Source organism: Pogona vitticeps, chromosome 8, assembly GCF_051106095.1.
Source record: "Pogona vitticeps strain Pit_001003342236 chromosome 8, PviZW2.1, whole genome shotgun sequence".
Taxonomy (NCBI): Eukaryota; Metazoa; Chordata; class Lepidosauria; order Squamata; family Agamidae; genus Pogona; species Pogona vitticeps.
In genome coordinates, this window is record NC_135790.1 from 7196231 (window position 1) to 7340409 (window position 144179).

Genomic DNA, 144179 nt, shown 5'->3' on the forward strand with positions numbered 1-144179 from the left:
ATGCCTCTCCATTTTTAATTTTTTCTTCCTGTGTTGCAAGATCTGGGGGAGTGTGAATTTTGAACAATGGCAGAATTTCAGTTTGTGTATTGGCTGGGAATTGCAAAGCTGGTCAAATGCAATAATTTTTCTTTCACCGCTCCCTACACTCGCTCCATTTGCAACCTTACCTTATCCATCTGCTTATTGGTACCAAGGGTGTAACGATTCATCCTGCATCTTCCAGGGTTCTAGATCATAGAAAAAGAGCTATCATGTGTATATTCAACAAGAGTGGGATTTTTTGGGGGGGGGGCAGCTTTCTGGACTATAAATATTGCATTCACAATTTTCCATTCTGGGACTTCTAAATTCCTTACAGGCACCAAACAAATACCTGAACTTGGGAGACAAGCCAAATTAGAAGACTTTTAAGCTCAGCTCGGCCTAACGGCATCCAAGCATCAGCCTCAGAGGGAAAGCTCCTAGCTAACACTGGGGGTTGAACAGGAAGCTTGGGTGGAGCTAGGCCTAGTTATGCCTCAAAGTCTTCAGAAAATCCCCAGATCCCATCCCTATTCACCTAACTCTGGGTTTTTCAACATATTTCTCTACTTATTTTAGTTTTGTTCTTCATCCTTTTCTGCAGCGGCGTGTATGGAACAGAATTGGTACAAACAACGCTACAATATTTTGGATTAAGTGGCTTAAAAACGTCTCCCAGACCTTTAAAGCCTTTGGTAGTAGGTTTCGTTCCGAAGCCCCTTTGGCAAGCGTGTAATGTAAGGAAAATGCCTCTCCATGGCCAGAACCCCAAATCAAACTGACCTTGACTTTCACACCTCATGGAATGAAGCAGGCAGGGGAGCGTCCGGGGTCTATTTTTAGCCTGTCCAAATGTACTGACATCGTCCTGATAACATTTCACTTCAAGAACAGAGTATTTAGTTTAGGATTAACATCAGATGTCATGCACTGTAGGACTGAGCTTCATCACAGCTCCATTAGAAATCATACTAGATATATTCCAACATGGAACCGTTGTAATAGGTAAAACCCAAAAAGGAATGGATATGAAAAACGACAACATATTTCCCCTTGTAAGTTGAGCACACCTCTTCCCTTACCCTTTTTCCTTTCTGTAGTCCCCTGTTTTATGGGGGGAAAAAGGCAAAACACACAAATGATCGATTTATCCATTGGCCATTAAATCAGATATCTATCACAGCAAGCTGTAGATATTTCAAATACTCTTGTTGTAATGAACTCAAAAGTAAAATATGTTTTATAAATATGTATTTTGGATTGAGATCAGTTCATTTATAGCTCAACCTTGGGGAACCTCTTTTCTGCTGAGGACATATCTTAGTGGGAATTACTCAGACATTATAAGGATGGACATCAAGAGTGAGCGGGACTAAAACTGAAGCCAAAGTGCCCACTTTATTGTCTTTCTCTTTTGGCTTCCTTTCTTACATGCTCTCTCTCTCTCTCTCTCTCTAGCCCATTCCACCTTTTCTGTTCAGCAGGCATCTGGAGGAATCCCACAAGCAGAGGGCTTTGAAAGTGAGATGCAGCAAGATGAGAATTATACATCAAACTGTACAATCCAGTTCGCATGCTTTTAGAGGAGGTGCTGCCTCAAGGACTGAAAAATGTCTGTTTGTCACGGCATGTGATTTTCCTCAGCTGCATAATGTGCCTTTAGTGTGCGCTGTTATTTGGCTACCCATTAGAAAGCAAGACCTGCTGGATAGTTCAGTGGATCAGGTCTCTTCATGCTGACCCAGAGGTTGGGAGTTCAATTCCCCACTGTACCTCCTTGACAGGGCTGGTCTCAGTGATCCAAAGGGTCCCTTCCAGCTATGGAGTTCTAAGATGACGATGGGCTTGATTTGCAAGTCCGATTGCTGAATGAGGTATTACTGGGGAAATCTGTTTGCCAGAGAGAAAACATGTGAATCATAGGAAATCTGCTTTCCTTTAAAATCTCGTATGATCCTCAAATGAGAATTTTCCAGTCTTGCCTAGAGATGCCAAGGATTACAAGGGGTTGACTTCCAGTGACCTGTAGACCTTTTAAATAAACAGTTCTTCATCAAGCAAAGGAGAATCTAATTTTTCCCCTATGTTCCCACAAGTACCATCTCAGAAATGCCATCCCCTATAAACACTCAGCCTTTATTTGCAGTCAGAATAGTGGTGTTTCAAGTAAAGAAACATCAGCACTTATTACATGTGACCACAACACAATCTGCAGAATCACCTGACATTTTGGATCGCCAGCACTGTCCCCAATTTTGCATGTACAGAACAGGCAATGGGCTGCATGGGGAGTCTAACTATTGCTTTGCCATCTTGCAAACTGTAGGAATAATCTCCACATTGTTTGGCAGCAGGCCAGATATTAAGGAGCTGCTCAAACAATCAAGAGGTCCTCTTCCCAAAAAAGAAGAACTACTCAACATGAAAACAGGAAAAAATCAGGTACTCTAGGGCACTGGTTCTTAACCTTGGGTTACTCAGGAGTTTTGGATTACAACTCCCAGAAGCCTTCACCACCAGCTATCCTGACTGGGGTTTCTGGGAGTTGCAGTTCAAAAGCATCTGAGTAACAAAGGTTAAGAACCACTGCTCTAGTGTAAGGGGCAATGAACTGACGTGCGAAAAGTGAAATGGTGTACACACAGAGAGGTAGCTTTTAAACTGTACTGCTAGTGCTTATGTCTGCTTTGCAGAATATTGTCAAAGGCCATAGCAGAAAAATATAGAATAATTGTAATGTGGAACATAGCATTCTATGGACAATTGTCCCATCCTAAATGTTCCATTCAAGAAACTCTAGTACGATCATAGTAAATTTCTACAATTTACTAAATTGTAAATTTCTACAATTTTGAGGACCACTTGACATTGAACTCTACTTAACTGTGCATGGATTTCCAAAATCGGCGGAACTTGTGAAATTGATATCACTGCCACTAGACTCATTAAAGAAAGGAAATATTACTGGGGGAAGTGGAAAGCGGTAGGAAAAGAGGAAGACCAAATGACAGAAGAATTGATTCAGTAAACGAAGCTACAGCCTTAAGTTTGCAAGACCTATTATCTATCAACAGGATTTTTTCAAGGTCACCTATTCATAGGGTCACCATAGGCTTGAATCAACTTGACCGCACATAACAAGAAGTCCTCTTGAAGTCAATATGGCTCTTTCTGACATACCTAAGTCAATTTATGACTAGCTGAATGGATAAACAGATCAATCACATTGGCATAGATTTTTATTCTTTTCTTGGGGTATTCTTACTGCCATGCTCATCTTTATTTTCCATTTTAATTTTTTCTTTATTTCTAGGGCGCTGTCGTCATGATTTCTGTGGTTATAGCACTATGCACTGAGGGAAGAACTATAGTTCCAAAATATATATTTTATCTCTGCCTTGTTGAAAGGAAAAACAATCTCCAGACAGGTGGAAGTGGTGCAAAATAGCCAAATCAAATCATTTTGAAGCTGTTTTAAAGGTCAATGTCTATCTTCTAAGTCTCGCATTTGCTTTGAACTCATTTTAGTCCTTCGGTGTATAAAACCTGTTCAGTATAATCCCTCAGAGGCTACAGCAACGGAGAAGGAAATGACAGGTCTCGCTGAAGCCAAGGCTCTTGACAATATTAATGGAAACAGGGGATTCACTCTTGTTAAGTCCTCTGATTCTGTGGAGTCTTTGGTTGACAGTGACATCATATGAATTAAGGTAAATCTGAACATCTTTCAATGATTGCTTCTCAAAAAACACAAAACTTTGGTGAACTCCAGATCCATAGATATTTTAGCTCGATATGAAAGCCACATCCCAAAGATCTTTGATGATTTCAGACAGAGAACAATGCAGGTACACTGCTTGATTTCAGTACACTTGCTAATTAGGAACTGAATGTGTGAATTGCCTTCAGTGAACTATATGGTCAGAACCAAGTTTTTTGTCCATTCAGTGGATTAAGCATCACTGATTTTGATGGAAGGAAAACCAAACCAAACCCAAGACTAAAATTCTACTCAAGTCCTATTAGTTTCATCAGGACCCACTAATGTTTTCCCTAGTTAGTCAGGATCCAATCCATCAGATTTTTAATTGAGATGGATGGCCTTATCCATGGCATTTGATCAATGATGATGTCCTCTGTGTCTGATTGGACATTATCTGGTGTTCTCATTGTCAAATGATAATTATACATATATGAGAATAGCAGAGGATTCACCCTATTAGGGAATATTCCACATACTTCTATTTGTATGAAGAGTGTTTTCCACTGACAAACCATATAAAAGGATTCCCTCTTGTCTTCACTGAACTAGCTTTTGAAATCATTCAGGGTTCTGCATTACAGTGGCCCCTTCCTTTATTTTATTTCTGATCATCTTGAAGTCGGTAATCTGGTTTAATGAGAGAGCACTTTATTGGTTTTAAGAATGTAGGCATTAATGGAAAACACTCTTATTGACGTCAACAGCAGAAAGACTAGTTGTTTCATTCATGTTGCAGAGGATTGATTTATGTTTTGGTAATCCCAAGTAAAGCAATTTAATTTATCCCAAATCAGTTGATATAAATCTCTGCAGACAGAGCAAGATTGCACATTTAACACTGGTTTGGCAGCCTCTCCTAGGGTACACTGTGAAGTCCAGAGCGCAGAATATTGCAACCAGCAGTGCTTACAGCACGTTTTGTAGGGAAACATAAATTAGTTTGCTGTTATCCTAATAGACACCCATAGTGTAGATGCAACCTGTGGGGAAATATGATCCATTTCCTAACACTTAATCCGAATGATCAACTTCTTATTGGACTGATAATGTACTATTTGGAAGCCTCCTCTTTTAGACAATGTCTGGGCATTCCTAAATCAAAGTCTTGTACCTTTTCTTATCTGTTCATTGAAGGTGGATCCAAATAATCGTATTTTGGGCTGTCAGAAATGATGAAATCCAGTTCTTTGCTGACTTTAGACCTGCCCAAGTATTCTAGCTGAGGGTTGAACCAACTTAAGAGCAGGTAAGTGTGCTAACCGCTTCCTCTCCATCATTGTTCTGCTCTCATGAAAAGTAATGGTCTAAAGGGGAAAGGCTCCTCTACACATGAAGGTTCTCCACACAAGGAACAGTGCTACCAGGGTTTCTGTGTGGACAGCCTTCATGGGATAGCTCTTGACAGTAAGAATAGCTTGATAGTGAAATGGACTGCCTTAGAGGATGGTGGACTCTCTTTCATCAGAAATTTTAAACAGAGTTTGGATGGCCACATGTCAGGCAGCTTTAGCGGTGAAATTCCTGCTTTGGCAGGGTGTCGAACTCAATGACTCTTGGAGTCCCTTCCAACTCTGTAAGTCTGAAATCCTGTTGCTTGGTGTTGTAGGTCACACTATAGTAGGTCCATTGAATCGGTGGGCATTGGGTGAGTCAACTCTTCCGAATGCTCCATTGACTCAAATAAGCGCATTCTGTTGTAGTAAGTCACAACTAGAGTGGGTCCATTTAAACCAATGGAACTTATGGAGGAGCTGAATCACCAAATCCCCATTGAACGGGCCTACCCTTGTGCAATTTGCTACACTGCACAACAGGATTTCAGCCTGTAATTCTGTATGTCTCTCCACTTCAGACTTGTGGCTTTTTATAGGAGCAGAGTGATGATGGAGAGGGTAACAGCTGGATACTTCAGTGGTTTAGATCTCTGAGGTTGGGAGTTCAATCCCCCAATGTACCCCCTTGACAGGGGCTGGATTTGATAATCCATAGGGTCTCTGCTAGGACATGGTGGCGCTGCGATTTAAACCTCAGAAGCCTCTGTGCTGCGAGGTCAGAAGACCAGCCATTGTAAGATCAGATCCATGCGACGGAGTGAACTCCTGTCACTTATCCCAGCAACTGCCAACCTCGCAGTTCAAAAGCATGTAAAATGTGAATAGATAAATAGGTACCACTTCAGTGGGAAGGTAACGGCATTCCATGTCTAGTCGCGCTGGCCACATGACCATGGAAACTGTCTTCAGACAAAAACACTGGCTCTATGGCTTGGAAACGGGGATGAGCACCATGCCGTAGAGTCAGACACGACTGGACTAATTGTCAAGGGGAACCTTTACCTTTACCTATGGTCTCTTGCCAGCTTTCCAGACCTAAGATGACAATGATGATGATGGTTGTTGTTACCAGCAGTAGTAGGCAAATACATCTCTCTTCTGGTATGTTGATTTAGGCCTTGTATTGAACCCTGAAATGGTGAGTTTCTTAAGGGCTGACATGTACAATAGCTCAATAATGATTATCTTTATCTTGTGTATCCCTAGTAGAAATGCAGAGATTTGTGTAGGTTTTGTTTGTTTGTTTTTGGATAATCCCTCAGACAGAACTGCCACATGGAATTCTGGGAGCTGTGGTCAAAACCACAAAGAGTTAGCCCGCCGCTAAGTCCGCGGACTTTAGTGGGCGGGCGTGGTTTGCCGCCCACCCCGGAAGGAGAAGAGACATCACGGGCCGGGAACCGGAAGGGATAGGAGCAGGCTTTATAAAGCACTGCTCCACCCCTTCATCGGCCTCTTTCGTCTGGGCAGCAGCAGGAGAGGAGCTTCGCTGTGACGAGCTGGCAAGCTGCGTCACAGCGACCGACGGAGGAGCGTGGACGGAGTTTCGGGGACAGCGGCGGCTGCCCCGCAACGGCTCTAGTACGGTGGGGGAAGCTGGGCAGCCGGCAGGAGGCTGGGCTCGGCGTTGCGAGGCTGCGGCTGGTCGCGACGGACCCGGCAGGGTTCGGCAGGCAGGGGGGCTAGGAGGAGGCCTCCCCGCACCCCCCCTCTCCCCACACGCCGCCCCCCAGGGTTTACTCGTGGAGCGGCGGGGGTGGCGTGGCGGCAGAGTGATTGGGGGCCCGGCGCAAGCCGTTGGGGGAGTGAGTTAGTCGCACCCGCCCGGCTTCCCTATGACGCGGTCGGGGAAGGAGAGCGAGTGGCAAAAAAAAAAGATTAATTAAATAAATAAAGGAGGGGAAGAGAAAAGAGGGGAGAAGGGGCAGAGGCTGCAGAGAACCAGGGGATCGTAGGGTGCAGTCGCCACTGTGGGGCCCCTTTCCCCCCACCCCCCCCGTGTTCATGTTGGGAGTTGGTATCGGTTTCGCTTTTGGGGGAGGTTGGGCGGAGCTGGGGGGCCATGAGGAGATCTGGCCGGGCGCCATTTTAGGTGCCGGGCGCCATTTTAGGAGCCCAGGGGATGGCACGTGCGCTGGCTGGGCTCCCCGCGTGGCTCTCTGGGCTTTGCCTGCCTACCTTCTAGAGGGTGTAGGTGTGCACGTGCCTGTGCACACACGCATACAGATATGGCTTGTGGAGAGGCATAAGCCTAGGCAGGCGGGGTTAGTGTGTGCAAAGAAAAAATAAATAAATAAATAAAATAAAATAAAATAAAATAAAATAATAATAAAAAAAAGTAAGTAAGGAGGAACGATACACGTAAGGGGTGTATTTATATATGGATATATTAGTAAGTATGAGGTCAAAGAGGAGAATGGTAGTTTTATTGTGAGGATAATGATAATAATGGCAATACTAATTTATGCATGTATAAGTATGTGTGTATGTGTGTATGTGTAGATATATATATATATGTGTGTATGTATGTATGTGTATATATTTATATATATATGTATTTAAAAATAATAATACATAATAATAAATAATAAATAATATATATATACATATATATATATATATATAAATAATAAATAAATAAATAAAACAAACAAACCAAAAAAAGGGAGCAAGAGTAAAAACAAATAAATAAACACACAAACAAACAAACAAACAAACAAACAAAAATTTAGGGAAGGCACTGAGGTGACAGGGAGTGAATATCGTAGTCCGAAGAGCATGGCTGTTTGGGGCAGCGTGTAATGGGTTTTGAACAGTGATATGGTTGGTAATGGTGGCTGGGAGAAAGTAGCGTTTCCAGTCTGGGTATGGGTATTCAAACATAATAATAATCCTTACAATTGTCTTGTTTCTAGGACATCTGGAGATAATAGTGGCACGGATGCATCTGGTGCAAGGTTGTATTTTCCAATTTGGGTTTTCTTGAATGGGTAGACCCTTGCCAGGGTGACAGGGCCATTTGTGGCCTGCAGGGATAACTGTTGGGTTGATTGGTGGTAAAAAAAAAAAAGGGGGGGTGATAGCTCAGGTTGTTCCATCGGTGCATGCTGCAGGGTGGCGGTAGTTGAGTACTAAGTAAGTTTAACTTACAGAGGAATAGTCAAGTCTACAGGGCAGCACCAGTGGGGTTTTTGATAATGGCGTCACGTAAAGGACGTGGCACATCCAAAGGCAAGCAACCAGCTAAGAGGAAATCGGCACCACAGTTATCGCCGCCGCAATCGTCTTCGGATGAAGACTCATGGCCAATTTGGCAGGCGTTGCAAGAAAAAATGTCAGCCATGGAAGCGCAGAGGTTAGCCGCTCAACGGAATCAGCCGGGGGGTGACCTGCTGCGCAGGTCAGCTAGGGAGTCAAAGGGGCTCAAGAAATCTAGGCTAAAGTCAATAGCCCAGGATCTGATGGCTCGCTTTACGGCTTTTGAGTCCACACAGGTGCACGACGCTGGCCGGTCGACAGAGGAGCCCAAGTCACCGGTGCGTGCCAAGTCGGTGGGCAGTGACAAGGAGAAGACAGCGCCTTCAAAGAACGTCGTCACGTCGGCAGTGGTACAAGACGCCCGGGATGAGATAGAAGAGGGTGAGATCGTGGCGGACCCCCTATTGGAGCCTTGTGTGGCTTCTACGTCGGATGGTGAGTGTATTATTGCACCACAATTGCAGTCACCGGGGCCTGCCTGGCCATGGGCAGGCGGGGCTATGGGCACACCAACCGGGCACACATCGCAGGTTTCACAGGGGTACCCTAGCGCACCTTGGCCCTATATGGGACCACAGTGGGGCACATGGGGTATGCCATGGGGAGGTACGCTTACGCCGCCTCCGCCGGTTAGTCCGGAGGCTATAGGGGGGTGGCATCCGTCGGTACCTAACACGGGCTACAATACGGTACCAGCGGGATCGCTGCCGTATGCAGATTATGCGACGCCCGTGGGAGATCACCTGACGGCGGCCACGAAAGAAAAAATTTGGCGAGGCGAATATGTGGACTTTTTTGAATTACTTAATAGGGACTGTGAGAAAAAAGATTGGGATAAGGAGGATGAAAGGGAGAAGGAAAAACGGAGGAGAAAAAAGCCAGACAGAAATTGGACAAATTGGCTACCGGGATTCGTGATTTACGCTGGGGTTCTGATAAAGATGCAGCCCTGGAGAGCGTCAGAGCTGATCCAATATTTGGACACGATGATTAGGGCTTCTACAGATTTTGACGGGCTAGCATGGTTACGATATGATGAGGCCTCATCCCCGTTTATGGCTGCAGCACATGACACCAGCTAAATCAAACATGGGGGATAGATTTGACAGTGGTCATCTGAACAAGAGGACACGGCAGACCCAGTTTGCCCGCCCATGGGCGGGTCAGGCGGTTCAACCCCGCTTGTTATGCTTCCAATATAACGCCAGAGGTTCTTGTGCAAGAAAGCCTTGCAGGTTTAGGCACGAGTGCCTTACATGTGGAGGTCAGCACCCAAATGCCAGTTGTTTCAAAGCAAGGCAGGACAGAGGAACAGGAGGTCCCAAAAAACAAGGAGGTGGAGGTGCTCCTGGAAAAGGGGCCCAGCCCAATTAGAGTGGAGATTTTGGAATTATGGTTGCGGCAGTATCCGAGGCGTGAGGAGGCCGCATACCTTCTGGAAGGATTTAAAAAGGGTTTTAGGATACCGGCAGTGGGCAAGCGTAGAGGATATTTCGCGCAAAACCTGCGATCGATTCAAGGAATGGAGAGTATCGTTTTGCAGAAGATAGGCAAGGAGGTGAAAGAGGGGCGGGTGCTAGGCCCGTTTCGGAACCCACCCATCAAGAACCTGAGGGTTTCCCCATTAGGCATCGTACCCAAGAAAGCCCAGGGTGAGTTTCGTCTAATTCACCACCTGTCTTTTCCTGACGGGGAGTCGGTTAACGATGCTATCCCATCAGAGTTGTGCACAGTTAGGTACACGTCATTTGACGAGGCTGTGGATATGGTAAAAAAATGCGGGATTGGGGCGGAGCTGGCAAAATGTGATGTGAAATCGGCCTTTCGGATTTTGCCAGTTCACCCTAGGGATTTTAATTTGTTGGGGTTTCAATTTGAAGGCCTGTATTACGTAGATAGAGCGTTGCCTATGGGTTGTTCAGTATCTTGCGCGGCTTTTGAAAAGTTTAGTACGTTTTTGGAATGGAAAGTTAGGCAGTTAGCGCGCTGTACGTCTACCGCGCATTATCTTGATGATTTTCTTTTTTGTGGTGAAAGGAATTCGGGTAGGTGCCAGTTTATTTTGAATACTTTTAAGGAATTAGCTAGGGAACTGGCTCTGCCATTAGCGGAGGAAAAAACTGAGGGGCCATCTACGGTATTGACGTTTTTAGGCATAGAGATGGATACCGAGCGGCAGACGTCAAGGCTACCGGCGGAGAAGTTGGAGGTTTTGAAAGCCAAAATAGGAGCCTTGTTGGGGAAGTCAAAGGCGACCCTTAGGGAACTGCAGGAGATAGTGGGACACCTTAATTTTGCGTGCAGAGTAGTGGCTCCAGGTAGGGCCTTTATCAGGCGCATTATCGCGGCCATGGCGGGTCTTAAACGCCCGCTGCATCGGGCCAGGGTGACGCAGGGCATGAAAGAAGACCTTAAGGTGTGGATGCAGTTCCTGACAGGATTTAACGGAATTTCCTTTTGGAGGTCGGAGAGGAGTGTACAGGTTGAGTTTCAGGTTCACTCAGATGCAGCCGGTGCCCATGGTTTTGGCATTTATCATAGAGGAAAATGGTGTGCAGGTTCGTGGCCGGAGGCATGGCAGGAGAAAGGCATTACTAGGGACCTGACATTTTTGGAATTTTTCCCCATCGTGGGGGCCCTTTGGTTGTGGGCAGAAGAATGGGCTGACTCGGTAGTGCGCTTCTGGTGTGATAACGAGGCGGTCGTGTGTATTATCAATAGCCTTACGTCGCAGTCAGAGCGCGTGATGCGGTTAGTCAGGGCTTTTACATTGAAGGCGCTTCAGTATAACATATTAGTACACGCCAGGCATATTCCCGGTTTGGATAATAGCATTGCCGATGCTTTATCACGTCGGCAGATGGACCGTTTCAGGCATCTGGCGCCGGAGGCCAGGGAGTTTCCGGAGGCGCTGCCACAGGAGGTCTGGCAAATTGGCGGCATGACGCATCCGAAGCAATAGGTTTGGCTTTGGCGGTAAGGACTCAGAAGGGATACTCGGCTGTGAGTAAAGATTTTATAGACTTTCGTCGTATGGTAAAGTTAGAGCAGGTTTGGCCGTTGCCAGTAGAACACCTGCAGCAGTTTATGGTTTATTTGTACAGGAAGGGGCTCACGCCAGGGACTATACAAGGAAAATTGTCGGCGTTGGCATTTTATTCCAAGGTTCAAGGTTATAGGGATTACTCGAAGGATTATAGGATTAGAAAAATGCTCGAAGGGTGGACAAGGAAGAGAGGGAAGGTGCAGGATTCCAGGTCGCCCATTTCTCCAGCGTTATTGCAACAGTTGTGTGAGCAATGGGGGAGTTTGTGCAAGGATGAATATGAAAGTGCATTGTTTAAAGTTGCAACGTTAATTGCATTTTTTGGCGCATTTCGGGTTAGTGAGTTGGTAGCAACAGGTAAGGAAGACAAATCAGGTCTGGCCCTACAACAAAGGGACGTTTTGTTAGGGGATAACGGGTTAGAATTGTTTATCAGGCGTTCCAAAACTGACCAAGCGGGAAAAGGAAAGCGCCTGGTGTTGGGGCAATGTAGTATAGTGAGTATATGTCCTGTGCGGGCAGCAAGGGCGTATATGGAAAAGAGAGGGCAGGAGGAAGGGTACTTCCTTAGGCATGTGGATAAGTCTCCCCTAACAAAGTACCAATTTTGGAGACTGACAGACGTGGCATTGCAAAAGGTGGGAGTGCAAGGCCTACGTTTTGGTACACATTCCTTTCGGATCGGGGCGGCTTCCACGGCAGCTGCTCTGGGCTACAGCCCGGAGGAAATCAGGCACATTGGTCGCTGGTCATCAGCTAGTTACAAAAGGTATATTAGGACTCTATCTAACGAATAGGTAGGGTGTGGTTGTGTTTTTCAGGTTCAAGGGTTCGCGGACGGCGGAAGGAAGTTTGGATCGTCGGTCATAGTTACATTTATTGGGCAGAACGGTATGCTGCCACCTCTCCTTGGGGGAGTGATTTAGGTCTGGGCGCTTTGGCACATGTTACGTGGAAGGGAACCCGCGGAATGCAGTGGATACAGTTCAACAGGACGACGGCCTTCGGCCCTTCGCCGCCGGACATACTGGTGGTGCATCTGGGTGGTAATGACCTACCTAGATTTGCCGGCAAGGCACTGATAATAGACATTCTGCGGGATTTGAATTGGCTGAAATGCAAGTATCCGTCACTGCGGATTCTGTGGTCTAATATCACTCCTCGGTTGGCCTGGCGAGGCTCAGGGAGGACTGATGCGGTGAATAAGGCCCGGCGGGGCGTGAATAAGGAGGTTCGCAGAGGCGTCTGCGGCGGCGGCCTCGGATCAGTGATATACCATCCGCGAATCCATGTTTCAAAGTCCGAATTATTCCGCAGTGACGGCGTACACCTGTCGCTGGCGGGTTTGGAAATTTTCTTAGAGGATATAAAAGGGGGCCTGCTTTGTGAGCTCCGGGGGCTCTGTGGCGGGCATGCGACATAGCTGGGCTAGTGCGCATGCTGTGGCGGGTAGTGCGGAAATAACCGGTATTTCGGTGTGTCCCAAGGGGTAAATCAATAAGCTAACAGCGCATCTGACCTTCCGGCATTGCGGATCGTGCGATCACGGTGCCTGTGGGGGGAGGATGCGCTGGGCCACTCCTGGGCCAACAGGCATCAGTCAAAGATGTCTTGAGGTCTGGGGGTGTTTATTAGCGGCTATACAAGATCCGACGGTTGTTTGACCGAAGGAGCTTGGCGGCCGGGGACTCGCCCTTTGTTGGTCAAGGGGTATGATAATACCCCATGTTACATACAGCACTGATGTTACCTGTCTGTCATGGGTTTGGAGGGAAAGTTCCATCCTATGGGGAGTGGAAGGCGGGACATCAGGAGGAGGGGCTGTACTGTATATATAGGTGAAGCCTGTGTGGAGAAGCAGCAGACGCTGGGAGAAGAAGCAGCAGCTGGGAAGAAGAAGCTGGTGTGGGAGTCTGTGTGTCAGACAGGGTACTACTGTGTGTCAGTACCAACCTGATAGGTTCAGGTGTCTGAATGGTTAGCCAGAACTGATAGGTTCAGGGTCTGTGCTTCAAGTTAAAGGTTCTGTGTGAACCAAACTGTGTGTATGTATGAGTGAAACTAAGCCACGTTACTAAATCTTATTCACCTGATCATTTTATTTTCCCTGTGTGTGATTTAAATAAACCTTGTTCTTTTATTTGTTTAAAAATCCATCCCTGGTCTGTGTGACTTCTTATAGGGAATGGTTGGTGGCAGCTTAGTTAACTGTGGCAGATCCCAGTAGGTCTGGGTTTGTCACATTGATTGGTGTCCAGCGTGTGGGATACGACTGGTCCAGTTGTCCAGTGGTACAGCAAAGCCTTGGCAAGTGTGCCCAGAGCAAGGGGGGTCTAGTCAGGGACAATCTGAGAGCACGTAGGTAATCTTCTAGGTGTACCTCACGGGGGGGTGCACTAGTAGAAGAACGTGTAACCTCAGATTGGGGGCTAGATTAGGGAGCTCTGAGGCAGCCTGTTTTGGCGGGAAAAAGCTGAGGCAAAACTGTGAAATAGCAGTGAGCTAGCTTGTCTGCTGAGAGGCCCAGCAGAGGGGGGTAGACTCTAGCTCGCAACTGTTGCAAGTTAGTGCTGAAAGGACAGCAGCAATCTATAGGGAAAGCTGGTTCTGAGGCAAAAAGAAAAAAAAAAGTGGTCGCTTTATTTTGAGGCTTGACTTTTGAAAGCAGCCTGTTCTGGGGGGGAGTATGCCCTTGACTCGAAGCCAAATGGCAGAAATGGGTGAAGTGAAAGACCCCCAGGTAGACCAAGGTTCTGAGGATGAATTTGGCTCAGTGCAGGGTGACAGCACAGGAGAACAGAACCCAGAACTCAGGAAAATGCTCATAGCCCAACAGCATGAACTGAGGATGAGGCAATTTGAAATAGAGGCCAGAGAAACAGCTGAAATCTGTCAGGCAGAGGCAGATGCCAAGAAAAGGGGAATGGCCATGAGGATAAAAGAGATGGAACTGAAACACCAAATTAGAATGGTACAATTGGAATTGGATTTCCTAAATAAGTTTATTAACAATTTATCAGTTGAAGAAATGTCAAAGAAGGAAAAGTATGAGGCTCAGGTCAGACAAAGTGAGCAAGATCTTGAAAAATATACTCAGCAAAAAGACATTAAATTAAAAGAAATCAGAGATAAGACTGAAGAAAAAGTAAAAGAGATAAAAGCTAGGGCTGAGGAAGAAATTTTACAGATCAGGGCTGAGTTTGAGGCTAAGCGAAAGGAGCAGGATTTGAGAATAAAAGGGAAAAGCCAGCAAGGGGGAGGGGCCCATGGTGAAGGGAAGCCCTCAGACATGAAACCAAGACCTCAGATTTTGGAGGGAAAACCAAAAGAAGATGAGAAAGACTCAAAATACACCAGAAAATGTTATTTCTGTCAGGGAAAGGGCCATCTAATCTCAGAGTGTGAGAAATTAAAGCAGCTAAAAGGAATTGTGCCTCAGGATTCGAGTGGAACCAAGCCAAAAGCTGTGTTCTGTGTCCAGAAAGAGCAAGGCTCATTGTCACTGAGGGAGCCTGTTGCCATGGCTACTCAATCTGGAACAGCTACATCTGCTGATCAGGCTGAGGAAAATGGTCCTCTTGTAGAGGTCAGGTGCTGCCTGCTGGTGAGAACAGATTCTCAGTTGTTTGAGACAGCAGGGGTGGACGTAGGAATACTTGACTGTCAGTATCGGGGGCTGCGGGACACTTGTTCTCAGGTGACCCTGTGCCATCCGGATATTATTCCTAGCGAATATCTAATCCCAAATGAGAGCATGAAGGTGGCAGGGATTGAGGGGCAGGTGATCTCACTGCCAGTCGCGGAGGTACCTGTCAACTTTCAAGGCTGGAGGGGAGTTTGGCGGCTAGCGATTTCATCGACTCTGCCAGCAGCCGTGCTCGTGGGAAATGACCTGGCTGAACATGTGAAACGGGTGCTAGTGATTACACGCTCACAAGCCACCACGGGGACAGTTCAGGGGGGTAATGATGAGCCAGAGACGGAAGCAGGTGGGGGGAGTTCAGAAGCTGTGGTGGAAACCTTAACCACAGACAGCAGATTTGGACAAGAGCAAAAGGCAGACGCCACTCGCCAAAAGTGTTTTGAACAGGTGACTGACGCCCAGCTAACACCTGAAACCCCAGTGAGATTTCTGGAGAAAAAGGGGATTTTGTATAGAGAGACCCTGAGGAATATCTCAAAAGGGGGAGATGGGATCAGAAGTCAGCTAGTGGTACCTGAAAAGTATCGCCCCATGATCTTACAAAGGGGGCACTCTGACATGTTTGCTGCACACTTAGGGGTGAACAAAACACAGCAGAGAATCACACAGAATTTTTACTGGCCTGACATAGGGAAGCAGATCAGGGAGTTCTGTAAACAATGTGATGTGTGTCAAAGGCAGGGGAATAGCCGCGACAGGACCAAAGCAAAGTTGTGCCCTTTGCCTGTGATTGACACTCCGTTCAAATGCATAGGGGTGGATATTGTGGGACCTTTGCCCAAGGCCACAAAGAGGGGGAACAGGTTCATTCTCATCATTGTGGACCATGCCACGAGGTACCCTGAAGCCATACCCTTGACTAACATTGAAACTAACACAGTGGCAGATGCCTTGGTGGGGTATATGTCCAGGATGGGATTTGCCTCAGAAATAATCACAGATTTGGGAGCATCGTTCACATCGAAGCTCATGAAACGCTTATGGCAAATCTGTGGAATTAAGCACAAGGAAACCACTGCCTATCATCCTGAAAGTAATGGGTTAACAGAGAAGTTCAATGGGACTCTAATGCGCATGATTAGGGCTTACTTGGCAGAGAATCCAAACAATTGGGACCAGAAGCTGCAATCCCTTTTGTTTGCTTATCGATCAGTGCCACAAGCCAGTACCGGGTTCAGTCCATTTGAACTTTTATTTGGGAGAAGGGTGAAAGGGCCCCTTGATTTGATCAAACAAAATTGGGAGCAGATCACCCAGGATGACCCACAAGACGTTGTAACATATATAGACTCTTTAAGGCATGACCTAAAGAGAAACCTAGAGCTAGCAGCAGAGACCCTGCAAGCTCAAAAGGTCAGAAAGAAAGCTTGGGATTACCAGAAAGCCAGGGAGAGGCACTTTAACCCAGGGGAGGGAGTGCTTTGGCCTAGGCTCTGCAAAGAGAACAAACTGCAGCTGGGTAGCCCAGAAATAAAATACTTGGGTCACATAGTAGGGGGAGGAGTGATAAAACCCCTAGAGGCCAAAATAGAAGCCGTTCATGATTGGCCTAGACCCAACACCAAGAAAAAAGTCAAATCATTTCTTGGGTTGGTGGGCTACTACAGAAAGTTCATCCCGAGGTTTAGCGAGATTGCGGCTCCGCTGACCGATCTGACGAGGAAGAAGGCTGATGACCGCATCCCGTGGACCAGCGACTGTGAGGAGGCGTTCCAGAGGTTGAAGGAGGCGCTCGTCCAGTATCCAGTGCTGCGTGCTCCTGACTTCGACCGGGAGTTCATCATCTACACCGATGCGTCTAACAGCGGGGTAGGAGCAGTTCTTTGCCAGGAGGATGAGAATGGTGACCAGCATCCAGTGTCCTGCCTGAGTAGGAAACTCCAGAAAGGTGAGAGACATTTGGCAACCGTGGAGAAGGAGTGTCTGGCAATAGTCTACGCGATCCAGAAGGCCAAGCCTTACATCTGGGGAAGACATTTTGTTCTGTGTACTGACCATTCACCATTGCAATGGTTAAAGACAATGAAAACCCACAATAGCAAACTTATGAGGTGGGCTTTAAACCTGCAAGACTAGGACTTTGAAGTGAAGGTGGTCAGAGGGTCAGTGAACTGTGTTGCTGACGCCTTATCAAGAAGACCTGAAGATTGAAGACGGCGAAAGAAACATGGACTATGTATATATATTGATGACAACAAGTTAAATGTACCTGGTTTTCTTGAATTTGGTTTGTATGAATAAAGGTAACTTGATGTAATGTATATGGTAAATGGTTAAATGCCTAATTGCTATGGTTAACTTAGAATGTAAGTATAAGTAAGTATGATATGGTATGTATAACTGTTGTTGTGTGTTTTATCCAGGTTGTTTTTTGGGAAAAAGCACCTTAGCTTTCCCCCTACAAAACAACTTATAAAGAGGGGAGGTGTTACATACAGCACTGATGTTACCTGTCTGTCATGGGTTTGGAGGGAAAGTTCCATCCTATGGGGAGTGGAAGGCGGGACATCAGGAGGAGGGGCTGTACTGTATATATAGGTGAAGCCTGTGTGGAGAAGCAGCAGACGCTGGGAGAAGAAGCAGCAGCTGGGAAGAAGAAGCTGGTGTGGGAGTCTGTGTGTCAGACAGGGTACTACTGTGTGTCAGTACCAACCTGATAGGTTCAGGTGTCTGAATGGTTAGCCAGAACTGATAGGTTCAGGGTCTGTGCTTCAAGTTAAAGGTTCTGTGTGAACCAAACTGTGTGTATGTATGAGTGAAACTAAGCCACGTTACTAAATCTTATTCACCTGATCATTTTATTTTCCCTGTGTGTGATTTAAATAAACCTTGTTCTTTTATTTGTTTAAAAATCCATCCCTGGTCTGTGTGACTTCTTATAGGGAATGGTTGGTGGCAGCTTAGTTAACTGTGGCAGATCCCAGTAGGTCTGGGTTTGTCACACCCCAGTTTAACGGTTTTCCGCACTACAGCAGGCCCCCATATATCCTGTTTGGCCGAAAGGCAAGTTACCAGAATTTATTAAGTTAATAAAAGCGTGGCCCGCATTAACCCAAGCTAATGTCTCGTGTCTTTATTCCGGGGTTGGGGTGGCAATCTACACAACTCTAACTCATACTTCATAAACTGGAACTATTTTACAGCATGCTGGGTGTCTATTTCCCAAGGGTCTAAATAAATGTTGTTGATACATGCAAACAATGATCTTCCAAAGCTAACACCTTTGAATTGTTCCAAAATAGTGCTTGACAGATTATCCTAATAAATGTACTTTAAGGATGGGAAAAAAGTCTTTCTTCAATTCAGCATTCTTAATCATAATAGCATGTTACACACCTGCTGAAATTTGTTGTGGGAAGAAACATACCTTACCATAAAGATTCACAGAGATTATAGACCATTCTGGAAAAAAATAGTATATACATAAAACAACGCAGACATTTTAAAATGTGAACCATTGGAAGAAATGCATTAGTCAATGAGGGCCAGGTGTGTTGTTAGGTAAAATGTGCAAACAGATATGCACACTAGTAAAAATCACAAAAATGTATATGAATTTCAAAGCAAGAAAAGAAGAGGTCTTGCAGCCGGATAAGAAACAATGTCAGGATAATAATGCAAATGTGATTTGGGGGGAAAAAGCCATGCAATTAAGACTGAGAATTTTTCACATTCCTATTATTTGTCTCCAAAAGAATGGTAATACATTCCAGATCAAGAGATTGCAATATATATATATATTGGAGACCCATGAGGGCAGTCTTGTTGATGGGTTTGGCCTAATGGAATATCATACATTCTGCAACATGTATGGATCAATGAACTATGAAACATTCCAAAGACTCGGAAGGCAGTTTTATGACACAATTATTATTTAGTGATTTTGCTGTTGAATATGTTCCATCATATACATTGCACTTGAAGAATGAATTTACTGCACAACATGTGACACAAAGGAACACAGAGCAGGTGAAGCCTCAAACCCCACCACTGGGATTTTTCAAACTCCTGTTTGATTAAGGAAATGGTCCCGAAAAAAAAAAATACAGAGAGAGGGGCATATGTACAGTAAGACATGTGGGATCAATTTCTTCTTGATGCCATGGGTATGTGTATAAATATCTAACCACATGCATACAAGTGATCATGTAGACCACTGGTCCCCAACCCTAGGCCTCCAGATGTTCTTGGACTTCAACTCCCAGAAATCCTGGCCAGCAGAGGTGGTGGTGAAGGCTTCTGGGAGTTGTAGTCCAAGAACATCTGGAGGCCCAAGGTTGGGGACCACTGATGTAGACCAGTGCTTCCCAGCCTTGAGTCCCCAGAGGTCCTTAGACAACAACTCCCAGAAATCCTGGCTAGCACAGGTAGTGTTGAAGGCTTCTGGGAGTTTTAGTCCACGAATATCTGAGAAGTCAATGTAGGGAACTACTGATGTAAATCATTTCCACCTGATGGGCATCCAGCAACTGTGAAAGAGCCATGCGATCAATTCCATGTGGCCAGTGTTCACAGACCCTGTCCTGGCCACATGGGATAATATGTCATCATGAAGAAACAGATTATCAACTATAGCTCCCAAAGTCAAAAAAGAGATTAAGTTCTCAGAATTAGTCTTATGTTCCCAATTGTATCATGAGAGTTTTGATGGTACTCACCATATCACAGGACTCAAATGTTACTGTCAACACCTTTCTCCTTCACCTCACATGACATACCCTGTTCAAATGCATGATTACTTTGCAACAAAGTTTTGTGTCACAAAATTTAAAGTAGCTGTGATGGAAACCAAAATATATAAATTAATACTTCTCTGTTTTAGGATATATTATAATACTGTTTCTTTCTCCCTCTCTGTTGATCATTAAGAATAAAAGCTAAGACGATTTGAAACAAAATAAAATGAATCACAGAACTTTTAAAACAGAAAGGAAATACTATCAGAATAACTGAAGGAGTCCAGCCCCAAGATGGGCCTGTTTCAAAAGCCCACAAATTCCAGTGGAATTTAAATCACATTGGATGAATTTTGTCCCCAAATTTCCATCTATACAGGATTCATCCAAAGCTTGTGTTCTTCATACTGTTTCCGAGTTTTCTCCTTATTGGTATCACCTTTTTGTATTACCTTATGGGGGGGAAAAGTCCCCTCTTCCTCAGGTTACCAAAATGGAAGTGTAGCATGTAAAACCCTTCTCTGTCCCACCAGCAAGATGGATGCCTTCAGACATCCTCCCCATTATCACTGACGGAGACAGTATGTATTTTAATGGTGGGCACTTTCTGGTCCTTCGGGGTGTTGTTTCCTGAAGTGCCAGCACAACAGCACACCCTTAGAAAACCTTTGCTCTTGACTTTGGCTGTAGCACAGCTGGACCTGTCTTTATCAGAAGCAGTCCTCTTGGTTGACATGTTCTGCACGGCCGAAAAAAGCTTCCACTCGCACATGCCATCCGATTTCGAGATCTTGTAGAAATTCTCTCCTGAACTGACAGGAATACGGACAATGTCTTTCGGAGCTTCTGCGACGTGGCTGCTCGGGTGGTTGAGGTTGAAGCTGAGGGAGTATTTGTTGGCTGAGTACTTCCGTGGGAGACACTGACCCTTTAAGACATTTTGGAACGCCTTTTTAAATTCCTGACTTGAGCAAGGGTAGATGATAGGGTTGATGCAGCTGTTGAGATAGCCCAGCCAAAAAGCAATTTTAAAGATGGTGTCCGAGGGCTTGCTTTCAGGAAAGAAAGAACCTGAAATGGAAAACGTAGCAAATGTTACTGGATCAAAAAAATAAAATAAAATAAAAGCAAGCAAGCACAGTTCCAGGTGATTAAGCAATAAGAACAAAGTGGGAAGGAAAAGGTATATATCGGGACCACAAAACGCAGCATTCACACCAGAATCAAAGAACATGACACTGCAGATTAAAGCAACTGGAAAAATCAGCAGTAGCTGAACATGCCCTTAAACAAGCTGGACATGAAGTACAAGCTGAAGTACTGGACAACACCAGCAATCTGTATGTTAGACTGCACAAGGAAGCCATTGAAATCCATAAACATAAACAAAACTTCAACAGGAAAGAAGAAGGCCTGAAACTAAACATGGCCTGGTGCCCCATTCTGAAAAATACAACCTGCAAAAGATCAATGAACTCTTACCCAGCCACAAGGGCCAGGGATCATTGCACAAAAAAGACCAGCTAACGACACCCATCAATCACAGTGACAGATAATCTCTCCCTCTCCCCCCTCATCACAACAAAAACATGCTGATCACCCTACCTTCTGAAAAAAGAAAAAAGCTGTTCCCACAGCTATAAATACTATCCAACAAACACCAACAGAGCATGGACAGAGTTCCTACTCCAGTCCTCTGAAGATGCCGACCACAGAGACTGGCGAAACATCAGGAAGAACAACCTTCAGAACACGGCCAAAGAGCCCGAAAAACCCACAACCATTAGATCCCGGCTGTGAAAGCCTTCGTGAATACATGGGAAGGAAAATATTCCAATTTTGTTTCTTCCAATGAGCCAGCACCTCACAACTCAACTACTCCCTGCAGGAATATGATTATTTCAGAATGCATCTATAAAACCCAGCCTAAGCCCTTCACTTTTAAGTTCATTTTTTCCCCCACTGGAAAGATAAACATGCTGAAACTAGTAGGATTTCAAAGTACTTATCTATAGCTGAATTGTAATGAGGGTGTTCTCAGATATTACTCATAATAAGCCTACTGCAAAGTACACAAGTACCCCAATCCAAACACCAGAGCATGTAATGGCAACACAGTACGAGACCCTACTTCCAAGTGCAGTTTACTTATTTCCGAGACATCATGGCTATATGTATTTATTGTAAGAACGGCATTTCAATGCAGCTGAATTTGGATTCAGGAAGGAAAGTCTTGTTCTAAGTATTCTTTTTTAAACATAAACTGTATGTCACTAGAATAGTGACCATCCCATAGGATAAAGGGGATGTTAGCAAGTCTTTAGGCCTAAATCCAGGTCCATATTAAAAAACAAGGTTTTTTCCCCCAGAAAAAAATGGTGGAGTAGTTGGACTCCAAGTCATGGGTTGAGTCTGAACATTGCAAGAATAAGCCCAGGGTCTGAATTGAGTCGGTGCAACTTAAGTCTGACTTGACAGCGAGTTCCGGGACTTGAGTCCCCCATCCCTGCGGAATAACAGACGGACCTTTCTTTCATGAGGAATTTGAAAAGTTTGGTAGCCTAGTTTCAAAAATGAATCAATGAAAATGTTAGCCATGTGCATTGGCCAAATTCAAGAGGCAGTGCTGCTCCTAGCATCCAGAGGATAGCCACGTTTGTGATATGAATGAAGACATGTTTCCCCGAAAATAAGGCAGGGTCTTATATTAATGTTTGCTCCAAAAGGGCTTATTTTCAGGATATATTTTATTTTATTTTTATGTACAAAAATCTACATTTATTCAAATACAGTCATATCATCTTCTGCTTGCTGCACAATGGTGGAGGACCAGGTTTCACTTAATTGGGGCTTGGTAGAAGGGACGCGGTGGCACTGTGGGCTAAACCGCAGAAGCCTCTGTGCTGCAAGGTCAGAAGACCAGCAGTCGTAAGATCGAATCCACGCAACGGAGTGAGCTCCCGTCGCTTTGTCCCAGCTCCTCGCCAACCTAGAAGTTCGAAAGCATGCAAATGCAAGTAGATAAATAGGTACCACCTCAGTGGGAAGGTAAAACAGTATTCCCTAGTCACGCTGGCCATGTGACCACAGAAACTGTCTTCCGACAAGCGCTGGCTCTACAGCTTGAAAACAGGATGAGCACCGCCCCCTAAAGTTGGACACGACTAGACTGAAAATGCAAAGGGGAACCTTTACCTTTTGGGGGCATGGCTTATATTACAAGCCTCCTGAAAAATCATACTAGGGCTTATTTTCAGGTTAAATCTTATTTTCGGGGAAAAAGAGTATTATAATTTTTTTCTGGGTAGTATCTTTACATTAGGCAGTTACATAGCAGATAAGTACATACTTAAAGCCAGACTTGATGTTCTCTGCCTAGATAAGTAACTATGTCAGTTTCCTTTGCTCAGACAGCCATTTTTTTTTAAAAAAAATCTGAACATGCATGCAAACTTGCAAATTTTGTACAGTTCTTTTAATCCCCAAGAAATAGTATGAGATTATCACTTCTAGTTATACCGCTAAAACACTGTTCTGGGTAAAGCTAGAGATAAAATAAACAGAAAGCTAAACCAGAAGGCATTGCAACTAATAAACACTATACAAGTGTAGCAGTAATTTCCACACATAAATTTTGTTCAGTTCTAAGCTGTATTAATATTCCTAATACTCTGGTGCTTGACAAATACTTCAATCAATAACAGCAGTGTTCTAAAATCCTATCTCTTATTGGAAAACAGCATGATGAAAAATCAGATGAAGAAGTGAGAAGGGAAAAAAGAACGGACAGTCTGCAGAGAAATAAGATTACTTAGAGTGGCTTGTAGTCGAGGTTCAGGGTATGATATATTTGGAAAGGTTTGAGATGAGAAGCTTAAGATGTTAGGTGTTTCACATCTGTGGCTGGATTGTACCACAGGAAAACGAATTCTTATAGGAGGCCAATAATGATAGCCAGGTTAGCCAACCAGCTTTTTAAAGGGGAATGTTCATGTTACGCTTTTAAAAAGGGTTGGTTCCCAGAATCCTAGGCTCTCTCAAAATTATTCCCACCCTCACTCCATGCCTGCAACATCTGGAATAATCTTGTGGTTGTAATCCAAACATGACTCTGGAGAACTGCCAAAATATTACCGTAAAATAATTATATTTTTACACTACTTTATCTCTCTTTTTGGACCAGTGGAGGATCGTCATGTTTTGATAAAAAAAAAAAAAAAATCCTGAAAACCCAGGATGATAGGAAACTGACTTAGACTGCAATTGTATTTACCTAATATTGCCCACATTGACTGAGTGCTTTTGAATCTGTTACATTTCACCATGACATGCTCCTTATCTCTGCCCAGTGAATTCTTACTTTGCCTCTGATATTATTACATGATGGATTTCTCCTATTGGTGCTAGTGAGAGACAGTGAATGAGGTCACAAACATGGGTTCAAATCTTTGCTCAGCTATTGCAACAGACGAGGAGGGCTGGCCTTGGTAAGCTATTCTGCGAGCATTTCTCATATCTTGAAAACCCTGTTGGGATTTCCATAATTCTCAGATATACCTTCCACTACCTGGTTCCCCTCCCTTTCCAGCATGCCATAACGTTGTTATGGTCTCTGCCTGACTCAGCGGTTTAGCACTACAAGGGAGCCTAGAATTTCAGCTGTGATTGAAGTCCACGGCTTTCTCTCCTGCCGAAGTAATTAAAATGTGGAGAGCTGAAGTGGCCTAAAGCCAAAACAGACTTCCGATTTCCCCTTCTCCACCCAGGCACAAAAGAAAGATCATTTTAGAGATAAAAGAACTTCAGTGAAAAACACTCTTTCAGAGGGCTCGCAGCTAGAGAGGGGGATAAATAAAAAAATGGCAATTCATTTTGATGTGTTATTCATCAAGGTTAACGGATCAACGAATACAAATATTCTTTGATGAATTGACAGACTGATCTGTCAATTTGTCTGCACTTTAGATGGCTATGACACTGCTCCCAATGACCTAGGGACACCATATTTGCAGGGAAGTGTCCTCAGACAATTTCCTACAAATCCTGAAACTTTGGTGAACATTGGATCACAGACCCCTGAGTTATATACTCACAAAAAGGACGCCCCCAGGAAAGCTCCCCCCAGGTACTTAGAGACTCCAGAATCACAACAGAGCTTCCTATGTTTTCCCCCAACATGCCTGCCAACTTTGGTGAAGATTTGATATCGGACATCCAACTTATTCACCCACAAATTGGGTGCCCCCAGGAGAGTTTACCACACCTCTGTCTAGCACATTGTACAATTCTCAGCTTCCCTCCATCACATGTAAGAGAGGAAATATTTGGTTAAATGAGTTTTCCTGAAATATCCCCCCCCCAAAAAAAAGCCAAGAGAATGAAACATGGAAGCTTTCCATTGCCTATCCTCTTCCTTGTTGCAGAAGAGTTCCATGAAGTTCAACTGAGGCTTTTCCTACCATGCTATTGTCTATATTTTTTTTTATTAACCCCAGGGGAACATACTAAACCTTTCCCCACAAAATATGCAGCCTGAGGTGACACAACACTGTGAAAGAATTACCACCCAAATCTGTGAAGTGTATAATTTTGGCCCTCACATCCTGATCAGAGATGAGCATGAAACAAAGCATGAAGCAAACAAGAACAAGAACAACAAAACAGGAATCAGGCTGTTTTGTGGTCCATTTGGGGGCAGTTTGGGGAAATGCAACTGCCCAAAATGAAATGAAATGCCAAACAATTATCTGTGCTGGAAATTCGCACGCTTCGTGATTTGTGCAATTTGCAATTCCTTGGAGTGATAGAATGGCCCCCATGTAAGTTAGAGATGCCAAGCATACAGCAAGTCTTCGGCTGACTCTCTTCTCCACCCTCACCATGTTTGGCAAAGACTGGATTTGGACATCCAAGTTATAGCCCCCAAAGCAGACCCCCCCAAAATTGCTTTTTAGTCAGCTGCTAAATCCAACCCTTGCCAAACTTGGAAGGTGTGGGGAGGAAGCAGAGGTGGGATTGACCCGGTTCGCACCGGTTCCATAGAGGTGGTTGTTATTTTTTATTTTAGTTCGGAGATCCGGTTACTGGCCTGAGATGAATGAAGCCGGAGGAGCCAGGTGACCAGCGACGAGCGGGGGAGGGAGGGGGGCTATGTGTTTTTTTTCAAGTTAAAGACAACTAAGGCTGTTGCTCTGACAATTTGAGGAGACAAATGGCAGGCTTACTCAAAAACAGGAAGACAGCTATCAGTTTTTTAACACTAGTAAGATTTACCATCAGGCTAGGGTTGAAGAAAGCAGATCAACATATCAAAGGGGAATCGAAACTATCCACACATTCAGGCTGGGGGCTGGAGGGACTGCGAGGAGGAGGAGGAGGAGGAGGAGGAGGAGGAGGAGGGACTAAAGCATACTAATCAAGGATTTGTGACCAGCATCTTCAAGAGGACTGTGTTGAGATAGGTTTAAGTTTCAAGCTTTCATTTTTGAGATTATTCAAGTAAGTAAGTATAATACATAAAAGGCAAACTATGTTTGAGCATAAAGCTGGCTTTTTATTAAATATTTCCCTGCCTTAGCTGTTTGCCATGCAGTCTTGACTCTGGCAGGCAAAGACTTTTGTGGTAGGCTTTTTTAACATGTAAACTGCTGTGGAGAAATGGAGGGAGGGAAATGAAATGGGATTGCTTTTTAAAATTTTTATCATGTAAAATATATTTTCAAAATTATTTCAACAGGATTCCCTTTAGAACCTTTTAGCATTTATGTATTATTGCATCTTTATGCTGCCTTATAGTGGGATGTAAAAAAAATATATTTATCATTGTGTCAGGGTTTGTGAACCACTGGAGACACTCTGCAGGGAGAAAGATGGGTTAAAAATAAAAACAAACAAACAAACAACCCAAGGCTCCAGGGTTTAAAAAAAACTGATACTTCTATTTTTTGAAAGAAATAAATACCTGAACTTTGGAGAAAAAAGGTCAGAAGCCTGTTGGTGATTAATTAGTTACTTAGATTTTCAGGGAGGGAACATGCCACTTTTTCCATTGGTATGCGGAAATCTAGTATTTAGGATCTATGGAAAAACTAATGGGGAACCAGGCTCTATCAGGTATTATATTTTATTATGATTGTAAAAAATTTAAAAGTGGCTAAGGGCATCTATTTGCAAAGGCTTTCACGGCTGGGATCTGATGGTTGTTGTGGGTTTTTCAGGAAGAACAATTTTCAGAACACAGCCAAAGAGCCCGAAAAAAACCCACAACAAACAATTAAGGGAATAACCTTTCAACTTTCTGGAACTGGCAGTTAGATGCATAAAAAACCTGTTGTTGCTGTTATTGTTATGTGTCGTCAAATTCCCCCCTACTTAGGGTGCCCCTAGGAATGAGCAATCTCCAACATGGCTTGGCCTCAACAGCCCTGCCCATCTATTGCAAACTCAAGCTTGTGGTTTCATTAGGAAGTAGGTCCATCTTGCATTTAGCCTTCCTCTTTTCCTGCTGCCTTCCACATTACCAAGTATTATGGTCTTTTTCAGTCTATGCCTGCCTTCTCATGATGTGCCCAAAGTAGTACAGCCTCAGGTTTTTTTTATTTTTTATTTTTTTTGCCTCTGGAGATAATTTAGGCTTAATTGGATCTAGAACCCAATTACTCGTATTTTTTGGCAGTCCAGGGTATCTGCCATACTATCCGATCAGGCCAAGGGTGTCTGCAAAGATGACTGAATTTTTGTTAATTGGGATAGTCCTCTTTGAAGAGCCACATGTCAGCATGCTGTTTTAAGCTTCTGTTTTTGCAACGTTGCCCCTTTGCGCTGTCCTCAACAGCCCTGCACAGCTGGTGCAAACTCAACCTTGTGGGTTCTTTGATGGTGTCAATCCATCTCACATTTGGTTTTCCTCTTTTCCTGTTGCCTCCAACTTTTCTACAGAACCTGGAATGGGGAGGGATTAAATGTTGGTGAATTGGGGAGTGGGCGGGAGATGCTTGCGTGGCAGCCTAGTATTGAGTCAACATGTTTTTACAATTATTTTGTAAGAAAAAGTGACTCATTTGAAAACAAGACGAAAAGAGCAGAACCCACAAGCTGCAAAAAAAGCATACATTTCACAAATAAATAACTGGCCAATGGGTTTCTCTGGCCACTGTTTTGAGGGAGATCGTAACCCTGTCTTTGTGGTTGGTGCAGGATTCTGGGAGTTGTAGTCCCCCCATTAAGGGCATTTATTTGCAAAGCTTTCACGGCTGGGGTCTGATGGTTGTTGTGGGTTTTTTGGGCTCGTTGGCCGTGTTCTGAAGGTTGTTCTTCCTAACGTCTCACCACAGAGACTGGAAGAAATGTTAGGAAGAACAACCTTCAGAACACGGCCAAAGAGCCTGAAAAACCCACAACAACCAATTAAGGGAATAACCTTTCAACTTTTTGGAACTGGCAGTTAAATACATACAAAACCTGAGGTTGCTGTTATTGTTATGTATCGTCAAATTCCCCCCTACTTAGGGTGCCCCTAGGAATGAGCAATCTCCAACATGGCCTGGCCTCAACAGCCCTGCCCATCTATTGCAAACTCAAGCTTGTGGTTTCCTTAGGGAGTAGGTCTATCTTGCATTTGGCCTTCCTCTTTCCCTGCTGCCTTCTACCTTTCCCAGTATTATGGTCTTTTTCAATCTATGCCTGCCTTCTCATGATGTGCCCAAAGTAGGACTTTTCCACAGAACCTGGAATGGGGAGGGATTAAATGATTGTGGCATTGTTCAGAGACCAGTTCACATCCCAGGGTGGCAGCCCTCTCTTGCTTGTGCTACAGAAAAAGCTTCATTATTACTATTACTGTTGCTCTGTGGTAAGAACTTTTTTTTCAGAAGGGGTCAGAGAATTTGAGAGTTATTCTCAAGTTCATCTTCGCTTTACATGTGTGTTACGTGCCATTCAAGATGACCCTAATGGGCCTTTCAAGGCAAGTGAGGTTCTCCTTCTTCTTCCTTCCCTTCTTCCCACACAACTACCTTCCTTGTTTCCCCAGAGCAGGGAATAGAGATTAAACCTGCACTGCATGGGGTTACACAGCACTCTCCTTGAAAACTAAGGCTTGTATTTTAGGACTCTTCCCTGAGGACTTGTGTGGGGCTGAAGGAGAAAAGGGGCAGCAGGGGAGGACAGAGGAGATGAAAATGGAAGGTGGAAATTTGGGGAAGACAGTGGAGGGGGGGAGTCTTATGTTTTTGGTGAAACTGTGGCATGAAGGAAAAGTGGAAAATGAGAAGAGGAAGCAGCTGCCAGGGCTCTGAGGGAAGCCATCATCACTACCAGCGCCGCCAGCAACACCAACACCCCCAAAGCGACTGACGAGGAGAAGCGGTGGGTGCGGGGTGGAGGGGAAAGATGGAGAAGGAGGAGACCTCAGAGGAGTCAGTAACTGAAGGACCGATTGAGGTGGTGGGGGTGAGGTGGAGTGGCAACAGACTGAAAAGGGAACATACCTTCCAAGCCAGAAGGAAGCGGGGGGGGGGAGAAGAACTCCACAACAGGTGCGCAAAGGCTGCCTCCAGGTAACAACAAACAGGGCTATCAGTCATTTCAGGAGCAGGAAAGGGGAGGGAAGCAAGTTTTACTGGTGAGCTATAGGGCAAAATAGGAGGTAAAGGGAAGGAGAGATGTGTCAGTTCTCTGTCAAACTTGGTCATAAGCACCCACTGTGAGGTGTGTGTTTGTGTGTGTGTTTTTGGCACATGCCCATGGTGAGGGTAACAGCAGCAGTATGCCCAAACAGATGCACTTATCCAGATGTCTTAATTATGTGAGAAGTAGTTGTGATAATAGGCAGTAGGGAGACCACTGTGGAAGAAATCCTCATCAGATCCCACTGTCCTGGGCATTTACTTACTTATTTACATATTTATTTACATATTTACATATTTAAATATTGACTTATTTATTTATTTGCTTATTTATTTATTTATTTATTTATTTATTTATTTATTTATTTATTTATTTATTTATCATTAGGACATAGAACCTGTTGTTAATTTATTTGAATCCCACCACTGGGAGGAAGTCAACTGAAGGTTCACTGCAAGTTTGACATGTCTATTACTCCTGGAAGTTGCAAGTCACACAAACTGCAAAACAGTTCATTTTGTTGGAAAGTTTGTCAAAAATTCATGGTTCGTGAATAGTGATGAACCATCACAAATTGTCATTTTCCCTGCTTTATGTCCATCTCTAATCCTGATACTTTGTGAAATGGAAGACAATATGATGTTCTGTTATCCGGAACTGAGAAATTTCTGAGAAATGAAGGGGAAGATCTCTGCGACATAATTGTGAATAATTTGTGGTTGTGCCAAGCCTGGTTTTGTTAATTTTAAGCCTAAATAAAAATTCTAGGACTTGAGCAAGAATAACCTGCAGCTGTGTCCTCATGCAATTTCTTTCAAATCAGTAGAGTCCAGCATGATGGGACTTGAAATTCAAAAATGCTTTTTTGTTCTCTAGCAGCAGATCTCCACTTGACCCTGGCCATCCTTCTGTATACCTCATTTGATGTTTGACCTCAGAGAAAGTGGGCTCCAGATTATTCTTGTTACTTTTTACAGCAGGCCAGTACATGGGCAAGAAGATGCCATCCAGAAGATGCAGCTCTTTAGAGACCTGGATTTAGCATTGCAGATCAACAGCTGATCCCAAGTGAGGGATGATTCAATAGCTTGAAAAACAATTCCTTTCTGACGCATAAGAAAGAGTCACAGAGCTGGGCCAAGACATTTTGCTCCCTGAGGCAAAAGACAAGGCAGCAACATCCATATACATAGCCCAGTGAGCGGTCATACCAGATGCAGAATGAAATGCATGTTTCTTCAGCAGTATATAAAACATGTTGCATACCCTTCAAAGACCAATCATACACACACAAAAAGCAAATGGAATGCAAGACGTAGAAGTGAAGACAGCATATGCTATGCCAAACAGATGTCTTTCACCATTTGAGGGAGGACTGTGTCTAAATATATGCTAAATGTATTGCCTCATTTAACCCTGGATTGGCAGCTGAATCATCAATAGAGCAGTGATATCAGGTCCCCTGGCATACATGAAGCTAGCTCAAGGGGTTCATGACAGGTTTTGTTCTACATATAGCTCTCTCTCTCTCTCTCTCTCTCTCTCTCTCTCTCTCTCTCTCTCTCTCTCTCTCTCTCTCTCTCTCTCTCTCTCTCTCTCTGTGTGTGTGTGTGTGTGTGAGAGAGAGAGAGAGAGAGAATGGATAGAAATGCAATAAAAAAGGAAAGTTTTCCATATTTTTCATCAAATGGTCACTATAGTAGACCTCAGACATCATGCACATGTTTTAGTAATTTCTGAAAAAAAAATCCTTTACTATCACCCCTAATATATATTCTTAGTGCTGGCATAAATATGAAATCTTATGAAATGGGATAGACTGGCTAATTTATTTATTTGCTGGCTGAAATTTGACAGTAAACAGTCACTTCTTGATTACATTTCGTGTGCTGTTATGTAAAGAGAGAGAGAGAGAGAGATGGAGCTGAACAGGTTCCAAAGATTTTAAATATCTGGGGGGGCAGCTGTTTCATCTATAAAAAGCTCATCTGAACCCCACTCTGCCCTCTTGTTGAGAAGGTATTGGTTCAAGACAGCAATCAAGTTGATTGACTCAATTTCCATATTAAATAGATGTGCTGTTTCATTACTGGGGGTGGGGGTGGGTCCACCTGCTAGCATGCAAAATATGAATGCTAGGTTTCTTTTCCCAGGGAAGATTCGGATATGTTACCCCAGTATTGGTGTCCCAGGAATTGGACCATTGCATAGCTCACATAGGCAACACGAAGCTACCGAAGCAGGATGGAAAATTGCAGCAAGGTGAAAGTCATATCAATTGTGATAGGAAATAGGTGATTGATTGCACAACCAAATCGTGCGATCTGTTTAACTGGATGTAATACTCAACATGCTTCCATATATACGGTTCTATCAGAAAGCCTTCAGATCTGGCCACTAGAGTTGTGTCAGTAACAGACAGAGAGAGTTACTCCTACGGCAGTTTAGCACACCAAACCATACTGTCTGTATGCCAGTTTTCATTTTTCCAGCTAAACTACTTCATCAGTATTCGGTACATACTTTAGCCGTATTTAGGCAAAAATCAAGTAAATCAACAGATCAGGAAAGGAGTGCTCAAGGCCCACCATTGTCTGTTGTTGCTTTGTTTTCTTAAAAAAGCAAAAGTTCTGAAAGTGAGACCCTCTCTTACACAATCAAAGATTTGGACACACACCATAGCCCTGGAAAAGATGAGTTCTGATTCATGCATAAAAGGAGGTAACCATGTTAGGTGGCTTGAGCAAGAACAATAAAAAGTATTGCTGCACCTTGATTAATCAGATTTATCTGGCATAAGTTGTTGTGACATAGAATCATTGAGTAATGGAGTTAGAAGGGGCTTAGAAGGCCATTGAGCCCAACCGTCTGCTCTATGCAGGAATCTAAATCAAAGTAGATCTAACAGATGGTTGTCCAATTTTCTCTTGAATGCCTCCAGCACTGATGCTCACCACCTTCTCCTGAGATAACTCATTCCATTGTCATACTACTCTAACAGTTAAGAAGTTTTTCTTGATATTCAACTGAAATTAGGCTTCCTGTAACTTGAGCCCATTCTTATTTGTCTTGGGATGGTTGAGAATAGATCCTGTCCCATCTCTGTGTTAAAAATAAATAAATTTTGAGTATTTGGAAAATGCTCTCATATCTGTTTCATCTTTTTAAGTTCAGTCCAACCCCCAGAAACTCAATATTTCTGCTGGTGTATTCCTGCAGTGGGAACAGGCCCTCAGATGAAATTCTCCCCCATCTGCAGCACCCAACTTCAAAAGATACAGTTACTCTGAAGAGGGGGAAGATCTGTCCTCACTTGTGTTTGTACAAGCTGTGCATATGGAAGCTGGGTGCAGAAGTTCAAATTAATGAGTGCCGTTTGGTGGAGATAGCTCTGTTCTTTCCATCTACACTAATTATCTGTGGAATCTCCTATAGTCATTGTTTTTAATCTAGAAACCATTTCTTCACATTGGGAAGCTAAAAGTATAAGGCTCCCTCTCTTTATCCCTCTGGCTACAGTTTCGATGTTTCCTTGCCATAATTGTCTCCTGCAATAACCATTCAATGCAGTTATTATGGGAATTTCATTAAGGAGTAGCCTGTAAGAATTCAAACTTGGAAGAGAAATCAAATGAATAAATAAACTATAGATGGATTCTGGATTTAGGCACAGAACACATAACTGCAATCAGTACTAATGGGAACAGTAATAACGATGATGTGATGATCAATGAATGGAAGCAAGATAAAGTCATCCTCCTTCCCAAATAGATTTCAGCATCGTCCAAAATCTTTGAGTACCAATTTAAAACAATCGCCTTTTGCTAATGATCATGAAATTTTTAAATCAGTGATTTTTCCAAATATGTAATCTCACCCTCAGATTCTTAGAACTAATCTCCTAATTTTTAAGGTTGATCCTGTGGGCCACGTCTGTGTACTCACAAATGTATGCATAACATTGAGAAATAAGAAGTGCAACGTAGTAGTAGTAAATCAACAGGAACAGAAGCACAATAATATAATTCCAGTTTATGTGATATCAGAAATCAACACTGTAACCATACTTGTAAGGAGTAAATTGTGGCACTGTAGCCATAATAGTAGCAGGAGTAGTAACTATTATTATCATCTATGGCTAAATCTGTAATCAGACTAATAATAACTGGAATAATGATTAAAGGTCACATAATTACATTTATTTGGGATCAGGTTTTGGATGCTCAACAGTAGGGACATGGGACTTTAATGACACATGCAAGCTTCATAGAAAGAGTTGCAGCATGTATATTTTGCTGACTAGCAGTTGAAAGGAAGCATCGGAAAATTGTGTGCTTTTAGCCATTATTTGGCTGGAAATGGGATTTGGAGACTATACAGTACTTGCATTAATGCAGCCCAAAATATCATTTGTCTTTTTTTGCAGTCACATCACACCGTTGGCTCATACTCAGCTTTTGATATATAACCATTCCAAGATCCTTCTCACTCAGAGTATTACTGAGCCAAATATCCCATATCTTGTAAATGGGTGTGTGTTTGTTTTTTCCCTTAAGTGTAGAACTTTACTCTTACCCCTGTTAAATTTAATTCTGTTGTTTTCAGCCCAGCGCTCAAGCCTATCAAGTTCTTTTCAAAAAATATTTTGTCTTCCAGGATATTAGCTATTCCATTCAGTTTTGTGTTATCTGCAGATCTCAGACACATTTCCTGCACCCGTCCATCCAATTCGTTAATAAAAACATTAAAGACCACTGGGCCCAGGACTGAGCCTTTTGGTTCCCCACTTGTGACCTACTCCCAGTTGGAGAAGGAACCTTTGAGAAGTACATACTGAGTACAATTCTCTAAATAATTGTGCATCTGCCTGATAGTTATTCTGTCCAGCCCACATCTCGTTTGCTTCTTAATAGAAGACCATGAGGTATTTTGCCAATGGCTTTGCTGAAGCCAAGATATACTATGTCTATAGCATTCCCCCTGTCCATCAGGGAGCATCCCTGATCAAAAAATGAGATAAGATTAGTCTGGCAGGATTTGTTCTTAACAAATTCATGTTGGCTTCGAGATAGTACTGCACTGTTTTCAAGGTGCTTGCAGAGTGAGAGCTTTATAATCTGCTCCAGAATTTTCCCTGGGTCTGATGTCAGGTTGACTTGTCTGTAGTTCCCTGATCCCTCCTTTTTGTCTTTTTTAAAAGTAGGGACAACATTAGTCCTCCCCCATCAAGCAGCACTTACCCATCATCCATTATTTCATGAAAGTAAGAGACAGTGCTTCTGAGAGTTCTTCTGTCAGTTCCTGCAATACTCTTGGATGTAGTCCATAAGGCCCTGGATATTTCAGCTTGTTTAAAGTAATAATATATTATTTGACTATTTATTTATCAATCTCAACCTGCAATCAAGTCCCCTACATTTGTTCTTCACATTTCCCTGGAGGATCATGGACTGTCTTTTGCAAGGAGAAGAAGGTAATGTAGGAACTGAGCACTTCTGCCTCTTCTGTCATGTGTTATCATTTTCCCATCCCAATTGAATAGCTGAGCCACTATTTCTTTTCTCTGTCTTTTTCTATGCACATACTGGAACAATTTTTGTTTTGTTTTAGTATCGCTTGCTAACTCAGCTCATTAACTGGTACAGTGGTGCCCCACATAGTTACGTTAATCCGTTGCAGGATTAACATCGCTATCCGGATTCGTCGCTATGCGGCGGGGGGGAACCCATAGGAACGCATTAAACTCCATTTAATGTGTTTCTGTTGGGGAAAAACTCACCGGTAAGCGAAGATTCCCCCATCCGGCCGCCATTTTCACTGCCCGGTAAGCTGCGGGTGGCCATTTTCTAGACCCGGCGGCCAGTTTGGAACCACCGATCAGCTGTTTTCTAAACATCGCAATGCGAAGATTGGTAAGTGCTTACCAATCATCACAATGCAATGTTTAGCCTATCTAAACATCGCAATGCTTCGCTATGCAGATTCGTCATTAAACAGTGTGCTCGTTAAGTGAGGCACCACTGTTTTCATGAGTGCTCATTCTCCTAGCTTGTTTAATTTCAGAAGGATGTCACCTCAAGAATTGTTGCTGCAAGGTAAATTTGATAGCCCATCTCTCTTTAGCCTTTTCCTGCTTTCCTTCTTCAACCCTGTTATGCTAATGGCAATTAAAAAGCAAATCCGGAAACAATCTATTAAGCTACACATAGTTGGGGGTAGGGAAAAAAATTGCCCCAGTCATTCAACTTTGCTGTGACTTCTGGTAAACTTTACATGGAATCCTGATGTGCTGCCAATGTTAGTTAAAAATAGTAATGGCAAATTTCCCACTTGTGGGGCACAGGGGAGAGAAGAAGATTCAAGTGCTAACAGACTGGTGTAAACTCTTGGGTTTTTCAGCCCGTGTTGACATTTCCTGTTTTGAAGGAGCATGATCCCAACAAAAGTAAAGGAGAAATATTATTTTAAAGAATACAGAAATAGTGCTATCACTCACTTTACTTAACATAGCCATTGCTTTCAACTTTCTTGTATAGTATTTAATTACTTCAGTTGCAAGATGAAACAAATATAGAAAGCAAACCTGCCGAACCAGACCAAATAAGGAGTATTGTTCAGTTTTGACTGTTGCGCTGCTCAAAGAGTTCACGTTCAACCCTGAAGTAAAGCAACACCTCATTGTTGGGCATTTGTTTGGGAAAAAATGATGTGTCACAAGATCACCCACACTGTTGTACTCATCACGTATGGACGTAAAAGATGGACAGTGAAGAAAACTGACAGGAAAAGAATGAATTAGTTTGAAATAGGGTTCTGGAGAAGAGTTTTGCCAATACCAAGACACACCAGAAAAATGAAAAAGTGGGTCCTAGATCAAATCAAGCCTGAACTTTCTGCAAAAGCATAAAGATAGCGGGAAGTCCAAATATGAGATGGATAGATTCCATCAAGGAAACCACAATCTTGAGTTTATAAGAGCTGTCTGACAGTAACTTTGGGAAGCGCGATCGTGGAATTCTATCGTAAATTTGTCGTGTAGTGCCAGCACAGTTCCAGCTTTCTACTCTTCCTTTTTCCTCTTCAAGCCCTTTCCTTCCGTCTGTTTTTTTTAATGAATCCTGTCTCGCAAAAGCTAATAGAATATTCTCTAAAATGTAAGAGGGGGAAAAAACAGAAGAAAAGCCACAAAACACCTTTGAATCATTTCCTTTTTAACTGAATAACAGTTTTTGAAAATGTGAAAGTTTTTGAAAATGTGAATGCCTGTCATCCACGGACATGAGCATCTCTTTGGTAGAAAGGCTGGGTCAAAACAAAAGGTCATACCTGGTTCAATATTTAGTCTATAAAACCAGGAAGGTGAATAAATTCATTGGTATTCCTGAGTAATACTCAAATGTGCATTTTTTTTTCTCTGTGGAGGGAGAGAAAAGAGCCGTGTCTCAATTCCTAAATGGCCTTCTGAAAAGCAAATGTTGGACCATGGACTCATCCTTGTCTGTTTATTCCCACACACAGCAGCTTTGACAAAAGGTCCCTCAATAAAGTCTTATTTTGCATCTTAGCAGCTGAATTTTGTTGAACAGAATTAACATAAAATTGCCTGCTATTCAAAAATAAAATTGTCCCAGGATGTATGTTTGTGAGTATTTGTGTTATTATTGGAGGAACAGTCTTTGCTTTTGTGTGTGGGTTGATCTTGCCTCTCCGAACTGATGGTTGCAATGTTCTCCCATCTGTCTTCTGTTGACGAAGTGCCAATCTGCTGGCAGAGAAAGCCCCGATTCTGCTGTAGATCCACAATACAGAAGCTGTGGTTATGGCTTATTCAACAATCATGCAGTAAAGGAAAAATAGCAGTATATGCACTGACATGAGAAGGATCTAACATGGTGAAATGGTCAGTAGCCCATCTAATGGAGATGTAAGTAGCCATTTGGTCAGCCAGGGCTTCACTGCCCTGTTGGTTAAGAAGGCCTGGATCTGAGTTCATGGTGGTCATCTTGTTTCCATGAGATGCCTGCTTGTTCTCTGTTTCCTTCTGCCCAGGAAAGAGTGGCTGGAGGTGATACATACCCTGTGGTCTCAGCTGGAGTGGTTGAGGTGGTCTTCAGAGATGATCTCGGGCTTTATTGGAGAAGGTGTCTAGCTGTTACTTGCCTCCTCCTTTAGTACCAACAGCTAGTTCCTTTTGGTTGCTTTGCTTTCATCTCCTCTGTTCAAATCAGTGGATGTCTTCAGTTAAAACTTTTCTAACCCTGAATATTAAGTGGAGCGCAACAAATCTTTATGGGTATTGCTCCACCCTGGGAATGTTGTTAGGTTCCATGAAGTCACATCCAAATTATGGCAATTCTGATAGAGTTTTCAATGTAAACGTGAAATTTAAGGAGTGGTTTTATCAGTCCCACCCAGGCCCAACCCCCCCACATTCTATGGCCAAATGGGTATTTTAACCCAGTGCTCCTGAATCCTAGTTTATCACCCCATTCCAAATTTCCACAACCTGTCCACTACACTCGACTGATTGTACTGGCTTCACCCTGTAGTCACCATGGAATCAAACAAAGTTCCCTGTTGTTGTTTGCACCTTCGTTGTTAAGTCGTGTCTGACTCTTCGTGACCCCATGGACCAGAGCATGCCAGGCCCTCCTGGCTTCCACTGCCTCCCGGAGTTGGGTCAAATTCATGTTGGTAGTTTCGGTGACACTGTCCAACCATCTTGTCCTCTGTCGTCCCTTCTCCTCTTGCCTTCACTCTTTCCCAAAAGTCTTTTCCAGGGAGTCTTCTCTTCTTATGAGATGGCCAAAGTATTGGAGCCTCAACTTCAGGATCTGTCCTTCCAAAGTTCCCTGGTCCAGTCTATTTCTGCACATTTGTCCAAAGTCCCTGTAAAAAGGCCACTTTAATGGTCTGTACTCCATCTGGATGTGCAGCCTGGGATCAAGACAAGAATCGGGCAGCAGCTTCTCACATAGAGAGGCACAAAGAGCCACCTACTTTGGGGACAGGTTTGTCCTCCTGTCTCTTGAGAGTGATGACGGAAAGATCCAGACAATACCACTGGGAGAGTTCAGCTGTCCTAGTGGAAGATGGCTTGAAGGAGGCAAGGCCAGAGCAGAAGAAACAGGTACCTTTCTCTGAGCAATGGTGCCACAAGATGATGGGATTTAGAGGCAGAAAAATGGCGTTCCATTCAGCAGCGAAATTCCAGACACAGCTAAGTTTATATATTTTGCAAGACAAATTTAGGGTAAGCTGAAAATTCTGATATATCCTCCCACAGTGAACACCCTACTCCATGTGTTTAGCAGGGAATGGATGGTCTCTCCAAAGTGGATGCTGCTATTCAGCCCGGCTTGAAACAAATTTGTTATTTTCCAGAAAGGTGAATGTTCCCAACAGGCCTATAAAATTGAGAATTATATATTTAAAAGACTGAAAGTGGACATGTCAGCCTCTCTCCCTGTCCCTCCCAAAAGAAAATCTTCCACAGCTTGTCTTTCTCTTGTGCTTTTGACAGACGTTTAATGCAATACAGAAATAAACATCCGAAGCTTTCCCTAGCCTGGAAATAAACATAATCGTTTGCTGATCGCTGTAGAATAAGATCGAATTACTGTTAAAGAAACAAAGCAAAAGAAAACCCTTGAGATTTTGTTTTGGTTTTCAGTCACTTCAAAATCTTCCTGCATCTTCCTGAGGGAGAGACTCTTCTTGTTTTTTTCCCTCTTCCATAAGACTGCGGCCGTCTTGTGACAGGAGAGATACCGCTTTGCCCTAGCTCTCTGCACTCTCTCTGCACTCTTGTTACCTCAGGTGTAGGACAGGATACACAGGACTGCAGTGTCGAGTCAAAACTACTGTTCAAGTCTTCTTAAAGTAGTTAATTGTTGTTATCATCACAACTATAAAAAAAAGAGAGGCTCTTTCATTTCCTGGCTTTGCTGCTGTTACATGTCATCAAATTGCTTTGGATTCATGGCAACTCTATGAATGAGCCATCTCCAAAATATCCTGTCCTCAAAAGTCCTGCTCAACTCCTGCCGACTCAAGCCTGTGGTTTCCTTTAGGGAGTCAGCCCATTTCATACTTGGTCTTCCTCTTTTCCTGCTTCCTTCCATCTCTTCCAGCATTTTTGTCTATTTTGAAGAATCCTGCCTTCTCATGAGGTGCCCAAAGTAAGACAGCTTCAGTTTCATCATTTTTTGCCTCCAGAGATAATTCAGGATTGATTTCTTCATCCTCAAAGCTCTCATCCATTGCCACGTTTCAAACAAATCATTTCCCCCCTGTCAGCTTTCTTAACTGTCCTACTTGCACCCCCATCGCTCCGGAATACAAGAGTGTGGATGATTTTGCTTTTGATCTCCAGCGACACATCCTTACACTCAATGATCTTTTCTAATTCCTTCATTGCTACCCTTCCTACTCTCAGTCTTCTGATTTCATGACTTTGGTCTCCATTTGGATGGACGGTTGAACCAAAGTATACAAAATCTCTAACTATTTTAATTTCTTCACTGTCAACGTTCAACTTGCGTACTGTAGTTCTTCTGTGGTCATTGTCTTTGTCTTCTTCATGTTCAGATGTAGTCCTGCTTTGGCACTTTCTTCTTTCAAGTAACTAAAACCGTAATTGGTTACTCAGTCAAATGGTACAAAATGTCAAAATGGTTCTCCTCTCCAGATCCTCAGTGGCTACCACAGAGCATGAGCTACAACCTGAGGTGGCATGTGATCCAAGCCATATGTCTTCTCCACACTTAAGTGCTGCTGCACTCAGTGACCACAACTGTTCTAGTTCCAATGCAAAAGGAGGACCTCATCCCTCATTCTATTACACTTGCAATGTCAGGAAAGGAAAGTAACTATGAGCTCCATCCAGTTCATTCCAGGCTCTGTGCTGCCCCACCCACCTGGGCTGCTGTGAGACCTCACTGCCAATCCTGCTGGCTTCTGTTTGTGGACCAGGACCAACTTGTCCACTCCTGGCAGTGGCCTGGCGTTCTTTGCATTCCAGTGCAATGGCAGGGGGTGTATGTAGAACACATAAGTGGGCTTTTTCTTTGGCTACCCCCAAGTTGTGAAATTCACTCTGCTCATTTGGCTCCGTTTCCTTTTTTGGCTTCTGCTGTACGATGAAGATAATCCTGTTATGCAAGATTTTTTAATTAGGCGTGGTATTTTTAATCCTCACTCTGCTGTGCTATTAATTATCTCTTTTCAGTGGTGGCGGGGGAGTTGAATTGTTTTAATTATTTTAATTGCTCAGTTTTTCTTATTTTCCTAAATAGTTGTTAGCCACGGTGAGCATTCTTTTCTGAACTTTGCTATGCTAGCTGGGCCCTTCTGGGAGCAGCATGCCATCAAATGGCATTTTCCCATCTCTCACTGTCTTATCGAGGATGGGCAGGATGATTCAACAGACAGAAACTGGAAATCCTACTAGGCAACGTGAAGATTTATTAAGAGGTCAAACGGCCTCTCTTCTTGGAATTTTGCACTTTCATCCTAACTTCTGGCTAAGTTTGTGTGCATATAGGCAGATCTAGCCAACAAGATTTTACAAAGCTAGCAATTGAAGTGTACTCAAGCTTCCTTCCTTCCTTCCTTCCTTCCTTCCTTCCTTCCTTCCTTCCTTCCTTCCTTCCTTCCTTCCTTCCTTCCTTCCTTCCTTCCTTCCTTCCTTCCTTTCTTTCTTTCTTTCTTCTTTCTCTTGTATACCACACCACTTAGTTGAAAATTATCTGGGCAGTTTACATTCAACATGAAACAAACATAACACAAACTGCACAAAATCCTAAATAGTATGCTAAAAACTAAAGTCCCATATAGACAAATAAAGCAAGTAATGAGGTCCCAAACTGTGAAGGGCTTTAGAGGTAAGTTCCAATGAAGGGACAATGACCCCTACCGAATAATGCAAATGATGTTAGCAGGCTAGTTTAGAGCAGTGGTCCCCAACTTTGGGCCTCCAGATGTTCTTGGACTTCAACTCCCAGAAGCCTTCACCTCCACCTCTGCTGGCCAGGATTTCTGGAAGTTGTAGTCCAAGAACATCTGGAGGCCCAAGGTTGGGGACTACTAGTTTAGAGGACTTCAGACAGACTGTATGGTTATCAGAGTGGCTGATGCTTCAGTGATCCTTCCAATAGAACTTGAAAACGTAACTTTTTGGACTATAGTGCTGAGAAACCCCTGGAATCCTAGAGGATTCTGGGAGATGTAATCAAAATAGGATCATTTCCAAGCTATGTCTCTCCATTTGCCATGTGTGGTGGCTGCTACACTCTTCCAGATGGTAGGGTTGGATCTGCCCAGTAGCTGTACACTTACAGGTTCTGTCCACAAGTTCTGTCCAGTTCTCCTCCAGATGTTTTCAAGAGGTTTAATGAGCCCAAGAAGCTACCAGTCTGACCCTTCCTCCAGGCAGTGATACTCCTTGACATGTCATCTGCCCAGGGTGCTAAAATCAACATTTAAATCTGCTAATTTTCAGCATTATGCGGCTCATGATGACATTCTAGCCTTGGACTCCTCTTATTTTACTGAAGAGTCTCAAATCCTCAATACTGACAAAAGAAAAGATCACTGTGTCAGTACATCATGGTTATACTAAGATTTATGAATCTGTAGAGCTTACATACCTCAAGACGTGAAGAAGGGGGTTTGGATGTCCCATCTGGAGAGAAAAACATGAGACTTGTTTCTTTACAAATGTCAGTGGCTCGTTTGCATAATTATCTACATATCTAAATTGCACAATTTAGTTCAGTCATAGAAAGCGAGGTCACCTGCTCATTGAAAAGGTTTCTGTCATAGTTAAGACTTGATTGTCACAACACAGTGACAGCCTGGGGCTGAGTGTTCATTTCTGCTTTTCATAGAGAAATGGCCCACATTCTCTGTCACAGGGTGAGTCACCTGTCAACCAGGTGGCATGAAAGAAGCCATTGAGATGTGCTTCACTTACTTATCGTATGCTGAAAGAGTCTTAATTCACTACTTTCCATGCCCTCCGAGGCACATAAAACTTTCTCACTCATTGCTTCTAGACTGACAGAGCAGACTCTGAACGTTACTCATGGAAGATTAAGTGATGAACACCGTTTTGTTACTTTCCAAATTTGTTTTCTGTCTTGACTTAAAAAAAAAAGGAATATGCAAAATGTACTTTCTATACAAGATAGCCTGATGGTAAAGAATCCTCAGATATATCCACATAGGATTTCAGCCTTAAACACTAATTCCCAAACAGTATGTTGAGAAGCGATAGAGGTCCATTATTACATACGGTAGATATGTATCTTCTTTTTTCCTGACACATATAGTCATTGCCTGCTATCAAATCAATTTCAGCTTATGGAGACCCTTTTCAGAGTTTTCTAGATATAGAGTATTCAGAGGTGGTACTGTGCAGCTTGCCCAAGGCCAAATTGCCTGTTCTTTTTCTAGGAGACACAGCAGGGAATTGAATTCCCAAAATCTGGAACCAAGTACATGCAGCCAGCTAGCTAACTAACTGAGCTAACTGGCCAGCAGAAGGGACCTTAAGTCCTCTCATTGCATGGGGAAGTCTGCAATTAACCAAACTGGTAAATTATGGTTATCAACGTTAAGATATCAAAGTAAACTAAAGTCAGTTCTAGCAAACAGGGAACCTCAGAGAACATTTTCAGGTTGTGAAACACATTGTGTTAAATGGGTGGTTCTCATTCAGTTGTTTTGTAAAATATAGAAGTGGAATCTACAAGAAAATGTTGCAGCGTGCGGTACTCATATTTGGGATCCATCCCTCCCTCCCTCCCTCCCTTTTCTAGGGTATCCCACACCACTCACCCCCTCTGTTTTATCCCTGTCCCAGCAGTTAGTATTCCATGCCCACTTGGTGAGATGTTCTTACACACAGAGACACACACAGACACACACAAACATGCACACACACTTTAGAATTTAACTTCCTAGATGTGTGTGCATTTTTTCAACCTTGGAATTCTCCAAGACCTCTGGTACTTCCCACTAATCCATGAATAATTTGTCTTGGCTATATTTTAGGTGTACAGAAATCCACACTCAAAGACTGTTTCCTATTAGCTTGTAGGAGAATAATGAGTATCAATGCAGTAACAATGCTGAGGGAAGCAGACTATTTTTAAATGCTTAAAAGTGCCTGGTAACCTCTCCTTGCGATGCTTTAGTCTGACAGCATGGTCATTTTGTTTTTGTTTTTGTCTTAAAAACAATCCACTAATCAATCTGAATATACACTCCCAGCAATTTATCTGTTTGCTGTTGTGTACATGCCATGTTTTAAGGAACTGTTTATCTTCTGTCCAGAAACCCACACATTGTTATCTAGTAAGCAAAGAAGAACATTTACGAGTGCAGGAATATGAAACTTCTGTCTGTAGGTCACTCAGATCAAGAACCAGAGTCCGTGCAAAATGTTACCTTTAAAAACAAAAAGGAATATAGTTGTATGCCTTCTGGAATTAATTGAGCTTGTGAAGCTAAAATGAAGACCTTGTTCATGTTCTGTTCATCTGTGATTTTCTTAAACATTAAAAAATTAATAATAATCAAGCAATCGGGTTGTTGATCACCGTTCATGACCTGCAAGTAAATATATTACTGAAACTGGACAAATATCCCAAAGTCCACTGGTTAAACCAGGCCTGTGCAGGCAGATGCACACTCTCAAGCCAGTTCATCCACAAATTATCAACCTTGCTTGGCACTGACACCGTGTCTGTTTGACCTCTAAGAAATAGACAACATGTCTGATGCAAGAGCCATGGATAATTGCATAAGGGTCTCCTGAGGTTTTTTAAATGCAGTTGTAAACATGTTTCAAAGAAGTTAATCTTCAGGTACTAGGAAGGGACCTTTTCATATCCCCTGATGGACTTTTTCATGAAAATATAGACTTACAATGGTGCTGTTTTTAAGAGAATGTCATCAGCAACCTTGTATATAATGACTTTGGATTGTAGCCACTGTAGTCACAGTTTTTCTCCAATAAATAAAATATTCCTGCTTTTTAAAAAATCCCAACAAACAATTTTCTAACTTTGCCATGGATTTTGTCCCAATCAATGTGCATACAGGGATGAAAAAAATGCCTCGTGCCATTTTCCTGCACACCATGATGTAGAAATGCTGAAGTTCTTTGTTTCCGTTGATGGGGAGGCATTGGTCATTTCTTTTATGGTGCTATATGGAGATAGGTGGAGGATAGAACTCCAGGATATGAGTGAGATTTGTTTTCCTTTCATTTCACTTTTATTACTCCTTTCTGTTCTCCAATAACAGAAGAAGCCCATCAGAAATTGGTAGATGATGGCTGTTGCCTCCTTATGTAGCCCTCACAACCCTTTCAACATTGCCTCTGTAGAGCTGGGAAACCTTCCAGAGCAGAGCTACGAATGCCGGGAGAGGGTTGGGGGAAAAGGGACACAAGGAGAACATCCTGGAGTAGAAGTATGGAAGTTGTACAATATGAAGTGAGGGGAAACCACTTCCTCTGAGATCCACTGATGACTGTCCCCCATCTGCACAGGATTTCATAAAGGATTTTGTTTCCGTGGCTTGGGAAAAACACACTTGATCATTCATTCTACCCTGAAATATACTAGCATTTTTTGTTGACAACAGAAAATCTCCCGTGATGTGCACAATGTTATTAAGAGATAGTCCATATCTGATCACCATGACTCGATTTAATATGAGGGGAAAGCAATCTATTTTATTGCATTTTAGAAGAAAGCTAAAGAAAAATGGAAATATCTATTTCATCCCTCTTTAACACTGGCAGTGAAGCAGAGCTTCAGAAATCTGTACATGACTGGAGCCTGCCGTGCATTTCAGTGGAGAAAAATGTGCCCCAGACCAAATGCATAACTACAAATATATCTGTTTGACATATGTGCTGTGCATAAGCTAATGGAAGAAAGTGTATAATAAAAAAGTGTATATATTAAGAACATCACAAACAAATATGTATAAATTTCCTCAGGGAAATAAAAAGAAAGATGTCTTATGAATCAATACAGAACTGGGAAAGGATGAGAATGTGGTAGCATTCAGAAAAAATGTGGCAGGAGTGAGACTGAAGTAAAATAATCCTTCTGTGGCAGAAACCAAGAGGGTTAGGGCCTAGCAAGCTCCTGTTTAGGAACTAAAATATTCTACTTGGTATGCGGGAAGCAGCTCATCAGAGATACATCTGGGAGAGTGCAGTGGTGCCTCGCTAGACGATGATAATCCATTCCACTGAAATCGCTGTCTAGCGAAATCATTATCTAGTGAAAAGCAAATCGTCGTCTAGCAAAAATCGGTTTGCGAAGCAGGGACCAAACATTGTCCAGTGAAATTTCCCCATAGGAATCACTGTTTTTGCGATCGCAAAAAGTCAATGTCTAGCGAAAAAACTGTCATGTGGGTTAACTATCTAGCGAGGCACCACTGTATTTCAAGGATGTGTAAGATTACATCTGAATGTTGGTTGCTAACTAGAAAAGCCCCTTCTTCAGGGCAAAAACTTTGAGGACAGATGTTTCCAAACACTTCTGATTTGATTTTTCTCCCTGGGGCAAAAAGCCCAAAGTGGAAGCAACTCCTGAAGCATCCCAAAGAAGATGGAGCAAGCTCAGTGCCTATGGAATGGTAAGTGTATGGGAGAATGGATGGATAACAGGATGAGGGGCATGAAATGGTAAACGAAACAGAACATTCTAGAAAGGGGCACTTCTTTTCAGAAGACAAAATGCAAGAGGAGGAAATCTGGTGCAACATTTTGAATGGTGCTTATAAACAAAGAAAGGCATGTTGCTGATATCTTAGTATTTGCAGTGTGAGGGATAGTGACATCATGCTACTACCTGGTGCTCTTTCCTTTCTCATTTTATTGGTGCAACATATAATTTGCACCTCCTTCCTCCCTGGGCCTCTGTTGAGTTATTGAGTGTTGACATTCTACTCACTGGATTGAAAGCACTAACCTTTGACGGTCCACCATCTTACTTTGCCCTTTCTTCCTCCCTGTGCCCGTGCTGAGATCCTGCATGTCGACACTGTATTTACTGGATTCGAACCACTAATCTTTGATGGTGCATTGACCACCTTTATTTCCCAAACCCACACTTAGCTCATTGCCTGCTAAAACTGACTTCCCATAATATTGTATCAATAAATGATATAACTGGCAAACTCAGCAAGAGGTACATATTTTTAGAATGAACAGACATGCAAACTTATTACTCCATCTGGCTTGCTCTTTTTCAGGACTCCCACACCTTTTTAAAAAAAGATAAATTGGAATAACAAATTGCTGCCTTCTTAAGCCAGAGACCAAAATTTTGTTGCAAATTAGAACTGTGGTTTATGTCCTGATTCACCCACCCATGTTGATCATGGAATAGCTGCAACCCTCTCTTCTCTAGAAAACCCACTGATTAGCACTGATATTCATTTGATCTCGGCACCAAGTTAAAACATGGCAGCTCACCCAAACTGTTAAGGTTTAAGGATCTTGGCTTGAGTAGTTTGTAGTATTTGCTTGTTGTATGTATGGTTTTAAATGATTTAAATTATGTATTTTATGTGTGTGTTTTTTAAAAGTGTTTGAAATAATTTGATATGTTTTAAGCTGGCAAACTGTTTTATATCATTGTCATGTACCTCTTTGATGAAGTGGACTTGTCCACAAAAGCTCTCATTAAACAATATAAGAGTTTTTAAAGTGCTACCATGTTCTTGTCTTTTTTTACTCTTCATTTTTATTTTGTTTCCACTTATAATGTGACCCTCCGAGACCTTCTGATATACAGTAGGGTGTGATACAAATGTTCTAAGTAATTAATAAGGAGGAGATTTCTCATGGGCTGGAAGATAACGGACTGTCACAGAAGGAGCTTTTTATAACTTCTGTACTTGGCAGATGAATTTTGTTTAGTGGTGGTATTCCGGAATTAAACATATCTTGGGCTTTATTTGCAAGTATATTTGCTCAATCAAGAAAGCCCACCTCGGTCACATCTCTGAAACACCAATGGATGTAACCATGTAGTAAACATGGCCTACTTCAGTGGTTCCAAACCTTGGTTCCCCAGATGTTTTTCAGACTACAACTCCCAGAAATCATCACCAGCATAGCTTGTGGTGAAGGGCTTCTGGGAGTTCTATTCCAAGAACATTTGGGAAACCAAGGTTGGGAGCCACTGATCTACTTGTATTGCATACTTAGGTCATGAATGGTGGTGACATGTGAATAAATAATTCACCTGAGAGAATGGTCAGGTCACCTCTGAACACTTCAGAGCTGAAGATTTTCACTGGAATTATTTTAGTAGCTCAGATATATAAATTTTGTGTAATCATGTACTGATGTACACACCAATAGGTGAAGTACCCCATTAGTTAGTCACCATGGCAACAACATAACACTACAGACATCATCATCACCTCAGATAACAGTAGGACATCACTATAATTAAGCAAGACTACAATTGTATGTAGCCCCTTCCACGAGTGATTTCTCTTTCATTCATGATGCTAAAACCCCCTATTTCTTCCTTTCCCCCCAGTGCATATGAGTGTACAAGAGTTGAGTAGAGGTGTCGAGGACAGGTTGTTTAAGATTGCTCATTTATAGGGTCTCCAGGACTTGGAGGTGCCTTGATGACATGGAATAGCAACAAAGATGGAGTAAGTCACCAGATATTCAGGATTCCAGTTCCCATAAGCCTCAGCCAGAGTAATTAGATAGTCAGCAGGTATGGGCTCCATGAAGAGGTCACAGACACGACATGGGGTCACGGACACATGGGGTCATGAAGAGTCCTACACGACTTAACGACTAAACAACAACAACACGGGCTTCAGGTCCGAAACCTTAGGAGAACTTGGAGTTACCTCTTCTTAATATTTATTTATTTATTTATTTATTTATTTATTTATTTATTTATTTATTTATATCCCGCACCATCGGGCAACCAGGCCACTCTGGACAGCTAGCAACAATATCAGCAACAATATTAAAAGATGATAAAAATAAATTAATACATAACCAAATAGAGTAAATTAAAACAGATGGCAATGAAGGCGGTAAAAGGGGTGATGGAGAGGATGGCAAGAAGGATGGCAAAAGGGAGGCTGAAATCTTAATGATCTGGGAAAGCCTGGCAGAAGAACCAGGTCTTCAATGGTCTATTGAACCCATCCAGTGAGGGTGCCAGGCGGATCTCAATAGGCAGGTTGTTCCACAGGCAGGGGGCGACCTCCAAGAAGGCCCGGCTTCTCGTTCTTTCCCTCCAGGCCTCCTTCAGGGTCAAGGCCCTCAACTGCCTTGCCTGCGAAGAATGGGTATTACAGACAGATCTGGCTGGGAGCAGGCGTTCTGATAGGTACCGATGTCCTAAACCATTTAGGGCTTTGAATGTTATCATCATAACCTTGGAGTCGATGCAGAAATGAACTGATAGCCAATGAAGGGTGGCCAGAGTGGGGGAGATGTGCTGGAATTTCTTCACCCCCGTTATTAACCTGGCCACCGAATTCTGGACCGGTTGAAGTTTCCGCATCAGCCTCAAGGGTAGCCCCAGGTAGAGAGCACTGCAGTAGTCTATTCTTGAGATATACAAATACAGGAGAGGATTTGAAAGAGCTAGTTCTTAAAATTGTGGTATGAACCTTTTTCTTGTTTTAAAAGAACATTTAAATCTTCTGGGTGAAACCAACAGAAATGTTTTAGCTTTATCCATGGAGAAGGCAGATTAAACTAAATAGAAGTATCATGTGGTATTGGCTGAAAATGTCTTGCAGATTAGCAGCAAATTGGGAACCTGGAGTGGCAGACATGAGCTGAATTACCTAGGGCCTAGAAGCATTTGCACTTTCATGTCCCCCATCCCTCTTCCAGCCACCTTTTGTTCTGATTATGCTATTCCTCTCCTTTCCCTGTCTTTGTCTTTCGCCATCCACCTATAACAGGGCAATGGACAGGAACCGCACGGTGTTTATATTTATGGCATACACCACATTGGCAGGAAGAGATGGAAAACTTTCTCCCACAGGCAGGAATTCAATCAAACAACCAGTGTGTCTATTAAGAGCACAGGGTGGACGTGATGATCCGTGCCGAATGCATGACTTTCTCCCCAACATCATGTCACAGAGGTGGTGCAAGGATTTTTCATCCAGGTCTACAGAATGATTTGTGAAAACCCTCTGGGTTCGAAGGAATCGAGAGGATGCAGACTGTAGCTGGTATTATTTGGATGTGTTTGAGGTGGGGAATGTGAAATATAACAAGGGAATCAGCTGTCAAATTCGTTAATATTTGTAAGAGTGTATGTTTGGACTCCTTAGGTCTTCCTGGGAGGAGAGACAGATAAAGCCTGTTGCAAAAACCTCTTAAATTGTTGTGGTGATACTTTTTGCTTTTTCATATTTATTTATTCATTTTGTAACTATTTTACCATAAATCTTCACAGAAACCCATGGACGAATGATCCAAATCCAGAGGCAGCCAAGCGCGTAGGCAACTATGGAGGATATCCAGAGTTGGCATCTTTAGGCACGTGACAAAGCTACACCCTGAGGGCAGCCTCTTTCTCTGGAATCACGGAGAATTTTGCTCTTTTAACCACGCTGCAGCTTGTTTGGGAGAGCCAATAAGCTCATCAGGTCATTAAAAAAACCAGGATAGGGGTGGGAGAGGCAGCATTTCTGGTTTGTTGGCTCGTTTTTGGGGTGGGGAGAGCTGGTGGATCTTTATTTCTTTTTTAATTCCCCCAGTGAAATGTGGGAGGAAAAAAATGGCTGTGTCTCCACACTAGAAAAGATAAGGAGCCTGATTCGGGAACCATTGTGAAGAACGAAAGGGCTTCACAGTTGAGGTTCAACACTATACCCAGAACAGTCTTTCAGGAAAAATACTACTAGCTCTTCCTATTGAACCTTGCAAGAATTCAACTGGGACCCTCAAGGCCTAAAACCTGCTTGTAACAGTTCCTCATAATGAATCCACTGTGGGAGTGGAGCTCCTACCTGAATGGGAGGTATCCCTATTTTAATTTCTGCTTGTGTTATTTTAATGTAACTTTAAGCTGCATTTTTGAATAAAGTCCTACCAGGGGACATCAACATCACTGCAATTACAATAAAATTACAATATTGCATCATATTAAGAAGACTGAGCAGCAGTAGCTATTATGATAATATCTATTTGCAAAATTTGCAATCATTTAGTAGAGCCATTTTTCCCAGTGGCATATCCAATCAAAGCACATCAATTAAAAGCCACTTGAAAGAGAGAGGACAATTTTCTGAATGGCATTATTGAAGGGGGCCCTCATCCAATCGTTGGAGGAATTTCAGAGTGTAGACACCACTACTGAAGAGACTCTTCCTATTAGTCATGTTTCTGATTCGAGATGCGCACTTTGTATCTGTATTCAAGGGATACAAGTGTCCCACCCCCTCGAACCAGCCCTGTCCACTTTCCGGGTTCTGTGCGATGCGCATGTCCACCAACATTGGCATCGCACCAACTGGGGCAGTAGCTCTGCTGGTGCTTCCCCACCTCTCCCCACAGCTAACTACTCTGAGGAGGCGGGAAGACGCGTCTCCCTGCTCAGCCCCTGGATATGAATATGAAGCGCCCATCTCTACTTCTGATCTCTCTCAGAAGCAGGGCAGTGAACGAATAAAGTGGGGGTATGAACAGGGCCTCCAAACGCTCATTGCCCTTCATACCTTTTCCTTGTACTGCTGGAGTGATATTGGCTGCTTTCTCCATTAAGGCCTGGTTTTGACAAAAAAGGGTCATAAATAAATAAAAATCATTTGCAGGTATCCCTACAATGAAGTCTCATTGAAGAATCCAGTGAGCATCTCTGAAGCTAAATGGAGTGGTGAAGAACAGTAGGCTAGGGCTTTTTAAAGTAGCATGCAGAGACCACCACTGCTGCTACAAACATTGGGGAGACTGCAGCAGTGACTTTGGTTCCCATGCCCTGTGTCAGGCAGCACTTTGGAGAGCAGGGGGGTCTTATACTGCTGCTAGATGTGAACGTTTGTCTGCTGAAGACTTCAAGAAGCCCATGATAACTAAAAAGAGGACACTTGGTCTGAGTTGTCTTCCCCAACTTTGCACTCTCCAATGAACAATGAGGATGGGACTTGTACGATGTCATGCCATGCCACCAATGATGTCGGGACATTTGGAAGGCAAGCTGGTTGGAAAAGGGTGTAGTGGACAGTGTCAGGTGGGAACAACCTTTTGGCAATACAAAACAATCTCGGACGTTCACTGGTCTTGGGTGTCACCAACTGACATCACACCCATGAGACACACCCAGTATTTTGAAATTATTTGTTAAGGTCATCTCCCTACAGGGCTACAATTTTGGCAGGCAAGTTCAAAATTGACAAAAACAATGATTCTGAAAGTAAATAACTCTACCTTCAGTTTTGGACATTGGGTTTTGTGGGTTTTAAATAGCGCAGTCAGACCGTCTGGCCTATTTAAATCAACTGCCATTTCCTGATGTATCCAGGAGGGGAAGTGCACCTTTTATGAAGAAATGGGGATTCTGGAGAAGGAAGGCTTAGCTTTGCAGGCCTAGGCATGTTGAGTAGCCCTACTTTACAAAGTAAAAAAATGAATGTTATATAAAAAAAGTCCCAGCTGTTTGTTTGGCTCCTAGGTTGCTATGCCCACCACAGCTATCAAAGAAGTTCTATGCAATAAACACAGGCCGGAATCTTTTGCAAAATTCCATTTGACTCACTTCACAGGACGATTGCTACAGCGTGAGCACGGGGAGAGGAATCTGACAATGGGCATGATCCGGTCAAAGTCAAGCATGTTTAAAGTGCCTCATTCTCACACACAACACAATACTGCTTACAAATGCTTCCTTTCATTGGATTGGTCCTACAATGAAGGCATTGTCAGAGTTTAGGTGTCCAAGATGAAGCTCTGTAGACAACTGAGGATTCAACAAGATATTGAGAGGGATGGATTCATCCATTTTGCCTTAGACAATGGCGCTCTCCTCAGATTTATACTGGCCAGTTACCAAACAAAATAAACTAAAATGTAAGGTAAGGGAAAAAAAATGACAGATGTCTTCCATCCCTTGAAAATACATGGCAGAATGGCATCTAGGCTGCCCCTTGATCTGTGGGGTCTTTGCTCAAGGTATCTTCTCACAACCAATTTTCCTTGAACCAGATCCGGTGGAGTGCTCCCATGAACAACTCCAGAGGAACTAAAACTTGCTTTCTCTCAAGTGTCTCAATGGGTACTTAAAGAACGGGGATCACTGAGATCTAGAGAAAGCCCATCACTAGATCTTGGCCCCTCCCTGTGAAGTAGTAAAACACTTTTTTGGTTGGTTATAACAGCCACTCTCAACCTTTTTTGGCTACGGCCATAAACAAAATTTGAAAGTTACATAGGCTAAATCAGAATTGTATAAGTCACATAAGGTGGTGTATGATGAATTCTTTCCAGCCTGTGTCCCATAGGGCCCCATTGAGAATGGCTGGGTTATAAGATCCTTAACTTTTTTTAGAGAGAGTATATTATTTGAAAAAGGGCTCCTTGACTGCTTAACTATTCATTATCACTTTTATTATTGAAATGACTTCCTTATTTCTTTTCTGCTTGTCAGGGCTCCCAAAGCAATAATGCACATAATTCCTTAAGAACAGATTTTAAAAATCCACAAACTATTTTTTTACAAAAACAAGGATCCTTTGAAAATAGAGTAAGAATAATCCCAAATGCTACAGTTTGAACTAGTCCTATAGACCAAAGGAAGCTCTACAAAGATAGAACAAGGCAGAAAATGAACGCTCTCTCTTGTGTAAACAGCTCACAAGTTTCCAGTCATGCTAATACATGTTTATTATTTAAATTATTTCCAAAACAAAGCTAATGTTAAATACAAAAAGGTACCATCAAAACCAGCTGTTGTATTTCAGGTTAGCTGTGTTTTAGTTGATATCTTCCCTTCCCTGATGAAGATGTTGCAGGATATTGCTATCAAAAGCTTCCACTACTTAGCCGCCTAGAGTGGTCCTGACCCGACCAGATAAGCGGGATATTAAATAAATAAATAAATAAATAAATAAATAAATAAATAAATAAATAACTTTAACATGACTGGAAACACGTGAGCTGTTTATACACAGCGTACGTTGTGAAAGACTGAGATCTCTAACTCTGTCTACAGTACTTGCCAGTCTAACCTTTCAATTAGCCACCTCATCAATTAGCCACAGTTAGCTTCAGCAAGTTATGCAAACTTTATGCATACAGTACTGTAATAGGATTCTGGCCAGTAAAAAACAGCATAGCAATGAATATACTGTACCAGCAGAGGCAAAATTAAATACAGAAACAGCAGCACCAGGAGAAGGAGGAGGAGGAGAGGTAGTCTAAAACTGTCTGAGTGCTTTATTGCTTCCCTTACTTCAGTCAAACATTTTTTTTAAAAAAAAGCAGCAACAACAACTAACAAAAATCAAAGCAGGAGCAACTATGTTTTTTGGAGTAACAAAGTACCAACCCTTTGGTGTAAACTCCCACAGGACGCCCGGCCGGCCCCATCTTTGCACATATGAAAACCTTTTTTCTTCAGACAAGTTTTCCTTCAGTGAGTAGCTGCCTGAGAGGGTTTTTTTTTTAAATAGATTGTTGTACTTTACTGCTTTGAATGTGTTTTTAGTCTTGCTTTTTTTACCATTTTTTTAAGTGTGGCATTTGTTTGATCCTTTAAAGTATTTGTATACTTACTCTTTTAAACTTCTAATATTGTCTTTTAATGATGCAAACTGTCTCCTTTTTAAGGAGAAAGTGGGGTAAAAATATTTTAAATAGGTTAAAATAAATAAATTGCCGAGTGACCTGCCCTATTGCCACTGTCCTTCTGGATTGAAAGGGGCACATAGGTTCCAAGGCCTCAAAAGCAGGGTTGGGGGCTATCTTGGTTCCCATAATCCCTCAACAACCCTCAACAGTTCCAACCTTATCCAGCATCACCATTAGCGATGCTGGCTAACGTTGATGGCAGCTGTAGTTGAACCACTGAAAGGAATCATGCTAAAGTAAGTGCCTCTAGGACAGCAGTTTAGCCTCCCGCCCTTTGTGTGCATAACGATTTTCATTAATGAGGGACGGACAAAGTAAGAAACACCGTCCTGTCAGCTTGTTGGTTTGGATCAGCTTGTACCAGCCAGTGGCATCTGGTGAGATAGAGATGACTTTTGAGTACAAGCTTCATTGGGAAAGGGGCAAACAGACTCTGAAAGATGAATGGCGTGGCTCTAAAATAAGACAGAGGTTGCACAAAGATAGGACACTCACTGTGGGCAGCTGTCCTTATAAGGGATCAAAGAACTGAGGCCAGTTTCAAATGAGGAGAATGCCTTAAACCTCCAGTCTGAGGACACTATGGCAACGGGCTTTCACGCCAGTTCCATGCTCGCTCGCAGACGGTGGTGAAGGAAAAATGTTAGGCCTCTCTCTAATCCTTTTTGGGTATGTTTGGGACTTCTTGGCAACCGGCATTCCAACCCTATGACACCCAAGGCATAAAGAGCTCGGCTTTCCAGGGCTTCACCTTCTGCAGAGACCAGCAAACCTCATCCTCCAGCCGTTTTTTCCAGGACCCACTCATCGTTATCAAGAGAGAAAGAAATGTGGATTATGCCTCCCTGTTCTGATAGTTAAATAGGTTCTCTTTGAAAGCTTCCTTAAATGCTTAAAAGAAAAAAGGAACATAACTGAAAGCTGACTTGCATTTTGGGGTGTGTGTGTGTGTGTGTGTGTGTGTGTGTGTGTGTGTGTGTGTGTGTGTGTGTGTGTGTGTGTGTGTGTGTGTGTGTGTGTGTGTGTGTGTGTGTGTGTGTGTGTGTGTGTGTGTGTGCGCGCAGCATCAGAACTGAGAAGGCCACTCTAAAAAAGTAATTTGCTCCTTTTTTCTTTTCCTTACAGCATTTGCAGTGACACATTACTTTACTGAAACAGTAACTCTCTGTGTTCCTATTGTCTTGCTTGTTCCCTTTCCCTTATTTGCAGTTACTTTCTTGTAGGAGAGGGAGAAGAGGATCATCAAGTTCAAGAAAATAATGGCCTGAAACCGGAACAATTTCTGTCTAAATTCTCCAAAACCTAGCTTAAAAGGTTTCTTTGATGCAACTTTTGAAAGTAGCAAGGAAAACATATATCACAAAATGAAGTTTTACTGTGTACTTATTATTTGTAACCATTGGCAAGCAGTTGTGCTATTTGCAACTCAATGCTTCCAAGCTGTGGACTGATATATTGTTCTCCCTTGAACTGCACAGATCTGAGCAGCATGCTTTTGGTTATATATAATATTCAATACATAAATAAATAAATATTTCAATAAATGAATAAATATTCAATAAATACAGTTGAACCTCAACTTATGAACGTCCCTACTTACAAACAATTCAAGTTACAAATGGCTCCGTTCGCAAAAAGTTGCTTTGACTTGCGAATGGAGCCTCGACGTACGAACCGAAAAAAGGAAAAAAATCCAAACCTTTCCTGCCCTTTTTTTTTGACCTAAGTTCATCTTAGGTGAAAAGAAGAAAAATAAAAAAAAATCACCCCCTAGTGGTAGAGTACGGATTAATTGGCTTTGCATTAGTTCCTATGGAAACTAATGCCTCTACCTACGAACAGCGCCTCAACATACGAACGGAAAACAGCAGGTACGGATTAAATGGTTTTGAATGCATTCCTATGGAAAAATTTGCCTTGACTTATGAACTTTTTGACATACAAGCGCTGTTCCAACATGGATTAAGTTTGTAAGTCGAGGTACCATTGTACTGTGCCATTTGTCTCCAGAAAGGAGTCTGACAAAGGTGGGTCTCGGGTGTATTTAAGTCTCTGCTGCTGTCAGTATGGTGGCCCCTTGTCTGATGGTGGTTCATGCCCCTCTCCCCTTGTCCATGCCCCTCTCCTGTCGTGGTGGCTCCATGTGACAACTGGGGACAGTGCTGGAGGATGCTGGGAAGCAGAAACAGGTCTGAGGGAGGGGTGTGTGTGTATGTGTGAACCAACTGTTTAAGCTTTGTAGTTAAGTTTTTGCATAAGAGTTGGGGCATAAGAGTGACATACAGATTTTGAACTAAGCTCTGTGCCCCCCCCCAAAAAAACCAGTATTGTTGGAGAAGTGGACACCTCTGCTCAGGCCTAAGTACTTTGGGATCTCAGTGAAGCCGACAAGGTGGGTACGGGATTACAGCCTTAGTTACAGAAATTACTGGATGATCTGATGGGTATATCATAGAACTGTAGAGCTGGAAAAGACCCTATGGATAATCATGTCAAGCCCCTGTAAAGGAGGCACAAGTGGGGAATCAAACTCCTAACCTCTGGATCCACAGCGAGATGCTGAAACCATTAGCTATGCAGGATTGTCAACCATCAAGTTAGTCAATCAAGGTTCATAAAAATAGCTGGAGATTGTTCTGCAGAAATACCACTGAAATCATTGACAGCAGTCCCAAGCACACTACCCTAATCTTACACACTCTTTACCCTTGTAGTGGGGGTGCTTCCCAAAGATTGTGCCCACAGATTTGAAGTTATGTGGCACTTTGTTGAAAAAAATGCATAAAACTGAGTACCTGTGAAATTATTACATTCATTCCTATAAGCACATTTATCATTGTAGCTTGAGCACTAAACAAAGTTGAGGAGCAAACATATGTAGCTCTGAAGTTCCAAGGCTAAATGTCCTTATAGGAATGCAGCTGCACTGAACCTAGGTGGGAGTTATTTCTGAGTAAACATAACGTAAGATTGCAGAGCAAATGGATTTTTCAAAGACAATTTGTTATCTGTGCTAATAAGCTGCTCAGGGTGGCTGGTTAATTGGCACAATTTGTCTCATTATCTTCTCTTTTTTTGCCATGTTGGGGAAATAAATGATCACTTTAAGAAAATTAACTGTAGCTCATAATTGTCATCAATAATATATAAGCTTGGTTAGTTAGCAACCAAAAGTCTGTATTATGAAAAGGAAAGAAAAAAAAATCCTTGTTTCATTTTGTTGGAAGCAAGTCCGTGTAATTGTACTTTGTAACTATTAAGCTCTTGCAGAAGGTTTGATAATATACATAACCTTTATGAATGTATGCATAAATTGCATATATGCATATACAAAGCTTATAAGATTAACCCAACTGCATATTATACAGAATATATGCACAGCACACAAGATAAAAGTCACATTTTGAATTATGAAGCATGTTTAATCTTAATAAATAGTGATGTCTAATTTGAGAAATGTCATGCCACTTGAAAACAATGAACTTAATTATTCACAAAAGAAGAGTACCGAGAGATAAATAATGTCGTTATTATCACATTCAAAAGAAAAAGTCTAGTGATGAACAGTTAACCAAATGATATAAAACATAGGTGTTATTCTGCACCATTGTTCTAAAAGGCTTATTTAGAAAAACAGTGTTTTTGAAACAGTTTGTTATTTAAGACATAACAGTGCAGTAAAAGAACTGGTATCCTAAAATCATGTAGTTCATAATTAATGAACTCTTGACATAAACCTTCTCTCCCTTAACCCAACCAACTCCATCTAATAAGACTTTAGGCCTCCTTAAGCATCTGTCCCAGTACCAGTAATTTGTAACCAAATTACAAAACAAGAAGACATAAAGAGATAAAGCTGGCCTCTCTTATTAATTAATGCATTAATGCTACTTGGTCCCTGGTGAATTCACTCTTGCCATTTGTATTGTTGAGAATAATATTTCATCATCTTCCCAACTCCTATATCCTAATTTGGTCGTGTTGGTAATTTCTTAGCATCAGACAACAGAACTGAAAAAGGCCACCCTAAAACTCATGGAGAAGGTAGTGACGGGCCTCAATTAACAGACTTTGAAGAACACACAGGTGTGAGCAACTGAGAATATCTGCTAACAAGTGGAAATGGTAGAAGAAATTACCTTGGCAATTATATGGAAGCTAATATATATGCATATACTGTATATGTAAAGCAAAGATAAATAGATGACAAATGTGTCCATGTTTGCTTTCACAATTAAGATCATAAATAAACTCTGATTTTCATTAGTTGTAGTTTGGTTGTCAATTGGGTTGTCTTGAAACCTCCTTTCTTTTTTAAAAATTCACTCTTTATATAGTGTAATCTAGAAGTTACTGTATCTTAGTATGGTCACTTTTTGATTTTACTACATAAAAGTAGTACCTTGTAATATTTCAATCAATCAATCAGATTATTATGGTCATGTGACCTTTCCAGATACACATCGGCCAATTTCAAATGCAAAAGAACATAGAAAGGTTATAAAAACCAATGAAAAGTTAACCCTGTAATATTATTAGTACTGTACAGTATATGTTAACTGCACTGTAGTATGTTGCCTTTAAAATGAAAGATTCAGGTTTCCACCAACAGCACCCAAATGTGATTCCCAATATCCCTAGGTGCTTTCCTTGGCTACACCTCAAGTAAGGATTTAGCTAGCTTGCAATTCCCCTGCTCTAATGGGTTTCAACTAGAACTAATCTAATATCCTGGATTCAAAGAGCAGTTCTTCATTCAAAATAATCCCTAAATAGGAAAAAGAACTGTGCATAGCTCTTCGCCAAAAATTAATGTTGTGGAAATCTGTATTTTATATCGTTCAGTTATAATTAACGTACGAAAGATCATTATTTAAATGAAGGAAGAAGGAGAGAGGAGGAGCGAGAGAGAAAGGGAGGGAGGGAGGGAGGGAGGCAGAATTCCAGACTCAATGTGGAGACCAAGGATTACCGTCTCATCCAAACTAAGCCAATAATCTGCTCAGTTATAATTAAGATACTAAAAATCACTATTTAAAGGAAGGAGGAAGGAGGGAGAGAATGAGAGAGAGAGAGAGATTAGAGAATGAAGGTGTCCTCTGGATCCAGTTTGGAGATCACGGATTCCTACTCACACAAACCATTCCTATAATTTTCTCAAAAAAACCCACAACACATTTATTTCTGCTTTCATAGATCTCTGATTTCAGATCAATTTGCAGGCTGGTTGACATATGCACGCTTCTGACAATTTTCGTAGCCAACAAGTCAGCTTTCGCCATTTGGAAACCACAGGCTTAATATTATTTCACCCAGAACCTGGAAAAGTTATTTTTTTGTTGCTATTGCTCCCTGAATCTCTCGACCAGCCATCAGTGATGCTGGCAGGAAAATTCCGGGAATAGTCATACAAAAAAGTAACTTTTCTAAGGGATGATTTCACTTTTCCCCCCAGCCCAATGTATTGTTGATGGAGTCCGTTCTTGGACATCAGGCGTCAAACAACAAGCTGATGCACAGGCATTTCTGAACATAGCCTAATGACACCACATCCAAGCCATTTGCTTTCATTCTGGCTGTTGGACATGCATGGATGGAAGGACTTCATATTACCATATTTTTCAGTATATAAGACGCCCCCCCACTTTTCTAACCCAAAATTAAGAAATCTAAGTAGGGCTTAGCAAGTGGAGGGGAAAGCAGGGATCAAAGCCCTGCAGGATCACTTTGATTCCTGCTTTCCCCTCCACTTATTTTTGTTCTTTCCTCAGGTTACTTCCCTGTATAAGACGACCCTCAATTTTTAGTCTAAAGGTTTTAGACAATAGTCTTATACATGGAAAAATATGGCATTTTACAGGGGTTGTGGTTTTGAATGAGAAAAAACAGAACACCCCAAAGCAAAGGAGAAAACAAAATATGCTGCATATTTTCTTCCAGTCTCCTGGGAGTGAGATCAATGGAACTCAGTGGGACCTAAGTGTTCACTTAAGGTTTGTGTAACTTGCCACAGCTAATTGACAAGGTGCCAGGGCATATCTCAGACAAGACAACCATGTCAACAGGCACATGATGAAAGAAGCGCCAGCACTTCACCAGGTAGCCACAAGTAGCCATGGTACATTATGCAAACCGTATGCAACTCTGAATAGGATTCCATCCAATGTTTCCCAGTTCAGTTCTTACCACTTGAAAATCCATCAAGACCAAGCTGCAGCACAATGTGTTTTGCCTACAGCACTGTTTTGTGTCCTTGGATAAAAGGACAGAAATAAAACATTTGCCCATATTCAACAGTACAGCTATTTCCAGCTGGAAGAGGAATATCTCCATCAGCCTGCCATGCATTTGGTAAAGAGAGCAGCTTTCTAGAAAAAATTGCTCATTCAGAGCTAACATGGTGGAACAGGATTTAAATCCAGACTTTTAAGAGTTAAGTACTCATGGCCTACGTGAACAAATCTGTGGGCTTCAAGATGAAATCACATTACTATTGCAGTCGAAATTTAGTTAACATCTCTAGTCTGAGAAATCCAACTTTGAAAGGAAGACCATGTTCAGTTCTCAAAGACTAATGACAAAGCAAAGCAAGCCAACTTGCAACTATGTGAGGTGAAAAGAGCAACCGCTCTGGCCATCAAATGCTTCCATCAGTTAAGGAATTTCTTTTCCTAATGATAGTATATATACAACTATATCAGCATTAGGTTTCCTCCTTTTATATAGTTTAATAAACAGTCTAAATTGACAGGAACACCAACCACCTTATTTGCATCATCTGAGAATCTCAACCAGAATCTTATATATTTATGAAAACACCACAGCTACTCCATCCCCTTCTCATCCCAGTCGACACATTGGAATTACTTACCAATGGGCATGATTAAAAAGAAAGGGAGCCAGCACAGGATGAAACATCCCACAACGATTCCCAGGCTCTTTGCAGCTTTCTTTTCTCTGGAGAACTTCAGAAGCCTCACTGAGAAATGGGATTTGTGCTTGGTGCTGGGTGTAGATCCAGGGTTTTCCGTGGCATTTTTGCAGTGGATGCGGAGCGTCACTTCTTCCGAATGGGACTTCTCTGTCTTCAGGCCACAAGACAGCCCTTTGCTTTCTTTTTTGGCCACCACATATACCCGGCAGTACATCACCAATATGATGATCAAGGGGAGGTAGAAAGATCCCAGGGCAGAAAACAAAACATAACTAGGGGCTGTGTTGATTTGGCAGATCCTTTCATCTTCTGGAGCTGGTTGCTTCCAGCCAAAGAGGGGCCCTATGGATATCACAAGGGACAGAGCCCAGACACATAGAAGAGCAAGGACCCCCCTTTTCTCTGTCACTATGGCAGGATATCTCAATGGGTAGCTCACCCCAATGTATCGGTCTATAGAGATGACGCAAAGGCTCATGATGGAAGCGGTGCAGCAGAGAACATCCACCGCTGCCCAGATGTTGCAGAAGATCCTCCCAAAGATCCAGTAACCTAAAATCTCAAAAATAGCCGAGAAGGGGAGAACAATTGAAGTCAAGAGGAGGTCAGCCACGGCCAAATTGATAATGTAGTAATGTGTGACACTTTGGAGGTGCTTGTGGCAGGCGACTGAGAGGATGACCAGGATGTTGCCCAGGACGCCAAAGAGGATCAGCCCACCAAAGATGACCCCTAATAGTATGGCCTTGGAAACATTGACTTCCCCTACAGCCTGCGTGCAGTTTAAGCAGTCAGGGAAAGAGACGTTTTCAGGGCTCAGCATTATCAAAGCTGGTTAATGTTCATCCCATGTATTTGTGACTCACTCGGCTCTTTCTCTGAAAGAGCCAAACGCAAATATTTGGTAGCGTTGCAAGAAACTTTATTTCCACATTGTTGATAAACACAACATGGAAATATGAAACTTGTTTTATCAAGACAGAACCAGGAAGGAAAACCTTGGCTGAGGAACATATTTGGAAATCCACATTTCTTCCTTGATATCTGCTCTAAATGTATTTATTTTTGGTCATGCAATCAACGCCAGTGCAAATCTGTGCTTTTGGAACCCATTCTTTGATGTTCTCCTCACCTAGATGAGGAGCCCAAGCTGTCTTCCCTGTTTATGCTTGTTTTGGTTTTCTCTTATAAAGAAACAAACAGCCATCAAGTCATAGAATCTTTCCTGTCGCTAAATGAGAGAAAAAACGCACATGTTTCCAGATAGGGTTTCAGCATCCAGAGTGTCTTTTTTTAAGCTTCTCCCACTGGAAAAATGGATCTTGAGACACTTGTACATTCTTTCCTCCCATTTATTTGTGTCCTTTCCATGGCTGGCTTCCAAGGGTCTTCACAGATGGAACAACAGAAGAATGCAAGGATATTATTTTGGTTTAGTCTGTTCCATGTCCATTATCTTCATAGCCATCATAATCCATGACATGCTTTATGCTCTTGAGATGTACAGCAAAGTTGCTGAAGCTGTAAGAAACCCAGCGTTCTGCCAACTCACCTCAGGAGATGCGTATATTTTAAAATGCTGGTTGATGCCTCAAGATGGACCAGGCAAGGCTATGTCTTTGTCCTGTTTGATGGTCGGACAAGCTATCTCCTAAATAAGAAAGAGAAACAAAGGTCAGCACTCTTGTCTGTGTACTAGTGCAGGATCCTGATTCAATCAGTTTCCTGAAACCTGGGAATAAACTTTGCTGAATTGTTCATATCATCTGCAGCACCGACTCTTGTTTACCAGTACAAGGTTTGCTCAACAGATGCTGTTTCTCAACGTCAGTGTAAACTGAGGCCTCCTGAACGCTGCCAGCTGAAATCCAGACATGAAAAATGTTGCAGTCTAGCAGTTTTGCCAACACAATCCTACATTATCAACATAAGCAGGACAGGGCTATACATCTGACATTATGATTGTGCACGACCCCATCTGTTGAAGACAGAGGATTCTGTGGTCACCTTCATACAAAATAAAAACAATAACAAGAACCTTGTCAGAATCACTGAAATACCCAGCAGGAGTGGTTTGGTCCTTTGCTATTTAAGATATGCAACCCTAAGGCATGTATATTCACTGTCCTCAGATTAACAGCCTCCTCTCAAAGCCTCCTGTAGAGAGTGGTTTTGTCCCGTTCACATTATAGCAACCTCACCCAATGTGAAGCCCATCTAACCTGTTGGACCTCAGTTCATCTATAATGTCTTAGAATAGTGGGCATTGTTGTCCCTAATAGCTGGAGGCCATCACATTAGAAGATACTGCTGGAAAATCTTGGTAGAGTTGGCTGCACAAGATGATGTTTGGAATTATAATTATTCATTCTATCCCCTAGTAACAATGTTCCCACATTCTCATAAGTCTGGAATGGGCAACCTCCAGAAATCCACAGTCTGAACACATTTAATCTGAGACAATGTACGGCCGTGCCATCTCCTGAAATCCGTATCTATCCAAAATGTATTCCTGAAAATTGCTAAATGGAAAAATCCCTCTTGTTGGCCTAATTGTTGTTGCTGCTGTTGTTGTCATCATTTTTAAACACTGTTGGTTGCTGGAGGTGGGGGTCCCAAGAGTGTTGGAGAGCCCCTCAAAATATGTGTCATCCCCACTCTCCTTATGAGGCACAAAGGAACTTTTTAAAACAAAAATCTGGGATTTTATGAGAGTTTTTTTAAATGTGTCAAAGTCTTGTGGAAGTGGCACTCCGGCCCTGGATGGCCTCCTGCTTCATGTGGTCCACTTCTGTTATGGAAACAAACTTCAGATACAAGCTTTAGACTGCAAAGAAGATTTCATGGCCATTTCAGTGTTATATATTAGTATGCTGTGCCTGTTATGTAGAATTCTCTTTGCAGTTAATGTTTTGCATCCACCAAGTGCTTAACTTTTGCCAAGAATCATCCCGTTTTCAGTATCTGGGTACATCTCCAATATAGATTAAGAATACCTTCAGCATATGCAATGCTGAGGAACCATAAGCAGCTCTTGCTGACACTCTGGTGGATGGTTAAACACAACAGAAAAAGATCCTAGCTTGCAAAATTCTGGGTCACGTGTAGAGCGTACATGTGAATAGGGACCTCTCCTTGCGGCTTGCGCTGAAACCATGAAGAATATGCCAAAGGAGAGGTTGAGGCTTGGAGCTCCCCATTAGTTCACAACACCAGCATTTGCAACATCTGAATAAGAGTAAAAGGACAGGTGACATGTTGTTTTTTTAAAAGGACAGGTGACATGTTAAAGATGCATTAGAAGCTGAAACCACATTAATGTTTCCAGTATATGTTTCCTTGTCACTGAGCAATCCTATTTGCAAATGGTGCCCATGCTTACCTCCTGGTGACCAATCACCAAATACAAGTTAATTTCCCAGAGATCTGAGAAGCTCTTTTTGTGACAAAGAGATATTTTTCAGAACTTAAGGATTTCCCTTTCTGAACAACATGCTATCTCTAATGCATCATTTGATCCAAAGGGAAAATAATAAAATGTCGAGAGTTAAATGATTTCATCCATTAACATTTATAAGTGCTTAATCCTGACTTCCCCTCCTTCAAGGAACTGAAGTTAGGAATTTAAGATGGCAATTTACAGCAAACGCAGTGTCAGAAGATTGAAAAAAGCAATTTCCACCTTCTCTTTCTAACCTTGTAAAAAAAAATTCAACGCTAAGACTAAGCACAGCACTAACCTGGAATTGGAGTTGAGTACAGTTCAGGGTAACATAATTATGTGTCTCTCCAAGAGAGGTGGGCTAGTCTATCCACGGAATCAGCTTTAAATGTTCCAAAGAAGGAACATCCTGGAGCCAAACCATTATCCCTCCTTTTCTCCAGCTGTGTCATGCCCTTGCCATCTGGAAACACAGAAGGTAGCATTTCCTAGCCTTGCCTCTTTAAATCTTTCTTTAGTATAGGGATGATTCACAGAGACTATTGGATGCATGTCCACATCAGAGAAGTAGTGATGTGAGGTGTGATTCAACAAGATCTGGAGGGTCACAGGTTCCTCGGCCCTGGTTTGTTATGTATATAAACTCAGTGCAATGATGGACAACTCAGAAACCAAGATAGGAGAGGAATCACCCCCAAATTTCAAGGGGAGTCACCCCCTCCCTCAGTCAAGAACTGCTTTTAGTTCACGGTCAGAACTGAGCTGAGTGTACATTCAAGAATATTTCACTGGGTTGTAGACCTTCCTTATCCAATTTAAGAAGAGCATGAAAGCTATTCTGTTCTGAGCTGGAACATGGAACCATCACTAATTGTAAAAGAAAATCTGTTTTCGATGGAGCTGCCTTCCCCACCAGCCATACTGGAAGATACCAAGGTTTGAACATTGTCCTTGTTTTTTTTACAATCAAGCCCTGTGGTCAGCCAGTGACCACTGGCTTTCTGAAAGCCTCTTTCCCAGTTAAAAGAGATGCGCAGAAAATGCAGGCTGTAGAGTCCGAACTAACTGAGATGAAGATGGAAAAGCCGAAATCGGTTCTCAGCCTGACAACCTGCTGTAAACAGCCATCTTCATTTTTCCAGTTTGTGACTCTGGCATATCTTTTTTTATACTTCAAATTTGGCAGTTCTGTTTCTTTGGCATCTCTTTCCCAGAAGTTTCATTTTCAGCCTGAGAAATCAAATTTACATTGCAAAGCTCAGAAAGTTCTGCCGCGATGCCCATGAAGGATCACCATATGGTTGTATAGCAGTCCCACTAGATCCACCGCATTTCCTGATCATTGATTTATTCACATGCGTTTGCCTTACTCTTTTCCTCCAACAACCTTTAAGTGTGTGTGTGTGTGTGTGTGTGTGTGTGTGTGAGAGAGAGAGAGAGAGAGAGAGAGAGAGAGAGAGAGAGATACGGCCCTCCCCTATCTCACAACATTGCTATAAGGTAGGTCAATTTGGACCCTGTGACTGACCGATGGTCTCCCAGTGAATTGCGTGTCCAAGTAAGAATCTCAGCCCCCTAACAACTATTCCACACTGACTCTTAGCCTCCCACTATTCACAATGTACATGTGCTGAGGTTGTGTGCCTAAATCCCTTGGTGTTTCTCAGCTGAGAACAATTTACACAACTGAACAAATGAGTACGTACTAGACAGGATAAAGCTCACTGTCTTTAAGGGTGTCATGAGACTGTAATAACCCCCCCTTCTCTATATAGGAGTATGAAAACTCACTGAATTTCCCCCGAAATGGGGTTGATCGATGATGGTTTTAGATTCAATATTAATCCGATTTTACCTGCAATCTTATTCACTCTTACCTGGCATTCAGAATTTAGTGGGGCATACTTCAGAGGATAATATCCATGGTGTTGCACCTTCAAAAACAAACTAGCCTTTCAAATTGCTTTATTTATTTATTTATCTTAAAGAAAGAAATGCAACTTCAATTTCCAAGCTGCTCGTGGCACAGGAATGAAACCGGGTATAAGGAGAGCAACAATCGTGTGCACACAAACACACATACATATATATAAAACCGATTTTTGGTTGAAGAGTGACATTTTATAACAACTGGAAAATTGAAGCATTGCTTGTGCCTCCCCCCCCCCCCATCAAAGTAGGACACAGAAGCCAGAATAATGAAGAGGATGGCTTTTTTAGGAACACGTGCAGAAGTAATATTCCAGAGCCCTTCTAAACATTTTCCCTGCAGTTCCCTGCTCTCTCTCTCTCCCCCCCCCCCCATCCGTTTATTGAGGATCAGGGATTTAAAAACGAGACATCCACCAGTGCTTAGAAAAGACCAATCCTCAAGAGACAAACCAAGCTTATCCACAGGACCCAGCGGTAGACAAGAAGGGTGTCTTGGAGTAGTGAAGAAGGGAGTGGGGGGGGGGGGGGGAGAAATAGAAATCAGCACAATAAAGAGGGAAATGGAGGGGACGGGGGGGTGCAGCTGAGAGCCGACCCGGAGCCTTTTCTCCCTTGCTTACCTGGGGAGGAAGCTGCCGACCTCCTGTTGCGGAGCGCCCGAAGGAGGAGGGCGAAAGCGAGGCGGGCAGCTGGAGCGCGCAGTGGGGACGCTCGCGTCGGATCCTCAACCAGCCTTATGTCTCTCTCCTTTCCCCCCCCCGCCTCTTTTGGGTAGTATTCTGATGACTCACCAGTCCACCCATTCCCTCCGTCCCAATGGCGGAGAGGGGCCGGGGGGGGGCGGCTGGGCGACACCCTCCCTCCGTCCCTCCCTCTCCCCCGTCTTCCCAGCGCCGCCGAGGCTCCGCGGTCGCTCCGGGTCCACTTCGGCGAGCCAGGGGAGGCAGCTAGCGCCGCCGGGTTGCCGTCGTTCTCCCGCCGCCGGGCACCGTATTGCAGAAGGGGGACGGCTGGCACGGGTCCGGGATGGCGTGCCGCGGACTCCACCCCCCCTCCCACCCTCACCCTCACGCCCGCCTCCCCCTTCTCGGTTGCTTTTTGAAAGATGATCGGGCAGGAGCATCTGCTAGCTGGGAGCAAAGAGCGCTCGTCCGGTTTTGGGCTGCCCGGAAGCTGCAGGCAGGACGAACCGGCCATGGTAGGTAGGTAGGTAGGTAGGCAGGCAGGCAGGCAGGCAGGCAGGCAAGCAGGTAGGTTAGGTAGGTAGGCAGGCAGGCAGGCAGGCAAGCAGGTAGGTAGGTAGGTAGGCAGGCAGGCAGGCAGGCAGGCAAGCAGGTAGGTAGGTAGGTAGGCAGGCAGGCAGGCAGGCAGGCAGGCAAGTAGGTAGGTAGGTAGGTAGGTAGGTAGGTAGGTAGGTAGGTAGGTAGGTAGGTAGGTAGGTAGGTAGGTAGGTAGGTAGGTAGGTAGGTAGGTAGGTGATGGATGGATTGGGTGGGTGAGCGGCTGGGTAGGTAGGTAGGTAGGTAGGTAGGTAGGTAGGTAGGTAGGTAGGTAGGTAGGTAGGTAGGTAGGTAGGTAGGTAGGTAGGTAGGTAGGTAGGTAGGTAGGTAGGTGAGAGACAGACGGATGGATGGATGGATAGATGGATAGATGGATGGATCAATGGGAACACATTCAAACATTCCCAGCACCCCTTTTCAGATAAACATAGACAGGTCTGGGTGTCTATAAAAGCAAAGGGTGGTATATATTTATTTATTTATATTATATATTTAATTTCCCTGGAAAAGACCCTGATGTTGGGAAAGTGTGAAGGCAAGAGGAGAAGGGGACGACAGAGCATGAGATAGCTGGACAGTGTCATCGAAGCGACCAACATGACTTTGACCAAACTCCGGGAGGCAGTAGAAGACAGGAGGGCCTGGCGTGCTCTGGTCTATGGGGTCATGAAGAGTTGGACATGACTTAACGACTAAACAACAAATATTTAATTGTCATATAATTAATCATGGTGGAGGACTGACTGAGCTTCTTTTACAGAGAGAAAACTCTTCAGATCTGCCTTTCCTTCTTTACACCAAACAGAAAATTTAAGAAAAAAAAGTGAACTGAAGTTATGTGACTTTCTGGAAAGCAGTCACTTGCACTGTAGGATTATTTATTTAAGAATTTATGTGCCACCTTTCAGAACAAAAGTTTTCTCAAGGAAGCGGAGGGTCAAGGCAATAAAACATTCAAAATAAACATCTGAAGCCAACTTTTACAACCACAATCTGAAACTAGTTGTGTCATCGTTATAGGCATGCCTGATCACTGTGGAACCATGGCGAAGTCAGGGAAGTGTTCATTTAAAGGTCCCTGAAAACAAATACAGGACTTCCAGAATCAGTCCCCAATAGCACTAAGACAATAACAACATGCTGTCGAATTGATTCTGACTTAAAGGTGAGAATTTTCCAGGTGCAGCTTGCCCAAGGCAACACAGGCTGGCTCTTTCCCTGGGAGGAAAAGTGGAAAACCAAAGCTATCCAGAAACATCCTGCTGTGGAATGCTAAAGAGCTGCTGCTAGTTAGAGTTGACAATGCTGAATCAATGTTTTGCCTAGGGGGAAAGGCAGCTTTTGAGAAGGCTTAAGATCATATGGGGTGAGGTTGGGTTTTCTGTCACAGGATGCTGACGGTCTCTATTTTTCGACAGTCACAGGGGTGGGTTTGATTACCAGTATTAAAAATATTGTTGTTGTTTAGTTGTGTCCGACTCTTTGTGACCCCATGGACCAGAGCACGCCAGGCCCTCCTGTCTTCCATTGCCTCCCAGGGTTGGGTCAGATTCATTCATTTTTATATAAAGTTTATTATATAAAATATAATGCACTCTAAAATTTGCCATGACTCCATTGCTTATCACTGCAGAGATGAGCAACACTCTGGATGTTTTGGACTATCAGTTTGAGCCAGAATGTATGTTGGTGGGGGGGGCGTTGGTGAGTCCAACAACAGGGCAGTCATGCATTCTCTAAGCCACTGCTTTAAATGTCTTAATGTTTCCCATTTAAAGAGGTTCTAGGAGGTTTCAGTAGGAAGGACAATGGTCATTTTAAAAATACACAGAGTGACCCCTAGTGCCTCCTAAATATTGGCATGTTCCCAGTGATTTCCTTCTGATTCTGTCAGTGATATCCACCCACAGGCCAACACCTAATGTCACCCTAACTCTTGAACAATGGGCTTCTGTGACTGATCATTGAGGAGGGCATGGAATTCAGCTTTCAATTTTTATTTTGTTAGATGAGCAGATTGTGCAAGATTCTGTGGGTGGCATGCACTGCAGGGACTTAACTTCTCATCCCTCTTTCTTCAATCAATTTAGTCTCAGGCTGGTTCACCACTAGCATCTCCTCCTCAATCAAGCAGAAACCAATGTCAGGACCTCAGCGGTCTTATACTGCATGAGACCCTTGGTCTATTATCCCAGCACTCTCTGTTCTTTTCATCTGCAGTAGTCCAGGATCTTAAGGAGAGATATCTCTCATCACTTCTTTTCAACTACTGAGTGTTGGATTTAAGATGTCATGCACGCAAGATGTGTGCGGCTGCCATTCAGCTATGTCCCTTCAGTCTGTAGTGAGATCAACCACAGGCAGAGAGCCTCTCGGCATTGCCTGTCTTTTGCCCTCAAACACACACACACACACACACACAAAGAGAGGGAGGGAAAGAGAGAGAGAGAGAGAGAGAGAGAGAGAGTTTATACATGCTTAGGTAAAGGTTCCCCTTGACATTTAGTCCAGTTGTGTCCAACTCTATGGCATGGTGCTCATCTCCATCTCCAAGCCATAGAGCCAGCATTTGTCCGTAGACAGTTTCCGTGGTCACATGGCCAGTGCAACTAGACACGAAATGCAGTTACCTTCCCACCGATGTGGTACCTATTTATCTACTCACATTTACATGCTTTCGAACTGCTAGGTTGGCTGGGACAAGTGACAGGAGCTCACTCCGTTGCGTGGATTCGATCTTACGACTGTTGGTCTTCTGACCTTGCAGCCCAGAGGTTTCTGCAGTTTAATCCCCAGCGCCACCATGTCCCTTATACATGCTTAGGAAAGCCTAAAAAAACAAGGTTGGTTACCAATGCCTAATTTGAGCTAGGATCTCCAGAGCAAAATCTCACTGGGTTTAGAGCTATGCTCAAAGGTGAAAGACACCATTTCAATACCTAGTCCACACATATTATCAATGCCGTGATGTTAGATGCCCCAGGGAATATTCAGATTGCAGGCTCTTGGTTGAAACTACCTGATATACTTAGACAGGTTTTACAAGTTTATTTTGTAAACCAGTTTATACTTTATATGTGTTCATATACAGACCACTGTCTAATTTTATATTGCCTTCTGTTTAATTGTGTTGTGGTACATCTGGCATGAAAGAAATTAAAAATTCACAGGAAAAGAGGAATCTACTTTATACTGAGTCAAAGTAACAGTTCTTGTAGTCCACCATTGCCAGTTCTGACTGGCAGCAGTTGTCCAGGGATTCAAAGAGGAGTCTTCCTTAACTCTGTCTGGGAAACACTGGTATTTTCTGATAGTCTTCTGTACAGTGACCCACCCTCCTTAACTTCTCAACTTGATAAAGATTGGAATGCTCAGGGGATACAGTAGACAGTGTTTGGAAGTGTCACTTATGCAGCTTGTTTTCCCGCCTTCCCACTGTTCATGGATTATGGCAGCTGAACACATTTTGCTTCAAGAGACAAAGGATGTGATTTGCTAACTTTCCTTCAACTGTGTAGACACGGATTGGCCTGGCTGTTCTCCAACAGGTCTATCCTATAGATACTCATATTGTGGTCTATCAGAAGTGTAGAGGCATTTCACAACAGTTCCCATAGCTACTTTGCCCTATAAGGAGAATCCCAACATTTAAGACACAGGATCGGTCCATATCAACCAAAGTGGAACAGATCTTTTGTCTTAATTGCTCATATGAGACTAAGCCACCTCTAATGCTTCACATTACAATAGGGACAGGTTGTAATGATATAATCATCATGGGAAAATCTGTTTCTCTCCTAACTGCAGATAAACTCAAAGGAAACACATAACTCTGGGGTTTTTTGTGGATGGTGTCATAATCCACGCTACTAAAAATGTCCTGGGTTTTTGTCTGTGCAAGCCCTGGTTCCACTACATCACTATAACCATGCCATCTGAACTTGTCCAGATGATTGGTTTCCAGGGCTGAATCCAAGCCAGGCACAGGCCAGGACTCCATTCCTATTTTGCACTTTCCCTGGAATAGGCATTAAAGGGTAAGTGACCCACAAGTTTGGATCTAAATGTAGGAAACACAGTCCAAGCAGATACCTTGCAATTTGGGCATGCTGTTTCTAGAGCTTGGAAAAGTTACTTTGGAGGGAACTTCAACCATCGGAATCTTCCATCCGACAATCGGCTAGAAGGTCCTAGGAGCTGTTGCCTCCCCCCACCCCCAATAACTTTACTCAGCTCTGTGCATTTCATATGATGATGGAACTATGAACTTTGTCACTAGGGAAACATGAATGGTCACTAGGGAAATCAACCCTGTGTACAGATCACAGATATGGGTCAGATCTGAATGATGCATGTGCTCTGTCAATAAGTAGAGTAGCATTTTGGAGTCACATTTTCCATCTTTGGATTCTTCATTTTCATGTTCAGTTGCACCCATACAATCTTCTGCCTTGCTTCTCATAAGTCACAGGCAGTGGCAGCTGGTGATTCCAGTTTCAGGGGGTGATATAAATCCACTCCGGACTTTAGATTGTACCTTATGACATTTAGCCAATGTAGTGAACCTTTTTTGGGGTGGGTGGGTAAAGATAACCCTGGATAACTCCTAAAGAATGCAGATTTAAACCTGGGGTGAAGTCACAACACTCCTTAAACCGGATTCACCAGCCACCATTGGTCCCAGGGAAAGGATTGCCTTGGTGTAGGTGACCCCCAAAATATTCTGTTTGCAAAAAGGATGAGATGTCCCCCAAAATGAATCCTTGCTTGCTGGGATTTTAGATTCATTAGAACATCTCTGAGTGACCTTGAACATCTCCTTTTGGGCTGTACCCTTATTCATCCACATGTAAAAGGAAGCTCTCTTAACAATGATGTGTGATGACAAACTGCATCAGAAGGCTGTTAGAAAGAAGTATTATTAGCATCTCATCTGCATGTTCCTTTCCTTGTGTAAAAACTCCTCAAGTCACACTGACACTCTGAATTAGTGTCCAGGCAAAGGCAGAAAATGGAAAAACCAGTTGGTGGACCAGTTTTCCATTGGTCACTCTCCACCAAATCACTTTTAGGCACAGCTACTGAGAACTGTGCTGTGCAAGGTGAAAATCACATTGGTCAACCAAGCCACTGGGAAATGCAGCACAATCCGTAGACAAATGGGATGCAATTTCATAGAATTGCTTGTCCCAGAACACTGACTGTTGTCCTAAAAGCCAGAAATACTTGTAGGGTTGCTTTAATTTCCTTAGAAAGCCAGCAACATGTGTGGATGAGTCAAAAACTAAATGATGGTTAGACAACAATAGGTAGGTAGGTAGGTTAACAGGCAGGTAGGTAGTTCCTAGTTAAGATTGTTGCAGTTAATTGGGCCAGGTAACTCATGGAAGGCCACTGGTTTCAGTGTGAGCTACGTTTGGTGGTGCCTTCTAAATTCTCATTATTCTCTGCAATGAGAATTGGCTTGTTGGCTGTATGGAGGGTGAAGGCAGGAGTGCCTTGTAATTCGGCCTTTGTTTGATTTGTCTTTGTATGTGTAGACTTACTGTTTTTAGCTATAAATAATGTCTTTAAATGATGTAAGTCACATTGAGTTCTTTTTCAGGAGAAAGCTGGGGTAAACAAACAAAACTAACGAACGAACGAACGAACGAACGAACGAACGAACGAACGAACGAACGAACGAACGAACGAACTAACTAACGAACTAACTAACTAACTAACTAACTAACTAACTAACTAACTAACTAACTAACTAACTAACTAACTAACTAACTAACTAACTAACTAACTAACGGAAGGAAGGAAGGAAGGAAGGAAGGAAGGAAGGAAGGAAGGAAGGAAGGAAGGAAGGAAGGAAGGAAGGAAGGAAGGAAGGCAGGCAGGCAGGCAGGCAGGCAGGCAGGCAGGCAGGCAGGCAGGCAGGCTTTTCTTGTGTACCAGCTATCCCCATCTTTTCTTCTGGGAGGGGTATGAGAGATGGAACAGGATGCAGTTATTTATTTAATTATTTAGTTTTTATTTATTTATTTATATTATGTAATGATTGTATTTGTAGGCCGCCTTACTCCCATTAAGGGGACCCACACTATTAAAAAGAACAGAATTAAAGACATAATAAGTTGAACATCAAAAAAACAATTATACCATATGCTAATTAAAAATCAATGGAATCATTAAAAGCAAGTAAACATTAAAAAGCATCTTAAGTTTAAAACCGCATTCGGGGACTCAATTGTGATGGTTAAAAGCCTGCCTGAAAAGGTGGGTCTTTTCAATTGTTGGCGGATGGATAAAAGGGAGGGGTTCAGACTGATCTCTCGAGGGGAGGCATCTCATGATCTGGGAGCTGCGACAGAGAAGGCCCATTCTCGTGTCCCCACCAACTGTGCCTGCGCTGGCAATGGGACCAAGAGGAGGGCCCTCCTCTGATGTTTTTAAACACCCAGAAGGCTCATAAGGAGATGTTGCTGTATTACTGTTTCAGCAGCAGTAGCGACAAAAAAGCCAAACTGAGTTGCACCATAAAGACTAAAACATTCATTTCAGTGCAAGCTTCTGCATGCATGCTCTGACTCTTCTCTTCACTCTTGCCTTTTTGACATTCCTATGTTGCACAAAAGCATCTTTGCAGTGAACTGGTGAGCTGTGATGCCTGCTGGGGATGGGTCAAAAAGATGCATGTTGTGGTTATGTGCTGTCGAGTCACCTCTGACTCATGGGGACCTTATGAACGAGCCATCTCCAAAATGTCCTGTCCTCAACTGCCCTGCTCCTATCTTGTAGACTGAATCCTATGGCTTCTTTTAGGGAGTCAGTCCATCTCATATTGGGTCTTCCTCTTTTCCTGCTGACTTTTTCAGCATTATTGTCTTTTCCAAAGAATCCTGCTTTACTCTCCCACTCCGGAATAAAGAGATGAGATGCAAATGATGGGATGAAACAGGGCCACACTTTATTAACTATAAAACGTCATCAATTCATAGCCCAACTGAAAACATGAAACTGGGCCTGCTGTAGTGTGGAATGATGCTGGTAGCAGAGGTCTCACGGGACCACTTATTCACAACAATAGGTGAGTGTCCTGCCTTGAGGTTGTGCAGTCCCGAGGACAGCATGGCCCTGGCCGGCCATGAGCTGATCACCCCCAGACCTCTAGTCCCCCATCTACACACACACACACACACACACACAGAGAGAGAGAGAGAGAGAGAGAGAGACAGATTACATTTCCTTCTCCTTGCCACTTCTCACCCTGAGATGTCTCTTTCCTCCTGGAGACCTCAAGAAGCAGAGCAATTCTCTGGGACTTCAGCCAGTGCCTTGCTAACTGGCAAGCAGTCACTGTTAACATAAGATTAGCATCTCCTCCTGGATCTGTTTTCCAAGAGAGGAGCAACTCTGGTGACTTTTTGATATGCAGAAACAGTGTAGTTTAGCCCTGAGCCTGCTGGAAGAAGTGTGAAACACAAAGGAGCTAAAGGCTCTCAAAACAAATCGTATTCGCTGCCATCCATTTACTAGGATTGACTGTCGTGAACTCCATAAAGATTGGGCCCTTTCTTCTGCCTCTTCTTTTCTTTTTTGTGAAAGATATTTGAAATGCTCCTGCAAACCTTGCCCGGAATACTGAGCTATCACCAAATCCAGATAAATAAGAAGCCAGAAGGAAGACATTCTTTGTTATTTACTGACATTTTTTCCCCTCAATAATCTCCCATAAGGGTCAAAAGCTTAGGCAGTCTCTTTTTTTGTTGAAAACATTTGAAATGAAGATGGACTAGATTGAGGAGGAAAATCTCTCGGCTTTATGTTTTCTGTATTCAGCCTGTAGCAAATGCCACGTCTGAGTGGATAGAAAGTAAGGTGAAGAGTTTATTGCCTATACAACGATGGAATTCATACTGATGGCTTCTGAACATGGAATAAAATCAGCAGAAGTCAAATTTTGGTTTTGCTTAAGTAGATGAACCTCTACTGCAATTGAAAGATGCTTCCATTATCACACTGTAGGATGCTTCCAGGACTGGGTGGACCAGAAGTACTCCACTGTAAGCCAATTTGAAAAACAAAATGTTGGCCTTTGCAGCATTGCAAGGTAGGGTGGGTTACCAGGCCCCCTTCCTCTGTTTTCCTCTGATATAGGCTTCCCTCGCTCATGGTTTGAATAATTCTTATGGACACACAAGAAACCTGACTTACACAGTTATATAGCAGGAATTAGTCCTCTAAACCAGTGGTTCTTAACCTGGGCGATATTGCCCCCCAGGGGGCGATTTTGTTTTTCGGGGGGCGATGGAACAAAAAGGGGCAATGCAGGGGCAAAGGAACAGAAAGGGGGTGATATGGGGGCAACGGAGCAAGCCAAACCTGAGAAGGCGGCTGCAACTGCAGTGCTGGTAACGGATCCGGCAGGCGGATCCAAAGCAGCCAGTGCTGGCAGTGGATCCGGTACTGCCGCCACGCCACTGCAGGGAGGGGGCGATGATAACTTCCTCAATGGCTCAAGGGGGTGCTTCTTTCAAAAAGGTTAAGAACCACTGCTCTAAACTGTTTATCTGTCAGGTTAGTGTGGTCAGAACACAGATGGACCCACAGACTAGGCGAGAGAGAGAGAGAGAGAGAGAGAGAGAGAGAGAGAGAGAGAGCTAGAGCATTCTGATTCAATCCATGTATTGCAGCAGACAGAGAGAAGTTCATGAATTTTCAATTTTGCTTCTGTTCAATATTTCTCCAGGCATGGAATTCCAACGATCAAACTGTCACATGGATCTGATGAGGTGCTAGTGGTGCATGACCAGACGCATAACCATCACCTTGTTATATTGGCAGGACATCTTCTGCACATAGTGTGTAACTATTGAACATGATATTGGCCACAGTTTTTCATCTGACACTGCTTCGTGGTTAACTTGTCAAGCAGAAAGGAAGTTTCCCTCCCAGACATTCCAAATTGCACAAACCACAAAAGCATAAAAATCGCCAACACGGATAATCGTTCGCTATTTCATTGCGTTCCGGCTAGGTAAGTTTTCCCAAAGCTCCCTGAAACAAACTGTGAAACTGCACGGCTTGTTTCTTTCTTTTTTGCTTTGTGGTTCATTTCGTGTCCATCTCTAGTCAGAGCACAAACTTTTCATCTTCCCCATACTTTTGTATCTAAGCTTGCTTTGTCGTGTGTTTGGTCCTCTGGAGTTTTTTAAAAATGGGCTTCCGTTGAAAGCGTTTCTGTTCAGTCACAGAGATCTGCTAGAATTGTGGAACAATAATTAAGATTTCCTAACGAGAGCCATGCACAAGTCCATGAACCTGTTTGTATTCAAGGTTTCCTAATGTATCTCAATTTAGTCCTGGGTGACTTCTCTGCCCTGTGGTTTGATTTGTGCTACTACGAGTGAGCAGATTTGTAAATTTCAAAAAGTATTTCACTGGGAAACTCAAACAGCCACAGATTTTCTGTTTTGTACATTTCTGAATGAAATATGGAGACACGATAGATCTTATTCAGGGGTGTTGGCCTTTATCTGTTTGGCTATAATACATCTTCAGATGTATTTGTGTGTGTGTGTGCCTTCAAGAGTGCTTCCATGCACAGAGAATCTTTGTCTCACTAGTGAGTAATGGCAGTCTGCCTTTCTACTCCTGAAATTATTGGGTAGGATTCTTCAGAGGCAGTTGATGAGCAGGGAAGCTTCATCCCCAAAAGTCCTTCTGGATGTCCTTCAAAAAGCAGCTGAGGTGGAGGAGAGAAGCATAGTTCCTACTATAGTAGCTATATGGGAGTGGGTTTGCTGCACTTTCCTGCACAGCAGACTTACCCGACAGTAGAAGGGGGTGCTTGAAAATGAGGAGGTGGTTAAAATGTCTGCTTGGCTGATATGTACTTAATATATTGCTATTCCTACACTCCCAGCATTGTCTGGATCGAAGGCTCTGCTGAGTGCCCTCTGTTCAGCAATTACCCATTTTACAGAGATTAATGATACTTATAATTTTGCCTGACAAATACAGGTATAGGGAGGAAACTGTTGTGCTGAAGGTCGTTAACACAAGGGAGGAAGTAGGGAATGTTACTTTAGAAAATTTGAAAAGAATTTTCATGTGTGTGAAAAAAATTGAGGGCCTGGAAATGAGGCATAAGCTCTCCCCCTTTTTTCCTTTTGCATCCTTACATGCAAAGGGATACCCAGTGTGGTGTAGTGGACTAGGACCCTGGAGAACAGGGTTTGAATCCCTGCTCAGGCATGGAAACTCACTGGAGGACTGGAATTGGTGAAACCACTCCTGAAACATCTCACCTTGAAAGCCCTACTAGGGTCACTGTAGGTTGGTTCTGACTTCATGGAATAAAACAACATGCAAAGGTAACCAAATTTCAGTACTGCCCAATGCAGCCAGAACATGGCCACAAGGTAGCAGTTCATAGTATGGGGAGAAAGTTGGTGTATGGCAGAGAATGTGGTTTGCAGTGGAAAGAAATGTTTGGTCACATATTTGTGCCACCATTGCAGCGTGGCTGACATATTGTCAAACTGATGTAAGTGTGTAGTGTAGACATCCTTCAGAGAAAAATCCAGACATATATGAAATGCGACGGAAATGTAATTTAGTCAAGACGGTAATATGTCCACATAGATGGAATAGTTCACATAATTCATGGCCTTTAAACTTTTTAAAAGACAACTCTTGAAACCTGTCTCAATTACAACTAATTATATATTGATTCATGTATCTCGTATGAATCCATGTATATTGACAGCGTTTTTCTCTGTCTAGTTTCATCTTCTTCTTATACATGGAGGATAAGTTCTCTGAGATGAATATTCTCTACAGTTTCAACCAAGTTAGGGTAAAGAAGTAACAGGTGGATTTTGGATATGTACTACTTGAAGTACGGAAGAGAAGCTGATGAGGAATGTTGCAGGAGACTATTTGTGGCAACTTTTCTGAGAAGCAAATAGCTTACAGTACTGTTTTCAAAGGAAGAAGAAGGCTCTAGGACAGTGGTCCCCAACCTTGGTTCTCCAGATGTGCTTGGACTACAACTCCCAGAAGTCCTGGGCAGCACAGCTCATGGTGAAGGTTCTGGGAGTTGTGGTCCAAGAACATCTGGGGACCCAAGGTGAGCAACCACTGGGTTAGGAGAAAAATCACAGTTGCTACCAGAATTATCCACTCATGTAAGTTCTAAGCAAACGAGGAAGATTTTGACTTTCTTGGAGCAGGACATCCAAGTGCCAATCTACCTACACAGATGTTATGCAGGCTTTGTTGCTTTAGGTGTTACGAGTTGTTGCTGACAGCACTAAAATTAACTTCCCAGGGTAGACTTTTGGTTTAGATGGGCGGGATAGAAATCCAATGAATGAATGAATGAATGAATGAATGAATGAATGAATGAATGAATGAAATGTTATATGTTCCAATGCCTCTTTACTGAAAGAACACCTTTCAATCATAATCCCCCCTTTTTAAAAATCTCTACTCACTTATGTGGCTCTGGAGAACCACAGAGAACCAGGTGACCTCTAGAGCAACAAAGCTCTGACAGGCCAAGGTGGGGAAGAGTGTTGAGTTTGGCACTCTTCTTCCTCCCCTTTCTAAGCTGACTGCTTCACTTTGCATAATGGTAGGGCTGGCCTTGATGAATGCAAAGATACACAGACAGATATTAAGGCCCCTATAGGTCACAGCTGTATTAGACATTTGCACCACCCTGAAGACAGCTACCATGTTTGGTTTTGAAGTCAAGCAAGTCCAGCCTGCTAAACATTTAGACAGAATGTCACCAAGGCATGCTTGGCATGTCCAGGTAGTGCTAGGAAAGAATTCTGTCTGAAATTCCACAGAGTGTCTGCCATTCAGAGTTGACCGTAGCGGCCTAGGTGGATGAACAGTGTGACCTATAGCTGCTCCATATATTTGCATAGTCTATTTCATTCCCTGCAGGCATTTTGAATTATTATGATATCTTATTGTTCAACAGCAAAAACTTTTCTAGTCCCTCTTCAACCCAGAGAACAGCAGCATCCCTCTCTGCTTCTAAATCAATGGAGAACAGGCTACGCCAGTGTAAAGAAATGTTACAGCCACACAGGGTAGGGCCTATATCAATGTACATCCAGGAAGCATCCTGAGGGGGGAAAAAAAAGACGAGTTGACGTATTTGCCATTGCTCACAAGAGTAAAACCACCCAGCTTCCGTATGTGACATAATTGCATTACTAACACAATACAGCTGCTATAAATTCTTGCAAGAAATCACAGACAGACTGGCCCAACTGGGTAACTGATAATTGGACAAAAGTTACATGCCAGGGTGTAAATTGGGTGTGTAGGAAACTGGGAATCACAAGAGGCAGGCTTGGAAGAAATGTACACATATACATATACATGTGTAAATATACAAACGTCTCCTTTGAATTGCATGGGTTTGAGCAGCATGGCTTTGATTACACAGAGATTCTTTTCAATAAGCAAATAAATAGTTGTGGGGTTTTTTTGGGCTCTTTGGCCTTGTTCTGGAGGTTGTTCTTCCTTACGTTTCGCCAGTCTCTGTGGCCGGCATCTTCAGAGGTTGCTGTCCTCTGAAGATGCCGGCCACAGATGCCGGCCACAGAGACTGGCGAAACGTTAGGAAGGACAACCTCCAGAACACAGCCAAAGAGCCTGAAAAACCCACAACAACCATTAGATCCCGGCCGTGAAAGCCTTTGTGAAGCAAATAAATACTTCACTAAATAAATAAATATTCAATAGATAAGTATTTAATCAATACTGTGCTGATATTTGTCTTCAGAAAGTGACTTGAGAAAAGTGGGTTGCAGATTTACCGAGGCCTCCATTGTCGGTAGTGCGGCGATCCCCAGTCTGAGGGTGGGGGCCCTGGCAGCTCCACGTGGCGACCGGGGAGGGTACTTGGACATACAATGGGGCTGACAAAGGTTGAGGGAGGTCATATTAGCATTCTGCTCCACAGGGTGGTGGAAGAGAGATCGTACCTCTGTTTCCCTCCTCTGATAGAGGCTTGTTCTGACCTTTAATTGCCTTCATATGTGTGTGTGTGAATGATTTATGCTTTGCAGTTTATACACAGATTTTGAACAACACGGGGGTCCAGCACCCCTAAGTCTAGTGTTGTTGAAGGTAGAAGTGTATTCATGTTTATATGAATATATGTGCACATGCACATCCGTACACACACATAAACACACATGTTGTGTTCCAGAATGCCAATAAGAGAAAAGGGAATGAGACTGAAGCCTTGTCTTTACTTCTGAGATGAATCACCTCACCAGAGGAGCAAGGTCTGATACTCAGCTGACTGAATATTTAGCCAGTCTTATGCTCCTACCAAGATGGTGTCTGTTCCTGTAGTTAAGTACTTTCAGTGCTCTTTCTGAGAACTCTTGCTTAAATGCTCTTAATTTAAGTATCTCTTACCTTTAACATGAGCTTAGAAATGTAAGACTTTAGACATCTTTCAGAATCACCTGGGTAGCATCTCAAACATCTGTTAAGCCAGTTCTAAGGTATTTTTGGTGCTCTTGCTTGTCCTTCTCATTAGTGCTCTAGATCAGTGGTTCTTAATGTGGGCAATAATGCCCCCCAGGGGGCGATTTCATTTTTCAGGGGGGGCGGTAGAACGAAAAGGGGCGGTGTGGGGGCGAAAGAACAGAAGGGGGCGGTAGGGGGGCGCTGGAGCGAGCCAAACCTGTGAAGGAGACTGCAGCTGCAGTGCTGGCAGTAGATCCGGTGCTGCTGCTGCCGCCAGATGATCCAGCTCTTTCTACCTGCCACGTCTCACCTTTTTAGAGGAGCACTGAATGTGGATCGGGTGGAAAGAAAGGGTCTCTTGGGTCCTCATCCTCGCCCTGTGAAGCGCTGCCTCGCATCTGGGTGGGGAGGGAGACAAGGAAGGTAGGTAGGTAGGTAGGTAGGTAGGTAGGTAGGTAGGTAGGTAGGTAGGTAGGTAGGTAGGTAGGTAGGTAGGTAGGTAGGTAGGTAGGTAGGTAGGTAGGTAAGATATCATCACCTCAGGGAGGGGGGCGATGATAACTTCCTCAATGGCTCAAGGGGGCGTTTCTTTCAAAAAGGTTAAGAACCACTGCTCTAGATGATTGCCCAGATGTATTGACCTGACGGCCCATAATATTTTGGACCGCAAAGTTTATACTGCCACACTTAAGATCGAAACAGAGGACTATTGTAGCTGAACATTAATTATCTGCTTATGGAATTCCACTTGGAGACTTCTAGGATTCTTGCATTTTGGATGCGTGAGTCTACCTCCTTCTGCTCTATATCACTTTCAAATTAATTTTTTAAAAAAACATAACTCCATTCTGTTTCTTCGCTATTTCTTTTAATCCTCCTAAAAGATGTCTTCAAATATAAATTTTCTCCAGGCTGGTGCACAGTGGCTATCTTTGAAATGCAAATCCTCTTGCTTACAGGAAGAAGCTGGTTCTGATCAAAACTCATGGATGTTCAGCAGCATTGCTTAATCCGCAAGATCCACCTGATGAATAATAATTATAATTAAAAAAATCCAAATTGACAGGGCAAGACTGGGATCGAAGAACAACTAATGGCAAGATGGGCACAGAAAAAGAAATGACGGAAGCCTATTGGTTGGCATCTACAGCTCCTAGCTGAGGCTACCAATGTATGCCACCAAGGAAGTATAGCTCATTCTGGACCACAGGGCTTCCCCCACCCCCAGATTGTCATTGGCAGGCCTGTGTTTGCATATAGTCAGATCCACAGATTTGAATGACTACTGATACAGTACAGACCATACAACAGAGAGACAGACACAGGAAGGAGGACCCTGCTACAAGCCTAGTTAGCAACTGTGTCTCACCCCCTTCTCTGACAGCACTATTGCAGGTCCCAACAAAGCCACCCATAATGGCAGGGTCTCATTTACTTACTCATGCTCTACCATGATCTTTGCCATCCATTGCCAGCAGTGCTCCTCTGAATTCTGTGCACAACAGACAGGATAGAACACAAATTAAAAATGGTAAACAGAAACCCAATGTTAGAACACTTCAACATTCTAGGACACCATACCGCTGATCTTAAAGCACCTGTTACTAAAAGAAAAAAAATCATAAAGAGAAATTGCAGGGGAGACAGCTGAAATAGTGACGAAGGACATGCATAAATTCCAGTGAGTGCCTAGTGGCTTAAATAAAGACGAGGGTTTTTTACAGGCGCTAGAAATATTAATAATTTGGTGTCTTTAATCATATATTTACTCTCAAAATTATGTGAGAGTGTGTGTGCATACACAGGCACACACGTGTGTGTAGAGAGGGAGATAGAAAGATAGGGAGATAGTTAAATTGCCAAGAATGGCATCACAATATTTGGAGAAATATAAAATCTGTAGAATAGCTAAAACCCAATCGACTCATTAATCTTAAGAGGAGTAATCTGGAAACCTTTTTTTTTATAGAAACTTGCAAATATTGGGCTAAATTGGATAGTTGTTATTGGTAGTCCCAAGTATAGCAGACCCACTGAATGAACCAGACAAATAAGTAAAAACTGAGGAAGGTCCTATTCAGTAGTGCTGGAACTGTACTGGGGTCTAATAACTGGATTTAGCCCATGGAATTTCTTGGGCATCTTTCCCTTATGGCCTTTGACTTCCACATTCTGTCATTTATTCATTTATTTAAATTATTTATATGCTGCCTTTCTCCCCATAGGGGAACCAAGGAGGCTCACAACGGAAGAAATAAGAAATTTAAAAACACAATATAAACACAGTATCACATTTAAAAAACAATTACAGACATGTGTACAAGAGTCAATGCATGCTGACTCTGGAAGGGTTGCTATCCCATTTTAACAGATGTGTACATGAAACTAGGATCTGTTCTTGGTAAATAAAGATAGTTGGAAGACCTGGAAATGTTTTCAGATTTGTTAGCATGCTAATCACGAAGAACAACTCTTGCGAATTTCCTGCCACAAAAATTACAGTGATGTTCAAAGAAAGAGTTATGAATACCACCGGCTAATGTCTGGAATATCTATATGTAATATTTTACTTGCAACAGCATCAAATCTGTCAAGAGATAAGGTTGTCCTGCAGCTACGTCGTCCCATGTGCTTTTCTTGCTCATTTTGTGTGTGTGTATATATCATTCCAAATTTAAGTTTGGACTCATTTCTAGTCTACCGTAGCATTGAAGAATGTGACAGACATTACTTAGAAAGGTAATTTTAAAGTAATCTATTGAAGATTTGAACAGCAACAAGTAGTTAGCTACATATAACAGCAACATTTTTTAAAAAAAAGCAACTATATTTTCTCACCTGAAAATAACTAGGATAGTTACTTTTATTTAATTACTTGTATTTTTCCATGTATAAGACTATACTTTTGTCTAAGATCTTTAGACTAAAAATTGAGGGTGGTCTTATACACGGAAGTAAGCTGAGGAGAGAATAAAAACAAGTGGAGGGGAAAGCAGGGATCAAAATGATCCTGCAGCGCTTTGATCCCTTTTCCCCTCCACTTTTTAAGCCCCACTTAGATTTCTTAATTTTGGATTAGAAAAGTGGGTGGCGTCTTATATATGGGGGTGTCTTATACACGGAAAAATATGGTACTTTCTGGCCAGTAAAAAAAAATATATCCCTAAGTAGCTGGGCTACACACTCTTTGTAAGCATGGTAAGTAAACTATATTTATAATTACACCAAAAACTAAGTGCAGTTACCCATCATCATGTTGCAATTTCAATATAACTTAGATATGCCTTCATTACTGTAAAAAAAGGAATCACTTAAAAATAGCATATTATCTGCTACTAGTTGCTTCTCTGCTCTGGCTACAGAGAACTGCTTCCACCAACTTGGTATTTGTACCCAGTTGCTCCTTAGCTAACAAGAACTGCTTGGACTTACAAAATAATTGTAGATGTTAGGAGCTATCATTAAATAAATTGAATAACATTAAATAAATATCATTAAATAGAAATTGAGCACCACAGATCAATGCAAAATGTCTTAGCATGCATGGACAGGATCATAACGTGAATTTATCTCAAGATTATCATTTTGCTTTGGGGCTCTTTATTTATATGCATGCGAGAAGAAATTAAATCAGAGTGAATCTGAAATGGGAGGGCGGCACATTCCACTGATGTGCTTCCATTTCGGCGACAGTGCAGGAATTGAGAACAGAGAGGGATATTTTCCCCTTCAACAATGACAACAGAAACCACTGCCTTCACTTTGAGTCAGGGCTCAGTCACACTGCTGATTTGTATTGGTTTCAGCTCTGATTATTTTAAATCAGTTTACAGTGACATAGTTTTTGCATCTGATGTAAAGTAGGGGCTTAAAACCACTTTGTGAAACTTCACATAAGATGTTAGATTGTTTCAGTAACCAATATGTTTTCAATGTTGTAATCAATTTAGAATTGTTGCATTTCAGACTTTGTCCTGTATCTGCCGGCCCTCACACTGGCTGCCTCTCCTAGCTGCTTGCTGTTTCTCCTGTTTTTAATTGTCTTTTCTCCCCCCAAGTGGGATAGTAATAGTCTGAAATGGAAGTGGAAATATACAAGCCAGCAGAGAGAGAAATGGGGAAAACTCTTCCTCTCCTTCACAGTGAAGAAGCTCCTGATATTATAAATTACTCAGGTCTGTTTCACACATACCGTGTGGCTTGTGATGTCATTTCATCAATCAATTTCGTTTTAGTCCATTGAACAGATGTCATTTACAAAACAGCACAAAACAAGAGGAGACTATGGCCAGAGTCCATTACGTTTACACAGAGTATATGTCCAGTGACACAAACTGCAGTGGCAAATTGCTGCTAGTTAAGAGTCAATGTCGTATTCCTTGTTGCATTCCACTTGTGTGAGTTGGTACCAGAGATGGGCATGAATTAAATAATGAATTGCAAAATTCATCAAAAATAGCTAATTTGTTAATTCGTATTCATCAGAAGCAACACCCTGATGAATACGAATCCATGATTTTTTTTTGAGCAATTTTTGATTTGTTGGTCTATAAAACAGTCCCTCAGGTACCTAGACACACCAAAATTGCAGAGATGCTCCCCTTAATGCTTCTCTGCAATCCCTCAAGAATTGGTGAAAAAGGGTTTCCAACTTCTGAGTTATACACCCATAAAGTGCACCCCCCCCAGGAAAGTACCTTTCAGCAACTGGGTTGCAGAAGTTCTAGAATTTCCCCCAAGCCAGCAGAGGCAAGGGAACTTCTCTGTGATTTTGGTAGCTCTAGGTGCCTGGGTTGTGTGCATTTTATAGGGTTTTAAATAAGAGATGAAACGACGTATCAATTTATTGATTTGCAAAAAATAATAATAATAATAACAACTCATTGGGCCTTTGGGTGTAGAATAAAAATTCATTCATTCAATAACTCAGTGATTCATGATTCATTGCCCTTGATGAATTATGAATTATGACAAATTGCCATTTTCCCCCGATTTGTGCCCATCTCTGATTGGTACCCTAAAAAGGATTCAAATATCAACTTCTTAGCCAGCAGTAATTCTCCGTTGATGCTGTTGCCCTTACATAATAATAATATAATTTATTGTCATTGTATTGTCATTACATAACAAGGTTATGCCCGATGTGATTATACCTGATGGTGGAACATCAATACAAATCATGCCAAAACGAGGGAGCAATTTGGTGGGATTAAGAATTTATGAGCATATTCATTAAGACTACAGTGTTGCCCCGCTTGACGATGATAATACATTCCAGCAAAATCGCTGTACAGCAAAATCATTGTCAAGCAAAAAAACAAACAAACAAACACCAATTGGAATGCATTGAAAACTGGTCAATGTGTTCCAATGGGGGAAATACCTGATCGTCCTGCAAAGATCCTCCATAGGGCAGCCATTTTCCACTCCCTGTCTTGCGAAATGAGGTCAGCAAAACAGCGGGGAGCCATTTTGCAAACCACCAATCAGCTGTGTGTAAATCATCGTTGAGTGAAAAATTGGTTCCTGAAGCGGGAAATATTCATCATCAAGTGAAAAAACCCTATTGGAATCATCATTTTCCGATTGCTATATCAATCGCAAAAAACCCATCGTAAAGCGATTTCATCATCAAGCAGGGTCATCGTCAAGCGGGGCACCACTGTACATAATTCTGTTGGGCACCTATACAGACAGATTTGATTGACTCCCTGGCAGTGACATGGTACTGTGGTCTCCTTACATTAGCTTCTTGATTTTCAGGCCTTATATATACACAGGCCAAGATGGCAGGAGACCGGCCTGAACAAGGACAAAACTAATGACAACTCTCAAGCCAAAGGAATTGAAATGAGAAAGAAGAATTGTGAAAGCACTGGATCCCAAGCCTGGTTACATGCCTGATGTACCAATTAATATTTCTCTACGAACACTCAACAACAGGCTTCATTTATGACTCTAGAATGCTTCTGTCAGTTTTGGAGAGAAATATGACATTTGTAGTAGGAGTGTGATAAAAATTTCTCATTCTTTGAAACTATGAAATTCTATTGCACCATGAAGATTTCCCGGTTTCTCAAAAAAATAAAACTGAAATTTAACCTACCCCTATTTTGCTTTTCATCTGTTGTCCGAGGCAAAAAAAAATACTAAAATCTCTACAGCTTTATGCCGTTTCTTGTAAATCCTGAGCAGGACACCTGTCATTATGTGCAGGAACAGTAGTATTTCTGTGAAGCTTGGAGTCTTTAATGCCCTTTGCGAATGAATCCTGTACAGGAAAGATGCCATTATCCACAGGAATGGTAACAATCCCACGCAGCTTGTCAGTGCTTTGAAAATAAATTACCGGGAGACTTCTGATAAATCCTATTAGATTTCCTGTGAGCTTTCTTCGGAGAAAAAAAAAAAAGAATGTCTTGTGAAGAGAAATCTTGGAGTGAGGAAAAAAGAGCAGGGTTTTTTGGTTTTCCCCAGATAGTAGAGACTGTGAAAGTCACATCGATAGTGTGTAGCAGTATTCTGATCGTATGTGACATGATATTTATTTATTTAAAATATTAATTCATTTCTTTAAAAAGGTTTAGCAAATCTCTAGCTTTTTTTTGGACACAAAAATCTTAAACAGGTCAATTTTTAAAGCTTTATCACACAGGTAACATCAATGTAATAGTTCCTTGGTGGGCATTAAATTGATTCTCAATTACATAATTTATGCAGTGTCACGTTAGTTCACAAAACCATCTAAGCATTCTCTAGCTGTTCAAAGTCACTGCCCATATTGAATTTCTGCTTTAATGAGCCTATTCTATGAAAGAATTATCCTGCACAGCACTACAGGAGCAAAGCTACATTTTTTATGTTTACAAGTACTATTTAATTAGTACGATACTATGTGTTCAGAATGGATTTTACCACAGGACGAAAGCCAGCAGTACATATTTTTTCAGCAGGAGTTTCAAATGACTGCTTTGTGCTTTGCCAGGTTCTGACGTGCATTGAAGGCCCATCTCACTATGGACACTGATGCTCAAGTATTAACTACTAGTCTTAAAAGGGCCTCGTGGCGCAGTGGTTAAAACGCTGTACTGCAGCTAAAACTGTGCTCACGACCTGGGGTTCAAATCCCAGGTTAGCCGGCTCAAGGTTGACTCAGCCTTCTATCCTTCCGAGGTCGGTAAAATGAGTACCCAGCTCGCTGGGGGGGGGCAATGTGTAGCCTGGATAATTAAAAATTGTAAACCGCCCGGAGAGTGCTTGTAGCACTATGGGGCGGTATATACGCAGCACACTTTTTTGCTTTTTAAAAACAAATCTCAAGGGACCGTTACTTCCTTCATCCATGTGGAGCAGGAATGGGATTTATTAATTTAGGTATCTGGTTGAGAGTTTGATTCCCACTTCTTGACAAGGGCTGGACGTGATGATCTATTGGGTCCCTTCCAGCCCTAAAGTTCTAAAATGATTATGGTTAAATATGGGCAGGAAATGGACAACTTGAGGTTGTCTGTGGATCTAATTGCTTTAACAGAAGCAGTTGCAGGATCAAGCTCCTGCCTTTTCCTGAAAAGCTAAAAAAATCTTTTTGTCAAACTATATTGGCAATTTAACTCTGATATATTAGCTACATTAAATTTTTCTCGAGGCTTTTTACACTGGACTAATCTTGCTAATTTCCAAGATTTAGGTAAAGGTAAAGGTTGCCCTTGACATTTAGTCTAGTCATGTCTGACTCTAGGGTGTGGTGCTCATCTCCGTTTCCAAGCCATAGAGCGAGTGTTTTGTCCGAAGATATTTTCCGTGGTCACGTGGCCAGTGCGACTAGACATGGAATGCCGTTACCTTCCCACCAAGATGGTACCTATTTATCTACTCGCATTTACATGCTTTTAAACTTCTAGGTCAGCAGGAGCTGGGACAAGCGATGGGAGCTCACTCCATCGCGACTGCTTGGTCTACTGACCTCGCAGCACAGAGACTTCTGTGGTTTAATCTGCAGCACCACCACGTCCCTTAAGATTTAGAGGATTGACCAATTCTATTTTCCTAAACTGTTTTCACCATGGAAATGGAATATCCACATTCCCCTCTGATATTGATTTATGTTAGGAATGCTTGGCCATCAAATATAAATCCATTGGGCAAAGTGCTAAAACTCTTGGCTCTATATCTGATTTTCTAAAGTTTAAAATTGTATTTTACATCAATGATCTCTCACTCTTCATTTCTCAACCTCAGTCTTCTCTCCCAATATCACTAGAGGTGATCAGTATGTTTGGAGATATGTCTGACCGTTTGACAAATTAGTTGTGCACGACCCAAAATCAAAGCAAGGACTCTTTAATTAAAAGCGATCTGCCACTAGGACTGATGTCACTCCTGCCACACACAACCCAAATGATGCAGCTGTCACTGAATGAAAGAGGATTTAGAGACTGAGATCTGTAACGTCAAAGCCCTTTGCTCAGTGGACTGTCATCCAGATGTTGAGTCAGACTGAAACCTGGTCGTCTGCTGAAAGGTTATCATATCATGTAGCTTTGAATTGTAAACCTGGTTCCTTTCACAATGTTTGGTGATTCTTAGACCTGTTTCTTAGCTTATTTAACTGGGTACAATCCAGACAAAGTGAACCAAACCCAAAATACTAGTGAATATTCAGACATAGTTTACCATTCACCTGTTATGGGGCATCCTGGGACAGTACGGTTTTTCCAAGGCCACATAGGTTGGTTCTACTTGCAAGAGGCATAGTGGGGTATGCGACTCCCAACCTCTGTCTCCGTAGCCCGATACCTCAACCACTGAGCTAGTTAGTCAGTGAGTGGATAAAGTAGGAACTGGAAAAACACTGCATTTTTGAAAGGAATTGATTCCTTGTTGAATATATAGATTGGAACAGTAGTTTTAAATTGTGGACTTCTCCCAATCATGAAGCACAACTCTTAGATCAAAAATTGTGTTCATGTTTTTAAATAATAGGAGATGTATGTAGAGAAAACATGAGCATTAGGGCACATTGTTTACCGAATGCTTATTTTATATAATACAACATACAAGAATAAGTATGGTGTTAAATGAATGCACAGAGAGTTGCATGAACGGAACAGAATAGGTTTATGATGAAGTATATGCAAAATAAAGTGGCTAAACCTTGATTTACCCAAACCTAGTGTTCAAGAGCAGAATATATGAGTGAAGAAACACACATGAGGACTTAACATCTGCACAGAGTGTTTATACTGATTTTTCCACCTATGGTTTATTTTTACATTTTTTAAAAAAATCCAAATATCACAGGGCTACAGCTCAAGCTCTCCGAATTTTACTCCTCCCAGTAATACAGTCTGTTCCCTGCTTCTGTTAAAAACGTACAAGAGAACTTTCCTTTTGTAGGCAAGAACACTGCTGACGTTTACTGCAGATTACATTTTCAAAAGCCTGTGCTTTCATTTTGTGGTTAGTAATTATCTCTTGCAGCTGCAGAGTTTGTCAGCCTTGGGCTGTGAGTTCTTGGCTTTGCCAACCTTGGTTTTACTCACTAGGTAATGTACCTCTATTGTCCTGGCACTTCCCTTCTGTTTTCATCTCCCAGTGTCTATCTGTTTGGATGAGATAAAGCGAGAGAAAGAGAGAGAGAGAATATGTGTGATATATATATATATTCTTTTTGTCCATCCCACCTTCGGGATAAGGGCTCTGTGTCAGCAGCATAGTAACATATTGCATTGCAAAAGGGGACATGGAAATGTTGGATGGCATGGCCAATCCATTGAGGTTTGTCAAGAAATATGGTTTTCCATTAGTTGCTGATGATGTATCTTGTTTAAAACCCCTTTAAAGCAGAGAAGTCCCAAGGGTATGGCTGTGTAAGTGTCTACCTCTAAATAAGTAGCTAACATGTTAAGCAGCTTTGGTGTAGAGATGGGGACGAATATAAAAACAGATAGCTTTTTCTGACAGATATAGCCAATTTGTTAAATATTTGTTGGCCCATATTTGTGGGTTCCAGAGACCCCCTACGAATATGAAGGGATGAATATTTGCCCGTTTTTATTCATCCTTCATATATATATTTTTTAAAAAAACACACAATTCTGCCTACCAGCCGCTGATCATCTGATCGGTGGCAGAAAGGCAGCCACCACCCCACACAGCCACCCAATACCACAGCCTACCCACCCCGTTCCTTTCCCTACCTTAGGCCCCACGCCACGCCACCCCACCCCCACTGTCACCCTCTTACCTTAATCGCTGCTGCCGGGGTCTTCTGGCCTCGGAGCCACGCATGTAAAAATGGAGACTGGCTGCCCTTTGCAAAGATGGTGGCTGCAGTTTAATTTAGGGTAGGGAAGCTCCAGCTGCCGTCTTTGCAAAGGGCAGCCTGGATTCCCTTAGCCTGCCCTTAAGGGAATCCAGGATGCCCTTTGCAAAGATGCCAGTTGCAGCTTCTCTACCCTAAATGAAGCCACAGCCACTATCTTTGCAAAGGGCAGCCAGTTTCCCTTTTTACACTCCATGGCTGCGACCTTGGCAGCAGCTATTAAGGTAAGGGGGTGTCGGTGGAAGTGGGGTGGGGGCTAAGGAAGGGAAAGGAAGGGGTGTTGGGGTGGCTGGCTGTGTGTGTGTGGCTGCCTATTGGCTTCTGATCAGCTGATCGGCAGCCGGTAGGCAGAATGGGCTTCTGTGCCGTGTGGTAAACTCTCCTGGGGGGAGAGTTTACCACACGGTGTGTCACCTTATATGCGTTGTAGCCCTTGTGAAATAGTTTCTTCGTTGATCTTTTGGAGTGGGATGTTAAAATTAGTGTGTTATGTATACAGAATGCTCATGGTTCCAACCTGTCAATCATTCTCTGATTGATTATATGAACAAAGCTGGCTAGGAATGGAAGGAAAAAACTGTTAGATCATACCCACTTAAGAACCTTGTTTGCATATTTTGGTATCCACAACTCTTTCCAATTTTCCCTTATCCATAAGCTTATCAAGTGGGGTTTAGAAGTTTACTGCTCTCTCACTGTTGGTTCCTCATCTGCAATACAGTGATAATAATGTTATGATGGTGTAAAGATTCTTGAAAAAAATACATAGATTTCTTTGAACACTTGAAATGTACTATAGGAAGAGGCAATGAATCATCAAATCCAAATGGAAGACACAAATTAAAAAAAAAAAGGTTTCTGACTGAAATGCCATCCTGTCCTCAATACAAATCATCATTTTTGTACACTTATAGTTTTGTCAAAATTGTTTATGGCCTGCAAGGTCATTATGATATATTTCAGTTATGCATGACTATGTATCTGTGTACGTTTGTCTTAAAAATATGATATTCGATTTTTCAGCTTGGTGCTAGATGATTCACTACTTCTTTCCAAAAATAGTCTTTGGCAATATTCTCTTTGATCTAATAAGAGTATTTTCATTGACAAAAGGATGTGCAAATGGAAGGCAGTTTTGAGTGCCAGAACTTAATTTAGCAAAACCCCACCAACATATTTGTGTTTTGGGATTTTCTGAATGTACTATGTTATTGTGTACAAAAGTTGTCTCTACCTTATGGTGGCCCTATGCTTAGGTGATTTCCCCAAAGTCCTGTCCTCAGCAGCCCTACCTGGATTGTGTATACTCAAACTCGTAGACTTCCTTTATGGAATCAACCCATCTCCTTTGGTTTTTCTCTTTTCTTCCCACATTTAACTATTCCTATCATTATTGTCTTTTCCAGAGTATCTTGCCTTCTCATGATATGCTCAAAGTAGGTTAGTGGGACGTGGTGGCGCTGTGGGCTAAACCGCAGAAGCCTGTGCTGCAGGATCAGAAGACCAGCAGTTGTAAGATCGAATCCATGCAACAGAGTGAGCTCCCATCACTTTGTCCCAGCTCCTCGCCAACCTAGCAGTTCGAAAGCATGTAAATGCAAGTAAATAAATAGGTACCATCTCGGTGGGAAGGTAAAACGGCATTCCCTAGTCACACTGGCCACATGACAATGGAAACTGTCTTCAGACAAGCGCTGGTTCTATGGCTTGAAAAGCGGGATGAGTGCCGCCCCCTAGAGTCGGACATGACTGGACTAAAAATGTCAAGGGGAACCTTTACCTTTACCTTTTTAGGTTAACCTCAGTTTTGTCAGGCTTGATTTGCTCTAGGATCCACTTGTTTGTCTTTCTGGCTATGATATATCTATCACAGTTCCAGGATTTTTTTCAGAGGCTCCACGTTTAGAAAGGCTATAAAATCAATATAGTTTGTTGAGTACATATATTTCCTGTTACATATACTTCTACTTTTTCTGTTTATCCAGTTCTCTGGGATGGCCCTTAGTAAATCACTGCCCCTTTTTATTTATTTATTGCCTGTGGAAGGATGTCTTGCTAATGTTGATTAGCAATTTATATTCTTAGTTGGCCTGCAAAACTAAATTAGATATAGGACCTGGGTAGCAAAGGTAGGACTCATTCTTCACGTCCAGCCCCAAGAGGAGACTGGAGCCCACACCTCAGAGGATGCATACATCGATATACCTAAGTATTTAAGGCTTGTAACACCCCCAAAATATAGTCTTATATAGGTTATAATCAAAGGTATTTCCTTATTCATGGCAATGTGTTTCTGTTGTTTTTAATGAAACTGGAGAAACTCACAAATCATGCCATGGGCGTGAACAAGGAGTTAGTTGAAATGTCCGTCCTCTCTGCTTTTGTTTCATAGTTTAAGTGGTCTTTTAAAAAGAGCTGCTAACTTTTCCTAATTCTTATCAGAATCATTCTTTTTTCTTCCTTGTACCAAACTCTGTGGGAAGAAGGCACTTTAATAATTACGCATTATTATTTCATGGGGAAAATGCTTTTGTGAGTCCCCACAAAAGAATGGTTCTCTTGAAATGCCATCAGGGAGTGGAAATGCTCATTTGAGTCACAAAACCAAAATATTTTTACATGGGGAGCGTTAATGATGTTTTTCTGTTGCACTTGAGCGTGTTTTTCCCCATGAGACTTTCAAAATAGAGGGAAAAGAAGGTTTTCTTCATTTGAGGAAAAAAAATTAAAGTTCTAGCCTTCATATTGGATCCCACTGTTGATTTCAGCTTATTGTGAGATATATGTATTGAGGGCTGGCTAATGACATGTTGCTGCTTGAGATTAAAAACCAAGATGGCATCTCTTCCAAACCATACAAAAAAGCCATCTGGAATGGCTGGTGAATCTTTCATTGGTTTAACGGAACCACTACTTCTCCTAAGCCAGTCTGCTGAGGACAGCTGACTGGTTTAGGATGCTCACAGTCTACTCCCTCAAGTTATGCTGCTGCCTCCTAGTCTCTTTCACCAGTGCTACCTACCTGACTTTTCCTAGTAGGAGGGCAACTCTTGTCAGAAGCTAAAATGAATGTGAACAGACAATGACTTACACAAAAATGGCATTCCCCACTTTGCAGATCAGTTACTGTATTTTTCCATGTATAAGACTATACTTTTGTCTAAAATCTTTAGACTAAAAATTGAGGGTCGTCTTATACACGGAAGTAAGTTGAGGAGAGAAAAACCAAGTGGAGGGGAGAGCAGGGATCAAAGTGATCCTGCAAGGCTTTGATCCCTGTTTTCCCCTCCACTTGCTAAGCCTTAGCAAAAGGAAAGCAGGGATCAAAGTGCTGCAGGATGGCTTTAATCCTTGCTTTCCCCTCTGCTTACTAAGTCCCATGGGGCTTAGCAAAAGGAGGGGGAAAGGCTCAAAGCAATCTCATGGCTGTATAAGGGGGAAAGGGATCAAAACGATCATGCAGTTGCAGGATAGCTTTGAGCCCTTTCCACCTACACTTAGATTTCTTAATTTTGGGTTGGAAAAGTGGGGGGTGTCTTATACATGGGGACATCTTATACACGGAAAGATACAGTATATCCCATTTGCTGAAGTATCCATGTGAGATACTCCTTGCAATTTCAGTCTCCTGAACTGAACTTTTTTCCCCCAGAGTTTTCTTGTTACAGAGTCAACAAAAGTGGTTTAGCATTCCCTTCTTCTGGCTGATCCTTGGGACCTGCAGCTTGTTCAGTACTACACAGGCCAGCTCTTCACCAGAAATGAACAATGAGGAAGCAAGCACCCAACTTCCAGCTTCTCAGTAAATGAGTGGGATTTACTACTGGATTAGTCAGTGGACCTGTGGGGTATAATGAATACAGTGTCAGACTAAGGTTCAGGAGACATGGGTTCATATCCCTACTTGACCATAAAAACGGAAGGGTGGCAATTGTTAATCTCCCCTTTAACATTGTACATACCTTGACAAGCTCGTTAAGGCTTCCAAAAATTGGAAGTGACCTAACTGCACAAAACAGCAATAATGTCTGGAATAACATTTTGTAAGACTTGGCTGCAAATTTGTGCAAGGTCCTGAAAGGCCACATTGTTACAATTCCACCATAATAAATATGATTAATTACATATACACTTGACTGTCCAACATTGATTTATATCAAAGGAAGGTGATGGCAGCTGCTGACAGTGACGTTGACAATAATGAGTAGAGTTGGGCATGAACCTGAAAAAATTGTGATTCGTGATGGTTCGTGGTTCAGTTCACGGTTCTGTTTTCGGTTTGTGCCTGGTAGGGGAGGGGCCTACTTGCTCTTGTGCTGCCACCGCTGCCACCATGTCACTGCTGGTGCCGTCTTCAGAGACAGCAGCCAAGCTTCTCTGAAAGGGAACCCGGGTGGGCCGTCTTTGAAGATGGTGGTGTTGGTGGCAAATGTAACAGGGACAGTGGGAAGGAGGTGGGTGGGCATCTGTTTTGCGGAAGCTAAACAAAGCACCACGCAGAAAAAAGTGTGGTCCTTCATTTAATTTCAGCAAAACAGGTTGCACAAACTGAGCCACAAACCAGCCCAGTTTGTATTTCTTTCTAGATTGTATTTGGTTCGTGCCAATCTCTAAAACTGAGCTGAAAAACATAATAAAGCAAGCGGTTAGACATATCTACACCTCCTTTATATTGTCAAAAATGTATACAAGAGAGCAATATTATATCTTAACAGCTTACATGTCATATGAATTTTTAGGCAGTTTAATTTGGAAGGCATGTAATGCCTGACAAAATGTAATGGGCTGCTTGGAGATGCCAAACATTATAAAGCAGCACGAGGCATTCATCATTTAAAACTTCTTCCACAACTATAGACAGTTCTGCATCTAAGACACCAGAAGCACATTTACGAAGATAATGTGGATTCCTTTAATTTGTCAATAAGCAAAGTGGCTGATTTATTTACAGTGAAGTATGTTGGCAGGCTATTCACCCACCCACAAATTCATCTGTAAAGAAAAGTTTCTCTTTTCAGGATGCTTGGTTGTGTATAGAAACAAAGAACTTGGACAAGAAAAATGTATTATTTCATGAAAATTAACCACTACAGCAGCTGAGATAAACTGCTATTTTTTTAGAAATGATGCTAACAAGAAGTATTGTTTTCTGATGGACAAGAAATCATATTTTAAAAGCTTCTGGACACTGAAAAGAATGTTGTTGTCACCATCAATATTCTCATTCTGTGCATTTGAAAGCTTATGGAACATAAATTTTCGCCCCTGTTTTGCCACCTGTGAATCATGCATCAAAATTTAGGTAGGTTTTCAGGGGGCTGTACAGAATTTTAATAAGGCACTTATGGAGCCAGTTAAAAAACAAATGGGGAATGTTATATGTGTGCATGTGTCTGGTCTCTGGGTGTCTGTGAATTTCGTTGTATGGTATACTGTGTATATACTTACAATGACAATAAATTATATTATTATTATTATTATTATCATTTTAGCAATGCCTCTTTAGAGTAATAGATATCGGTGTCTTTTACTAGTAGACTGTAGAGATGGGGACAAATAAAAAAAATGGTGATCCATTTTGATTTGTGATCCGTCAAGGTCAATGAATCAATGGATATACAAATATCCTTCAATGAATCAATGGATCAATCAGCAGCCATCCCCCTACACAGAGCCAGCCACCCCAACAGCCTACCCCATACCCCTTTACTTTCCCTACCTTAGCTCCAACCCCACCCCACCCCCTTACCTTAATAGCTGATCCATCAGGCCTCTGTAGCCACTGCATGTAAAAAGGGAGATTTGTTGCCCTTTGCAAAGATAGCTACTGTGACTTCATTAAGGATAGAGAAGCTGCAACTACCATCTTTGCAAAGGGCAGCCTGGATTCCCTTAAGGGGATTGATCAACTTTTGATCAACCATTGATCAACTTTAGATACATATCGCAAGTAATTACTAAAGACCATTCTCAATGCGCAGAGCCTAAGGCCACTTCATGCTGGCTTAAACAGAAATTTACACTTAGTCTTCATATACATTCTCACTTTTAGGAAGACTAATAATAGTGAAGTTGTGTTTGCTATTAAAATTGCGATATCTCATAATTTCAGTACAGCAGCCACTTTTGGATAAGTGCAAGGAAACGTACAGACTGAGCAGGAGAACTTCACTCCAAAATGGGTTGAGCAGGAGAACTTCACTCCAACATTACTGAGTGAGAGCGACTCTAGTTGTGACCCATGTGTGGGTAAATGAAGGCATGGAAGAAGAAGCATTGGGGTGAAAATAAGTCCCTGCCCAGTTACTCAAAGAAACAGAGATTAAAATGGGCAAATCCATTCTATTTAATGTCTACAATTCCTTTAAGCATTCTGATTTCCCCAGGGGATAAACTATTTGCACTGTATTGTGGGAAGAGGAGACCAATCTGAGATATGCCAGTAATCAATGATGACCTTTCTGATTATGTGAAAATGTCAAGAAAACACAGGCCAAAGGCTGGTGCAGTCAAAGGATGAGCCATGTCGCACATTCCAGCTTACCACTCACAATGTCTTTGATCAAACAACACTGATTATGATGGAGAAGAAAGGCTACAGAGGTGAAGAAGAAGGTTCGGCAGCAGGAGCTGCTGCCGCCTGAAAGTACTGCATAGATTACCAAATCAAAGTGATGCAGTAAAAAGACTTGGGACAGTGGGGCTGGCATGACACATTCTGTCATAAAGCAGAATGATGTGGGGAAATGCAGAATAAAATGCAGCCGCATGGAGAATGCTTTAGCCTTCTGTGGAAATAGCCACAGCTATGGGAAATCTGTTCATGTAGTTGCTGTGGTGGAAATGTATTGAGCTGAAATTAGGAGAAATTCATTGTGTAGTTGCTTTTGCATCTGTTCAAAATCCAGGAAGTAGCAAATACTACAAGCTCTTTATACATCAGTATAAAGGCACATGATGGTCCTAGCCTATACCTCCCAGATACCCAAAAAGAAATACTATAGATGTTTAGCTATGTTAACCAAGATTTCTGGCTATTATAATCCAAATGTGTTTAGAAAATCAAGTTTGGGTAAGCTAGTCTAAAACTAATTTTTAAAAGAAATTATAGAATATCTTTGGTTAGGAATTATATAAACTGGAATCATGCCATATATGGAGGGATATGCAGGTAATAGTTTAGCAAGAAAAACTTGTTAAATTTACTTTGTAAGACATCATATTTACCCTTAAGAGCCCTTTTCTTGGGTCATATATATATGATATCTATCTATCTATCTATCTATCTATCTATCTATCTATCTATCTATCTATCTATCTATCTATCTATCTATCTATCTATCTATCTATCTATCTATCTATCTATCTATCTATCTATCTAGAGAACACATTAGATGTTAGCACACTAATTTTAACACACTTTTTCCAAGCAGTGGCAGAATGTTTGTCCCATATAAACAAACTTCAGGACTCCCTACTCAGGTTTCTTGATCACAGACTGAGGTTTCAGCCCCAGTAACAGAAAGGTCTAGCCTTTGTGCTGTAAACATGTAATCTATACTTGGAGTGTGAACTTTCAGAAAACAAATGCTTCATATTTGCAAAACAATTCAAGATGGAGTTGGGTTTAAGCAAAATCATTGTTGTGGTTTAGATTCACATCTAAGAAAGTGTTTCCTATTTAGGTCATGGTTCCAAGAGGCTTGGAAGCCAAACCAACGTCATGCTCTGAGGTTAGTTTTACTTAAGTTTAACCCAATTTGATGAATTGAGAGAATTTTGCCTGTATTTGGAATCAGAATACAACATGTCTCTTCTTGTTTTAACTGAGTAGGAGTGTGTTTGTAGAAGTGCTCATAAATACTCTGAAACGGATGGTACGTGGTTGATTAGGACTATTTCACAGTGTCAAACTATCCCTCTATGTTATTTATCCCTTCACAACTGTTTGAAGAAGGAACATAGCTTAGTAGACCACATGTATGGAAGATTCCAAGTTCATTCCTCATTATTTCTTGTTCAACAGTGAAGTTCCACTTTGGGAAAAGACTTTGATGGACACTTGTTGCTATTCGGACAGGCGATTGTGGGCTGGATGGATTAATGGGATGACACAGTGACTCATCTGTGTTTCCAGGGACACAATTACATGCACACAATAGGTTGGGACATTGACCAGGCATGGAAACAAAGGCATAGATGTTCGCAATTTTAGAAAAACACATTTCTGCCATTGCAACTACCTGAACGGCTTTCCCGTGACTGTGGCTATTTCTGGGGAGACAGAACACTCATCTTGTATTCTCCATGCTGTTGAATTTTATTCTCCATTTCCCCCCACCATGTTCTGGTTGATAGAGAATATGCCATGCTCCCAAGACATGTCACTTCCGTTTTGCCCCACTTTGAAACACTGAAAGGTATGTGTAACACTTTCGAAGAACATACTACTCTTTCTGCTCCTATGTTTTCATTTCTCCAGCTACTTCTTTTCCAGCATTGTCACTCTCATTTTCTCAAGGAAACAGGGAATGGCAAGAAGGAATGAGAAACATGGGCTTGTTTGTTGATTACACCAGCCTAAACTTTGGCCTGGATTTTCTGGGCAGTTTCTTTCCAGCAATCCAAAATATCACCGCTGATGACCAGGGTGTCTGAGACTCTTCTCTTCCCACAATATAATGCAAGCAATAGAATCTCTAGGGGAAGCCTGAATGATTCACAGGAAAGGATTTGCGGATACTGAAGAGCAGGACCCCTTTTTTCGTATGTGCTTATTTTCTTGAAAATCAACAATGGCTTTCTGAGTACTGCTCTCCTTCTGTAACTTCTTTTACCCATAGTTGACTCATAACTCAATTTTCCCCCATGCATAATTTTGGGATGTGGTCTCCATGAGCGGCTCCTGCACTCATCCAAAACTCTGCTGTTTTGCCCTGTTGAATAAACTTTTCTTCTGGACTTCCATAGAAAAGTGGGGGCTATGAAAGGAGAACCAGAGGGGAAAGGGGAGCCAAATGACTTTGGAAGCTAGACTTTCACCTGTATAGGGTCCAGGCAATGGAAGGATTCAGGTAGTAAAGCCTCCTTTGGTGTTCCAACCTTTATTCCTTGTCTTGCAAACTGGAATTAATTAAACCAATTAATTGGTCGCAATTCACCACTCTGATTCATGTGATTTCACCTATGCTGTGTGAGTTCTCAGTAGGAATCGAGCCTAGGTGTTTAAGTCCTACCCCCCATCCCCAACACCAATTATGCTACATAGCCATCCTGGGTCATAGATATCTTATGTTCTTCCCTTTTTTCATTGTAAACTAGAGCTGTGGGAACACACCAATAACATCATGGAGATGGTGACATAAGGGGTTCGAATGACCCTAAGTAATACATAGTAGGTTAGCTCAAATCTGTATGCCGTCTACTGCGATACAGATGGTTTGGGGGGGCTTCCTTACATGCCTGATAGTCATGGAATTAAGTAGAAGTTTCTAATCGGTATCTGTTGACTATTAATGTTTTTCTGAAGAGGAGGAAGGGGAGAAGGAGAAAAAAACCTTCTAGACCAGACAGAAGAACTAGTTAGTCTGGAATGCTATTTTCCAATTCCTCTGGAATTCCAGCAAGTAGGGTGTGGAGCATCTTGGTCTCATAATCAAAGCCAATGGAATTCTTCACCTTTACTGACATTTCAAGATGAGGCACTTCCTGTTTGGACTTCAGATTGTCCCTTTGTTGAAGCAATCACTCTCCCTCTCTTGTTTTGCCACATAAATTGGGATTAGAGATGGGCACAAATCACAGGCTCAGTGGTTCATGCTGGTTTGTCTTTCGGACAAACAGGTGTTCCGCACTTCCCAGCCCCACCTCCCCTGGTGGGTGCCCACTCAGAGACAGTGCCCGGAGGCGGTTGGGAAGAGAGGCCAGGGCACTGCTTCTGAGTGGGCACCTGCCAGGTCATATCATGGATCTGTGGAGACCAGGAGGCTGAATCTATGGGCAACTGGAAACTGGCTGTTCATGCTAATCTCTAATTGGGATCTAAAGGTGAAATGAGTATAACTCTTGAGATTCACCATTTAATTATTAAAATAATTGACATTATACCTTTCCATGAGACTTCTGTACTCAGCGGCTTGGAATGCACACTCACACATCTGTTTGTGAGTGTATACATGAGCAATCATGGAATTTAAAAACAAACTAACAAATAAATGAAAACAAATAAAAAATGACAGCGTATCCACCAACACCACCAAATTTCCAACATATTCTTCAAATGCAAAGCTATGTAAAATGTAATGTAATAGCCAGAAGTATGACTACACTGAACAAAAATGCAAGAAATCTTATGGGTTCTGGGTGGCCTGTTTTGCATTTTTTTTCTCCATTAACCACACAATGAAAAGGGAAGTACTAATCAGATGAAAGTTTTTCCCAAGTAAAAGCATAGTTTTCCCCTCTGCTGCTGGGGCTTTTACTTTTTTAAACAATGGATCAAATCATCATGTGCTTTCTCCAATCTATACAGTAGGAACCCCCTATCTGTGAGGGGAATAGGTTCCAGCCCCCCCCTGCTGAAAAGCACAAATTCTAGTGAAATCTATTTTGACAGTGAAAGTTATGCATAGCATGGTCTCTGGCTCCCTTTAGTAGCCAGTTCTGGTAACTTCAATTTAAGAAATACATATTTCTCGGGTTTTCTTTTAATAATTTAACTATTTTCAGACCATGGATAAGTGAATCAGTGAATACTGATCCTATGGATGAAGGGCCCCTAGGTAAAGGTTCCCCTTGGAATTTAGTCCAGTCGTGTCCGACTTTAGGGGGCAGTGCTCATCCCCGTCTCCAAGCTGTAGAGCCAGTGTTTGTCCGTAGACAGTTTCTGTAGTCATGTGGCCAGCGCGACTAGACATGGAACACTGATATCTTTCCACCATGGTGGCACCTATTTATCGACTCACATTTGCATGCTTTTGAACTACTAGGTTGGCAGGAGCTGGGACAAGCGACGGGAGCTCACTCCATTGTGTGGATTTGCTCTTATGACGGCCGGTTTTCTGACCTTGCAGCCCAGAGGCTTCTCCGGTTTAACCCACAGCACTACCGCTTCCTGGAGGGCTCCTACTGTACAGCAATTCACTTAATCTTAGCCGCACTGAACTCTTTCACTTGCAGTCTTGCGTGAGCAGTGGCAGCAGCCACATTGCGTGGCTTTGGGTGAGTGCAGAAGGAACTTCCTCCAGCCGCAGCTTTTGCCTGGGCTTTTATTCCCTGCCCCCTTCTGCTTTCTCCATCTCAGTGTTCGAGGAAGCAGAGGCAGCAAGATCAGAAGGCCAGGCTCCACAGGAACCAAGCCGAGCAACGTCCAGCATTTCTCAAGCCCCTCAGAGAGGTTTTGAACACGTGGGCTAATGAGAAGAAGAAATGACTAAAGGAAAACCTTTTCAGCTTCTTAAGGCAGCTCCTTTGAACTATGCCTCAGATAGGCACTTCAGCAGAGCTGGAGACGAGGAGCCAACAATGCTTTTCTTCTGTCTCCCTATGTGGCCACTTAAACTGAACAGACCTGAACTCCCTGGTGCGGCTTTAAAGTGAATGACCATGAATGAATTCACATTTCTCTTTCTGAGTTTGATCCAAGTAAGTAAAGTACCATCCTGGCCAGATTTACGTTTTCCAAGTGTATCTGCTTCAATGAAACAGAAGCACACTTGGCCCTTACTTAGGTCTGAGGATCCACAGCTAAGGCCAGATTGCGATCTGATGTTATATAATTTTATAAACCTTCATTATGTGCCTCTCGCTGCTGAACATGTTTCCTTGGAAACTAATTCCACTCAGTTCCACGGCTTGCCTTCCTCAGTAAATGTTTATTCCTGCAAGTTGGATTTTCCTGTGGGCAGTGTCATAAAAGTCACACATTTAGGTATCATCTCAAGGGTTATGCACAGGAAGCCCACATTGTGAAGTATTAGATGCATGAGCAAGCTTCTTAAAATTTAATGAAAAACACAAAACCACGGTCTACCCCTTATGGTTTCAAAGGAAAGAACTTGATGTGCTTTCCTCATGGGGTGAGGAATGGTCAGGGGCCCAGGACCTACATCACACCCTAAAAAGGCTGCCTAGTTTATCATCAAAAGATCTTTCCTAATCTTTGGACAAGGACTCTTCAAATTCAGACCACAAGGGGCATGGCTGATGTGGCTGGAGATGGGACTTCCTTAGTCCTGCCACTCTTGTGGCAATAAATGTTGCAAAACGGGAACTGTGGTAGAATACGTTTTTCACGACACGAGACCCTGGACTTTTGCTCAATGGGTATCATGTGTAGTATTTCCCCACACACACACACTTGGCACAGTGTTTAGAATCTGCAAGCCCTACTTCTGGCAAAGATGTGCTTATTTTTGTTAGAGAAAACTCCTGCGGAGGAAGCTGCTCTTACTCTAGCCACACAGGATCACTTTCTGTCTACCACCTTCTATACATTTCTGTCGGTTGCAATTTGCTTTGTGTATCAGCAAGGAAAGGCTGTCCAGTGGGCTGGAGAGATTTGTAAACTAATTCCAAGCAGATGGTCTTCATTTCTAATTCCCTCTGTTTTTGCCAGCATCCCCATGCTTCATGCCATTAACAATGTGAGACATATTGGAGACGATTCCCCTTTTTTCATTTTTTTTCTTTGAAAAAACACATCTATACAAGGCAATCCACAGTATTTCTTTAAGCTCCCTGTAGCTTAAACAGAACCTTTGTTTTGACCCGATTCCCATAACGGATTCATAGGTGCTGCTAAAAGGGAAGGAGAGGTTGCCATAGGCCATTTGAAAATAGATCAGCCACCTCTTGTTAGAAACCTATGGAGATTTTCTCATTCTGTTAATGTGTTCATTTAGAATGGGTCAGCGATGCCAGTCTGTTATCTACCCCAAAGCAAATAATGGGTAGCACGTAGATGCTCCCTGGCTGCTCTTTTGGGCTGTCTTGACTCACCTGAGGCGGTGGAGAGGACATGTTTGCCAGCCCTGTGACATTCCTCCGAGGCAAGGGTGACACAAGCAGTTTCCACGTCAGGGTATCTGTAAGGTGCACAAAATGGCCAAAATCATACTGGCATAAATTTACGCTGTGCGAGCCAGATGGTGTCATCATTTAGCACTATAATACTGAATTTAAATTAATTGAAAGCAGCCATCCAATGCCCTAGCACCCTGCCATCTGAGGCAGCTGCCTCACCCGGCTAACGAAAAAGACAAAAGAACCGAGTAACATCCAGTGATGAACAACAAACAAAAGTCTCTGGATGTGTATTAAATGTAGATTCCTTATACAGTGGTGCCTTGCTTAGCGATGTTAATCTGTGCAGCAAAAATCGCTGCTAAGCGATAACATCGCTAAGTGATAAACTAACCTTATGCGAAAATCCTCCATGGGGTGGCCATTTTTGGTGCCTCTAAAGCGAGGCAAAACAGCAGGCGGCCATTTTTTCCCTGGTGGCCATTTTGGAACCGCTGATCAGCTGGATGAAAATGGGGGCTTTGTGATGATCGCTTCCCCACGATCATCGCAAAGCGAATTTTCCCCATAGGAAACATTGCAAAGCTATCCCTTTTGCGATCGCAAAAACAGCGTCGATAAGCGATTTCACCATAAAACGGAGCAATCACTAAGTGAGGCACCACTGTATTTGAAAACCTACCCAATATATTCTGGATGCTAAAGAAGGGAGGTAGACACTAAGGTTTAATCCAGTGGTTCCCAAACCTTGGTTCCCCAGATGTTCTTGGACTACAACTCCCAGAAGCCTTCACCACTAGCTTTGCTGGCCAGGATTTCTGGGAGTTGCAGTCTCAGAACATCTGGGCAACCAAGGTTGGTAACTACTGATCTTGCTGAATAACTAGAGTTTAGTAACACAACTTAGTACATATACTCCCCAGGCCTTGTAGACCAGCCCTTTACGAATGAATTGGAGAAACCCTGAACGACAGCTGCAGTGAGACGACACCAATAAATATGGGACTTTCCTCCCATTGTACATCAGTCGTTTCATGGAGCTTTTGAACCGACCAAAAAAAGATATTCAGTTACATGTCACAAATTATTGGTGTAAATCAAACAAAATGACTACATTTGTTAATTAAATATGATACACCATTTGCTTTATGAATGCTCTCATTGTGACTAATGTACATTAACGTTTTAGATGTTAATGCAAAAACAATATTGAGGACTTGGATGTGTTTACATAAGGTCCACTCAGTGTGTTGCCTGTCTTGGTTTTCTCTGTATAACCCCTGAAGAATGTCATAAACATTTTGAGACTTGGGTCTTTTTTACACAATCACTCTAGCAAATAGCAAGGCTGGTTCCCTCACTATTGGTGAGATTAGATCCAGATGCATTTCTGGCCAGCATCTATAGGCATGGGGTGATTTTGCCCAACAGCTCAAGCAATCCAACAATGCCTCAAACTCTCAATTTTGTTTTTCAAGAAAAGGCAGAACATGATTAGAAATTTAGACTGGAGTCACAGGCACTGAAGAAACAGGCAAAAAACTGATTTAGTGAGCTTTATGCAAAAAGGGATCTTCATCCCTGATCACAGGGATCACATAATTCCAGCTCCACTGGCTGCTTCTGGACACAATCGCTGCTCCCAGACTTTGGAACTCCCTGCCACAAGAGGCCAGACTGGGCCCCATTTTTGCTGTCCTTCTGCAAAAAGGCAAATGCCTTTTTCTACAGGCAAGCTTTCCCTTAATGACTGGCTGCCTGAGAGGGTTTTCTTTAACGCATGGTTGTTCCTTACTGCTTTTAATATGTTTTTTGTGTTGCTTTTGTTCATCATCTTTTAGTGTCCTATTTGGTTGATCCTTTTTAGTTTTTGTATACTTACTGTTTTAGCTTTAAATATTCTCTTTTTATGATGTAAAAGCTGCCTTGAGTCTTTGTTAAGGAGGAAGGTGGGACGAAAATATTTTAAATAAAATTAATAATAAATAAAAAGCTAATGACCAAGACTCCACTGTGAAATAAGGGGTGCATATTTGACTGTGCAATTATTTTTTACATTTTTCTCATTGTCTGTTTTTCACCAAGGCACCTGACAGAGTGTGCAATCGAGCGCACAGCCAAGTCATGTCCGAGTATGCAACTGATAAGCAGCGCAATTGTGTCCACTACTTATGTGATTTCCAATTTGTGCTGTGCAAACGAAATAGAATTCCTGTAAAGATGCATAAAATGGCCAGTAACAATAGAAAACAGAGATTTCATATGCATTGAGCATACAGTGGAGGACAAAAAATGATTACAGAAAAACAATACCAAGTAATTAGAGTATGGTTTTCTGTAATTATTTATTCTTGTCATCTTGCATTGTGCATATATTAGCTTTTGTCAACATTCAGCATATCACGCTATGGCTACCCTGTATGAAACTTCCCAGTTAGTGAAATTGTTTTGTTAAAGAAAGATCACTCTCCACTCTTAGAATCTGAACATTAGTGTAGCTGATCTCAGTTGTTGCTTTTATGCATGCTTCTTTCAGTTGGATAGTCATTTTATTGTGACCCCGTGACCCTATGCTTACTGAGATAGCATCCTGGGGGTTCACAAGATGGAATGAAGATGCTTCTCTAAGGTCAGAGAGAGAGAAAGAGAGAGAGAGAGAGAGAGAGAGAGAGAGAGAGAGAGATCCTCATATTGTTCAGTGATATCAGGCCATTTCATGAGGTTTTGAATCAGGGATAAAAAGGTAAAGGTTCCCCTTGACCATTTTTGTCCAGTCGTGTTCGACTCTGGGGGGCAGTGCTCATCCCCGTTTCCAAGCCATAGAGCCAGCGTTTTGTCCAAAGACAATCTTCCGTGGTCACATGGCCAGTGCAACTTAGACACGGAATGCTGTTACCTTCCCACCGAGGTGGTCCCTATTTATCTACTCGCATTTGCATGCTTTCAAACCGCTAGGTTGGCGGGAGCTGGGACAAGTGACGGGTGCTCACTCTGTCATGTGGATTCGATCTTACGACTGCTTAGTCTTCTGACCCTGCAGCACAGGCTTCTGCGGTTTAGCCCGCAGCGCCACCACGTCCCCGAATCAGGGATACTGAAGTACAATATCCCACATTTTTAAAGAATTGAATAGACTCTGAAGTCTTTTAAAGAATTGAATAGACTCTTGTCCCATTACCTTCCCATGTGTGTGCATTGAGTGGTCAGCTTTGAGGGAGGATGTGATGGGCAAGCAATGTTGTGAATTGTAGGTGTCCAGAATTGCTGTGGGAGCATCTGTTGGTGTTGCTATATTAATGTTATTTCTGGAGCTGATGTTGTGCTGTTTTTGTTGCTACTGGTTCTGCTGTCCTTACATTCGCATGCCAACCCAAGACAATTGCAATCTCCATCATTTTTACAAAGTAAAGGCTTTGTTTACTTTTTTTTTAAAGCGGTACAAAGGAAGATAAGGGGCATGACAGCAGGATGTTGAGGAAAATTCTTTTCCGGTCAGTGCCTGATAGGAAACTTAAGGGAGTAGAAATACTCTGTCTGGAACAGCCCCCAGTTAAAACAGTCCTTTTCCACTGGAGGATTTTTTGGTATGAAAAAGATTGCTGTGTTAACTGCATGCCACTGAGGAGATGCAGAAGCAATTTCTGTGAGCCAGGAATAACATTTGAGATACCATGGTGCAGAAATAATTGTCCAGGGTCTCCACCTACTGCCATTTCCACAGGTGTCCCTAGGGAGCGATTTGCATAATGGACATCTCTTGTCATTTAAATCAGCCCAAAGTCAAATGAAATGACGTGACTTGGATGCAGTTCAGTGGGCCTTGCATAATTTATTTTCAACACACAATTCTGTTCCTTTGCATTATTCTACCTGTGCCTCTCTGTTCTGGACTGACCTTCGCCATGTTTCAGAAACTCGTTCAAGTACATTAAGTTGTTTTCCCCGTGGAGAAAAGTAACACAGTTTTGGTGGCAGGGGAATATTTCTAGCAGAACGCAAATCCTTTACTCCTCTAGAAGCATATGGCAGGGCAGATGTTAGATTGTAGCTGTATTGTCTGCAGTTTAGCAATTGACATATCATGCTATTGTAACATTTGAGGTACTCCTCTGTTTCGAGTGATCAGGTGCTTAACAGACTTTTACATAGCAACAATAAGTTGTTCTCGTGCATATCGAGAAATAGGAATTCTGTGCAATTTAGTTGAATCTTCAGATTTTGGTAATATCCACGACTTTTGTTCAGTGTTTCAATAAAGCCAGCCATTGCCTATTCTAAGGCAGAAGGGGTCATAATGTATTTATACTCAAGATAGCTAGGAAATTTTGTTTTGTAATAAGAAGTTGCCATAGGTTGCCAGCTTCACTCTAAATGACATAAAGTTTAAAATATTTCATAAAGGAGATGTGGGAGAAAGCAAAACAGATTGATTTATCCACCCAGATGGATAGCTTTGAATGCTTATAGCTTAAAAGTCTGGCATAGAATCCCTGTGTGTATTTAATCATACAGAATTTGAACTCTGCATTAGCTACTTCTTTTTATGGACAAGCTACTCTAATAGCTTTATGCCAGAATAGTGCAACACGCTTTACTGCTGAGGTGCTTGTGCAGGAAAGGGGGATTTATTTAAGCCTGATTCTTCTATTTAAAGGAAGGATTGTCCCTTACTTGATAAAATTCTTCAAAAAGAATGAAAAGAACTTTAAATTAAATAGGCCTTAGGTGAAGTTCTCTGAGTCCTGTCCCCCTGAAAAAAAGAATCAGAAGGTGAAATGATCAAGAAGATTCTCTACAAGACAAGTCAAAATCTTCAGTTTGGAAAAAGTATGTTCTGAAGTACAGTGGTGCCTCGGTACACGATGATAATGTGTTCCACTGAAATCGCTGTTTAGCGAAATCATTGTCTAGCAAAAAGCATTTCCCCATTGGAATGCATTGAAACCTGTTTAATGCATTCCAATGGGGAAGAATCGTCGTTGCCTAGCGAAGATCAGCCATAGGAAAGCCGCTTTGCAAACCGCCAATCAGCTGTTTAAATTGCTGTCTTGCGAAGCTTAGGTCCCGAAAACACCCGTTTTGCGAGTGTGGAGGGAGCTGTCAAAATCGTTGTCTAGCTAAAATTGGTTTGCGAAGCAGGGACCAAACATTGTCCAGTGAAATTCCCCAATAGGAATCACTGTTTTGCGAATCACTATAGCGATCGCAAAAAGTCAATGTCTAGCAAAAAAACTGTCATGCGGGGTAACTGTCTAGCGAGGCACCACTGTAATGCATCTGTTCAGGTTTATATGAGAGTCACTGAAGCTTCAGATTAATCTGTTCCTCTAGAACAGATTGGTTCAAGTCATCTCTCAAAGTCACACTCATTGGGATACGGCCAAGACGCACTTTCTGTCCTGTTCTTCGTACAAAGTGAGGGTTTGTAGGTAGGTAGCTCAGTTCAGCATCAAAAGAAGCATGTGTGATGGAGCTGAATTTTCCCTCCTTCCATTCATAAACAGCTCCATGGGGACTACTCTGGTGAAAAGAAGCACACTCCAAATTCTGTTGAGTGGAGAGAATCTGCTTTCCATCAGGGCAGATGCATTGTTCAGCTAGTGCAAAGCCAGAGCCAATACTGGCTGGGGATTCTGGGAATTGTAGTCCAAAAGTAATTTTTCTTGAGACGTGATAGACCCAATATTGGCATTAGTGGTTGCCCGGTGAAATTGATTACAGTGGATTAAAAAGAGGAGAAAGGAGAACATTGTACATAATGCATTGTTCACATGTGGACAGATACGGCAACGGCTACTAGTTTTGATGATCTGAGAAAAATTCACAAAGGATTTGCTTATCAGTCACTATAATGACTTGTGGAAGTCCATGTTCAGAAGCAGTTTTCCAAGAGTATGTAGGAGGATGCATAAAACATTTGGTTGCTTTCCCCCAAAGCCAGCAGGATCCATCCCCTTTCCACAGCTTTCTGGGTATCTGAAGTATGTGCAGCCTGTAAAATATCCAAAAGAGTCATTACATAACCAAATACTCCATAGACTGAATCTCTTTGAGCATCTTAGATCTAATTATAGCTGCATAAGACACTGTTCAGCAAATCAAACATCCCAGCTGTTCTTGGTTCTGGCCTCACCCAGCAGCCATATTACAGCCCATGTGCTCATCTTCTGGGATCCCTTAGCACTGGGCAATTCGACACGAAGGAAGTTGCTGATGGAATTGGTATGTATACTTAAACTTCCATTTTAAAAAGCCAGATAATCTAACTCTTTAAAAAAGCCTCCGGCTTATGGATGCAAGATATTGGTCTTCTGTATCCCTGATCCAAAATGCCAGGAAATGGCTCAATATCGTCGCTTTAGATGCCTATAGAACTTATTGAAAAACAGCCCTCAGAATTGATTTGTGTTTGGTTGAGTAGTTAACTGATATATAGAATAGAAAGTAATCAGGTTCTGGGATTTTCCCCTGCTCGGTGTCTTTTTTTGAATGGTAGTAAATACAAGAGGTTATCTTGACTGCTGCTATTGGTGTTGTCAACATTCAAGTTACCTGTTGCTGTGTAAAGCTTGACATCCTTTTTTCCTGCTGGCAAAATGGGCATGATATTGTGCAGCCATATCAAGTCATTTCCTGGCCTTTTGAATCAGGGATACAGAAGCACAATATCCCACATTGGTAAACCAGAGTCTTTTTGACGAACTAATATCAATTATATATGGTTAATTTTTTTTGCAACATGTTCATCAAAAGGACTATTCACATGTAGGTGTCTTTCTAGAAAGTCGACTTCAGATCTGCCAGGAAACTATACCAGAACTGGGTGCAATACTCTATTCCCTGTAAAAATTACAATACAGAAATCTAAATGCTATGGATGGTCCAAGACCAGTACTGCATGCGCCTAATCTTTGGTTGTACATCTTCAAATTGTCTTTCCATCTGCTTTGAGAGTACAGCATTGACACTTGGGAAGAAAAAACTCTCCTGTACTTAAGGAATGTTGATTTATTTAAATAAGAAGCCCATTTGTTGCTATAAAGGACTAATCTGTGAACGTTCCTTTCTGGGGAACTGCCCTGGCCATTGGCACCCTATTTGTGTGACTTCTGCGAAGCATCTGATTGATTACGATAAGGAGCAAAGTGCTAGGTTTTGAGAAAACCTGGAAGAGTGGAGATTGGAGGGGGAGGGCGGGGAGGAAGAACAGGAATTGCATAGCCAGTGAGCAAACTAGAAGGAAACTCTCTGTCAGAGAGAATCTTTTTTTAAAAGCTGGCACATCACAGAACTCAGTCAGTAAAGGGCTGAATTAGTCCCTTGATGGTGTGTTTGATCTAAGTGCTCTCATAATGCTGTTCGTTATAATGAGATCTTTCTTTAAAAAGAAATGCTAACATTTTCATGCTTCATTGACAAATTATTTTTAAATGAAGTCCAATCATTACAACACACACACATACACACACACACAGAGAGAGAGAGAGAGAGAGAGAGAGAGAGAGAGAGAGAGACACACACACACACACACACACACACGCACACACACACACACACACACACGGCCTGAATTTGATCAGCATTGAGCAGCCCCTTTTAAAAATTCCCTCCGAGTTCTGGGACAACATTCACTGAGCAGAACATCTGTTGTGCCATCGCTTTCATCCTGTAACTTGTTCTAACTGGTTCCTGTTGTAAATAGCATCCTTACTTCGGAATATGTGGCCCATTTTGTGAATGATGGCCTCAGCCGGGTACACAGAATGCTAAGGGAACACGAGAGGAGAGGTTATTCATCTGTCAGCTGGCCTTCAGAAATGGGCTTCCTGGTATCCTTTGCCACACTGGCGATTCACCTCATTTCTTCTTGAGTCCAAGGAGCATTTGGAGCAGATCTGGATTTCAGAAGTGCTTATCTAACAACAGGAAATTATTATAAGATGGAAGGGGCTGTGTAAATCAGGACATACATTTCCCACAAGACCTGGCTTAATTCCCTCCTACTTCCTCTCCTTGTCAGGTGTGTGTGTCCATGCATGCACATATAACACCTATTTATTTTGATGTGGATTAAAGTTCCTCTTCTCTGATACATGCTGGGTGTCACGTTCCCAGGGGTTACAACAGCAGAGTCCAATAAGCCAGTCCAAAGTCAGGAATTCAGGGAATGCAGCGCCATTATCCAAATACCAAAGCCAACTCACACAACGTAGTCCAGGGTCAGAGTCCAAAGCCAAAATGCACGACATAGTCCAGGGTCAGAGTCCAGAGCCAAGAGTCCAGAGAACATGGTTCAAGGTTGTCAGGAGCGTGGATGCAAGCCAGAGGTTTGACTTGCTGCTTCCATGGATTTTTCAGCCGTCTGAGAGCTGTTTATATAGTAAAACAGCCCCTTGAACTGCTGGAAACCTTTTCATCCTGTCAGTACTCAGGGCTAGTTGATCAGATGTTTCTGTGGGCAGCCTTCAAGCGATCCTCTGATCTTTTGGTCATAAGTATTCCCCGAAGCCTGGCCCTCAACCTGTCTACTGGGGGAGGAGAATCTGGAGGCGATTCAGGTGTTTGTATTTATAATTGCTCAGCATTCTCCTCAGCCACAGTTAATCCTTCAGGTTCCAGATTTTCGGCTGCACTCATGACACTGGGCAACAAGATCCAAATTTTTACATCTCTCTACTCTCCAAGTGTAAGTAAACAAAATTCACCTTGTATTTGCAACAACTTAAAGGCTTCTGCTATTTGCTCTCTAGGCAGAAGATAGCTTGTGTGGTCTCTGGGGAGACCTTGGGTAATTTGAGAGTCTGAGTAAGCAAGAGAGGAGGAAGGGATCGTGAGCACAGTTTGGTTCTGAGGCTGAAAAAAACCCCAAGAATCCCAGGCTCACGATCTGCTTCGAGGTGCTTTCGTTCTACAGCCCCATTGAGGCTTTTCATTCTGTAGATGAAATGAGCATCTGAGCTCAAGACTGTTCAGAGGCTCTTTCGTACTATAGCCCTGTTCAGGGTCCTAGATGAAATCAAGCCTAAACTATCTCTGGTGGCCAAAACATTGAAACCGAGGATGTCTTACTTTGGGTATTGTGATGTTCACCCCCGTACCCCTTTTGCTTGACCTTCAAGCCTCAGCGCACATGAAGGCAAACAAACCTCACTCTTTTCACTTGCTGCCACCAGGTGATCTCTAAATCACTATTACTTCAGAAAGATTCAGGTCCACACTTCAAGTTCCTTTAAATAAAACTTTGGTTTATTGATAACAGTTTGATTCATGAATATCTTCAGTAACTAATAACACCTCAGAATTTCCCAAACTACACACTCTTATTATTGTATTTTAGTTGAATTTTAATTGTTGTAAGCCACCCAGAGACCTTTGGGTAGAGTGGGCGGCATATAAGTTAAATCAATCAATCAATCAATCAATCAATCAATCAATCAATCAATCAATCAATCAATCAATCAATCAATCAATCTTACTCTCTCTAACTTTTTTCTCTACTCCCTGACTCTTACATTTCTCTTACTTACTCAATCTACTCCTTGACTCTCTGACTCCACCACTTATAGCATCTCTCTCGGCTCCGCCTCTCAGCAACATTAATATGCATGAATCATTCCATTACATAACAAACATGAACCATTACATAATATAGCATGAACCATAGACCTAATAAACAGAGAACGCTACAGGTATATATATATATAGCAAAAGCAAAGTGTGCTGCTTATATACTGCCCCATAGCATTTCAAGCACTCTCTGGGCGGTTTACAAGCTAATTATGCAGGCTAGACATTGCCCTCCCCCAGCAAGCTGAGTCAACCTTGCGCCAGGTGCCTGGGATTGAACCCTGGATGATGATCACAGTTTTGGCTGCAGTACTGCTGTTTAACCACTGCGCCACGAGACAATAATGCAGGGAAGGGTGGAAGGCAGGAATCCACATGAAAGCAGATGTGACAGATGGTTCTCCAATTTTCTCTTAAATGCCCCCAGCGGGGTAATTGGCCCCAGTGGTATTGTTCTGACAGATAAGACTCCCCTCACCTCCAATAGTCAGCCTAAATCTGCCTTCCTGTTGATTTTGCCCATTATCATGTGTCCTGCTCTTTAGCATGACCAATGGACTCCCTAAAAGAAGCCACAGGCTTGAGACTTCAGGAGCTGAGCAGGGCTGTTAAGGAGAGGAAATTTTTGAGATCTCTCATTCAGAGAGTCACCATACGTTGGAGATGACTTGATGGCACATAACAAAACTTCAAGCTTTCATGATGCAGGAGGTCTACATGTGAACTGGAAGTCCGATTTTCCAGGGTTTAGGTTCAAGGGCAGCAGAGGATCTCCTGTTCTGACTCATGGCCCCCCATGCATTTGACAGGACAAAACCAAAAGCCACAGACAAAGGAGTATGGGCTACAATGTTCCTTTAAACATATGTGAATATTCTCTAATATTAGTACCTAAACACGATGTTTGGTCCATATTCTATTGCCAGTCCCATGTGGTAGACCCTAACGGTGGACCAAACAAATCAACCACTCAACAGTAAGTCTGTATTACTTTCTATATGAAAGTCTATATTACTTTCATTGAGTCAAGGATCTCCTTTAGCTGGTAGTAGCTATGGGGTATTGGCTTACGTCTTTTACACTTGATTCTCATTGGGCGGTGTATCTGAGGAATCTAGCAAAATATCCTAAAACATTTGAAGTCTGCCCAGCCCGACATTGGACAGAATCTACCCTGACATGTGGTTTTAGAATGCGTTTTTCAAAACTGAAAAATGTATCACACATTTCTAAGCAATGCAAAAATGAAAGGGTAATTATGAACTAAGACTGTAAGTCCCAATCAGGGTAGACCAACTGAATAAATGGTAATTACCTAGGTACTTATTTAAGCAATCTTAATCATTCAGTGGTTGGCTGTCCTGCTGGGACAAACAACTGAATTTTGCCCTAGGCTTCAATCTACCATTTTTAATCAAGACAATGTGGATCAGGTTAGCTAATATCAGAAATTGATGGGACTGAATTAATTAGGAAAGAGAAGATCTAACATAGTGAATATTAGCCAGGTAGTGCCTTACAGGAGCAAAAAGGTTGTGCGATAAGAAGTGCTATTTTCTGTCAAGTGGGAAATTATAGCCTCTTGTGTATGGCCTCTTCTTTCTCATACGAGTTTGCTGTGAGAACAAGATAGGGACTATAATTTGCAATAAGTACTGAAATCACAGTCGTGTTAAAAATAAAAGATGGTAGCAAGCCTCTTTCAGTGTATAATCACAGAGGGTTTTAGAAGTGCAGTGAAGCATGGATTTTCCACCCCTTTGAAATAACACAGTTCAGTATAAATGTATACACTGGCAGGGATTCTACACAGTTCTTTTTATCCTACTTTCACTAATGTAGAAAAGGTGAGTGTCCTTTTATCTCACCATGTATGCGTTAATCTGCTTGCCTTATGCTTGGATGTGCTTTATGTGTAGTATACTTTGATATACATTAATCTCTGAAGAGCTCTTAATAAGCACAATAAAAAATTGTGCCATGTATCCTGTTGCATAAAACAAAGGGCAGATAAAACGTTCAGCAAGTGTCCCTCTCACTCTGGCGTTCTCCCCACTGTACAACCTGTTGTGTGGATCTCATAACCAGTGGGATGAGGAGACTTCCAGAGTTCTGTCCTTGAGCTCCATTTCCAGGTAACAGAATGCTAGCCAGAATTTATGACCTCCTAATGACTGTTAGAGCCATCACTCATTGGGTGTCCTCTGCATTTCTATCACATGTCACATGCTTCCCTCTTGTCAATTGAAGTTATTTGTATATGCCTAAAGAAGTAGGGTACAGTCCATGAAGACTTACAGCAATAAAACTTGTTAGTCGTTAAGATACCATAAGTATCTTGGAGGCTTCGGGGAAGAAAGCCGGGTAGGCCTCCATGAATATTTTGCTAAGGAATGTGCTGTTTTTGTTTCAATCATCACATGGGCCTAGAGGGGGGGAGCCTGGTGCCTTGATTTTGTGATTTTCCTGGAAACTGTGCCCATTCCTCTTGGAGGCTTCGGGGAAGAAAGCCGGGTAGGCCTCCATGAATATTTTGCTAAGGAATGTGCTGTTTTTGTTTCAATCATCACATGGGCCTAGAGGGGGGGAGCCTGGTGCCTTGATTTTGTGATTTTCCTGGAAACTGTGCCCATTCCTCTTGGAGGCTTCGGGGAAGAAAGCCGGGTAGGCCTCCATGAATATTTTGCTAAGGAATGTGCTGTTTTTGTTTCAATCATCACATGGGCCTAGAGGGGGGGAGCCTGGTGCCTTGATTTTGTGATTTTCCTGGAAACTGTGCCCATTCCTCTTGGAGGCTTCGGGGAAGAAAGCCGGGTAGGCCTCCATGAATATTTTGCTAAGGAATGTGCTGTTTTTGTTTCAATCATCACATGGGCCTAGAGGGGGGGAGCCTGGTGCCTTGATTTTGTGATTTTCCTGGAAACTGTGCCCATTCCTCTTGGAGGCTTCGGGGAAGAAAGCCGGGTAGGCCTCCATGAATATTTTGCTAAGGAATGTGCTGTTTTTGTTTCAATCATCACATGGGCCTAGAGGGGGGGAGCCTGGTGCCTTGATTTTGTGATTTTCCTGGAAACTGTGCCCATTCCTCTTGGAGGCTTCGGGGAAGAAAGCCGGGTAGGCCTCCATGAATATTTTGCTAAGGAATGTGCTGTTTTTGTTTCAATCATCACATGGGCCTAGAGGGGGGGAGCCTGGTGCCTTGATTTTGTGATTTTCCTGGAAACTGTGCCCATTCCTCTTGGAGGCTTCGGGGAAGAAAGCCGGGTAGGCCTCCATGAATATTTTGCTAAGGAATGTGCTGTTTTTGTTTCAATCATCACATGGGCCTAGAGGGGGGGAGCCTGGTGCCTTGATTTTGTGATTTTCCTGGAAACTGTGCCCATTCCTCTTGGAGGCTTCGGGGAAGAAAGCCGGGTAGGCCTCCATGAATATTTTGCTAAGGAATGTGCTGTTTTTGTTTCAATCATCACATGGGCCTAGAGGGGGGGAGCCTGGTGCCTTGATTTTGTGATTTTCCTGGAAACTGTGCCCATTCCTCTTGGAGGCTTCGGGGAAGAAAGCCGGGTAGGCCTCCATGAATATTTTGCTAAGGAATGTGCTGTTTTTGTTTCAATCATCACATGGGCCTAGAGGGGGGGAGCCTGGTGCCTTGATTTTGTGATTTTCCTGGAAACTGTGCCCATTCCTCTTGGAGGCTTCGGGGAAGAAAGCCGGGTAGGCCTCCATGAATATTTTGCTAAGGAATGTGCTGTTTTTGTTTCAATCATCACATGGGCCTAGAGGGGGGGAGCCTGGTGCCTTGATTTTGTGATTTTCCTGGAAACTGTGCCCATTCCTCTTGGAGGCTTCGGGGAAGAAAGCCGGGTAGGCCTCCATGAATATTTTGCTAAGGAATGTGCTGTTTTTGTTTCAATCATCACATGGGCCTAGAGGGGGGGAGCCTGGTGCCTTGATTTTGTGATTTTCCTGGAAACTGTGCCCATTCCTCTTGGAGGCTTCGGGGAAGAAAGCCGGGTAGGCCTCCATGAATATTTTGCTAAGGAATGTGCTGTTTTTGTTTCAATCATCACATGGGCCTAGAGGGGGGGAGCCTGGTGCCTTGATTTTGTGATTTTCCTGGAAACTGTGCCCATTCCTCTTGGAGGCTTCGGGGAAGAAAGCCGGGTAGGCCTCCATGAATATTTTGCTAAGGAATGTGCTGTTTTTGTTTCAATCATCACATGGGCCTAGAGGGGGGGAGCCTGGTGCCTTGATTTTGTGATTTTCCTGGAAACTGTGCCCATTCCTCTTGGAGGCTTCGGGGAAGAAAGCCGGGTAGGCCTCCATGAATATTTTGCTAAGGAATGTGCTGTTTTTGTTTCAATCATCACATGGGCCTAGAGGGGGGGAGCCTGGTGCCTTGATTTTGTGATTTTCCTGGAAACTGTGCCCATTCCTCTTGGAGGCTTCGGGGAAGAAAGCCGGGTAGGCCTCCATGAATATTTTGCTAAGGAATGTGCTGTTTTTGTTTCAATCATCACATGGGCCTAGAGGGGGGGAGCCTGGTGCCTTGATTTTGTGATTTTCCTGGAAACTGTGCCCATTCCTCTTGGAGGCTTCGGGGAAGAAAGCCGGGTAGGCCTCCATGAATATTTTGCTAAGGAATGTGCTGTTTTTGTTTCAATCATCACATGGGCCTAGAGGGGGGGAGCCTGGTGCCTTGATTTTGTGATTTTCCTGGAAACTGTGCCCATTCCTCTTGGAGGCTTCGGGGAAGAAAGCCGGGTAGGCCTCCATGAATATTTTGCTAAGGAATGTGCTGTTTTTGTTTCAATCATCACATGGGCCTAGAGGGGGGGAGCCTGGTGCCTTGATTTTGTGATTTTCCTGGAAACTGTGCCCATTCCTCTTGGAGGCTTCGGGGAAGAAAGCCGGGTAGGCCTCCATGAATATTTTGCTAAGGAATGTGCTGTTTTTGTTTCAATCATCACATGGGCCTAGAGGGGGGGAGCCTGGTGCCTTGATTTTGTGATTTTCCTGGAAACTGTGCCCATTCCTCTTGGAGGCTTCGGGGAAGAAAGCCGGGTAGGCCTCCATGAATATTTTGCTAAGGAATGTGCTGTTTTTGTTTCAATCATCACATGGGCCTAGAGGGGGGGAGCCTGGTGCCTTGATTTTGTGATTTTCCTGGAAACTGTGCCCATTCCTCTTGGAGGCTTCGGGGAAGAAAGCCGGGTAGGCCTCCATGAATATTTTGCTAAGGAATGTGCTGTTTTTGTTTCAATCATCACATGGGCCTAGAGGGGGGGAGCCTGGTGCCTTGATTTTGTGATTTTCCTGGAAACTGTGCCCATTCCTCTTGGAGGCTTCGGGGAAGAAAGCCGGGTAGGCCTCCATGAATATTTTGCTAAGGAATGTGCTGTTTTTGTTTCAATCATCACATGGGCCTAGAGGGGGGGAGCCTGGTGCCTTGATTTTGTGATTTTCCTGGAAACTGTGCCCATTCCTCTTGGAGGCTTCGGGGAAGAAAGCCGGGTAGGCCTCCATGAATATTTTGCTAAGGAATGTGCTGTTTTTGTTTCAATCATCACATGGGCCTAGAGGGGGGGAGCCTGGTGCCTTGATTTTGTGATTTTCCTGGAAACTGTGCCCATTCCTCTTGGAGGCTTCGGGGAAGAAAGCCGGGTAGGCCTCCATGAATATTTTGCTAAGGAATGTGCTGTTTTTGTTTCAATCATCACATGGGCCTAGAGGGGGGGAGCCTGGTGCCTTGATTTTGTGATTTTCCTGGAAACTGTGCCCATTCCTCTTGGAGGCTTCGGGGAAGAAAGCCGGGTAGGCCTCCATGAATATTTTGCTAAGGAATGTGCTGTTTTTGTTTCAATCATCACATGGGCCTAGAGGGGGGGAGCCTGGTGCCTTGATTTTGTGATTTTCCTGGAAACTGTGCCCATTCCTCTTGGAGGCTTCGGGGAAGAAAGCCGGGTAGGCCTCCATGAATATTTTGCTAAGGAATGTGCTGTTTTTGTTTCAATCATCACATGGGCCTAGAGGGGGGGAGCCTGGTGCCTTGATTTTGTGATTTTCCTGGAAACTGTGCCCATTCCTCTTGGAGGCTTCGGGGAAGAAAGCCGGGTAGGCCTCCATGAATATTTTGCTAAGGAATGTGCTGTTTTTGTTTCAATCATCACATGGGCCTAGAGGGGGGGAGCCTGGTGCCTTGATTTTGTGATTTTCCTGGAAACTGTGCCCATTCCTCTTGGAGGCTTCGGGGAAGAAAGCCGGGTAGGCCTCCATGAATATTTTGCTAAGGAATGTGCTGTTTTTGTTTCAATCATCACATGGGCCTAGAGGGGGGGAGCCTGGTGCCTTGATTTTGTGATTTTCCTGGAAACTGTGCCCATTCCTCTTGGAGGCTTCGGGGAAGAAAGCCGGGTAGGCCTCCATGAATATTTTGCTAAGGAATGTGCTGTTTTTGTTTCAATCATCACATGGGCCTAGAGGGGGGGAGCCTGGTGCCTTGATTTTGTGATTTTCCTGGAAACTGTGCCCATTCCTCTTGGAGGCTTCGGGGAAGAAAGCCGGGTAGGCCTCCATGAATATTTTGCTAAGGAATGTGCTGTTTTTGTTTCAATCATCACATGGGCCTAGAGGGGGGGAGCCTGGTGCCTTGATTTTGTGATTTTCCTGGAAACTGTGCCCATTCCTCTTGGAGGCTTCGGGGAAGAAAGCCGGGTAGGCCTCCATGAATATTTTGCTAAGGAATGTGCTGTTTTTGTTTCAATCATCACATGGGCCTAGAGGGGGGGAGCCTGGTGCCTTGATTTTGTGATTTTCCTGGAAACTGTGCCCATTCCTCTTGGAGGCTTCGGGGAAGAAAGCCGGGTAGGCCTCCATGAATATTTTGCTAAGGAATGTGCTGTTTTTGTTTCAATCATCACATGGGCCTAGAGGGGGGGAGCCTGGTGCCTTGATTTTGTGATTTTCCTGGAAACTGTGCCCATTCCTCTTGGAGGCTTCGGGGAAGAAAGCCGGGTAGGCCTCCATGAATATTTTGCTAAGGAATGTGCTGTTTTTGTTTCAATCATCACATGGGCCTAGAGGGGGGGAGCCTGGTGCCTTGATTTTGTGATTTTCCTGGAAACTGTGCCCATTCCTCTTGGAGGCTTCGGGGAAGAAAGCCGGGTAGGCCTCCATGAATATTTTGCTAAGGAATGTGCTGTTTTTGTTTCAATCATCACATGGGCCTAGAGGGGGGGAGCCTGGTGCCTTGATTTTGTGATTTTCCTGGAAACTGTGCCCATTCCTCTTGGAGGCTTCGGGGAAGAAAGCCGGGTAGGCCTCCATGAATATTTTGCTAAGGAATGTGCTGTTTTTGTTTCAATCATCACATGGGCCTAGAGGGGGGGAGCCTGGTGCCTTGATTTTGTGATTTTCCTGGAAACTGTGCCCATTCCTCTTGGAGGCTTCGGGGAAGAAAGCCGGGTAGGCCTCCATGAATATTTTGCTAAGGAATGTGCTGTTTTTGTTTCAATCATCACATGGGCCTAGAGGGGGGGAGCCTGGTGCCTTGATTTTGTGATTTTCCTGGAAACTGTGCCCATTCCTCTTGGAGGCTTCGGGGAAGAAAGCCGGGTAGGCCTCCATGAATATTTTGCTAAGGAATGTGCTGTTTTTGTTTCAATCATCACATGGGCCTAGAGGGGGGGAGCCTGGTGCCTTGATTTTGTGATTTTCCTGGAAACTGTGCCCATTCCTCTTGGAGGCTTCGGGGAAGAAAGCCGGGTAGGCCTCCATGAATATTTTGCTAAGGAATGTGCTGTTTTTGTTTCAATCATCACATGGGCCTAGAGGGGGGGAGCCTGGTGCCTTGATTTTGTGATTTTCCTGGAAACTGTGCCCATTCCTCTTGGAGGCTTCGGGGAAGAAAGCCGGGTAGGCCTCCATGAATATTTTGCTAAGGAATGTGCTGTTTTTGTTTCAATCATCACATGGGCCTAGAGGGGGGGAGCCTGGTGCCTTGATTTTGTGATTTTCCTGGAAACTGTGCCCATTCCTCTTGGAGGCTTCGGGGAAGAAAGCCGGGTAGGCCTCCATGAATATTTTGCTAAGGAATGTGCTGTTTTTGTTTCAATCATCACATGGGCCTAGAGGGGGGGAGCCTGGTGCCTTGATTTTGTGATTTTCCTGGAAACTGTGCCCATTCCTCTTGGAGGCTTCGGGGAAGAAAGCCGGGTAGGCCTCCATGAATATTTTGCTAAGGAATGTGCTGTTTTTGTTTCAATCATCACATGGGCCTAGAGGGGGGGAGCCTGGTGCCTTGATTTTGTGATTTTCCTGGAAACTGTGCCCATTCCTCTTGGAGGCTTCGGGGAAGAAAGCCGGGTAGGCCTCCATGAATATTTTGCTAAGGAATGTGCTGTTTTTGTTTCAATCATCACATGGGCCTAGAGGGGGGGAGCCTGGTGCCTTGATTTTGTGATTTTCCTGGAAACTGTGCCCATTCCTCTTGGAGGCTTCGGGGAAGAAAGCCGGGTAGGCCTCCATGAATATTTTGCTAAGGAATGTGCTGTTTTTGTTTCAATCATCACATGGGCCTAGAGGGGGGGAGCCTGGTGCCTTGATTTTGTGATTTTCCTGGAAACTGTGCCCATTCCTCTTGGAGGCTTCGGGGAAGAAAGCCGGGTAGGCCTCCATGAATATTTTGCTAAGGAATGTGCTGTTTTTGTTTCAATCATCACATGGGCCTAGAGGGGGGGAGCCTGGTGCCTTGATTTTGTGATTTTCCTGGAAACTGTGCCCATTCCTCTTGGAGGCTTCGGGGAAGAAAGCCGGGTAGGCCTCCATGAATATTTTGCTAAGGAATGTGCTGTTTTTGTTTCAATCATCACATGGGCCTAGAGGGGGGGAGCCTGGTGCCTTGATTTTGTGATTTTCCTGGAAACTGTGCCCATTCCTCTTGGAGGCTTCGGGGAAGAAAGCCGGGTAGGCCTCCATGAATATTTTGCTAAGGAATGTGCTGTTTTTGTTTCAATCATCACATGGGCCTAGAGGGGGGGAGCCTGGTGCCTTGATTTTGTGATTTTCCTGGAAACTGTGCCCATTCCTCTTGGAGGCTTCGGGGAAGAAAGCCGGGTAGGCCTCCATGAATATTTTGCTAAGGAATGTGCTGTTTTTGTTTCAATCATCACATGGGCCTAGAGGGGGGGAGCCTGGTGCCTTGATTTTGTGATTTTCCTGGAAACTGTGCCCATTCCTCTTGGAGGCTTCGGGGAAGAAAGCCGGGTAGGCCTCCATGAATATTTTGCTAAGGAATGTGCTGTTTTTGTTTCAATCATCACATGGGCCTAGAGGGGGGGAGCCTGGTGCCTTGATTTTGTGATTTTCCTGGAAACTGTGCCCATTCCTCTTGGAGGCTTCGGGGAAGAAAGCCGGGTAGGCCTCCATGAATATTTTGCTAAGGAATGTGCTGTTTTTGTTTCAATCATCACATGGGCCTAGAGGGGGGGAGCCTGGTGCCTTGATTTTGTGATTTTCCTGGAAACTGTGCCCATTCCTCTTGGAGGCTTCGGGGAAGAAAGCCGGGTAGGCCTCCATGAATATTTTGCTAAGGAATGTGCTGTTTTTGTTTCAATCATCACATGGGCCTAGAGGGGGGGAGCCTGGTGCCTTGATTTTGTGATTTTCCTGGAAACTGTGCCCATTCCTCTTGGAGGCTTCGGGGAAGAAAGCCGGGTAGGCCTCCATGAATATTTTGCTAAGGAATGTGCTGTTTTTGTTTCAATCATCACATGGGCCTAGAGGGGGGGAGCCTGGTGCCTTGATTTTGTGATTTTCCTGGAAACTGTGCCCATTCCTCTTGGAGGCTTCGGGGAAGAAAGCCGGGTAGGCCTCCATGAATATTTTGCTAAGGAATGTGCTGTTTTTGTTTCAATCATCACATGGGCCTAGAGGGGGGGAGCCTGGTGCCTTGATTTTGTGATTTTCCTGGAAACTGTGCCCATTCCTCTTGGAGGCTTCGGGGAAGAAAGCCGGGTAGGCCTCCATGAATATTTTGCTAAGGAATGTGCTGTTTTTGTTTCAATCATCACATGGGCCTAGAGGGGGGGAGCCTGGTGCCTTGATTTTGTGATTTTCCTGGAAACTGTGCCCATTCCTCTTGGAGGCTTCGGGGAAGAAAGCCGGGTAGGCCTCCATGAATATTTTGCTAAGGAATGTGCTGTTTTTGTTTCAATCATCACATGGGCCTAGAGGGGGGGAGCCTGGTGCCTTGATTTTGTGATTTTCCTGGAAACTGTGCCCATTCCTCTTGGAGGCTTCGGGGAAGAAAGCCGGGTAGGCCTCCATGAATATTTTGCTAAGGAATGTGCTGTTTTTGTTTCAATCATCACATGGGCCTAGAGGGGGGGAGCCTGGTGCCTTGATTTTGTGATTTTCCTGGAAACTGTGCCCATTCCTCTTGGAGGCTTCGGGGAAGAAAGCCGGGTAGGCCTCCATGAATATTTTGCTAAGGAATGTGCTGTTTTTGTTTCAATCATCACATGGGCCTAGAGGGGGGGAGCCTGGTGCCTTGATTTTGTGATTTTCCTGGAAACTGTGCCCATTCCTCTTGGAGGCTTCGGGGAAGAAAGCCGGGTAGGCCTCCATGAATATTTTGCTAAGGAATGTGCTGTTTTTGTTTCAATCATCACATGGGCCTAGAGGGGGGGAGCCTGGTGCCTTGATTTTGTGATTTTCCTGGAAACTGTGCCCATTCCTCTTGGAGGCTTCGGGGAAGAAAGCCGGGTAGGCCTCCATGAATATTTTGCTAAGGAATGTGCTGTTTTTGTTTCAATCATCACATGGGCCTAGAGGGGGGGAGCCTGGTGCCTTGATTTTGTGATTTTCCTGGAAACTGTGCCCATTCCTCTTGGAGGCTTCGGGGAAGAAAGCCGGGTAGGCCTCCATGAATATTTTGCTAAGGAATGTGCTGTTTTTGTTTCAATCATCACATGGGCCTAGAGGGGGGGAGCCTGGTGCCTTGATTTTGTGATTTTCCTGGAAACTGTGCCCATTCCTCTTGGAGGCTTCGGGGAAGAAAGCCGGGTAGGCCTCCATGAATATTTTGCTAAGGAATGTGCTGTTTTTGTTTCAATCATCACATGGGCCTAGAGGGGGGGAGCCTGGTGCCTTGATTTTGTGATTTTCCTGGAAACTGTGCCCATTCCTCTTGGAGGCTTCGGGGAAGAAAGCCGGGTAGGCCTCCATGAATATTTTGCTAAGGAATGTGCTGTTTTTGTTTCAATCATCACATGGGGCCTAGAGGGGGGGAGCCTGGTGCCTTGATTTTGTGATTTTCCTGGAAACTGTGCCCATTCCTCTTGGAGGCTTCGGGGAAGAAAGCCGGGTAGGCCTCCATGAATATTTTGCTAAGGAATGTGCTGTTTTTGTTTCAATCATCACATGGGCCTAGAGGGGGGGAGCCTGGTGCCTTGATTTTGTGATTTTCCTGGAAACTGTGCCCATTCCTCTTGGAGGCTTCGGGGAAGAAAGCCGGGTAGGCCTCCATGAATATTTTGCTAAGGAATGTGCTGTTTTTGTTTCAATCATCACATGGGCCTAGAGGGGGGGAGCCTGGTGCCTTGATTTTGTGATTTTCCTGGAAACTGTGCCCATTCCTCTTGGAGGCTTCGGGGAAGAAAGCCGGGTAGGCCTCCATGAATATTTTGCTAAGGAATGTGCTGTTTTTGTTTCAATCATCACATGGGCCTAGAGGGGGGGGAGCCTGGTGCCTTGATTTTGTGATTTTCCTGGAAACTGTGCCCATTCCTCTTGGAGGCTTCGGGGAAGAAAGCCGGGTAGGCCTCCATGAATATTTTGCTAAGGAATGTGCTGTTTTTGTTTCAATCATCACATGGGCCTAGAGGGGGGGAGCCTGGTGCCTTGATTTTGTGATTTTCCTGGAAACTGTGCCCATTCCTCTTGGAGGCTTCGGGGAAGAAAGCCGGGTAGGCCTCCATGAATATTTTGCTAAGGAATGTGCTGTTTTTGTTTCAATCATCACATGGGCCTAGAGGGGGGGAGCCTGGTGCCTTGATTTTGTGATTTTCCTGGAAACTGTGCCCATTCCTCTTGGAGGCTTCGGGGAAGAAAGCCGGGTAGGCCTCCATGAATATTTTGCTAAGGAATGTGCTGTTTTTGTTTCAATCATCACATGGGCCTAGAGGGGGGGAGCCTGGTGCCTTGATTTTGTGATTTTCCTGGAAACTGTGCCCATTCCTCTTGGAGGCTTCGGGGAAGAAAGCCGGGTAGGCCTCCATGAATATTTTGCTAAGGAATGTGCTGTTTTTGTTTCAATCATCACATGGGCCTAGAGGGGGGGAGCCTGGTGCCTTGATTTTGTGATTTTCCTGGAAACTGTGCCCATTCCTCTTGGAGGCTTCGGGGAAGAAAGCCGGGTAGGCCTCCATGAATATTTTGCTAAGGAATGTGCTGTTTTTGTTTCAATCATCACATGGGCCTAGAGGGGGGGAGCCTGGTGCCTTGATTTTGTGATTTTCCTGGAAACTGTGCCCATTCCTCTTGGAGGCTTCGGGGAAGAAAGCCGGGTAGGCCTCCATGAATATTTTGCTAAGGAATGTGCTGTTTTTGTTTCAATCATCACATGGGCCTAGAGGGGGGAGCCTGGTGCCTTGATTTTGTGATTTTCCTGGAAACTGTGCCCATTCCTCTTGGAGGCTTCGGGGAAGAAAGCCGGGTAGGCCTCCATGAATATTTTGCTAAGGAATGTGCTGTTTTTGTTTCAATCATCACATGGGCCTAGAGGGGGGGAGCCTGGTGCCTTGATTTTGTGATTTTCCTGGAAACTGTGCCCATTCCTCTTGGAGGCTTCGGGGAAGAAAGCCGGGTAGGCCTCCATGAATATTTTGCTAAGGAATGTGCTGTTTTTGTTTCAATCATCACATGGGCCTAGAGGGGGGGAGCCTGGTGCCTTGATTTTGTGATTTTCCTGGAAACTGTGCCCATTCCTCTTGGAGGCTTCGGGGAAGAAAGCCGGGTAGGCCTCCATGAATATTTTGCTAAGGAATGTGCTGTTTTTGTTTCAATCATCACATGGGCCTAGAGGGGGGGAGCCTGGTGCCTTGATTTTGTGATTTTCCTGGAAACTGTGCCCATTCCTCTTGGAGGCTTCGGGGAAGAAAAGCCGGGTAGGCCTCCATGAATATTTTGCTAAGGAATGTGCTGTTTTTGTTTCAATCATCACATGGGCCTAGAGGGGGGGAGCCTGGTGCCTTGATTTTGTGATTTTCCTGGAAACTGTGCCCATTCCTCTTGGAGGCTTCGGGGAAGAAAGCCGGGTAGGCCTCCATGAATATTTTGCTAAGGAATGTGCTGTTTTTGTTTCAATCATCACATGGGCCTAGAGGGGGGGAGCCTGGTGCCTTGATTTTGTGATTTTCCTGGAAACTGTGCCCATTCCTCTTGGAGGCTTCGGGGAAGAAAGCCGGGTAGGCCTCCATGAATATTTTGCTAAGGAATGTGCTGTTTTTGTTTCAATCATCACATGGGCCTAGAGGGGGGGAGCCTGGTGCCTTGATTTTGTGATTTTCCTGGAAACTGTGCCCATTCCTCTTGGAGGCTTCGGGGAAGAAAGCCGGGTAGGCCTCCATGAATATTTTGCTAAGGAATGTGCTGTTTTTGTTTCAATCATCACATGGGCCTAGAGGGGGGGAGCCTGGTGCCTTGATTTTGTGATTTTCCTGGAAACTGTGCCCATTCCTCTTGGAGGCTTCGGGGAAGAAAGCCGGGTAGGCCCTCCATGAATATTTTGCTAAGGAATGTGCTGTTTTTGTTTCAATCATCACATGGGCCTAGAGGGGGGGAGCCTGGTGCCTTGATTTTGTGATTTTCCTGGAAACTGTGCCCATTCCTCTTGGAGGCTTCGGGGAAGAAAGCCGGGTAGGCCTCCATGAATATTTTGCTAAGGAATGTGCTGTTTTTGTTTCAATCATCACATGGGCCTAGAGGGGGGGAGCCTGGTGCCTTGATTTTGTGATTTTCCTGGAAACTGTGCCCATTCCTCTTGGAGGCTTCGGGGAAGAAAGCCGGGTAGGCCTCCATGAATATTTTGCTAAGGAATGTGCTGTTTTTGTTTCAATCATCACATGGGCCTAGAGGGGGGGGAGCCTGGTGCCTTGATTTTGTGATTTTCCTGGAAACTGTTGCCCCATTCCTCTTGGAGGCTTCGGGGAAGAAAGCCGGGTAGGCCTCCATGAATATTTTGCTAAGGAATGTGCTGTTTTTGTTTCAATCATCACATGGGCCTAGAGGGGGGGAGCCTGGTGCCTTGATTTTGTGATTTTCCTGGAAACTGTGCCCATTCCTCTTGGAGGCTTCGGGGAAGAAAGCCGGGTAGGCCTCCATGAATATTTTGCTAAGGAATGTGCTGTTTTTGTTTCAATCATCACATGGGCCTAGAGGGGGGGAGCCTGGTGCCTTGATTTTGTGATTTTCCTGGAAACTGTGCCCATTCCTCTTGGAGGCTTCGGGGAAGAAAGCCGGGTAGGCCTCCATGAATATTTTGCTAAGGAATGTGCTGTTTTTGTTTCAATCATCACATGGGCCTAGAGGGGGGGAGCCTGGTGCCTTGATTTTGTGATTTTCCTGGAAACTGTGCCCATTCCTCTTGGAGGCTTCGGGGAAGAAAGCCGGGTAGGCCAATCATCACATGGGCCTAGAGGGGGGGAGCCTGGTGCCTTGATTTTGTGATTTTCCTGGAAACTGTGCCCATTCCTCTTGGAGGCTTCGGGGAAGAAAGCCGGGTAGGCCTCCATGAATATTTTGCTAAGGAATGTGCTGTTTTTGTTTCAATCATCACATGGGCCTAGAGGGGGGGAGCCTGGTGCCTTGATTTTGTGATTTTCCTGGAAACTGTGCCCATTCCTCTTGGAGGCTTCGGGGAAGAAAGCCGGGTAGGCCTCCATGAATATTTTGCTAAGGAATGTGCTGTTTTTGTTTCAATCATCACATGGGCCTAGAGGGGGGGAGCCTGGTGCCTTGATTTTGTGATTTTCCTGGAAACTGTGCCCATTCCTCTTGGAGGCTTCGGGGAAGAAAGCCGGGTAGGCCTCCATGAATATTTTGCTAAGGAATGTGCTGTTTTTGTTTCAATCATCACATGGGCCTAGAGGGGGGGAGCCTGGTGCCTTGATTTTGTGATTTTCCTGGAAACTGTGCCCATTCCTCTTGGAGGCTTCGGGGAAGAAAGCCGGGTAGGCCTCCATGAATATTTTGCTAAGGAATGTGCTGTTTTTGTTTCAATCATCACATGGGCCTAGAGGGGGGGAGCCTGGTGCCTTGATTTTGTGATTTTCCTGGAAACTGTGCCCATTCCTCTTGGAGGCTTCGGGGAAGAAAGCCGGGTAGGCCTCCATGAATATTTTGCTAAGGAATGTGCTGTTTTTGTTTCAATCATCACATGGGCCTAGAGGGGGGGAGCCTGGTGCCTTGATTTTGTGATTTTCCTGGAAACTGTGCCCATTCCTCTTGGAGGCTTCGGGGAAGAAAGCCGGGTAGGCCTCCATGAATATTTTGCTAAGGAATGTGCTGTTTTTGTTTCAATCATCACATGGGCCTAGAGGGGGGGAGCCTGGTGCCTTGATTTTGTGATTTTCCTGGAAACTGTGCCCATTCCTCTTGGAGGCTTCGGGGAAGAAAGCCGGGTAGGCCTCCATGAATATTTTGCTAAGGAATGTGCTGTTTTTGTTTCAATCATCACATGGGCCTAGAGGGGGGGAGCCTGGTGCCTTGATTTTGTGATTTTCCTGGAAACTGTGCCCATTCCTCTTGGAGGCTTCGGGGAAGAAAGCCGGGTAGGCCTCCATGAATATTTTGCTAAGGAATGTGCTGTTTTTGTTTCAATCATCACATGGGCCTAGAGGGGGGGAGCCTGGTGCCTTGATTTTGTGATTTTCCTGGAAACTGTGCCCATTCCTCTTGGAGGCTTCGGGGAAGAAAGCCGGGTAGGCCTCCATGAATATTTTGCTAAGGAATGTGCTGTTTTTGTTTCAATCATCACATGGGCCTAGAGGGGGGGAGCCTGGTGCCTTGATTTTGTGATTTTCCTGGAAACTGTGCCCATTCCTCTTGGAGGCTTCGGGGAAGAAAGCCGGGTAGGCCTCCATGAATATTTTGCTAAGGAATGTGCTGTTTTTGTTTCAATCATCACATGGGCCTAGAGGGGGGGAGCCTGGTGCCTTGATTTTGTGATTTTCCTGGAAACTGTGCCCATTCCTCTTGGAGGCTTCGGGGAAGAAAGCCGGGTAGGCCTCCATGAATATTTTGCTAAGGAATGTGCTGTTTTTGTTTCAATCATCACATGGGCCTAGAGGGGGGGAGCCTGGTGCCTTGATTTTGTGATTTTCCTGGAAACTGTGCCCATTCCTCTTGGAGGCTTCGGGGAAGAAAGCCGGGTAGGCCTCCATGAATATTTTGCTAAGGAATGTGCTGTTTTTGTTTCAATCATCACATGGGCCTAGAGGGGGGGAGCCTGGTGCCTTGATTTTGTGATTTTCCTGGAAACTGTGCCCATTCCTCTTGGAGGCTTCGGGGAAGAAAGCCGGGTAGGCCTCCATGAATATTTTGCTAAGGAATGTGCTGTTTTTGTTTCAATCATCACATGGGCCTAGAGGGGGGGAGCCTGGTGCCTTGATTTTGTGATTTTCCTGGAAACTGTGCCCATTCCTCTTGGAGGCTTCGGGGAAGAAAGCCGGGTAGGCCTCCATGAATATTTTGCTAAGGAATGTGCTGTTTTTGTTTCAATCATCACATGGGCCTAGAGGGGGGGAGCCTGGTGCCTTGATTTTGTGATTTTCCTGGAAACTGTGCCCATTCCTCTTGGAGGCTTCGGGGAAGAAAGCCGGGTAGGCCTCCATGAATATTTTGCTAAGGAATGTGCTGTTTTTGTTTCAATCATCACATGGGCCTAGAGGGGGGGAGCCTGGTGCCTTGATTTTGTGATTTTCCTGGAAACTGTGCCCATTCCTCTTGGAGGCTTCGGGGAAGAAAGCCGGGTAGGCCTCCATGAATATTTTGCTAAGGAATGTGCTGTTTTTGTTTCAATCATCACATGGGCCTAGAGGGGGGGAGCCTGGTGCCTTGATTTTGTGATTTTCCTGGAAACTGTGCCCATTCCTCTTGGAGGCTTCGGGGAAGAAAGCCGGGTAGGCCTCCATGAATATTTTGCTAAGGAATGTGCTGTTTTTGTTTCAATCATCACATGGGCCTAGAGGGGGGGAGCCTGGTGCCTTGATTTTGTGATTTTCCTGGAAACTGTGCCCATTCCTCTTGGAGGCTTCGGGGAAGAAAGCCGGGTAGGCCTCCATGAATATTTTGCTAAGGAATGTGCTGTTTTTGTTTCAATCATCACATGGGCCTAGAGGGGGGGAGCCTGGTGCCTTGATTTTGTGATTTTCCTGGAAACTGTGCCCATTCCTCTTGGAGGCTTCGGGGAAGAAAGCCGGGTAGGCCTCCATGAATATTTTGCTAAGGAATGTGCTGTTTTTGTTTCAATCATCACATGGGCCTAGAGGGGGGGAGCCTGGTGCCTTGATTTTGTGATTTTCCTGGAAACTGTGCCCATTCCTCTTGGAGGCTTCGGGGAAGAAAGCCGGGTAGGCCTCCATGAATATTTTGCTAAGGAATGTGCTGTTTTTGTTTCAATCATCACATGGGCCTAGAGGGGGGGAGCCTGGTGCCTTGATTTTGTGATTTTCCTGGACCGCGCGCCTAACGGCGCGCGAAATTCTCAAATCCTAATATGGTAAATATGAGTGGCCTGAGGGAGGGCAGAATTCTTACCTTTAATGGTGTATGAGCAAGAGAGCATGTTTAATGGCGCATGAAACTCTCTAATCCTATTTCTTACCCTAACCTGAGAAATTAGAGAGCCAATCAACATTGCATACTTCCACACTATTAGAGAGCAGGCCGGGTAGGTGGGGCTCGTCAGCCATGGAAGGCAGCCCATCTAGGAGAAGGAAAACTCCGACTTTAAACCTCCACTGCCTTGTGGCTATATCCACTTATGGAAAGGGCTTCAGGAGATAACCTCGAGGAAAAATCCGGAGCCGGAGTCCCGGAGGCACTTTGTGTCATTCTGCCAACTCCTGCGACGTTGCTGGAGCCAGTTGTATTGGCTCTTGCCTTTCCACTGGACCATTTCAGCGACGTGGAGAGGGGGGATTTTCTGCTTGGGTAACAGCCTATCCTCCATATTATTTTACCCAGGCTTCGTGCTCTGGAGAGGACACTCCAGCTTCGCATACAGCGTCGAAACAACACGGGAAGTAGCAGTTACCGGTTATAAGTCTTTGCTCAATTGGCGTAGAGCAGGACGCCAGGGGCTACTTCTGACGGTGGGAGAGGTCATTGCACCTCACTAGGTAGATACCGCCCGCCTTAAGCTGGGCAGCCCCCAGCCAGTAAGGTGCTACCTCGCCACGGTCTGTTAACTTCACGGGGTGCGTGGGGTTTAGGGTCAAACCCGACAAGCAGATCGATAACCGTGCACCATGCAACAATCGTAAGAAAACTTCTGCCCTAAAGCTGGGCACCTGGAATGTACGGACAATGACCCCTGGCTTCCATGACTACGGCTTTCCTAACGACCTGCAAGAAATAGACGATGTGCGCAAGACAGCTGTCATTGACATGGAACTGAGTAGACTGCAGATGGACATTGTTGCCCTCCAAGAGACAAGACTGCCAGACTCGGGATCTGTCAAAGAAAAAGACTTCTCATTCTTCTGGCAGGGAAAACCATCGAATGAGACCAGGGAATATGGTGTTGGCTTTGCAGTCAGAAATACTCTTCTGAGATACATTGTTCCACCTACTGTGGGGAGTGAAAGAATCCTGTCTCTGCAGCTCCACTCATCAGCAGGACCAGTAACCCTCATTAGTGCATATGCACCAACACTGTCATCCACTCCAGAAGTGAAAGACAAATTCTATGATGATCTGGCAGCTACCATCAAAAAAGTCCCTGAAAGAGAGGCACTGTTCATTCTTGGAGACTTTAACGCTAGAGTTGGGGCTGATCACAACTCCTGGCCCACTTGTCTAGGCCGTTTTGGCATCGGAAAGATGAATGAAAATGGCCAGCGCTTGCTGGAGTTTTGCTGCTATTATGGTCTTTGTGTCAGCAACACATTCTTTAACACGAAGCTGCAACACAGAGTTTCCTGGAGACATCCAAGATCAAAGCACTGGCATCAGCTCGATCTAATCCTCACTAGACGTTCCAGCCTTCCTAGTATTACGATCACACGCAGTTACCAGAGTGCTGATTGTGATACTGATCATTCCCTGGTAGGTAGTAGAGTAAAACTGCGAACAAAGAGAGTATATCACACGAAAAAGGAAGGAAGACCACGTATTGACATCAGCAAGACTTGCGATCAAAGAAAAGTGAGGGATTTTGCCCAAGCACTTGAGGAAGCCCTTCCAGGTCCGGCTAATGCAAATGCACCTGAACGATGGGAACACTTCAAGAACACTGTCTATAACACCGCCTTATCCACCTTTGGCAAGAAGACCAAAAAGATGGCTGACTGGTTCGAAGCCCATTCAGAGGAGTTAATGCCAGCCATCGAGGATAAGAGAAGAGCTCTAGCAGCATACAAAGCCTGTCCTAGCAAGTACAACCTGCAAGCTCTTCGAGCTGCTCGCGGCCAAGTGCAACAGGCAGCCAGGAGATGCTCCAACGATTATTGGCTCCAGCTCTGCTCTCAGATACAGTTAGCAGCGGACACAGGTAACATCAAAGGAATGTATGACGGTATCAAGCAAGCCTTAGGTCCAATACAGAAGAAATCTGCTCCCTTGAAGTCTGCTACAGGTGTGCTCATCCAGGACCGAGTACAGCAGATGGAACGCTGGGTACAGCACTACTCCGAGCTATATTCCAGAGAGAATGTAGTAACCGAAGAAGCATTAAATAACATTGAGTGCCTGCCTGTCTTGGAAGAGCTAGACAGCGAACCAACCCTAGCAGAAATAAATGCGGCCTTGGATTCCCTCGCCTCCGGCAAGGCACCTGGAAGGGACAACATCCCTGTTGAAGTGCTGAAATGCTGTAAGGAGATCATCACCACCGAACTGTATGAAGTCTTTCGTCTCTGCTGGAGGGAAGGTGGAGTACCACAGGACATGAAGGATGCAAACATTGTCACATTGTACAAGAACAAAGGAGACAGGGGCGACTGCAATAACTACCGTGGCATCTCTCTTCTTAGCGTGGTAGGGAAGCTGCTTGCCCGCGTTGTGCTGAAGAGGCTCCAGGTGCTTGCAGACAGAGTCTATCCAGAATCACAGTGTGGATTTCGAGCCAATAGATCCACCACTGACATGGTATTCTCCCTCCGACAGCTGCAGGAGAAATGCAGGGAACAACAACAGCCACTCCTTGTGGCCTTCATAGACCTTACAAAAGCATTTGATCTGGTTAGCAGGGACGGCCTTTTTAAAATACTTCCCAAGATTGGTTGTCCACCTCGTCTCCTCAACATCATCAGATCTTTCCATGAGGGAATGAAAGGCACTGTAGTTTTCGACGGCTCAACATCAGACCCCTTTGACATTCGAAGCGGAGTGAAACAGGGCTGTGTCCTCGCACCAACACTTTTTGGGATATTTTTTGCTGTCATGCTGAAGCATGCCTTTGGAACTGCAACCGAGGGCGTCTATCTCCGGACTAGATCAGACGGAAAGCTCTTTAATCTTTCTAGATTGAGAGCAAAGACCAAAGTACAACTGAAATGCATGCGGGACTTCCTCTTCGCAGATGATGCAGCCATTGTTGCCCACTCTACCGAAGACCTCCAACAACTCATGAATCGTTTCAGCAAGGCCTGCCAAGACTTTGGACTAACAATCAGCCTGAAGAAAACACAAGTCATGGGCCAGGGGGTGGACTCACCTCCTTCTATTACCATCTCCACAAAAGAATTGGAAGTTGTTCATGACTTTGTGTACCTCGGCTCAACCATCTCTGACACCCTCTCTCTAGATGTCGAGTTGGATAAACGCATTGGCAAAGCAGCCACCATGTTCTCTAGACTCACAAAGAGAGTATGGCTCAATAAGAAGCTGACGACACGTACGAAGATCCAGGTCTATAGAGCATGTGTCCTAAGCACACTCCTGTACTGCAGTGAGTCCTGGACCCTTTGTGCACGGCAGGAGAGGAAGCTGAACACCTTCCATATGCGTTGCCTCCGACGGATTCTTGGTATCACCTGGCAGGACAAAGTTCCAAACAGTGTAGTCCTAGAACGAGCTGGAACTTTCAGCATGAATACATTACTGAAGCAGCGACGTCTACGTTGGCTGGGGCACGTCGTGAGAATGACTGATGGTCGGATTCCAAAGGATCTCCTGTATGGAGAATTAGTGCAGGGAAAGCGCCCCAGAGGGAGACCACAACTGCGATACAAGGACATCTGCAAGCGAGATCTGAAGGCCTTAGGAATAGACCTCAACAGATGGGAAAACCTGACATCTGAGCGTTCAGCCTGGAGGCAGGCACTGCATCACGGCCTCTCCCAATTCGAAGAGACCCTTGCCCAGCAGGCCGAGGCAAAGAGGAAGTCACAAAAGCAGCAAAAGCAGGGAGCCAGACAGGGGACAGATTGGATTTGTCTTCAGTGTGGAAGGGACTGTCACTCTCGAATTGGCCTTCTCAGCCACACTAGACGCTGTTCCAAATTCTCCATACAGAGCACATTACCATAGTCTCTCGAGACTGAAGGATGCCTATGATGACCATAAGTAGAGATGGGCACAAATTGGGAAAACAGTGGTTCATTATGGTTTGTGGTTTGACACAATGCATGAACCACGAACCACAAATTTTCATGAACTTTCCAACGAAACAAATTGTTTCATGGCTTGTGCAATTTGGGACTTCCAGGAGCAGTAGAATGTCTGCTGCATGTGTTAGAGATGCCAGCTGCTAAAGAGTACTTTTCGGGGGGACCTGCTTTGGAGGTCTGTGATTCAGACACCCCAAATCCAATTTTTGCCAAATTTGGAGGAGAATTAGCTGAATACATGCCGTGAGTTTGGTGTCTCTAACTCACCAGGGGGATATTCTACTGCTCTGGGAATTCCCAAATCACATGAACCATATGAATCACCAATGTTTGGTGTTTCTTTTCATTCTGGGCAGGGACATTTATTTCTCCAAATGGCCTGATTCGTTGGGGTCCTTTTGCTTCCTGGTTCATTTTGTGCCCATCTCTTGCTACCAGTTTGCTACTTTTCTTTGTTAATCTCGAACTTTATTTTTCACATACTAAGTAATATGTGGTTTCTGTTCCCTGCTATTTTCCACCTCCACTCAGTAACAGCATAGTAATCTAAAGGCTGTAATTACTGCTGTATGCCTCTGGAACTTGTTTGCTCTTTGTGAGTTGGAGTTAGAATAAATGTTCCTAAATACTGTAGTAATAATTACCCTAATTACACTCTGATGCCCTTTGTCAGGGACTTTAGGATGACAAAAACTTTGCAAAATTGTTATGGAATGCATGTTCGGTGGAGGTGCCAGATAAGGCAGAGCAAACTTGCAGGATTTGGAACCTGCTGAAAAACCCAAAGGACCGATTAGAAATTTCATAATCTAATGCAGGCACACCTACTTAGTAGTAAATCCCACTTAGTTCAGAAGGACTTACTCACAGGTATGTAGAAACAGCTTTGCACCCTTGTGTGAGTGCACTGCAGGAAAAATGTAAATTGGTTGACTATCAATTAGCATCTGGAAGTTGGGTTTCCCCAGGTGAATTATCTTTAGCCAACCGGACAGGAGTCAGGAGTGAGAGGAGGAAATTGGCAATCAGTCCTTATTTGCAGCTTGTTGAGACTGCTTCTGCTGTAGATATTCAGATATGCAAGAGGCACAGCTACAACAGAGATGCCTTAACAAGCTGCAAACAAGGATTGATAACTAATTTCCTCCTTGATCATGTTTGATGCTTGCTTGAGGGGAACTGACACCCCTGCGAATACCTCTTTGTTTCCTCTCTCCAATCGTGAACTAGGGAGCTGGAGAAGCCAGCTTGTAGTTACCCATTCAGCCATCAGGCTGCACCCGCTCAAGCAAATACCCTGCCTGAACCAATGCAAATGCATTAAAAAAGTAGAAGTCTCAGCAGCAGAGGGGAAAAGTACAGACTGAGAGGAAAAACTCATTCACATTAACTTGTATGTCATGTAGTCAGTTATAATCTGACCATCTGTGTCCTGGAGTATTTCCCGTATTATCTGCCACTGTAGTTACACCCTTAGACAACAGTCCTATTACCCTGAAGTAGTAAGAATGCTTCAAATCAACAACATCTACTTTTAAGCAGTTGTGTATAATTTTTTTGTTTGTATTGTTAATCTGTATATATATTTCATAAATTGAGACTTTTTAGTTTATTCAGAAAAGAAACAACAGTTATCCACAGAGGAACCAGTGGCCTGAGATATTTTACCTCAGATGTAAAATTGTTTTTACAATTTAAAAATTGTTGCCCACTCTGCTGAAGACCTCCAGCAACTCATGAATCTTTTTAGCAAGGCCTGCCAAGACTTTGGGCTAACAATCAGCCTGAAGAAAACAGAAGTCATGGGCCAAGGCATGGACTTACCTCCCTCTATTACCATCTCCACATAAGAATTGGAAGTTGTTCATGATTTTGTGTACCTTGGCTCAACGATCTCTGACACTCTCTCCCTAGATGTCGAGCTGGATAAATGCATTGGCAAAGCAGCTACCATGTTCTCAAGACTCACAAATAGAGTATGGCTTAATAAGAAGCTGACGGCATACACCAAGATCCAGGTCTATAGAGCCTGTGTCCTGAGCACACTCCTGTACTGCAGTGAGTCCTGAACCCTTTTTGCACAGCAGGAGAGGAAGCGGAACACGTTCCATATGCATTGTCTCTGACATATTTTTGGTATTACCTGGCAGGACAAAGTTCCAAATAGAGTAGTCCTAGATTGAGCTGGTATTGTTAGCATGTATACATTACTGAAACAGTGACATATGTGTTGGCTTGGGCATGTCATGAGAATGGCTGACGGTCAGATTCCAGATGATCTCCTGTATGGAGAATGAGTGCAGGGAAATCGCCCCAGAAGGAGACCACAGCTGCAATACAAGGACATCTGCAAGGGGGATCTGAAGGCCTTAGGAATGGACCTCAACAGATGGGAAATCTTGACATCCTGAGCATTCAGCCTGGAGGCAGGCGGTGCATCATGGCCTCTCCCAATTTGAAGAGGCCTTTGTCCAGCAGGCCGAGGCAAAGAGGCAGACCAAAAACCAGCAAAACCAGGGAGCTGGACAGGGGACAGATTGTATTTGTCTTCAGTGTGGAAGGGATGGTCACTCTCAAATTGGCTTTCTCAGCCACACTAGACGCTGTTCCAAGTCCTCCATACAGAGCATGTTACTATAATCTCTTGAGACCGAAGGATGCCTAATTTTTTAAAAATCCTAATATGACAAGATAATCTAAAACTAGAATTCTGCAGCCTCAAATCTGATAATTAAGAACCCAGAAGAGAAATCAAGTGGGTGGTAAGTGTGTGCATATGTCCGTATGTGTGCGGGCACACGCACATTCACTGTCTGCTATACAGTACTTGTAAGAAATAGACATTTCACAGTGCTTATGGGATTCCTGCTGTTTTGTGCCAGCAAAAAATTGATGACTTTTTGAGGGAGTGATCTCAAAAAATTCTATTATTGGCAGCCCAGCACAGCTCCTGCATATTCAGGGCCATGGCTTCCTTGGTGGTGTCAACACATCTCACATTTGTTCTTCTGCTGTTCCTGCTGCCTTCACTTTTTCCTGGCATTATGCTCTTTTCGAGTGAGTCTTATTTTCTCATGATGTGTCCAAAGTTTGAGAGCCTCCCTTTCCTCACTTTGGCTTCCAGAAAAAGCAAACACTTAATTTGATCTACAATCTGCTTTATTTGTCTTCGTGGCAGTCCATGGTATCCACAAGGCCCTTCTCCAGCATAATTCAAATGAGTTAGGTTTATTTTTCCCCCTGTCGACATCCTTCACTATCTAGATTTCACATCCATACATATTAATTGGTAATATAACTCTGTGAATGACCATTGCCTTGGTCTCCAGTGACACATCCTTACACTTGAAGGGTTTTTTGTTTGTTTTTTTATTTAGCTTTCGTGGATCAAAATCCACATCCTGCGGCATATCGTTATTTCTGTGAACAAGGCCCAGAGTTTAAGGAATGCTCAAAGAGCAGCCTTACTCTTTACATGTTCATAATTGCAAAAAGGTCATTAAGAAAGAGAAGGTCATTTTCTTAACTTGGAGTACTACTATGTGAATAGCTTATTTGGTGGTAGTAAGCACTTGGTTGGAAAAAAATAACGAATAAAAAATCCAAATGAAACCTTATTCTTGTTCTCATGATTTAATTGGAGGAAATGAAAATTTGTCCACTAAAATTCGGTGGTGATTCTTTTAGGAACAGTACAAAATGAAATTGCCTGATGCTGGAAATATACTCAGGATTTTCCTTTGCAAAGATTCCTGAATAGAATACAGTGGTGCCTCGCTAGACGATGATAATCTGTTCCACTGAAATCGCTGTCTAGTGAAATCATTGTCTAGTGAAAAGCAAATCGTTGTCTAGTGAAAATCGGTTTGTGAAGCAGGGACCAAACATTGTCCAGCGAAATTTCCCCATAGGAATCACTGTTTTGCGAATCGCTATAGCAATCGCCAAAAGTCAATGTCTAGCAAAAAAACTGTCATGCGGGGTAACTGTCTAGCGAGGCAACACTGTACAGGTAGTCGCACTGATGGAGTTAGCCTAGAGACGGGCATGAACCACCAGTTTGTTGGTTTGTGCCAGTTCATTGCACAGAAGTCCTGTGCTTCAAAGCCCTGCCTCCCCAGTGGTTGCCCACTCAGGTGCAGTGGCCTGGCATCCCTGCCCTGCCTCCTCTGGGCACTGCCTCTGAGTGGGCACCTGCCAGAGGAGGCGGAGCTTTGAAGCACTCAACAACTTTTCAGCCAATAAATGAACTGGCACAAAAGAAACAACCCATCTGTTAGTCTATACAGAGGAGAAATAAAACAAGTTAATTTCATGAAGCTGTGGCACCCTCTGTTGAACTCTGATATCAAACAAAAAATATAGTAGACAGAATAGGAAATTGGTTGGACTGTTGGTTAGTTTACATTTTCTAAGCAAGATAATAATAATAATAATAATAATAATAATAATAATAATAATAATAATAAGAATAAGAATAAGAATAAGAATAAGAATAAGAATAAGAATAAGAATAAGAATAAGAATAAGAATAATAAGAATAAGAATAAGAATAAGAATAAGAATAAGAATAAGAATAAGAATAATAATAAGAAGAAGAAGAAGAAGAAGAAGAAGATTACTGTATAACCAGTATATGAATGTAGAAGAGTCTCTGTAGAAGACAATTACTGTGATTGTATTATGATCATTCTGTTATGTTGTTTTTAATGGATTGTCAATTAACAAAAACTTTTAAAAACTTGGAATGCTGCTCGGATCCCAGTGAGGAGCCTAATCAGAATGGAAAGGTAGGTTGCTGGGGACGGCTTGTCCCATTAGCCAAAGAGAGTATAGGCAGCCTCAGGTAGCAGAGTCCAAGTCCTGTGAGATAGCAGGAAATCAAAATATATTGAATTGGTTATTTCTGTAGTTTTATTTCTAGTTTTGTGGAAAGAAACTGGTGGGATTTTCTGTCTCATATGTCAAAACCTGGTTGCTAGCTTTGGGCACTCAAGGCTAGCAACCATGCGCGTAGAGCGGGTGCAGCAAAATCTCATGGGCTACTCCTGAATGTAGTCTAGGATTGATAAAGTCCTTCATTTCCTGTGCACCCTCCTGCTCTCCCCTTCAAATTCCGCACCACACTATTTTTGAATCATTGCAGGGTCCCCCCCCCAAAAAAAATAGTCTCCCTATTTTTCAGCTAATTAAGACTGATGACAAGAAAATGTTTTGATATTCCTCATGCAACCATTATGAAGATTTACACCCATACATAGCATTCATAGAAGGGAATGGAGATTTACGTTGTATAATGGTATTAATTTGATTGTGACTGGAGGAAAGAAAATAGAAACAGAGGAAAGATTTTTGTGGCATTTAAAGACCAGATCTACAGATGGACACAAATTGCTTGTTTGTGCCACTTCGTTTTTCAGATGAACAGGTTTTTCAGTGGTTCCCAGCCCTATTTCTTTAGGCAGGTATTTGCTCAGAGTAAGTGTCTGGAGAAACCAGGGCAGGAAAGCCAGGGTGCTCCTTCTGAGTGGGTGCCTGTTGGGGGAGGTGGGGCTGGTAATTACCCTGTTTCCCCTAAAATAAAATCTAACCTGAAAATAAGCCCTAGTAGGATTTTTCAGGATGCTTGTAATATAAGACCTACCCCCAAAATAAGCCCCAGTTAAGTGAAACCCCTCTTGAGAGTCCCCTGGACTGCAAGGAGAACAAACCTATCCATTCTAAAGGAAATCAACCCTGAGTGCTCATTGGAAGGACAGATCCTGCAGCTGAGGCTCCAGTACTTTGGCCATCTCATGAGAAGAGAAGACTCCATGGGAAAGACCCTGATGTTGGGAAAGTGTGAGGGCAAGAGTAGAAGGGGATGACCAAGGATGAGATGGCTGGACAATGTCATCGGAGCAACCAACATGAATTTGACCAAACTGTGGGAGGTGGTGGAAGACAGGAAGGCCTGGCATGCTCTGGTCCATGTGGTCATGAAGAGTCGGACACGACTTAACAACTAAACAACAACAAAGTGAAACCCCGCCCTCCACCATTGTGCAGCAACCAGAAGACGATGACATGATTGTATTTGAATAAATGTAGATTTTTGTACATGAAAAAAATAAAACATCACCTAAAAATAAGCCCTAATGTGGTTTTTTTTGGAGCAAAAATTAATATAAGACCATGTCTTATTTTTGGGGAAACAGGGTACCGAACCGAAATATGAACTGGCACAAACCACCGAACTGGACCATTTCAACCCAACTCTACATTCTGGCCTGATTGTTGCCCCTCTGGTATCTCAATTATTATTCAATATTTTTATTTTGAGCCTGTTAGCAGCCCAAAAGCCGGCTAATCTTTTGCAATATGCTGCAACCTATGGCTTGATTTTTTTTTTTAAGCTGGGAGCATGTCAGTGGCTCAGGGCTGTGTGGGCTGCTACTACGGCTGTCACTTGTTCACACTTCACTCTGCACTGATACTCCACTAGAATCCAGAAGAAGGAACGGCCTGTCCACTTCCCTCAGCCAAGAAACCCGCCCAGTCTGAGCTACATTTAGCTTTTGGCAAGGCCTTACATGTAAAGAAAAACACATCTGAAGCATCACAGTTTCATATGATATAATCTTCTCTCTAGATCCTTCTTCACCAGCAGCGAGCCTCTCCTATATTTGGCTTTGTCTACCGTGTTTCCCCAAAAATAAGTCAGGGTCTTATATTATGTTTTGCTCTGAAAAACGCATTAGGGCTTATCTTCAGGGGATGTTTTATTTTTTTCATGTACAACAATCTACATTTATCCGAATACAGTAATGTCATCTTCTTCTGGTTACAGCATGATGGTGGAGGGTGGGCTTTCACTTAACTAGGGCTTATTTTGGGGGTAGAGCTTATATTACCAGCATTCTGAAAAATCATACTAGCGCTTATTTTCAGGTTAGGTCTTATTTTCAGAGAAACAGGGTATGCATTATTTATTTAAAAGGTTTATATGCCACCTTTCCCCAAAAGGATCCAAGTTGGCTTAGAGTATTAAAAGAAACAAAGTTGAAAGCTAAATAATACATCGATGCAATATTTAAGAAGCATTCTACAGATATCATGTTAAAATGCATACTAACTAAATGCTCCCTTTAAAAAAAAAAATCTTGATCAACCAGTCACTTAAAGGAAAGCCTGCCTGAAGAGAAAGGTCTTTGTCTGTTTGCAGAAAGACAGCAGAGATGGGGCCAGTCAGGCCTTCCGTGGGAGGGAGTTCCAGAGTCCAGGAGCAGTGGAGTAAAGGCTCTCTTCTGTGTCCTCACCAAACATATTCCTTTTCTTTTCCTTTTTGATTATTTTCTCCTGCAAGGATAGTCTATGAGAGTCACTTCTGCAGCTTCCAAAATTTAGATGAAAGAGAGGTACTCTTTTGCATCAAGTGTTCCTGTCTTTAAATGTAAAGTTAGTGAGTGGTCCTCACTGACCAGATAGGTGGGGTATAAATTAAATAAATAAATAAAAAATTAATGCATGTTTAAAAAGGAAAAGAAATGTGTGGTCTGTTTGTCTGCTGCCCAGGGACTATCAATGGACACCTTAGATGACCCAACTTCCCTACATTTTTCATGGTTCTCCTAGCTTCTCACCATTTTTTAGCTTTAATCAGGGCTTGAGTTGGGAGGGACTGCAGATGATATCTTCAAACAGAGAACAACTCTGTGATACTCTTTCAAGTGGAGGACCACCCTCTGTAGCATACAACACAGGGTCATTTTAGAATGTAACCACAAATCCAGTTGCTTCTCAAACTTCTCTGTTTGAGGTGACACTGGACAAGGTATGCTATGAATTTGTTTTCCAGTCCAATGAATGTTCATATTCATTTTGCTTTGCAAAAAATGAAGAAAAACAACACACCCTCAAATAAATGTATTGATTTGTGTTCTCCCTGACACAAGGGGATAAGGACCCCTTGTCAAATCCAGTGGAATTGTGGTCGTTCTGATGCTTCTAGGACAGAGGTTGAGAGTGGGGATGAGAAGTCTTCAAATGTG

General features: G+C 43.2%; 1 protein-coding gene across 2 annotated transcripts; it reads right to left on the minus strand.

The window, feature by feature from the left end:
• Positions 1-18978: 18978 nt before the first annotated feature.
• ADRA1A (adrenoceptor alpha 1A) lies at positions 18979-67633 on the minus strand. Of its 2 annotated transcripts, none has more exons than XM_072979080.2 (3): positions 67246-67633; positions 61189-62902; positions 18979-20875 (listed from the first exon to the last, which is right to left on the minus strand). In XM_072979080.2, the coding sequence occupies exons 2-3, from the start codon at positions 62072-62074 to the stop codon at positions 20352-20354; spliced, it is 1410 nt and encodes a 469-aa protein (XP_072835181.2). In that variant the 5' UTR covers positions 62075-62902; positions 67246-67633; the 3' UTR covers positions 18979-20351. The 2 variants fall into 2 exon arrangements, with proteins under 2 accessions (XP_072835181.2, XP_072835182.2); XM_072979081.2 differs by lacking the exon at positions 67246-67633 and adding an exon at positions 64992-66102.
• Between the last annotated feature and the right edge of the window lie 76546 nt (positions 67634-144179).

Excerpts from the sequence above, each read along its gene's own strand:
- ADRA1A (XM_072979080.2), bottom strand. The coding sequence starts at position 62,074 with ATGCTGAGCCCTGAAAACGTCTCTTTCCCTGACTGCTTAAACTGCACG. Across the intron at positions 20,876-61,188 it reads CTTTTTAATCATGCCCATTG|GTTCTTTCTTTCCTGAAAGC; the intron begins GTAAGTAATTCC and ends TTTCCATTTCAG.